Source organism: Octopus sinensis, linkage group LG2 (assembly GCF_006345805.1).
Source record: "Octopus sinensis linkage group LG2, ASM634580v1, whole genome shotgun sequence".
Lineage (NCBI taxonomy): Eukaryota > Metazoa > Mollusca > Cephalopoda > Octopoda > Octopodidae > Octopus > Octopus sinensis.
Genome location: NC_042998.1, coordinates 107,375,724 through 107,519,902, shown reverse-complemented (window position 1 = coordinate 107,519,902; position 144,179 = coordinate 107,375,724). Strand labels below are relative to the sequence as shown.

General features: G+C 34.7%; 3 protein-coding genes and 1 long non-coding RNA gene across 9 annotated transcripts in view; 2 read left to right on the top strand and 2 right to left on the bottom strand.

Moving 5' to 3' along the window:
- The window catches only part of LOC115229652 (transmembrane protein 181), a 51,624-nt gene extending 31,799 nt beyond the window's left edge, over nucleotides 1-19,825 (bottom strand). Inside the window, exons 1-3 of one of the 4 annotated variants that reach the window (XM_029799976.2) lie at nucleotides 19,684-19,825; nucleotides 18,166-18,367; nucleotides 2,738-2,841 (exon numbers count right to left, since the gene is read on the bottom strand). In XM_029799976.2, coding sequence (XP_029655836.1) covers nucleotides 2,738-2,841; nucleotides 18,166-18,308 — 247 coding nt within the window. In that variant the 5' untranslated portion in view covers nucleotides 18,309-18,367; nucleotides 19,684-19,825. Of the gene's footprint in view, nucleotides 1-2,737; nucleotides 2,842-6,932; nucleotides 7,119-7,295; nucleotides 7,642-18,165; nucleotides 18,368-19,060; nucleotides 19,197-19,683 lie in introns of those variants that run through there. The other 3 variants (XM_036498828.1, XM_029799988.2, XM_029799982.2) reach the window with 3 other exon arrangements.
- Nucleotides 19,826-33,605: 13,780 nt separating this feature from the next.
- LOC115232507 (serine/arginine repetitive matrix protein 1) lies at nucleotides 33,606-68,750 on the top strand. 3 transcript variants are annotated; one of them, XM_029802414.2, is made up of 16 exons: nucleotides 33,606-33,751; nucleotides 38,535-38,624; nucleotides 39,869-39,991; nucleotides 42,260-42,433; nucleotides 42,624-42,733; nucleotides 43,892-44,056; nucleotides 44,260-44,445; nucleotides 44,546-44,980; nucleotides 51,770-51,869; nucleotides 60,352-60,499; nucleotides 61,914-62,082; nucleotides 62,825-62,908; nucleotides 63,369-64,425; nucleotides 64,600-64,707; nucleotides 65,184-65,246; nucleotides 67,507-67,639. In XM_029802414.2, exons 1-15 carry the CDS (start codon nucleotides 33,728-33,730, stop codon nucleotides 65,220-65,222), a joined length of 3,012 nt encoding a protein of 1,003 aa, XP_029658274.1. In that variant the 5' UTR covers nucleotides 33,606-33,727; the 3' UTR covers nucleotides 65,223-65,246; nucleotides 67,507-67,639. The 3 variants fall into 3 exon arrangements, with proteins under 3 accessions (XP_029658274.1, XP_029658273.1, XP_029658275.1); XM_029802413.2 differs by lacking the exon at nucleotides 65,184-65,246 and having other exon boundaries at nucleotides 67,507-68,750; XM_029802415.1 differs by lacking the exons at nucleotides 33,606-33,751; nucleotides 38,535-38,624; nucleotides 65,184-65,246 and adding an exon at nucleotides 40,285-40,476 and having other exon boundaries at nucleotides 67,507-68,750.
- Nucleotides 68,751-84,072: 15,322 nt separating this feature from the next.
- Nucleotides 84,073-119,501, top strand: LOC115224304 (ras-related protein Rab-39B). The gene is made up of 2 exons (XM_029795151.2): nucleotides 84,073-85,272; nucleotides 118,478-119,501. The coding sequence occupies exons 1-2, from the start codon at nucleotides 85,055-85,057 to the stop codon at nucleotides 118,902-118,904; spliced, it is 645 nt and encodes a 214-aa protein (XP_029651011.1). The 5' UTR covers nucleotides 84,073-85,054; the 3' UTR covers nucleotides 118,905-119,501.
- On the bottom strand, nucleotides 119,465-126,034 carry LOC115222988. The gene is made up of 2 exons (XR_003882762.2): nucleotides 125,834-126,034; nucleotides 119,465-123,652 (listed from the first exon to the last, which is right to left on the bottom strand). It is a non-coding gene; the product is annotated as an uncharacterized LOC115222988 (long non-coding RNA).
- Between the last annotated feature and the right edge of the window lie 18,145 nt (nucleotides 126,035-144,179).

Here is a 144,179-nt window from a genome sequence, read left to right as displayed (position 1 = left end):
ACGTAAAAAGCACTCAGACCACTCTGCAGGGTAGATGGTGTTAGGAAGGGCATCCAGCTATAAAAACCTGCCAAAACAGACACAGAAGTCTGGTACAGTCTCCTGTCTGGCCAGCTCCTGTCAAACCCATGCCAGCAAAACCAATAACTTCACTAAAACTCCTTCAGCTCTAAAACTTATTTTGCACTTTTAGTTGTCACAATATATCTCAAATTTAAGACAAAGAGTCAACCTCAATTACTGATATCAGCAATTAATGCAAAGAAACAACTATTGTTGCAAAGTTACCTTCTACTGTAATGGCTACCACCAAAATGTACTGGTACGCAGCAAATGACCGAACAGTAAAGGCCATATGACATACCTACAATGTCACACACTTCATATGGTAAACTACTGCATGAATTGTCATGGACCACATCAATTCTTATTTGGGGTTACTTATTTGGAAACCACATCTTTCTCATGCATTACATTTTTGGTAGGTCTTCTATAGTTGGATACCTTCCTATTACCAACTATTTACAAGGTATACTGGGTGCATTTTATTGCGATACCAGCACTTCAGAGCCATGGTTCTTAGTAAGACTAAAAAGGCTTCTCTCTCTCTCTCTTTCTACTATTAAGAGGATAGATGGACAAGCCGAGGAAGTACAGGACAATATATAAAACCAGTCAGGTAGAGGATTCATACAACATATGACATAATACAGTCAGTTAAGAGATTGATCACACAAATATGACTCAACTCAAACAATTAAACAATTCATCACATGCACACAAACCTATTTATCAAAATTATTTAAGAGAACTGCCAAATATATGTATATACCATTGTCATCAGGAGTGGTCAAGCTGAGATGGGAAGTAATGAAGCAATTAAAAATAATTGTGATGAAGTATCAGGGTGGACACTAAAGGTACAACATGGGTAAAAACGAGTGAGGCAGAAACTGAGAAAGTAGGAAATGAATGACAGTGTAAAGCAGCAGAACAGAAATCATAAAATAGCAGATAGAAGAATGAGAGGGGGATAATCTTGGATAGGTTACAGGAATGAGTGGGGAAGAGTGACAGGTGTAGTGTTTGAAGAGGGTTAGAGATGTATGGTTGTTGGGGAAGAGAGACAATTTGATGGTTCAGTAGTAGTGGGGAAAAGAAGTCAATGGGAATGGGTACAGAGAATGATATTGATGAAACGTAAATAACAAGTGAAATTGTTGTGGATAGTAATAAAAGTGGTATCGAGGAAGAGCTGCAGTTATGGTGATGGTGGGAAGAAGGCAGGAAATTGGGTAAAGAGCCCAGTTGTGCATATTCCAACCCATGCCAGCATGAACAACAGACATATGATGATGATGATTGTGTGTGCGTGTATGAGAGAGGGAGAAGATACAGCTCTACCAGAGCTCAGTGTCACAAGAGTGGGTCTTCTTAAAACTTGCCTATCACCAGTCATCCCAGCCCGTTGTCATCACCACGATTGTGAGATCAACTTTCACCACTTTGTCCTATATCTTCCTGCATCTCCCTCAAGCCCTTTCAAACAGGAATGAGTGGGGAAGATCTGCCTTAAAATACAAGACTTTAGCTTATTTTCAAATTATTTAATCTCACATGGAGTATAGGCAGTCTACATAACCTTTTCAAGCCCTTTCAAACAGATGAAATTGTTATTGATCCAGTAGACATGTTTACTCAGACACTTTACTTCACACAAGGACACATGGAGACACATGTCCACACATATGGAGATACACATCCATACATACAAACACAGTACATAGTTGCAAAAAACTCAGACACACACACTTACATACACACACACACACACACACACACAGACATGCAAACAAGGAGACAGAGGTACACACACACACAAAAACAGACACACAAACACATGAATATGCAGAATATGTACATATATACATATGCACGCACACACACATTCATGCATACATACATACATACATGCATGTATATGCACATGCACACACACACTGACCCACACACATGCGCACAAACAAACAAAAAGAACAGTGTGAATAATGGACAGAGTCAAAACTATTGAAAAGATTGCAAGATGCAACGAAAATTTTAGAAAAATAAAGGAAATGAGTGGAAATTTTACTGGTGAGTGTGTTAAATTATAAGGCACTAAAAGAGAATGACTCTCCCCAATCTAATGTGTTATTCCTTTTTTTTGAAGATGTGATTTGAAGGAGATTTGGCTGCTATTACTAGCAGAACAAGTAACTGCATAGGTCTCTTTCTTGAGTTATTTATCCAATATATACATAGGTGCAGGCATAGCTGTATGGTTATAAAGTTCATTTCACAACTATGTGGACTTAGGGTTCAGTCCTACAGCACAGAATCTTAGGCAAGTATTTTCTACTATACCTTGTGGGTGAATTTGGTAGACAGGAGTTATAGAAAGTCTGTCTAGTGTGTGTGTGTGTGTGTAAGTTCATCCACCCTTTTACAGGTTTTTTTCATTTATTTTTCATCTCGTGTGTGTGTTAGCATAACCTTATAACTTGCATGTGATAGCTATTATACAGATATAGTTCAACCCATGTCAGCACGGAAGACAGACATTAAATGAGATATTTTAGCTGCTATTAATAGTAGGCTGAATAACCACATAAACTGCTTAGTTGGTTTAAATAAGTTAATGTACTGACTTTAGAAGATATAGCATAAGCAATAGTTAAGATTTATCAAAGATACATACCTGCTACACCTATAAGGACACTGACTCCAAAGAAAAGAAAGAAAGTGGCAAAGACCAAAACAAACTGCCGTTTATTGAGACTGTATAGTCGCATCTGAACTGATCTGTGGAAAAAAATATGAGCAAATATTATTTAAAATCAGCTTCAAGATATATTCAGATATGTAAAGTAAACAAGATTACACATTCATAAAGGCAACAAGGAATAACATCTGTGCATATGTGTGTGTGTGTCCGTCCTGGGTAAGTAGTTGAGCCCTGGTCCAAAAGTTCTAGGGTTTCAAGGTATGTGGAACCACCTCTAAGCTGCTATTGTTCCCAGCAGTAGTAGCACCTGCCAGGGTCCCAGCTATAGGTTAATTAGCATGTTTTGGAAGAAATATCAAATTCAAGCCCTCACTACCTTGTGAGTGCTTTGGGAAAGGAAAAGACTAGAGGAGTCAACCCTGACAGCAAATCAAGGAGTGGAGTCCCTCAAGCAGTCTGGTGCCCTCTTTGACACCCTTCCGGATAGGTGGAGCTTTCAAGCCCTGTAAGGCAATTCATCTAAAAGGCTACTCCAAGGTAGAACCTATAGCTTGCTGGTCACCACAACTGTCTTAGCCTGCTAAGCCACCCTGGTCAGACCTCCAAGTCTAAAAAGTGGGATCAGACTGTGCAGACTGATTTCCTCTTTAAAACTAGTAAGTGCAGGCAGGAAGATATGCCCATGAAGCATCAAGAATCAGTTTACATAGTCATTTGAAGGTGTGCTGCTCTTTCTCATGATCTTCAGACACAATGAACCTGCCATCAGCATATACATATATATAACCTTGTTTAGGCTTAGCAGCCCTTTCTGTTTGTTTTCACTGTCCTGTTTTTGTTACCAATTTTGACCCTCCGCAAAACCCCAAAGTTTATTTAATTTGCTTTGCAGGAGCAACTGTTTTATCGAAAGCATATCTTGTTGTGAAATGCTCAAAATACAAGAGTAGAAAAACAGCCAACAACTGATGAAAGGTCGTTCTTTATATTGTTTTCCATTTGTGTATAACATTGTTTGAAAAAACAGTTCATATTCCATATGCTCGTACTTCGTATTTTTTGTTGTACACGTTTCGTGACGTCCTGTGCCCACATATGCATATATGTATGCGTAGAGATGTAAGTATGTACATATATATATTATTTATATTATTTTATATTTATATATATGCAATTATATTATTTTATATTTATATATATATATTATTTATATTATTTTATATTTATATATATATATATATTATTTTATATTTATATATATATATATATATTATTTATATTATTTATATTATTTTATATTTATATATATATATATTATTTATATTATATATATATATATATATATATATATATTATATATATTATTTATATATATATTATATATATATATATTATTTATATTATTTTATATTTATATATATATATATATATTATTTATATTATTTTATATTTATATTATATATATATATTATATATATTATTTTATATTATATATATATATATATATATATATTATTATATTATTTTATATTATATATATATTATATATATTATTTTATATTTATATATATATATATATATATTTATATTATTTTATATTTATATATATATATATATATATTATTATATTATTTTATATTTATATATATATATTATATATATATATATTTATATTATTTTATATTTATATATATATATATATATTATTTATATTATTTTATATTTATATATATATATATATATATATATTATATATATTATTTATATTATATATATATATATTTATATTATTTATATTATTTATATTATATATATATATATATATATATACTGATCACAATATTGACAGCTGAACAGAAAACGCATTGCTGAAAAAGTTTGGAATTATCAACTGAGATAAGTATGTGCTGGAGACTGAATTGTCATTTTTACATTTTTGGCGCAGGCGTGGCTGTGTAGTAAGAAAATTGCTTCCCAACCACATGGTTCCAGGTTCAATCCCAATGTGTGGCACTTTGGGCAAGTGTCTTCTGCTATAGCCTCGGGCCGATCAAAGCCTTGTGAGTAGATTTGATAGACGGAAACTGAAAGAAGCCCGTTGTGTGTATGTGTGTGTTTATATTCCCCCATCGCTTGACAACAGGTGTTGTATTTACATCTCCGTAACTTAGCGGTCCGGCAAATAGTGACCGATAGAATAAGTACCAGGTTTTAAAAACAAAATAAGTCCTGGGGTCCATTTGTTCCAGTAAAACCTTCCGAGGCGGTACCCCAGCATGGCTGCAGTCAAATGACTGAAAGAACCAAAAGAGTAATAAAAAAAAAAGTTTATATATATTTATACATAATGTAAATATAGAGGGAATGTAGCGATGCTGTTTAAGAGTATCAATAATATGTTTGAGGGAAAATAAGCTCGGGAGAAGGTTCTACATACTAAATAAAAATACATTATAGTTTCACACACGAAATATAGTGAGTAGAAAAACTGATTCATATTTTATGAACTGTATCATTGATTAGTATTTGAACTGAAACTTTCCCCACCTCTCTGTATCATTGGTATTCTTTAAAAAATATTGGAATATACCTTAGAATTACTTTACATTTATTTTGTACCTAACTTCACGCCCTAAATCAAACATGGGCAACTCTTTTTCGAGAAGCGAACCGCTTGAGACAGCTCATCATCAGACGAGTCACACTACTAAAAAACTTCAAAGTAATTTTTCGTTAAGTCCTGCCGACGGTAGTTTGTCCATGTTTGCTTGAAATAAGGAAGTAACGCAAAATTTTGACAAGTAAAAATTGGTTCATTTATTTTGTACCTAACTTCACGCCCTAAATCAAACATGGGCAACTCTTTTTCGAGAAGCGAACCGCTTGAGACAGCTCATCATCAGACGAGCCACACTACTAAAAAACTTCAAAGTAATTTTTCGTTAAGTCCTGCCGACGGTAGTTTGTCCAGGTCTGCTTGAAATAAGGAAGTAACACAAAATTTTGACAAGTAAAAATTGGTTCATTTGGTTAGTTAGCTGTAAAAACAAACTCTGTGCACACATATATATATATTATAAAGCAGAAGGTGCATATATAAGTGTGTGTGTGTATAAATGAAGAAAATGTCAACTCATAACAAAATTAAAGTAGGCATTCTTTCGATATAAGGGCAAAATGTAATATAAAACAGAATATTTTGATTGTTTCTAAATAAAGCTTAAGAAAACGTTAAAAACGAGTTGTGTATTTCTTCAGAACCGTAGTAAAACGAAATAAGTTAATCAAATAAGATATCCAAAATAACTTGTATTTTTATCTTTACAACACAATTTTCTCCCCGTCTTTTACTAACTCTATAATACACTACAAAGTTTTCATTAGAACTTCTTACAGATAAATTGTTTTATTTCTGTTAGGAGTTTAAAAAAAAAAAAAGTAGGGGGAAACGCCAAGACACATTTGAAATAACGAGGCCGAGTACCGCCGAAACTTCGAGGTCACTGTCAGTATTTTTCCTTGTGAAAATACCTCTCAAGCTCTACCTCTATGTATCGTGTGCTTCTTTAGTTAAGGTTTCACGGGCCTCGTGTATACTTAAACATAAAGCACAGTGTGTGTGTGTTGCATTCAAATTATAACAAGTGGCGATAGTAGTGTTTTCGTAGGGTTATTTTCCACAATAAAGATGTGCGGGTTCGAAACCAGACTGCAATGTTCGCCCATCCTTAACAAATCAACAAGTGGGTGTATGAACTTATAAAAAGTAGAAGTGTTTCTTAGACTGAATGTTGTCCCTCAGTAATTTATCATCTCGAGTATATATACAACTTCTAAGTTTGCAGATATTCGTGTTTCCTAACTTTTCGATAAATAATACATTGTATATGGTTGATAAGATAAATACCAGACATGTACTAGGGTAGACTTAATACCACCATCAGCCCGTGTGGTAGGAAATCAACATTTTAGTTTTAAAATTCGCGTAAAACTTTCACTATATAAAGAAGAAATAAGGCGAAAGAAAAACTTTTCATAAACTTCGTAAAACAAAATAAGTTGCGTTTTGAGGTGAATTCTGACATTTCAAATAGCAGGATCTTTCCTCCAACAACTTACCTTATTTTACGAATTATACAAACTAATTATTTATATATTTTAAACTTACATTTCAATTTCGCGAGGTGCCATGCTGGCAACCGCCAAGACCACAAAACTTTAACCTAAATCACTGTTTTCCACCCGGAAGTTCAATAATATAGAGCTGCTGTTGCCGTCCAAAAATGTTATGTTCGCTAATCGAATAGATATATTTACATCTGACAGTTTTCGTAAAGAAGTTTTTAAAAAAAAGTTTTTATACTTTTTATTAGGAAGCCGGTGTCATTTACGAAGTGTCTCCCACACAAAATATAACATATTTGAGAACGTTGTTCAGTCTTAAGTTAGCTTAGTCCTTATCTAGCAGACACATGAACAGAGACGTTCAAGCTATGTCTATTCATGTCAAAAATACTGAATATAAGATTACCTTCTCTTTTACGATGGTAGGATGTGATTTGAAGATTTAACTGTTATTTCTAGCCGATCATGTAACCGTCTAGAAACACTCGCATAGGCTCGACGAGAATTTTGTTTTCTTCGTTAAAATAGTTGTCACAGTGTTATTGCTTAGGTCTTAATGAACCTTGAACCAAACGGGTATCTACCACGACAGAGTGCGTTAATGTTATGAACATTCAGCTGAGATATCAAACCACAGAAGATATCAGGCCTAACTTAGCTAAGTGGGTAATTGCTCAGTAGTAGTTAGAGGACAATCAGAGCAAAGTGGTCTGATCCAACCTAAGCAGTGGCTTCACCCCTCTGCATGGGCCACTTACACTTTTCTGTGCTTGTTTTACGTATCAGATTTTCAATCTTTCTTAATATAATGTATTATGTTTCCCTATCACCTCCCTCTCTATTACTCTCTCTTTCAATCAAGGAGGTATGTAGGTTACAAGGAAACCTCACTTGTGTAAGTGCTAAGAAAAAAGCACCCAGTACACTCTGTAAAGTGGGTAGCATTAGAAAGGTCGCCCAACCATAGAAACATACCAAAACCAAGATTTGCTCTTCCAACCCACTGGATCATGTCAGACCATCTAACCAATGCCAGTATGGAAAGCAGATGTGAAAAAAATGATGAGAAGGCAGACAGATATACACACAGCAGGTTGAAAGACAGACAAGCAGGTGGGTACGTACACACACACACATACTCACATCTCATTTTGTAACACATTTTATAACATACGAGAGGCGTTCAATAAGTAATGCCCCTGACCCACTTCCCATAGCAGTAGAGCAACGAAACTTGGCACAGTTATTGGTCTTTTTCTACATAGGAACCACTCAGAGTTACACATTTCTCCCATCGTTTGATGCAACTCTGGAGACCGTTTTTGTAGAAGACCCCAGCTTGGTCCTCCAACCACGATGTGACTTCAGAAATCAAGGCTGCATCATCTGGGAAATGCTTTCCTTTCAAAAACAACTTCATGGCTGGGAAGAGGTGAAAATCAGAGGGTGCAAGGTCAGGAGAGTAGGGGGATGGGGGAGGAGTTAATAGCCGCACGCCTGTGCTTCTGATCTGGCGACACGCGAGTTGTAGACCGGAGCGTTGTCCTGCAGGAGGAGGATGCCTTTGCTGATCTTGCCCCGCCTCTTGATTTTGATAGCTTCTCTTAATTTCCTCAAACGTGAAGCATAATAGGCTCCTGTAATTGTGGTACCCTTTGCCAGGAAATCTGTCATCACTACTCCGTCCTGGTCCCAGAAGACTGTGAGCATGACCTTGCCAGCGGAGGGCTGCACCCTTGCCTTCTTTGGAGGAGGTGAGTCACGGAGCATCCACTGCATTGACTGGGCTTTGGTCTCTGGATCAAAGTGATGGACCCAGGTTTCATCCTGTGTAATCTGTCTTTTGAAAAATTTTGGCTCATCTTCTTGGCACATCTCCAAATTCATCCTCAAGCACTCAACGCGTTCTTGCTTCTGGAAAGGTGTGAGCAACCTGGGAATCCATCTGGCAGACACCTTTTGCATATGCAAATGGTCATGAATGATAGTTTCCACAGACCCGGTATTAAACTTGACTTCATGGGCTATTTGGCGAATAGTTATGCGTCGATCTTCCAAAATGGCAGCCTCAACTTGACGGACAGATGCCTCATCAATGGCAGAAGGGGGACGACCAGATCTGGGAGCTGTTTCCACAGAGTTCCAACCATGTTTGAATTCACGATGCCAGCGTTTTACAAGGTCATATGATGGGGCATCATCACCATAAGTTACTTTCATTTCATCAAAAGTCTCCCGTGGTGTGCATCCTTTCAAATACAAAAACCGGATCACTGCTCGACACTCAACAGGCTCCATTTCACACTTGACTCAGTTCAAACACCTGTATATCAGAAACCACAATTAGTTCAGAGCTGTAATTTGCCACTTAATCTATAGAGATATAAATAATTGCACATGTAAATTTTCAGCTAGATCAAACAACTGCAAGTGGGTCAAAGTCATTACTTATTGAACACCCCTCGTATTTTGTTTGGCATGTATGGAACCTTGTAACCAATAAAGAAAGGATTATTATTATAAATTGTCTCTGAACTGCATCAACGATAAACATTGATGCTTCTTAAACTTACATTTGTTTCATAAATTTTTCCAACAAAAATCAGAATTTTTATTATAGTAAAGGACAATCTTGAAGAATGTTCTTGTTTCCTCTAATTAATAAGATACAGAAAGGCAGCAAGCTAGCAGAAGCATTAAAAATGCTTGGCAAAATGCTTAGTAGCATTTCGTCCATCTCCACATTCTGAGTTCAAATGCTGCTGCTGGGGTCAACTTTGCCTTTCATCCTTTCGGAGTCAATAAAATAAGTACCACTTGAGTACTGGGATCAATGTAATTGACTTACCCCTTCCACGAAATTGCTGGCCTTCAAACTGCTGTATCTTATAAATCAATTAATAAGATATAGTTATTTTCCTCTCAACAGACAAATATTTTATTCAAAAATGTCAACAAGTTTGACATTTGAAATCAAAGAATAGTAACAGTGATGCTAAAGCTGTTATCTTTCTTGAAACTTTTGCTTGTCAAAGCAAAATGTTGTTTTTTTCTGGAGATTTCATTAGAAATTAACGAATGTGTAAGTGTAAACTTTGACAACACCAGCAATGATATGGTGTGACATAGCAGTGAGGCAGAAAAAAACAACACCATTATAAACAATAATAAATTCGTCACTATCGACAAACGGTAGATACAACACTAAAAATAGTGCTAACAACAATATAACAAGAAGGGAAATAGGTGAAGAAAATAAAAATATCAACATCAACAAGACCAACAGCAAAAAGATTGAGAATGTCAGTAATAAGTTATATGAAACACGCAACAGCATCATCAACAATAACAGAAACAAAAAGAATAAGAAAAGTGCATCATCATCATCATCGTTTAACATCTGCTTTCTATGCTGGCATGGGTTGGACAATTTGACTGAGGGCTGGTAAGCCAGAAAGCTGGACTAGGCTCCAATCCGATCTGGCAAAGTTTCTACAGCTGGATGCCCTTCTAAATGCCAACCACTCCGAGAGTGTAGTAGGTACTTTTTACGTGCCACTGGCACAAGGGCCAGTCACGCAATACTGGCATCGACCACACTTGAATGGTGATTTTTACATGCCACCAGCACAGAAGCTAGTCAGGCGGCACAGGCAATGACTATACTTAAATGGTGTGTTTTATGTGCCACCGGCTTGGGACCAGTCAGCCAGTACTGGTACTGACCACACTCAAATGGTGCTTTCTTGCATGCCAACAGCACAGGTGCTTATCAGGCAGTAATGTCATCAGCCACAATGACTTCACTTGACTCAACAGGTCTTCATAAGCACAGTTTATTGCCCAAGATTTGCTCTTCCAACCCACTAGTTATGCTGCACTGGCATAAGCCACGGTCTCACTTGGCTTGCCAAGTCTTCTCAAGCACAGCATATCTCCAAAGGTTTCGGTTACTTGTCATCACCTCAGTGAGACCCAACGTTTGAAGGTTGTGCTTCACTACCTCATCCCATGGCTTCCTGGGTCTACCTTTTCCACAGGTTCCCTCTACTGCTAGGGTGTGACACTTTTTCACACAGCTGTCCTCATCCAAACACAACACATGACCATACCCGTGCAGTTGTCTCTCTTGCACACCACATCTGATGCTTCTTATATTCAACTTTTTCCTCAGGGAGCTTACACTCTGTTGTATATGCACACTGACATTACACATCCAGCAAAGCATACTACTTCATTCCTTGCAAGCTTATGCATGTCCTCAGCAGTCACAGCCCATGTTTCACTGCCATGTAGCATTGCTGTTCACACATATGCATCATACAGTCTACTTTTTACTCTGAGCAAGAGGCCTTTTGTCATTAGCAGAGGTAATAATGAAAATGATAGTAACACCAAAAATTGTAGCTCATTTATAAGAGCCACCATCACCTAGACTGAACATTCACATTAGTTAAAAAATGAACACATAAGGTAGATGAAGCTTTATATAAAGAGTCTTGGGTTGATAGTTATTGTAGAAGATGAGCTAAATTGTTCAGAGAAGCACAGTTACAAAAATAAACAAAGTGCAAAACCTTCGTCCTGAATAAGCAGAAAATTGATTTGTGCACCATTTGATAGCTCAGAAAAGGGAAACTGTTTAAGTCGGTAGAGGTCTTGTTCCTCTAATGACAAAGCACTCCATTAACTCATGTGTCTTGGAGGAATGTAACCTAATTTCTGTCTATGTGTCATTACTCTACCAAAATGACAATTCATAATGTACTGCCTAACTTAAATTGATGTATTTTAATGGTGATAGGTAGTAGATAGTAGATTTTGGTCTTTTTTCCCATGAGAATTCAATCTCCAATTCAGATCCTCTGGGAACTGAACTAGATATTCAGGTTCAAATCACATTCAAAAACTTATTAAAATTTCCATACAAGTTCCGTATTAAAGGCATACAAAATATGAGGGTAATAGTAACAAGCAGAAAGCCAAATTACTGCAATTGTGGTGACACTAACCTTCCTCTCTACTCATAAACATAACAAAACAAAACCCCACTGCCACCAACATCAATAACAAATCCACAACAGCAACAACTGAACAACAAGAAATAATCTATTTTTCTCATTTCTTTTCTTTTCTTCCCTAGTATTTACTCCACTTTGTGTAAAATCTGCTTGTTTATTTATGTCAGTGAGTTGCTGCCCTAGCTAATGCATTACTCTGTTTGACATGGGAGGCCAATCACCATTAGCCAAATCCCTAAAATCTTTTTCTACCATGTGGAGGTTGGTGATAAGAAGTGAAGATTGAACTCAGAACACAAATAGCCAGAATAGATACTACAAGCATCTTGTCTGAGAGAAGACACAACCTAGCAATTAAGACCCATTTTAGTCTTTAGACTATAGTAAGTGCATATTATCTGATTTCAAGCAAATACATGTGGCTTGCAGTAGGATTTTACTGATCTGTTTACAAGGAGCAAAATACTAGAGATGGCAGATTCTCATATTTACCTCAATGATCATCTGCAACTTTTAGCAGAAGAGACAAAGTTCTGTAAGAAGCCAATTTCAGTTGCTACAATAATGACTGGGTTGAATAGCTGTGCAAGATACAAATCACAAAAATTGGATGGTCTACTCCTACAAACTTAATTACCACAGGACAGCCTTGTTCAACACATATATTGGCAGCAAGTCAGAGACATTCCCATTTGTATGAATCAAGTTGTGGTGGATGTGTTGAGGAAGGACCAAAACAAGGACATGACAATTTTAGGCCCATAACTCAGATTCAAATATTTTGGTAAAGGTTCTTACCAAAAGATTGGCACTTATCAAGCATGTAATCAGAGATGTACAAACTCTTGAGATCCCCAGCAGACTATTCATCACAACCTTGCACCTCATACAATATACTGTAGAGAGAGTTAAGAATAGATCTTACTTTGGTCAGTTTAGATCAGGTTAAATTATTTAATGGAATCAACCTTCACTACTTGGTGACTATCCTAAGTGGATTTGGATTTGATCATACTTTCAGATACTGGATTTCTAGAATATACAGTAGCATTTGTTCAATAGTTAAACTGAATCGCTACTTACTGAAACCCAGTACATGAAGAATGCATTCTCACATCTTGCCTGTATATTTTGACATTCAAACCACTACTGTGAAAATTAGAGGGGTTGAGAAGCATCCTACTCAAATTAAGATAAAGCCTTTTCTGTGTCAACATACACAGACATTTCCATGATGTTGTCAAGCACATCAGACATGAAAGTGGTTGGTACTTTGGTGTAAGGCTCACTCAGAGATGAGCTGAGAAGCTGTCACTGAAAGGTTAAGAGGATGAGGCTAACATTCGTGATATTACAATTTTTTTCAACAACCACATTATTGAAATATATCATGATGAATTTCATGTTTCAAAACATTGCTTACTTTTTACTCAGCGAAATATATATATATATATACTAGCAAACACACCCATCCTTTGGATGGTTTAAGGTACTTTGGTGGTATTTTTTTCACCAAATAATTGAACTACCGAGGTTTATGAGTAGCACGGCAATCTAGGTTTCCGATTAACCTAGGAACGGAAAATCAAATTGAAGGCTGGTTATTGTAGAGACTGTTGCACTTTAATGATCATAGAACATATAAGTTTGCAAGCAATGCAAAGTTGAGCTTCTGAAGTGTTTGGGGAGTAGATTACAGATAATGACTACAAAATATAGTTGTTTTACATGAAAGAGAAATTTCTTGTTAAAAACAGCCACATAGATGGTGTAAGGAAATTGAAGGAAGACTTAGAAACTTCCCCTCTGTGAGTTTATTTTATTCAACGGCAACAGGAGCTACATGTTTGGAGAGATATGCTAACAAAAGCCCCTTTATTCTCTCTTCCCACATAGCCTGCGCATAAACTAACAGTGAATGCTGCATAAAGTTAAATTGGTATGGAGCTTTCTGAAAGATACGTACAGCTTTAGCTAGTAGAAGCAAAACTCTTATTTAAAGGTTGATTGTTTGGGACAAATCATATGTGATTGTTTAAAAAAAGGCTAGAACGACAATGCTAAGACATATTTGAAACAATGGGCAACAGCCGAAATATCATAATGGATGAGTAAATAAGCATTCTTAAAGTGACACAACGCATTGATAGGTAAACAAAGGTTTCAACAAATAGAAGAAAGGGAAGGGAACCTTTCAAGTAACTAAGAATAGGTAAAAAAAGGTAAGCTTGCCACGGTTTAATGCAGTTTAAATATGGAAATCAAGATTGTTTGGTATTGGATATTGATTGCATATAGTGTTCTTAGTCAATTTAATCACCGTGGCAAGTGGACAGTGGAAATAAATAGACAAAATCCTTTCACTTTTATAAAAAGATTTTAAAAGTATGGAAGACACTACATACAAAAAACTATGTCCATTTACATGAGAGCTCTGGGCAAAATGTTATAGTGCATGACCATCCTTGGAGTTGATGTAAGCACATGCTAAAACTCTTCATAACTTTTTTATTTTTACGAATTTTTACAAAATTTTGTCAATTCTGTCTTCTGCATAATGGAATTGATACGAGTATGCAAAAATTTTTTTTCTTTTAAATTCTAACCCCCACCCGACATGATTTTTTTTTTTTTTTTATAATTCGTGGTTTTAAAATTCAGACAGTCCAAATCTACCATTAGCTTCTCTTTATAATTTCCAAATAATTTTTTAAATACTTCAAAACCAAAATTGCATAAATATGTGTGCCAGAAACAGTAGTTAAAAATGAAGGAAATAGACTTTTGTTCCATTATTCTAATATCTTCTGAAACTTATACACATATATGTATAAATACATACAGAAATATATATAAATATACTCATACACATACATTTTTGCAGAGTTTTATATATATATATATATATATATATATATATATATATGCCACCAGCACAGGAGACAGTCAGAGGGCACTGGCATCGACCACGTTCAGATAATGCATTTTATGTACCACTGGAACAGGAGCCAGTCAGAGGCACTGGCCGCAACCACAACATGCAACCAAGTGAATACTTTGAACACCTTGCTTCTCTGGACATAGATACATTGAAGCGCCAACGTCTTAGTAAACTGACTTAGTAAACACCCAACTTAGTAAATTATTAACCATCACACCAACAATCATATTGAGCACCTTTTTCAGCTCCATGTATGGGTGCAAGCATTCCCTTTCCATACCATTAATGCTTATTCAAAGAAAAAGACAGCTTTGCATCTGTGTTGTCACAGGTATAGCTGTTGGAATGCAAAGAGCCAGAAAAGAAACTACAAAACATGCCTACAAAGTCAGAAAACAGCACAACTCCCATGACTTTCAGAAACATTTTTTCATATTCAAAGTTGCTGAAGCATGGAACAAACTACCTGCATCAGTTGTTAGTTGCTGAGACATTGCATCCTTTAAAACTTCCATGCTTCCTGAAATTTGCCAACACTACACCTGATATCACCCCTCCATACACAAACACACATGTATATCATGATTCATACACTGTCCACTTTCCTGACTTTTGTACATAATTCTATGTACTGTACATGCACCTTTGATGAGTTGTAGTGCACCTGAGCACTATACACAATAATTTCATTATTATTATTATTATATGGATGACAATATTTTCAACCAAGACATTACAACTGTATTTGATTGTTCAAATGTTTCAATTCTGTGTATGTATATATATTTACTAAATTGCTGAAATTCATCAATGGTTTCTCCCATTGTTTTGATGGGCCATTTTCTATCATTAATAAAACTGTCAGTATCTTTGAAAACATAGGTTTGTTAGTAAGGTTAGAAATGTTTTTGACATTTTAACTAAGTCAACTTAATAAATCAATTTACTGAGTCATGTAATGTAAGATAAGGGGTTGTAGCATTAAACTCAATTGTTCTTATAGTAGCTAAGGACAAATGATAATGAGCTAGTAAGTATAGAATATTGATTTTTCCCATTACATTTAATGTTAAATAGGACATTTTTTGGTCAAAGTTGACCTGTGCATCTGCACATGCTAGGGTAAAAATTAGTTCTTTTATTTTTGAGGAAGACTGACCATCACCTGTGGATGCAAGCTTTCCCTTTCCATACCATCAATGCTTATTTAATAAAACAGACAGCCTGGCATCTGTTTTGTCACAGGTGTAGCTGTTGGAATGCAAAGAGCCAGAAAAGAAACTACAAGAAATTTCACCCAATCCTCTAATAGTTCCACTAATCCACCATTTTGGTTTAGTACTTTTTTATTGACTCCAAAAGAATGGAAGTTAAAGTTGATCCTGGTGAGATTTGAACTCGTAGCACAGAGGGACAGAGCAAATCTCATGAAGTAATCTATCCAATTTAATGTTAATTAAATAATGTCATTTCAAACTAGAAATATAATACAAGTCAGGAAAACAAATGAACTAAAAAGAGTTGAAATATAAAACAATTATTTTGATTATCAGCAATAATAAGCAGGTTAAAATTTGAAAGCCAAATGTTCAAAATAAAGTACTGCTTTCTTTTTTCAAACTCTTATCATATCTACTATGAGTGTGAAGCAAAACTTCAAAGAACAAATATAAAAGGATATGATAATCTTCTATGTGTATTTGAAAACTTTGGTACAACAAACAGCTTCTCTTGGTTGTAAAATATACAATGGGCTTCTTTCATTCAGTTTCCATCTACCAAATCCAGTCACAAGGCTTTGGTCAGCCCAGGATTATAATAGAAGACACTTGGCCAGGGGTACCATGCAGTGGACTAAACCCTGAACCATGTGGTTGGAAAGCAAGCTTTTTACCACACAGACACACTTGCATAATGCTTTTGTTTTTAATAATTTACATTCATCCCAGCATGGCTTATAGTTAGGGCTTTTGTTGATTTATACATTTATTTTTGGATCAAAATCTTTAACAACCACATCCAATTCCTACTTCCAAGTGTAGCAAAGGAGTGCTACCTGATTTTCAGCCAAGCATGTTCAGGGTTTTGGACCTCCAGAAATGCAATACATTGAATTATTAACCTTATTAACTGCATTCCTAAAAACAAGCTTTCCACTTCAGTACTAGAATTTTGCCAATGAACAAATGCTGTCTCAAGTAAAACCCACATCTGAAACTATGATGCTGCTTATATACACAAACATTGTAGACCTCATCCAAAAGGCCATCCAGTTGATTGCAAATACTCACTCAACAAGATATTGGATTCTCAGACCTTCAGATACTTTTATTTTAAGTTCACATTTCTCTTTATAGACAACCAGTCAATGAGGGGAACACCTATATGGTTAAAATTAAGAATCAAATCTGCAAATCACATCCTACTGTCTTAAAGAGAATCCAGAATAATGTAGACCTTAAAAAAAATTAGACAATCTTATCATGAATGCTTTTAATCAAATTTCTGGTTAATCAGAACTCATCTAGGGCTACACAACAACAATCTTATAGACATATATCACATCATTACTCTTCAAAGTTGCATTTCATTTAGTAGCTTTCCTGTGTACATTTTCTACAATAATTTAATTCTTGATGAAATATAGTCTCCAAATGACATTAACATATGTCAGTTACTGCCTTCACTTCAGTAGAATGTATTTTATAAATAAATAAACACTTATCGGACAATGCAATATTTCTCTGCTGTCATTAACAAGTTGAACTGATGTTTATTAGACAAACAGCACTACTCTTTGCTCATGACAAAAGAGGAAAGTGAGCCCTCACATATTCTTTGCAGGCTGGTGAAAGTGATATAGTTGAAATTCAAACTGATGTTTGCATGATAAAATTGGTAAAAGGAGTCGTTCAAGAGTGTTTCTTGGGACAAAAAGATTGCATGAAATGTTTACTGTGAGGTTTAAAACACTTTAAGAGTGATGAGAAAAGGTAAGATGGGAGGTTCAAATGAATTAGGTGGCAGACATATGCAACAAGCTAGTTCAGAGGAGGAGGATATTGTAATGGAAAGAATAGTGAGGAAATAGTATGTCTCTGAGCCAGTGTTTGTTGCATATTGATGAGTAGGTCTTTTGCCAATCAGTTGAATGTCTTTTTCTTTAATATGGTGTAAAATGTCAGTGCATAATAGCAGCACCATCCAGCAACGGAAGCAGCACTCTAATGTCTAATATAAAACATAAAGCTTGATGATTAACAATATAATTTTTTGTTAATGGAAGAAGGAAAACAGATGAAATGCTTTTTTACCTTTCACAGCGATCATGGTGATATGTTGGAGCAATATGGGGTGAAAATACACTGAAGATGTTTGAGAACTGAGAGAGGAAGGCTCGGATGCTGTCTGCCCAACTTGGGGACGCATAGGAAAATGTGTATTCAGCTGAATCCATGGGAAGAAATCAAGAAACAGTGCAAGGGAGTAAAAATGAAAACACTGCTTCTAATTTACCTGTAAAAGTAAAAAAAAAGGAAAAAAAGAATGAAACTCTTCTAGAATCAAGTGTAAAAGAATGGAGCCAATACTCTATGTGTGTGTGTGTGTGTGTGGCTCCGTACATGCATGTTTGCACATGAAGATAGATATACATACATATAATACAACCATGCTAGCATGGGAAAATGGACATGTCTGAATGCGTGTGTGTGTGTGTGTGTAAAATAGCCATGTACTTCACAAGGCCCATCTAAACGATTTTCCCACTGGACATGTTGTTTAATTAAAAATTAGACCTTAATAAAAGCTTGAATGAAATATAAAACGCAAAGGAAAAATCCAGAAAATACTGACAGATGGTGATGTCTATCTATCACCTAAGATCTACGTACAAATTAAAAAGGAAATTTATTTGAAATACATACATAATTTTTATTTTCATTCTCTTTTATACTCGTTGCATCATATTAAGACGTATTTGTCTATTGAGATTTATTACTGTCTTTACAAATAACTAATTGTTCTTGGTTAATCGATTTCACTTTAAAATGCTGGTAACATATGTAAACCATAGGAAGAAAATAAATATACGTAAATTAAAAAAAAAAACGAAAACTCTTCTTATCTCATTCAATCCATGTAGTCTACCAAAATATTGACCTCTTTTTCATTTATATTTTAATCAAGGGAAAGACAAACAGTGCTTACGGCCTTTCCAGACCCTTAATACAATTGATGTTCAAGATGCATTTCGTAATTTGATGTTCGTAGGGAAAACATGGACCTGGAGGGGAGAGTTGTAAGGAGTTGTTGTTCACTTGACGGGGAAAAGATTTTACTAAGTATTGTAAGAGGTTTTCTTTCTTTTCCTTTTCTTTTTTATGCTCATGGGAGTTAGTCAATGTAATGATGATGTGCAATGATGGTCAAAAACAGCAAAAAGGGCCGGGATTAAAGAAAGATTACTTTAGGTAATTGTGCATACATAAAAGAGATCCCCACACTTCCGGCAAATAAGGGCAAGAAAAACATCTCGAAAAAACATCTACGTTATGGGCCACCATAAACCCTAAACCAATCTTGATTGCTATTATACACCTTTCACATTAAAATTACAACTAAGAAATGATGATGATGGTAATGGAAGAGGTGATTACAGAATGATTATAAACTAGCTAGAACAACATAAGGCGAAGTGTATTAATGTCATAAAATGCCGGTTTCGTTTCACTTCGTTGTTTTGCTTTCTGTTTTAATCTGTTTTATATTCACATACATCAACAATATATATATATATATTATATAATTATTTTTAAAATAATAAAACTCACGTCCACCAAGCATGGAATCTGGTTTTGGGACAATGTTCGGTAGATCAGCTTCATTGTGGAGGAAAGACACCGTTTACAAATTCGTAGTTTCACTTTCGTATGAATATCTTCAGCAGATCAATAACATATAAACAGTCTCCGGTAATCTATCAAAAACTAACAAAACAACTCACTTTACTTTCTTTAAAAAGTGTTCAATTTTATTTTCTTAATAACGCTTGCGAAGCAAATACTATTAGATCATGTTTACACAGATTTACATATATATAATGTAATGTTATAGAATAATATCATAAACATATGTGCACGTGTGTATGTATATATGTATATGTAAATGAATAGTTATTTGAGCTATAGAGATCAGAGGTACTATACACATTAAATACAATACAAACTATTGTGGATCGATTTAATTTGACTGAATCAATTATGTGTGTGTGTGTGTGTACACATACAAACAAGCAAAAAAAGTCATGTGCACGTGCATATATATATCTGTGTATGCATATAGGTATACACGCATAGAGTGAGAGAGAAGTCGTGTGTATGTGTTTTGTACGTACAAAATAAGATGACAGAAATAATATTTATTCGAATATTGAAGGTATAGCTACTTAAATACTAAATTTTTTATTGAAGCTGATTGTTTATGTGAAACTCGGAGTAACAGTCTGAAGTTTATGATGAACAATCATTCTCACCTCATCCCCTTTTTTATGAGTTTCAACAAGAGATTAAAAGATTACAAGGTTACGATTTTTTATCTTTTACTTGTTTTTGTCAAATTTTTAATTTCTCCCCCACCACAGCTCATTTTGTAAAACTTTTTATTCGAAAATTTGTTCCAATTTTCAATTTCATAAAAATTCAAGGTAATTACCATTCAGAAAGTCCCACTGGTTGCTGGTTACTGCTCATACCTGGTCTAGAAGTTACTAAACCAGCCCGTTTTAATGACGAGTGCGTGGATGAATACTGAACTACAAACATCAGATGATATAGAAAGCGGGCCTTAGTATGGTCGCTCATCCTGCTAGAAATAACTGTCAAATCTCTCTCAAACTACACATCTCAAAGGAAGGACACATTGAACAATACAGTCTAAGATACACAAAAACATTTTTTAAAAGACGTGATTACGATTTTGAAAAAATGTTATTCAAAATTTCAGGGTTTTTCTCTTTAAATAACATCCTTCCCTAACTTTCCACATAAATGAAATTAGAATTTAACAGAATTTACGTCGACACAATTCTTTCTTGGCCAGAACAAGTTTATACATTATCTCAGTTCTATTAAACATAGTAATTTGTCAGCTCCTTTTTCATCATTCATGGGCCCGTACTGGTCGGGGGGAGGCCCCTCAGAAACACTGTATTAGCACATTGTAAACATTCAATATTACACTACCAGCAGCTTCTCAACCTTCTTTTGATCGATACAGAAATGTTTTCTATAGATTGTTATAGAATTTCAATATAGCCCTGAAAAGTAATTTAATATATAAGTCGCATATCTGAATTTTCAAAATTATTTTATTACAGGAAGTGTACTGACTAAGGCAACTGATTTGGTCAGAGACTGTGTTGGGACTAAAACGATTGCGACGTGGAAGATACATTAGCCATTAAAAAACGCATAGAGACTTCACTTAAACATATATTGTTATTCTCAAAATTTTTGTCACGCGAACTGCGACCTGGTCACTGACAAGATTACAAGATCGCACTAAATCCTTGTTTGTCTTAGTAGATGTGTCTTCACAGATTCTTTTAACTTGTAATTGTCCCCTCCCTCACTGCTGACTAAAACAGCTGCTTTATCATGATAAAATGAATCTTCCTTATTTGTGTGTTTCTTAATCTTCTATTATAATTCCATTCACATCCAGTATGCGGCATAGCAGTGTTTCTCATAAGTGAGAAGGGTGAAGACTGAAAAAGGAGTGGGCAAAATTAAGATGATTTTAAACTTTTAAAACTTGTCGAACGCCATGGCGAACTGAGAATTTTGTGGAGGAACATTCAATTTTATCTCCCCATTAATAAAGGGGAGGGGGGTCAAAAACTTCCCTAACAATATGATAGGGAGGAGGTCAGGTATTTTACATTTTGAGAACCAGTATATTATAGTAAGATCTGAGAACATTTCCAGTACCATGGACAAACTGCATAACAATATATCAAACACTTCTATGCTGTGAGAGAGTAAAACTGGTGGGTGAACTAATACAATGTTTCTCATATAGGAGCACCTCAACAACTTCTAGACAGACCTGTATTACCTGGAAGAGGAACGGATAAATTGTCATGTTGAATTTTAAAAGTGTTATTTGAAACTTTAAAAGGCTTGTCTTGGCAAATAAAGAAAATAATGTAGATGCAAATTCTACTGTCCTCCAGTCAGGGCCGGCTCAATGTACCAGAAACTCGGGCAGTTGCCCGGTGCGCCAGAGAGGGCGTGACAAAAACAAAGAAATTTCCATGACTGTCAGCTTGTACACACCGAAGTTCAGATTGCCCAGGGCACCAGCAACCCTAGGGCTGGCCCTGCTTCCTGTTAATATAGGGTGGGAGATAGGAAAGGATTTCCTCAATATTTTGGTAGGGTAGGTATTTGTTAGTTTGCTAACCAGAATGTTATTGCATTTGTAGCGTACCTCGGTTATATCCTCACTGTTTGAGAGATATAATACAAATAATGTCGTAGCAGATAGCAGCCATCCTTTGGCTACTTAGGACCAGTTGTGTGCGCTACTCTGATTGGTTGGTTTTGGTGCAGTTTTATCTCTTGGTTTATTTCACGCCAATGTATAAACCAACCAATCACAACCTTCAGAGAAGGCCACATGACACTGTTTTTCTGATATCTTGTTTGAGCCAACTAAACCATTTAAAAAGGCTAGATCGACAGAACATTTCGTCTTTGGTTCTAGTCCTTCTTAGGACTAACCAGACAGCCAGTTCCAGCGACTTGGCCATATTCCTGCGATGACACCAACACCAACATGCAGCATCTCAGGACGTTTTCCACCACTGTCACCTTAAGCTTATCGACAACACCAACATATCTACATGCATACCAACCAACATTGTTACAAGTTCAACTTCACACTGTTGTGAATACTCACCAAGGTTAACAGCTCCAGTCTACCTGCGAGAACTTTCTGTACCAAAGTAACTCAGCACAGCATCAAAGCCTCAACTTCTACACGTGTAGTAACTGGCTCTGCAATTGTGACCACCAACTTCTCTGTTACAGAAATAACTGTTATGGTGTGTCTTACATCGAACTGGTATTTATCAACATCTTGTCTGAACATTCATTTTTGTATCCTGAGAGACACATTTTCTATTATGCAGAGCTACTTACTACACGTGTTCTTTGTCTATTTCCTTAACTTCTTGGAGATTTTAGGTAAAATTATACTAATGTGTCCTGTTCTAAGTTAATTAAATTCTATGTCTTTGTGCAGCTGAAGATTGCTCTGCATTTTAAATTGATGTAATGAAATGATTGCATTGTTGAGTTTAATGGAGTTGCATGAAATGATCGTACTGCATTACCTCTGGATATCCTTGTTGCTTATTTTGATTTTAATCACCTTAGTTTGAAATTGTATGGATAATACCGTACTAAATTCTGGTGCCTCAACTTAGGTGCCATATTCATCTGAATCTAAATTATATACATATACATACATACACATCGCTCGGATGTTTTTTCACATGCCACCAGCACAAGTGCCAGTAAGGCTACACAGGTAATGATCACGCTCAAATGGTGCTTTTTACGTGCCATCGGCACGGAGGCTAGCTTGTTGCTCTGACAACGATCTCACTCATATGGTACTCTTAGCGCTCCACTAGCACAGATGCCAGTCATCAAATTTCATTTCGATTTCAATTTCACTTGCCTCAACAGGCCACACTCAAATGGTGTTTTTCATGTGCCACCTGCAGAGGAGCCAGTCCAGTGGCACTGGCAACGTTTTGAATGTTTTTCCATATGCCACCAGCACAAGTGCCAGTAAAGCTACGCTGGTAAGAATCACGCTCGAATGGTACTTTTTACGTGCCACTGGTACAGAAGCCAGTTAGCTGCTCTGGCAACGATCACACTCGGATGGTGCTCTTAGCGCTCCACTAGCACGGATGCCAGTCATCGAATTTCATTTTGATTTCACTTGCCTCAACAGGTCTTTGCAAGCAGAGTTTAGTGTCCAATGAAGAAAAGGTATGCATAAGTGGACTGATTACACCCCTGGTATAAGCCACAAGGTTATGGTCTCACTTGTGCTTGCTGAGTCTTCTCAAGCACAGCATATTTCCAAAGGTCCCGGTCACTAGTAATTGCCTTGGTGAGGCCCAATGTTCATGCTTCACCACCTCATCCCAGGTTTTCTTGGGTCTACCTCTTCCACAGGTTCCCTCAATCGCTAGGGTGTGGCACTTTTTCACACAGCTATCCACATCCATTCTCGCCACATGACCATACCAGAGTAGTCGTCTCTCTTGCACACCACATCTGATGCTTCTTAGGTCCAACTTTTTTCTCAAGGCACTAACACTGTCGAGTATGCACACTGACATTACACATCCTTTGGAGCATACTGGCTTCATTCCCTGCGAGCTTACACGTGCCCTCAGCAGTCACGGCCCATGTTTCACTGCCATGTAGTATGGCTGTTCATACACATGCATCGTACAGTCTACCTTTTACTCTGAGCGAGAGGCCCTTTGTCACCAGCAAAGGTAAGAACTCTCTGAACTTTGCCCAGGCTATTCTTATTCTAGCAGCTTCACTTTCAGTGCACCCTCCCCCGCTACTGACTTGGTCACCTAGGTAACAGAAGCTATCAACTACTTCTAGTTTTTCTCCCTGGAATGTGGCGGAAGTTGTTCTCTGCACATCTTTAGTGTTATTTACTGCTCCCGAGCATCTGCCACATACAAATACTATCTTCCCAGTTAGCCTTCCTTTGATATTGCTGCACCTTTTATGTGTCCATAGCTTACACTGGGTACATCTTATAGAGTTTCTACCTACATCTTTTCTACAGATCGAGCAAGGCCATCTACCTGAAGGGATTTGTGGTTTGCCTGCCTTCCTATTTATTAGGACTTTGGTTTTAGCTAGGTTGACTCAAAGGCCCTTCGATTCTAATCCTTGTTTCTACACCTGAAACTTCTCGAGTTCTGATAGTGACTTAGCAATTAGAGCAAGGTCATCAGCATAGAGGTGCTCCCAGGGCATCCTGTCTAGAATTCCTCTGTTATTGCCTGGAGGACTATGATAAATAGGAGGGGGCTATGGACCCCTACCTCCACCCGGAATTCTTCTCTGTATTTGTTGCCAACCCTCACCTTACTGACAGCGTCCCTGTACATGGCTTGCACAGCTCTCAGTAACCATCCATCTATCCCTAGTTTCCTCATTGACCACCAGATAAGGGATCAGGGGACCCTGTCAAAGGCTTTCTCCATGTCAACACCATTTTCTTATCTTGTATTAGTAATTTGTGGTAAATCATTTTACCTTTGCCCATATAATACGGTAAATGAATTGATTGCATCGCAATCATTAACATTTATGTATTAACTTTTTTGGGTACTTCACTAGCAGTATATTGGATATACGTTATCCCATAGAGGGTTGCATTTACAACCCCTATCTCAATTTGTATATATATATATATATATACATACACACAAAGTTAAATAGAAAGAATATAAAATTAGCAAGTGGTAATATGGTAATAATATTACTGTCAACAATAACTAAATCCCCTACAATGAGAATGATATTAATGGTGACATAGGAAATAGAAACAGTAGTACTAACGCATCTAATATATACAATATAGACTGTAACTCGAAGGTCTGTACTAGCACAGAGATTACTGACATGTCTATTGATGATGAGATGAATTTAAATTATACTACAGTTGAGGGAAGGATAGATAATAACAGATATGAAAATAACATATACGATAGTATTAGTAGGATTAATAATAATAGTAATAATGATATGAATATCAATAATATTAATAGTAGTAATTCTCCTGGTTGCCATTGTAGGTTAAATCCCACTGTCCGTTATTAGGCCAGTGTCTAATCCAAAACGTAATTTATAAATGAACAATCATAACTGTGGCTGGTAACTTTATATATTATATATATATATATATATATATATATATATATATATAGGATGTTCGATAAATATGGAAAAATGTATTAATAACCATTTTTCATCTTTTGAACTCAAACATAAAGCCAGTTGTACATCCTTATCTAGCAAGATTTAGGAACTGAAGGAAAGTGGAATCGCATTTACCGTTAAATGGGATATAATAAGGAAAGCTCAGCGTTATACAGACAGTCGATACGGGTGTGAGATGTGCTCTATGGAAACTTATGAGATTTTTAAATACAGGGACAAGTGCAACTTGATTAATAATAGATTAGACCTAAGGGTATCATGCGTACATAGGGTCACCCATACATTATATATTTTCGAAATTAGCGTTTATAGGTGCTATACTTGAACTTAGGTGGTGGAAATTCATTTTTGGTGTCATATTTGATGTGAACTTAGCCTCTAGTATTATATATAATAAAATCATGGGATACTGAGTTATATGGTGAATTAAATTGCATTGCATATGTTATAAGCTATATGGTATCGTATGTGGTGTGCTACATGTAGTTACTATCCCATGAATAATCCTGCCTAGTTAGTCTGATTTCATCATGCATTTGGTGATTAAACTATTTGTTCCTTTCTATGATGTTCTACTCTACTGATCATATATATTTTTGTAATGGCTTTTATGTAAGTAAGTCTCCTAATTATATACCCGCAAGAAACTATAAAATCATGTATGTAATAGCACCGGTAACTTTGCAACTTATAAAATACCTCTTCGGTACCTCCAGCTGCCCTTGCTACTCCCATACCTATTGCTTCCTCTTTGGAGTTGTCTTTATCTCTTCCCTACCTCAAATTTTAATATCCTGTCTCTTTAAATGTAAGTTATATATATTTCTTACTATTCTCTATAAATTCTTATTTTGATATCCTTACCTATTAACCTCTTATCCCTTACAAGTTGTTACTGTTCTTAAATAGGGATATATACTTTCTAGTTATTTAAGTCTATGCAAATTGATTATAATATATCCATAATAATGTATAAATATTTGTGTATGTTTGCACATAGATAAATATGTGTGTATATCTGTACACAACTTTTTTTTTTTTCTGATTCTTAGCTTATAATCAATATATAGATAGCATGTTTATCTTTCCAGTATTTCATAAGTAAATGCCCAGAGCAGTCTATATTGAAACCACCTAATAAGTAAATAATTAAGTACACGAATGAATATTAAACTGATTCTATGTAATCTTTCCTTTCTAATGTTGAAAATTGGTATATATACACATTTTATCTATTTGGGTTAAGATATCATATTTGATAATCTTAAATTTTATCTTTATACAACATAACATTATTGTTTATAAACAATCACCCATAGTAGCCCATGATAAAATTTCCTCTGTATTAACATCATAGGTTTTATTAGTGTCTTGTTCCTTTAACTGGTAATTAACATCTTGATTCAGGTGGGTGGGGGGTCTTTCCCTACCCAGCCACCTTTAAAGACAGTTACTTTACACTACTCCTAAAATCTTGACATTTGTGATCATACCTAGCTATGAGCTGTCAACTCACTCCCGCCCTTCATTTTATACAGACACAGTCCTGTAGTCTTAGATTTAGTAATTGATAAAAAGATAAATAAATTAAAAATGAACCACTATCCTTTACAAGCTATGACCCCAACAAACTTCATGCATTTCTTGGAAGTGTAGTATATTCTTAGCCACAATAGGGACAGCATGTATTTTTTTCTATCTTCTTGCTCTATTAGAGTATTTGAGTAAAATTATATTGTGTCCTTGATTAAAATTCTATTTATTTATTTGTGCAGTTGAGGATAGCCCTGTATTTAAATTGATGTAATAATTGCATCGTTCAATTAAATGGAGCCACTTGAAACAGTCGTACGGCATCAAAGCTTGATATCCTGTTCCTTTTTCCTGTTGTTTCCCATTCATTGTCTGTTTCTTTCTGCTCTACCTCTGTTGATATTTTTTCTTCCTCCTTATTTTTTTGCTCTTTCTGGGGTTCTTCCTCTTGTATCTCCTCCATCTTTTTGGTTGCTGAAGGGCAGTCCACTCTGATGTGAACTTTCAGGCCACATTTAAAGCATCAAGGGATTCTGCCCTTCACCCTGACCCTCATTACCACGTCATCCATAATTATTGTTTCTGTAATGTTTTCTATGGTTTCAGTTAAGCCTTGAATAATCATGTCCAGTGTCTGTCCCTTCCATATAACACTTTGCGTTTTTGTGGCCTGGAGAACCGCTATGTTGTCCTCATTTCTCAGAAGGACAGCAGTTGGTATCCTGGCCACATCTATCTCTGGCAAAATTCCCTCTACCCTAATTTTGGTCGCATGTTATCCATGGTAAGTGGGCAAAAGCACCACTTCCTCACTCTTAATGGTAGTTGCTGCATGCTTTTTTGTCATGTCCTTGGATATCACCTCCACTACTCCAAACTTAGTACCTCTTGCAAGGTACACAATTTCATGCCATATTGGTCTTAATGCTTTTTCTATTTGATCCATGGTCATGACATCAATTTTTCCTTTAATTATTGAAAATGTTTTGTCCAAAATTGTTCCTTCATATTATTAAGCATCTCTTGTTGGGGGTACAACATCAAATCCATCCCAACTTGGTAAATTTTTGTAATTTTCAAATTCACCAATATTAATATCATTTTCCTGACACTTGCCACGTCCACAAAGTTTCTCTTTTCTTCATTTAATTTTTCATTCATTTTCTTGACTATTTTCAAAAATTCTTCCGCTGAAGACAACATATCTGAAAAACTGAGGTCTTCTTTAGACATCCTTTTTACTAAGCCAACCCTCCTCTGTGAGGAGGGGAAGCATAAACAAATTGCTACAAAGCAGCACAAAAGCAATTAATCGAAGTGTTTAAAACACTGAAACAAAATAAACGATGTTAACACTGAAAATACCGCCGAAAATCACTCATGTACACTTGAATAACACTTAGAAGCATGCTAATGATTCTGCCAGCTTGCTGCCTTAGTCCTTCTCATTGTAGATAATATAATCCTGTCAGGTGAAGACGCGTGGCCTAGTGGTTAGGCTATTGGACTCACGATCGCTGACTGGGTGGCGTGTTGTGTTCTTGAGCAAAACACTTCATTTCATGTTGCTCCAGTCTCCACTTCGATCAGTGGGAAATGTTGGCCTGCTCGCCTAGCCAGCAGGGTGGCATCATTTGAAGGCTAAAATAATGCAAAGGTCCATTGTAACCAGTAATGTGTAAGAACATCTGATAACCTGGTTGGTCACGTGATCGCATGGATCCTGTCAGACTGTTTGCAATGGGATTTGATTAATTGCTATGAAGTTTAGATTGTGTGCTGTCTCATATTAAAATCAACTCCGAATGGGTATTTATTTATGCATGATTATATTACAGTACTTACATAATTATACAGATGCCAGGTTTGTGATGCAGCCTGCCAATAATAAATGAGGTTTATAGTTGAATTAATAATAGATAAGAAGGACTTTGTACAAGAGGTGGGAACATAGTCCATGATTCTTTTAACCTAGGGTTGAGCAGCGACCAAGAAACTTGTCTTCATACAAACTTGTTTGTCACTTATGTGCGCCTCTGATGTGTTTGACTGCACTTTCACAATTATGACACTCATTTACGTGAGGACACGTAAATGAGTGTCATAATTGTGAAAGTGCAGTCAAGCACATAAGTGACAAACAAGTTTGTACGAAGACAAGTTTCTTGGTCGCTGCTCAACCCTAGGTTAAAAGAATCATGGACTATGTTCCCACCTCTTGTACAAAGACCTTCTTATCTATTATTAATTCAACTATAAACCTCATTTATTATTGGCAGGCTGCATCACAAACCTGGCATCTGTATAATTATGTAAGTACTGTAATATAATCATGCATAAATAAATGCCCATTCGGAGTTGATTTTAATATGAGACAGCACTCTTAATCACTATGCCATGGGAATATAGCGTAGTGGTTAAGAGCATGAGCTACTAACCCCAAGATTCCAAGTTCAATTCCAAGCAGTGACCTGAATAATAATAATAATAATAATAATAACAACATCAAAAATACCTTAGGAATGAGAACCCAGGTTCGAAATTTCCCCAAAACACCTGATGAAGGCTGGAGGGTATATCAGCTGAAGCGTTGTGTTAACAACAAACAAGATGAGGACAAATATCTGTTAATTGTAAATAATGTACATTTATGACCTATAGTAAATGAATGAACTAAAAGAAACAATTCAGAGGGGCTAGTGGCATGAAATTAAACTATCACAAAGGTAAATGTATATCTGTACACGGGAGCTGTGATGCATATGGATGAGGACAGCTGTGTAACGAATAGCTTCCTAGATTCTAAATCAGGATTTGAAACCAAATCTACATGTTCTACAAGTTCTCTTCTTATTGTTCTCAGATTTCGCAATAGGAAATTTATGAGAGCTACCTGTTAACCTGTAACCTTTTGAGTATAACTTAGGTCAAGGCAGATAGGAGATGAAAAATTCTCTGTTTAACTTGACCGAATTTAGTTAGAAAAAATATAAATACAGAACCCAAAATCCGTTTAATTTCTCTTCACTTGGCCTCTTCCCAAAGGAGTACTCACATAACCTGTCATCGCATGACTACACAACTTTCACCTGCTCTACTTTTTCTATCCATTCATCTAACAGTCAATAAAAAATGAATTAAATTACCTGCAGAATGGATAATAGAATACAATAATGCAAGTCCACATATTGCTCAAGTGACTCAGGAAAAGATTATAGCACTAAATATGGAAGTTTTGCCTTATCCCACTTACTCTACTTAAGTTACTTCATCTGACTATCATCTTTTCAGACCATTGCAACATTATGAGGAGAGTAAATAGGTTATTAATTGTGAAGTGGTTAAAAATATTGTTGAGTGCTTGTTTGCTTCAAAACTTGAATAAATTTATGGCCATGAGTTGAACAATTTGCCAAATAGACGGAGTTGTAGCAAGGGCTAGTTTCGAAACCGTGTAGGTGTACTAACTAGACTGGGACTACATCAGATCATGCAACTTCCTTGAATACTAACCAATCATCTTGCAACAATATCACCCTATATTATTGGAAATTCCAGATGTCCTCACATAAATGAGTGTTATAATTGTGAAAGTGCAGTCAAACACATCAGAGGCGCACATAAGTGACAAATAGAAAGTGAACTCTTGAAATTTTGTTTTTTATTTTCAATTCCACAACACAACGCTAATGTAAAAAACAAAGTGTTCACTTTAATTGATATTCAATAGTATACTAATAGAAAATTTGTGTTTCAATAGTCAATGATATATTTCGTCTTTTAGTTTCAAAGGTAAAATTATTTGAAATTCAACGAAACAATTAAAAAGGGAAAGAAGTGTTAGAAAAGGAAACACAATGTTGAAAATCTCCTTATTTGAAAACAGATCGAAGATTCTTTAACTGACTCCCTCCACCCCATCCTTTAACCAGCTACCTGAACACTGTGGCCAAATGATAAAAAGCTGTTTTTAATATATAACAGCCTGAAGGTGGTGCGCCAGCAGAATCGTTAGCAAGCTGGCCTTGTGGCATTCTGTCCATCTTTGCTTTCAGGATTCAAATGCCACCAGGATTGACTTTTCTTTTCATCCTTTCGAGGTCGATAAAAAAAGTACCTGTAATCACTGGGGTCAATGTGATCGACTTAACCCTCCCTCTAAACTGCTGGCCTTGTACCAAAATTTGAAACCAATATACAACTTCTCATTCAATTCCTTAAAGGATTTATGAGCACCAGTGTCTAAGTTTAAGGTCAAATCAAGGGAATCATCCATTTCAGGTTGATTTCCATGGTGACCTTGAGTTAAAGATAATTCAGAGTATGAGTTTTTCCTAAACCTATCAAGTGTGTGGCTGTTCGCCCCTGTTGAAATCACTAAAGCATCGTAAGAGCAAACTTAGTTGATAAAAAAAGCAAATGAGGTCGCACACATCAGCACTGTCAAATGCCCCCATCAATGCATTGAAGGAGCCTTTCCTGTCAATTTGTTTGACTTGGGGCATTCTCTTGTTGAAGAGCAGAATTTTTCTGGAATACATGATAATGTTTGATTACCCATTTCTGTATAGGCCTGAGCTAAATTCAGCACCATATATAACAAAACCCTCGATATTGGGGGATTAAACTCCACTATATCAGATTAAGTAAACCTTGCTCTACATCTACTGTTATTGGTTTTAAACTATGTAATGACCTTATTGACACTACACTGAAATGCAAGGTCAGAGGCTCTCCTAATGTGACTGAGCTTCATAAACAGACACTTGCTCACCAGATTGATCTCCAGCTTTACAGGATTCATCAGACAACACTTGAGGTAAGAGGTAAAGTTCGGTTTGTAATCCTTAATTGAGCCCTGATAGTCCTGAAGTGTGTGACTTCATTGGCTTACATGTATTGAGTGCTAGAGAGTCTGTGTCGTTAAGAAGTTTGCTTCCCAACCATGTTTTGGGTTCTGTTCCACCACGTGGCACCTTGAGCAAATGTCTTCTCCTATAGCATGGGCTGTCCAATGCTCTTGTGAATGAATTTGCTACATGGGAACTGTAAGAATCCCAATGTGAATGTGTGTGTGTCCTTGTTCCAACATTGCGGGATTGTTGTAAATAAATGTCATTAACTTCCAATATTCTGCAAAAATATCTCTGTCGATGGGGAAAGAGGTAAAGGTTGTTGATGGGAAGGGCATCCAGCTATGGAAAATCTGCCTCAATAAACCCTGTCCAATCCATGCAAGCATTGGAAAGCAGACTTGAAAACAATATAGTATACACACACACGCATACATACATATATATATATACATGTATTTTATTCATACTTATTTATTGCCCACAGGGGGTAAACGTAGAGGAGTTAAACAAAGACAAAAAAAGGGATTAAGTCGATTACATCAGCCCCAGTGCATAACTGGTACTTAATAGACGCTAAAAGGATGAAAGGCAAAGTCGACCTCGGCGGAATTTGAACTCAGCATGTAACGGCAGACGAAATACCTATTTCTTTACTACCCAGAAGGGGACAGACAAAGGGATTAAGTCGATTACATCGACCCCAGTGCTTAGCTGGTACTTAATTTATCGACCCCGAAAGGATGAAAGGCAAAGTCGACCTCGGCGGAATTTGAACTCAGAACGTAGCGGCAGACGAAATACCTATTTCTTTACTACCCACAAGGGGCTAAACACAGAGAGGACAAACAAGGACAGACAAACGGATTAAGTCGATTATATCGACACCAGTCGTAACTGGTACTTATTTAATCGACCCCGAAAGGATGAAAGGCAAAGTCGCCCTCGGCGGAATTTGAACTCAGAACGTAACGGCAGACGAAATACGGCTACGCATTTTGCCCGGCGTGCTAACGTTTCTGCCAGCTCGCCGCCTTTTATTACTATTTAGTAGATAAACAGAGTGAGTCAAGGGGCGAGAGTTTCGTGCATTAACACTTACCAAATAAGTGCTAACACACGAAACTCTCGGCTCTTGAGTCTCTCTGTTGCTTCTGCTAAATATTAGTAAATATATAAATAAGGAGAGGGAGCGAGTGTGTGTATATAATATATATATATATATATTATGATTATTACTACACAACGTTAAAAGATCAAAAGTACACACGTGTATGCAATAGTGGTTCCCCCTTAAGAGATGCAGCGATAACAGGAGTAGATAACCACTGGAAACTGTGTACTAATAGCAACATACAAATGCATTGTGGGTAACTTTTTGCCTGGGATTTTTTGCACGTTCTCTAGATAGAAGCTGCATAAATACCGCAATCATGACGGATGCAGGGTTCTTTAAGGTAAAAAGACTAAAAACTATCTCTTATTCACTGGTCATTTTTCTTATGTCTGCCCTGCTGTGTCCTTTTATGTAGATTGTACGATAATCGGTGATTTAAAAACATGCTAACCGAGTACAAAGACTAATCTAAACGTGTGTGTGTCTCTATGTAGGTCAGACACTTTACAATATGGCTGCTCTGTTAGCTGTTTACCGCTCAAAACTACACTATATTTATATCTATATCACGAACATAATCTTCGCATTTGTGTAATATGCACGTATAAATTTTATTCAAAAAGATAGAGATTTGAATTTAAAACTTCACTGGAGCTTTACGTACTATGTTGAAATGCTCTGTAATTAAAACATGGTTTTTATCCTCTGATAAAACCTCAATAGGTTTCGCTTTTTTTTTCCTTTCAGTTCTAGCAAAGCTTTCATTTTTAATTTTGTTCTTGTGGAATGTTATTGAAAGACTAAAGTTTTATGTTTTTATTTTCATTTTCACTTTTTTGTTATCTAAAAGTATTTTCATATTGAAATACCAAAATAAAATACACTTTGGTGAGAAAAATATTCCTCTAGTTTAGACTTCATGTATAATGTATGTGTGTATATATAAATATATATATAAGCTGTGTATTTCGTTAAGAGTCCTCATGGCTTAATAAAACGGAGCTTGAGCAAAGGCGTTCCAGCCATAGCCATCCTCTCTTCATAGAATGTCTAACTACATTATCAGATGTGTCCTTTTTTTTTTAGATTAGTGATTTGAGGTAGATTTGGTTGCTACTTCTAGCAATTTGCGCGACCACAGCATCTTCAGTCTTGTCATGTTAATGATTTAACCCTTTTGACATAACGAAATGTGACTGTCTACTTACTACATTTTTATAACTTACTGAAAATTTATTTGAAAACTTCGATCAATAACCACATAAAAAAATTTTTTTAAGACATTGCAATTGTTGTTTCACGACGAATACATTTCGGACTGTTTTCATTACTACATGTGATCATGATTTGAGCAGATTAAGGCAAAATTGTGGGGATGGTAGATGTTGGCTATGCCACTTTACTGTCTCTAAGAAATATCCATCGATTTGAAATGCGGAGGACTAACGAAAAAGTGCCAGGATACTTCATAATCACCATTGTCTTCGCTTTATTTTTTAAAATGTTTGGTTAATATCTAGATCCGCACCCGGTGGAAAGATATTAACCAAATGTTTTACAAGTTTATAATTTATTTTATATTTTCTTTAAAAAAAATTTTTTTTTTTTTTACTATTTTATTCCTATTACTATGTTTATTTTTATATATAGACGGAGCAGATCTATTATGAAATTTCCAACTCTGATCATGCTGCATTTCTTTTACATATCTAGAACCACATCTCCCCAGTCCTTTCTTTTTTTAAGACCATATAATGTAATTTTTTAGATGGTTTGGCCTCGCTTTTCAGCAGGTCGAGCGACCTTTTGAAGCATTTTTTAAAATCTTCTTTTACCTGCTTGCCATCTCAAGTTTCACCACACATATTAAAGATGGTGTAGTCTTGAATGTACAAGAGGATTGTTAGCTCGTTTTATCTAGTGTGCATTTAGTGCTACTTAATCCAATGTTACCTTAGGTCGATAGCGTGATTAGAGGGAGACTGTCGTTCTAGTCTATTAAGTATTGCGTAGATGTACTCTCGATTCGTTTGTATACGACCAACTTACTTCGAGTCATATAACATGCACACATTGCATTGTTCTCTGTTTTTCTACCATGTGCTCGTCACTTTTTTCAGACTGCGGTCCTGTGCAACAAACTCCAAGCCTTGTTCCATGTTATGTAATGCGTGGTTTTGATTCCCTTTTATTGCACACTCTCATATAAACATGCTTAATGCTCATTAGAACTGCTCGACGGCCATGCATCTTTATTGTCAATCCAGCCCTCTGTATAAATCGAATATCCGTGTTTTATAAAAAAAAAAAAACCTACGCCTAACAAACTGCTTAGTAGAATTTCTTCCGCCTCATTTACGTTCCGGCGTAGTCGACTTTGCCTTTCATCGTTTCTTTCTCGATAAAATAAGTACCATTTGAGTCAATGAAATGGACTAACCCCCCTCCCACTAAAATATGCTGGCCTTTTGTCAAAATTTGAAACCATAATTACTATTACTCCTTTAATGGTAGTGGAACGCTATTGGTGCTCCAAAGTAACGAAATGTTTTGATTTGTATTATCATGATTTAGTTTTTCTCGCTGTCGTAAAGCAAACCCGGCTATGATCAACTAACTTTTTCAAACCGTCACTACATTTGTGGAAGCTTATAGAATTACGTTCCACTCATGTGCTGTAGGATTTGTTTAATCGGTTATATACCACGATGTGTGGAGCCAACATAGGAACTATTGCGGAGTCGCTAGCCTGCTAGAAAAGCAACCAAATTACTCCCAAATCTCATGCCTCCGTCTTCCAAAAAGATACATTGCTTCCCTTCACATCGATGCTGTAATGTTTTCGATAACAGGTTTGTTCGATCAAGGCTGATCGGTTGAACAACAGCCTAGTTCGAATGAGAAATTGTCGATCGATACGCCTCCTCCAAAATTAAATTAAATATTCCCTCCTTCGATAACAAAATGGATAATCTTGTGTATGTTAGAAATCATTATTTATTATGAGATTCTATACAATTATTAACACTAAATTAATCTCGTACCTTATTTCCGTTTGTATTTGTTGCTAGTTCAGATGGTCGCTGCTGAAATGCCCAATGCATGCGTCTCCCTCATTTAAGCTAGTCTGGATACAAACAGCTGGTTTTATCTCACTTAATCCTGTGACACACTCTGTGTGGTAACCTGTAATTGTTTATCCAGTCTTGAGGACGATTTTTTCTTTTGTTTTGGCCCAATAAAATACATATTGAAATCATATTTGTGGAATACAAAGGAATACGAGATACTTGCCACATATTGCGTTCACCCTTAATCCACCGTCTTCTATTAAGTTTTTTTTATACTCTAATCTTTAAATAAGTCTTATTAAACTGTAATTGTTTAACTCTTCAATGTAATCTTGTTAAATACGCGACTCTACTACTGATTCTCAACCAGCCATAACATCATCGGAAATGTTTACTGAGCAAAAAGTAATTCAAATATGAAGAAAATGCTTGATTATGAAAAATTATTTTTGTTTCATACTAAGTTTCTAAAATACCTCTTTGTAGTCTCAACATAAGTTTGCAGGCGTTTGAAAGAAAACTTTCTGGCTTCCATCTTTCTGTGAAGAATTTTTTAAATTTGTATATTGATGAGCCCAAAAAAGAAGCCTCAACGTAGTCATTTGATTTTTTTAGAAATAACAGCCAAATATTAATCCAAATCATACCATTATCTTTAAAAATTGCTGCAAATACTACGAAAACAAGCTGTGATCATGGCTGGAATGATTTTTAGTATAGATCTATAAATATATAGGTGTTCTGTAATAGATTCACCATTTGTAAATAGATAAAAATGTCAAGCATTTTGTAAATATTTCATATATATATATATATATATATACACGAATAGGTAAATAAATGGAGTTGAACGAAGAGGTTAATAAAATTCTTTTACTTTCGACATGTTTCAAAGACAACACGGTTTTATTCCAAAGGAATAAACGGTGTAAGATGCAATCTTCTCATCAGGAAAGAAAGAGAATATTGAATTTTCCATGTTAACGGTAAACATAGGATAATTCATTCACCCATTGAAATATATATATATGCACATATATATATATATAATATATATATATATATATATATATATATATATATTATATATATATATATGCACACATATATATATATATATATATATATATATAATTCCAAGAAATATAATAGCTATCCAATATACTGCTGGTAGAATACCCAATTATTAATATACAAGTGTTTTTTCATTGCATTTAGTTGCTGTTTAGCTTCTGGGTTAACCATGATTGAGTAGACTTTACACTCTAAAGCATTCAAGATGTAACCACTTCTTCCCCGCAGTGGTGTGCTGTGGTTAACATTTCATTATTCACTGTTTCCTTCTTTATCAGGTGATGGTCGTTTGAAGGAAATTTGGATGCTATTTCTAGCAGATCAAGTCCTCGGTCACCCATCTGAATTTAGTTTTCTATCTTTGAGATTGCCCACAAATAAAATGTAGTGCATATTTGTTTCAGCGAGTTTGAGCTTGTTTACAACTTTACTGTTTAACTCTGGTTTCATACAAAGTTCTGTATATTTCACTATTCCTACTTTTAAGTAAAGATTCTAATTTCTGGTTATAAAGGCTTTCAAAAAATGCTGCAGACTTAGTGTATAAAATTGAAGCAATATGATGGGCACAGTTGTGGTTGTGTAGTAGGCTGTTCACTTCCCAACTACATGGTTCCAGGTTCAGTTGCAAGTGTCTTCTACTATAGTTTCAGGCTGCCCAAAGCCTTGTTAGTGGATTTGGTAGACAGAAAATGAAAGAAGTCCATCATGTATGTGTGTGTTTGTCTCTCAACATTGCATAATAGTTGTAAATGGGCGTCACTGTCATACAAGCAGAATTATTCATTTCCAATATTCTGAGAACATGTCTGGAATCAGGTGAGGGTTGGTGACGGGAAGGAGATCTGGCTGTAAAAACTCTGATTCATGCATGAGAAAACTGGATGTTAAATGATAATGATGAAATTATCTGTTTTTAATTTTATTTACCTCAACCATTTTCCTAATAAATAATATGAAATTTTTCTTCACTTGTAGGGAACCACTGCAGAGCAGGACAATCGGTTTGCTGATAAAAAGAAAAAACTTTTGAAATCAATGAAGTTCGCAGATGGATTGGAGAAAAAGGTAAATAATTTTGTTTTACACATAAAGGTAAAATTATGATCTTAAAACAGCAGTTTACTTTAGGTTGACTAAACTTGACAGTTATCAAACAATTTTCTGTCTTCATAAAGCATGTCATTTGGGTGGAAAACTCTTAAGAATTTTTGTACTAAAGATTATTCGTTAAATTTTACTTAAAGCAGTGCTAAGTAAAGCTTGTATTTATATTTGGTTTAGTCAATCTAGCTATTGTTATATGGTCAGTAGGTATGATTCCTACCTATCTCTTGATAGTATCATCATATTCTGGCATTAAAAGCAACATTCAATGAAAAATTAGCTATTTCTTGGAATATGACAAAACTAGAAAAGAAAGTCTAACAACTCAATTTTCTACAATGATAGTGCAAATGATATTTACATAAGCACAGGCTGTGTGGTTAAGAAGTTCACTTTGCAACCACATAGTTTTGATTTCAGCCTCACTGTGGAATCTCGGGCAAGTGCCTTCTACTATAGCTCAAGCCTTGCAAGTGAATTTGACAAATTGAAAAAAAGCTAATTATGAATGTGTACATTATATACACAAACACGTGTTGTCTTGACATTGTTCTCTGATTGTAAACAAATGTCAGTCATAAAAACAACAAACTGTCATTTGCATGAAACAGGTGATGTTTGCAACAGGAATGGATCTTGTAATGAGAAAATCTTCCTCAATGAATTTTATTTGATCCCTGCAAACATGAAAAAATGTTAACATGATATATAGAACAGTAATACCTTCATATCAATGGTTGATAAATTAGTTCCTGTTTTCCTTTCTTTTCTCTCTCTCAAATTAAATTCAAAATTTGGTATAGAATTGTATAATGGTATATAATTTCTCTTTAAGGCCATTAATCCACTATAAATGACCGCCAGGAACTTTTGGTAATGTATATATTATTGGAAACTGATGAGTAAAAATTTGTTTACAGATTTTAAAAGCAGATTAAAAAAATATCTTCAAAAGTTTACTTTCAAATGTTATTTTTCTATTTGATTAGACAGTTTGTTCTACCTTCATTAGATCTTGTTGATATTGATAATTTTATTAAAAAGATTTTTTTTCAACAATCAAGAGCATTCATATAATGAAATGATTCTTCACATATCTTTAAAATGTGATAAAAACATTTAAAAAGTATTACTGTTATTTGTATTGGTTGTTGTCTTGTTGGATCAAGCATTTATTAATATAATAATTATTTCTATAATTTTAGGTTGATATGAATAAAGTGAATGTAGAAACTCTAAAACCATGGATTTCCCAGAGAATCACTGAACTTTTAGGGATTGAGGATGATGTTATTGTTGAATTTGTATATAATCAACTTGAAGACAAAGTAAGTGCTTTTAACGGTTTGTTCTTGTTATATATTTATCACATGCATGTAATATTAGTAGATAACATTTAATTGAATGAATTATTTGACATGTAAAATTGATATGTGACTTGTGTACATGCATTTCTTATAATAGATTTCATAATGTTGTTCTTTATCGTATAAACTGTATAATCATTTGTATATATAGAATCTACTGAATTCTATAATGTATTTATATCATATCTGTATTTATATGTTTCTGGTTGTTTATGGTAATGTACTGATGTTTGGCTGTTTCCTCTCACAATTAGAGATGATCAAATTATAAACGCCTTCCCTGTCCCGTCAAAGTCCTGGCAAAGCTGCTCACTTGCAGGATTAATTTCTTACTATTATGTCGGCTGGATGCTATTGGTCGTCGCTGCCATCGATGAGCAACAACCTTTCTCTCAAAGGTGGTATAAACCACATGGTCGGGACATTTTAAGACATTCTCAACCGTGGTATGTGTTTCTCTTGACCTTTGTTCCTCTTGCATCATTTATGGTAATTTGTTGCACACTACTCTTATCTTCTCCCCTTAAATAGTAACATTAGCATAGCATTTACACACAAATATTATCTGCTAGTGAACAGGAACTGTTATGTGTGAGGGACTTCAGAAAAATGAGCATGTTTCATTGGTTAGGGGGTGGTGGTATTGAGTTGTGATTTTGGAATAGTCTGGAAAGTCAGTTTTCTATAAGGACTTCTAAATTTACTTTAGATCCTGTATGGAAACAAGTTATAAATCATCAGCATTTAATGCTGGCATGGGTTGGGTCATCACAGTTATTATTTTTAAGTTACTGCCTTCTTAGATGGATTAGAGGACTACCTCTAAGTTTCATATTGATATGGTTTCTAAGGCTGGATGCTCCCTGTTAACACCAAAAATTTTAATGTACTTAGTAAAGTAGTTGGTGTTAGGAATATGCAAATATAATATTTGTATAATTTGCATATTTTATATTCCTTTAGAATAAAGTATGTTATTTTATTTACATGTTTACTTAATGCTGAGCACTGCTAATTGTTGTTTTATGATTTATTAGATTTAGCAATGATACATTGACAAATTTTATAAAATGTGACCTATTAGTTGAATTGAATCCACTTACATTATACAAATACCTAAGTTATTGTATAATTTTCTTACTGTGTGTTTGTGTATGTTTATGGCTTCTCAGTTTTAAAAGTTTTGTTTAACCTTTCCCTGGTCATCACTGATCAAGCAGACATGCTTCGGGTCAAAAGCATTGTAGTGACTATCCTGTCTTAAGTGTTTTTATGACTACATTATCTTATAGGGCCTTCCATTGTTAAAGATGGTATATTTTTAGGGAGATTAAGCTACAGCAGGTTTTAGTGACTGCTTAGTAGTGTCTTCCTTGATTCATCACTTTAAGGTTTTATGCAGTAGTATATGTGCCTACTATATACAATAGCATATGTATTTTCAATATTGGTTTCTATTTTCTTATGTGGCTCTAGGATAATTTTTTAAGTGTATCTTCTATTTTCATCTGAAATTTTATATTTTAGGCTAGGCTTTTATATCTATAATTATATCACTGTCATTTGAATGTAGCTGAATATTGTATTTAGGATATGAACAGGATTACTATTTTAGATTTCAGGCAAAATTATTTTTACTTTTTGTTCTGACCATTTTAGTTTTTTTTTTTCTTTTTTTCTACATGTGAGCTAGTTCATATATATATTTATATATTATATTATTCGTTAAGTATTAAAGAAATGTTTGTAGGACTAGTAATGTTTGCATTTCTGTAGCATTCAGGTATTTTTCAGCGGTGGTTAAAGCATCCAAATGTCCAGCCTACATTTTTTAGAACCCCACAGCTTAGCTGTATTTTATTAATTGATGTCAGTTGGAATGAAGCAGTAGTTTATATTTTAAATTCAACTGCTTCTCTCAAAATAAATATTTTGACCGTTAGTTAAGAATATATCATTTGAAAAGCTAAAACACTATTGTGATTAGTGTCTACTTGTATATACAGTGATTTTAATATATTTGAGTTATTGTCCAGCAAGGACTTCTCACAGTTTTTTTTTTCTTTTACTTGGAATAAGCTAAGTATATTATCCCTTAAACTCTGAAGAAAACTTGAACTTGCTCATTGTAGCTTCTTTATTTTATTATTTGATTGTCATGCAGGTAATGGCCTCTTGATTTCAGTATAACAATTATTGTTTAAGTTTTTTTATTCTATAACTCCATAGCAACAGCCAGATCCAAAGGATATTCAAATTAATCTTACTGGATTCCTGAACCCCAAAAATGCCCGGATTTTTATGCAAGAATTGTGGGATCTGTTAATAAGCGCGCAGGATAATGTTAGTGGAATTCCAACAAAATTCCTTGAACAAAAAAAGGAAGAAATAAAGAAACGTCAGGTAGGTGCATTCATGCTTACTTTCTCTGTTGCCATGTTTATCAGATTTATCAGAACACACTTATTAGTTGGTTCCTTTCTAGAACCAATTTTGTTGGATCTACAAGCACAGTTTAACCATGCATATTTATTTTACTTTCAAAATAAAGATGGTAAATAAATCCTGATTTAACCTTTTCCCATTCCACTAGGCTGAACAGGAACGGATTCAAGCTGGTTTAAGAAAGCAAGAAGAACATATGAAAGACATTAATAAAGACCGTCACGATGGTGACAGAAGAGACCACAGGTCTCAAGATAGGTGAGCATCTGCATTTTCCATTTGTATTTTTTTTTTAATTGCTATAAGCGTAAGCATGGCTGTGTAGTAAGAAGCTTGCTTCCCAACCACATGATTCCAGGTTCAGTCCCACTGTGTGGCACCTTGGGAAAGTGCCTTCAACTATATCCTCAGGCTGACCAAAGCCTTGTGAGTAGATTTGGAAGACAGAAACTGAAAGAAGCTCGTCATATATATGTATATATTTTATGTGTGTGTCTTTGTTCTGTATTTACATCCCCATAACTTAGCAGTTCCTCAAAAGAGACCAATAGAATAAGTACCAGACTTACAAAGAATAAGTCCTGAGGTTGATTTCCTCGGCTAAAAGGTGGTGCTCCAATATTGCCACAGTCAAATGACTGAAACAAATAAAAGAATAGACTTTGTTCCTCCTTTCTACCAACATCCTCAAAAAAATAAATTATCCAGTTTATTTTTTAGTGCAACTAAATAAGTAAATTGTGATGACTGAGCTCATGGAATTTTATTGGTATATGCAATACTAATTCCTCATGAATAGATGGTGATGTATATTATTGTTGTTTTAACACAGCATTGTGCTGAAGTGTCCGATCTTTCTGACATGTTTTTTGGCCACTGTCAACAAATATTAGGCATCATTTATTGTAATGTACCAGATAAAAGTTTGGTGGTGCATATCTTGTCACTGCTATACTTGTTTGATTTCAACAGGTCATGAAAGGCTTAATGATTATTTTCAATAGCTAAACATATATTTTTCTGGGAAGACATAGCATGGGTAGCATACAAATAGCTTGATGAAAATTTATTAGAATTACTTTCTTGGAATTATTCCTGCAGTCTTTGTTTTCGCAATTTTCATATTCATTTACACACATTGTAAAGTGGTTTGGAAGAGCATTCAGCTGCAGAAACCAAGCCAAATCAGACTGGAACTTGGTGCAACCCATGCTAACATAGAAAGCAAATGTTAAAGGATGATGATTTATTTTCTAATTGTCTAACCAACTTATGCCATTGGCTAATTCTTTATTGATTACAATAAAAGCTTGTTCCCAGGCTGCAGCCACACTGTGTTGGTTTAATAATAATTGGTGTTGGTAGATTAAGAAACAATTTATACTCAATCTTTGCTGGAATTTTTTTCATCTCTAGGTCAAGAAGCTCATCCAGGAGTAGGTCATCAAAAGACAGCAGTCAGTCTAGATCTCCACAACGACCTTCAATTGATTCAAAATCACCAAAGTTGATTTCAGCTAGTTCCCCTGGCAGTAAAGAGGAACCCAGACCTTTGGAACCAAAGCTAGATATAATTGATATGTAAGTAAAATTGAAAATTCCAGTTTTCTATTTTCTTTAAAAAATTGATTGATGGTATACTCAACAATTAACTATCACCTAGATCATACAATTGTTTTACACTTTCATCATTGTGTGCATGTAAAATTTAAAATAGCAAATTTTAATAATCCTTTCTACTTATGTTAATTGCTTTTATTATAAATTCTTTCAATTCAAAATAGCAATGAAGATGCTGAGAAAGAAAATATAAAGAATCTTGACAATAAAAAAAAGGGCGAGGAGAAAGTCACTGTAAAGAAAGAAGTGACCAAGAAAGATAGAAAATCTAGATCTTCATCTCCTGAAAGACGAGATAAAAGTCATTCTAAAAGTCCAAAATATCGACGTCGATCACGTTCTCAAAGCAGGTAACGGTTGTGTTTTCCTCTTGAATATGAATTTATGAAGTTTTTATATAATGTTATCTGAAGAATCTTTTAAGCAAAACATATCATTTTCTTTTCTCAGATCTCCTTCACGGCATAGATCGCCAAAATCCCATAAGTATAACTCACCTCATAAATCTCCCCAGAGACGCACTATTTCTCCTGAAAAAAAGAGAAGTCCACCTTACTGGAAGAGGTCAGTATCACCAAGAAAAAAGCACAGTTCTCCTCCCCGTAAAAGGAGGAGCCCATCTCCAAGAAAACCTCGTAGCTCACCTAGGAAAAGGAGGAGTCCATCACCACGAAAGCGGAGGAGTCCTTCACCAAGGAGACGACATAGTCCATCTCCATGGAGGCGACGTAGTCCCTCTCCTCGTAAGAAAAGAACTATTTCACCTAGGCCTATCAGCTCTTTCAGAAGAAGAATAAGCCCAAATCAGAGAAAATGGATTGGATCAGCTTCACCTAATCCAAATAATAGACGTTCTCCACCAGGGCGCCGTCCTATAAGAAGGAGGTAAGAATGTCTCTATATTTCACTGTTTTGGGAATGTTGATCTTTCACAAACAGTTGCATAAACATAAAGAAGTGGTCACCTAATATAGAAAATTATACATAGCAACTTGACAAAACTGGAAAACTTTTATCAATTTCATTTGAACTTTTACTTTGTCTCCAATTTTAGTGCTGAGAAAAAGTAGTCTTTCATACTCCTAAATTGATTGGATGAGCATTGCTGGCATGATTTGGATTGTATGTTCTGATCAACCAGGTGCAAACAATCCAACAAACACTTCATCTGTGTTCTTAAACATCACGTAAAAATAATATCCCAGTTTTTGTAGCAATTAATCTCTGCATTTATTACATGGAACATATAAATTGGAATAAACAAAAGTAAATAGCCAATGGAGATGACTGAGTGAACTCCATTTCTTCCAAAATTTTTGAAAGGTTTTCGCCCTATTCTCTTTCTGGAAATCATTGCTTTCTCTGCCAATAGCCTTATTAATAAATCTAAAGTTTATATTATTTTGTATAACTGTTGGCCACCGTTAGTGTTTGCCTAATGATAGTATGATTCTTTTAACATAATTACATGATTTACATTGGAATTTTGATATGTACAAGTATTTTGGTAACATATGGCAACCCGTCCAACCCATGCTAGCATGGAAAGCGGACGTTAAATGATGATGATGATGATGATGATGATGGCAACATGGTATTTTGTTAGCAAAATGGTTAATTTGGAAGTTGTTTAACTTTTGGCATCTTGTAACAAGCTTGTTTATTCAAATGCTTGTGTTATTTACTTGTCAGATTGTTGAAAAAATTGGTAACATTGTAAAAAAAAAAAGATTTAGGGTTTTTTTAATGCTTATGTTAAAAGCAGTGTTGTGCATGTGGTTAGTAACTGTCGTAGACATACAAACATCACAAAAATGTTATTCCCTGGCTTTTTTGCTTTGTCTCATGAAATTTATTGGTAAGCTATTTCAGAAGCAACATACCCAGGTATGCACAAAAATTGTTTATGTGCTAGGGGTATATTGTAAATGTTTTCCATAAAATAGACCATAATGGTTTATTATATCTGAAAGTGATGTATAGAGAATCTTAATATAGTAAATGTGCTTATATCTCAGTAGGTGCAATAACTGGGGTTTCAGTTACAGAATATAAAAAAACGTATATTAAGACATCAGGATTCAGAGAGATTGTAAAAGTATTTTTCATTGTTCAATATTGGAAAATACCATTCAGTATAATGCAACAATATATCCTTATAATATTTTTTATGATTGTACATGTCATAGCATGACAGCTATATTATGTATTCACTTTTTGATCTTCACACTCAGGTAGCACAGTTACATAAACATAAATAAGTAGTCACCTAATATAGAAAATTATACACTAATCTGAAGTGAGTTGTTAAGTAAATTAAAGCAGCTGTTTGTCCTCTGTAGTTCTGCAGTGTCAGTACTATGTCTTTTTCTTGAAGAGCTTGCATATATTTTTGTACAGCTTTTTTCAATTTGACAAATTTCTATTTCAGGCAGTAAACACTGAGATGCTCAATAACAAACATTTTGTCTTTGAATAAAGTGATAAATGAAACAGGATATCTGATTTTCCCTCACATTCCAGATTATTTGCAAAAAATATATTTTTAATGCGATGATTTATTGAAAATTCAGAAACTGAAAGAGAATGCTTACATGGGTAATGATATTAAACTCTGGAAAGTGTGTATGTATGTATACAAGTATGCCTGTTTATACATTCTAAGTATAAAACTTTTGTTAAAATTTGTATATAAACATACATACACAATGTGCTTAAGTTTTCTAAAGGAGCCCACCAAAAGAAGGTTTGATCCATAGCTTTAGTAGGCTTCTTTGCAAAAACAATGCACGCTATATGTTTGTGTTTACTCCATATTCATTTTACATGTTACCTGTAACAGAAAAGTTTCTTGATTGTACAGGATCAGTTTGAGTATGCTTTCAAGTTTTTAGGTGTACTCTGTAAGGTTACACTTGGTATCTTCCAAATAAATTTCAACCACTTATGAAGTGATGTGTAATCTGTTGCCTTTTCCCCTTTCCTTTGTTAGGCATTGATTAAGTAGTAAACTTTAAAGGGACAAGGTACAATGCTAAACTTCACTTTTCATGCTTTTATACACAAAAAAATTTTACATTACTCTCCTGTGTAACAATTTTCTTTCAGTTTCTGAATTTTTAAAAGTTACAAATAATCATTTGGAATTTGGTAAAAACATCAGGTATTTCTTTCAGTTACAAATTATTTTCATTCACAAACAAAATGCTTTGTATTATTAGATTTTGGAGTTTATACTGGCATCATTATTTGATGCCTATGTTCCATGTTGGCATGGATTGGACAGTTAGACAAGATCTGATGGGTCCAAAGACTGCATTGTGCTCCTCTGTTTACTTAAGCATGGCTTCTGCATCTGGATGTTCATCCTAATGCCAACCACTGTACATTGTGTACTGAGTGCTTTTTTTGTGCCACCAGCACTAGTGGGGTCATTATGCAGCTTGCAAGACTATAAACCCTAAAAGAAGCAGCTTTTCCTAAGAGAAAAGGGGTTAATATGTGAGAGAAGGCACCAGAGCCATGTGGCCATTCATATTTTAGAAGAAAGGTAGGAGTTATCAAGAAAGAAATGTAGTGACGAGATATCTGTGTGGACCAGGTACAAGATAAGTGGAAATGAATGGGAGCAGAGTAACTGCAAGAGTGTTGAATAGTAGGATATGGTTAGCGATGGGGAATTGGTGATAGGGTAAATATAATGAATAAACAGTGAATGGTTAGATAAGGGGAGATAGTGAAGTGTAGATGACAACTGGAAGATTGAATAGTGTTGAAGGGTAGATGTAGTAAACAGTAGATAAGAGGTGACCAGTGATGCATAGTAAGAAAGAGTAGCAGGATGGTAATGCTGGTTCAGTAGACGGAAAGATTAGAGAGAGAGAATTGGTAAATGGATGGATAAGTTGCAAGAGGGAGGGAAAGTCTAGCATGAACAGAGATTGAGAAACATGGTAAAGCTGGGGTGATTTAATGGATAGGAGGAGGGTCAAAGATGTGGTTGGATAGGACAGTATTAAGTATGATGGATATCAATTTAAATGCTTCTAGGTTGTGAGAAAGATCAGTAGACTTAAGAAGAAAAGCTGCAGTTAAAGAGATGAAGGGTGGTGTAGGTTTCTTGGAGAGAAAATTTGTCAAAGGGCGCGCACACGCACACACACATATATATATATATATATATATATATATATATATATATATATATACACACACACACACACACACACACACACACACACACCAAAAACCACACTAATAGCTTAGGAGTGAAATTTAGGATTTACCTGTTATAATAAAAACTTTTCTCAATTGCTTTGCACACTATGGCAACACCATTGTTATGTTTTCATTATTCTGTGTAACGTCCTGTCTTTTTTTTATTTCAGATTCTCAGTTTTTGAATGAACCACGCTAATAGCTTTTGAGTGATAATAGCCCATCTAGACTTCTTTTTTTTTTTTTCGGAACATGGAGAGTAATGATACATATTAAGCATACATTGAGTATATATTGAACAGAAAACCTTGATAATATTATAACATTTATTGACATAATGAATTATTTAGCCACATGACCACCATTTCAGTGGATAACTTCAAAAACCCTATTAGTCATGGAATCTGTCCATTACATCCTCTGCTGCAGCTTTGATGGTCGCCCATAGGACATCTTTTAACATAAATTGGTGTCCATCAGCATAAACATCTTGTTTAATAATTGTCCAAAGATTTTCAATAGGGTTGAGGTCTGGAAATGCTGGCAACCACACTATCAACCTTACACCTTGTATGCTGTAAGACCCTAGTAATGTTTGGGTGGTCCTAGCAGAATGGAAAGGAGTGTTGTCATACATAAATATGAGATTCCTTAGAAGTGACAGCGGTATGTCATCTAGCCAGGGATCTAAGACCTCCTTCAGGAGATTGCAATGGGTGGCTATGGTCGCTTTAACCCTTTCCAGCACCCTGATTGGGCCAACAAGTCTGTCCCCAATGATACCAACTGACAACACGACTCCGCTCTGTTGTTGATGTTGTAAACGTTGGTGACGCTTATCTCCAAAATAGGTCCAACCATTAGGTCCATCAAGAGTTGCCTTGGTTTCATCAGTGAGCTGAACACAACTCCTGTCTAACATTATGATCCTTTGGGCCCATTGAAGCCTCAAACTCCTGTGACAGGGCATTAAAGGAGGCAGTTTCAGAGGTCCTTGCACAGAAGCCATGGTTCCAAGGATACAATTTCTAGTGGTTTTTGGCACACAAAGAAACGCAGAGGCAGTGAAAATGGCTTTGCTTGTTTGTCCGGGTTTCCCACATAATCTGCAGCCAATATTCCTTAAATCCCAAGCTGTCACAGTCAGATCGTTTCTTCCTTACAGAAGGGTCCGTCAGGAACCATTTAACTGTGTCCACATGATGACCTAACTTCTATGCAATGACATGAAGAAAAATGCCTCTAGCACTTTGCATGATGATGACAGACTTCATTGTTAAGTCCTTTTCTATGACCCATTATTCTTAGGAGGCTCACCCAAAAACTGAAGAATCTGAAATAGAAAAAGGAAAGGATGTTACACTGAATAATGGAAACGCCGATAGTGTTGCCATAGTGTGCAGACTAGCTAGGAAAAGTTTTATCAAAATCAACTCACAGGAAACCAAGAAATCCAATTTCACTCCTAAGCTATTAATGTGGTTCTGGGTGTATGTGTGTGTGTGTATGTATGTATATATATATTTATATTCAAGAACTGGATATTGCTATTCAACTCAGTCTCTTGTCGAATCCTTCGTGAGATTCAAGGAACTGCAATCAGCAGTTCGACCTCGCTATTCTACAATTTGCATCACATGACCATGCCAGCTCAGTCTTCTTTCTTGCACACTACATCTGATTCCTCTTACTCCCTGTTTTTCTCTCAGCACATTTGTATTATGTCTTTGTGCACATTTACATTGCACAACCAGTTGAGCATGCTCACTTTATTTCATTTCAGTCTTCTGCATTAAAAGCCCACATCTCACTATCATGTTGCATCACATTTCTAACTCAAGCATCATACAATCTGCATTTTACTTGGGGGAAAAGACCTTTATTGTCAGTAGTGAAATATTCTCTTTGAAGTTTTTCCAGTCTTTTCTTAGTCTGGCTACTATACTTTTGAGAAATACAACCACCTCCCATGCTAATTATATCCCTTCGGTAACAAAAGCTGTCAACTACTTTTAGTGAGCCATCCAGGCATTTAAGAGAATCTAATTCTGATGATTATAGTACATACTACTTCAGTGCATCAATCACATCTGAAGCTTACTTTCCTTGTTTGCACTTGTGATTTCTCTACACTACTTATTTAACCATAGCTTTCATTGGGTATAATGTATGGAGTTAATACCTCTTTTCGTAAATATATCAAGCAAGGCCACTATCTTGAAGATGCCAAGGTCATGTCTTTTTTCTTACTTACTAAAAACCTTAGTTTTTACTAAGTTTACTTCGAGGTCTCTTGATTTTAGGTTCAGTGTCCATGTCTGGAATTTCTTCTAATTCCCCTATAGATTCAGCTGTAAGAACTAGATCAAGAGTATATAGGAGTTTCCATGGTTATTCAGTCTTAAAACTCATCTGTAAGAGCCTGTAGGATTTATGAATAGGAGAGGACTGGCCCTTGGTGAACTACCTTCATGCTAAATTTGTCACTGAAATAGTTGTCATCTCACTCTGCTTACTGTGTCTTTGTACATAGCTTGTACATCCTTCACAAGCCATTCATCTAAACCACCAAACTACTGAACATGGTACTCTGTCATATGGCTTTTCCAGATCAGAGAAAATCAAGAATAGCAATTTATTCTTAGCCGAGTGTTTCTTCTGCAATTCTTTCATTAGGAAGATGGTATCTGTGTGATCTCTTCTTAGTACAAAGCTAAACTACATCTCCGCTAGGTCTACTCACAGATCGTGTTCAGACTCTTTTTGTGACCTTTAGTCTGATCCAGTAGTTTAATTCCTCTGTAGTTGCTTCTCTCGAAGGCATCTTTGTCTTCATGGCAGTTTAAAATGATACTGCTATAGCTTTCTATATACAACATGATTATGCATCACTTGTTTGTTTTTGACTTTTAAATTTGAAAAGAATATTCTGCAGAATCATAAGCTCTGTTGTTTCAACAGGCAAATAAAAAGGAAAATACAGAAAAAAATCACAGATAGTTATCTGAAAGGGCCCAGTATTTAAATTTAAAAAAAGAAAACAAAACTTTTTCCTCCACCTAAAATCATAATCTTTCATGTTTTAAGCAATAGAACTCTGAAGAAGTTACCATAAAAAAAAATCTTGGCCACTTTAGTGGTACTCTTATTCCATAAAGCAAGCATCCAAGGTGGGCCAGCTTATTTGTAACAAAGCTTAAAATCATATATGTTCTAATAAAGTTAAAATTTCTTTTACTGCATGATACTTCATAAGTAATTAGGTCCTCAATAATTAAACAAGTTGTCATCATTATCATTTTCTTGGCAGCAAGTTCCATGAAGTAGGTGTATTAAGTCTGTGATGTAGTTTTAGATGCCTTTCCTTTTTTTAATGATAACAGCATTATTATTTTCCCTTTCATCTACCCTAAAATAATGTAAAATCTACATCACAAACAATATTTTACTTACTAGATCTCCAAGCTCCAGTTCTGTTTCCAGTAGTTCATCTGAGTCTTCATCAAGTTCAAGTTCAGCTGGTAAATCGAAGCGCACTACTGAAAATTCCAGAAGGGTAAGTAATTTGGTTGAAACAGGCTTGTATGATAGTTTCTCCAGTTATTGACCCAGGCTTTTTAACTTCAATTAAAGGAAAAATGTTTGTATACAATTAAATCATAGACTAAGTGATTTTGTCTTTTCACTAGATAGTTTCAATCAGTTAGATTATTATTTTTTTGTGTTTCCAGATTTTATTAATTTCAAATTTCTCTGAAAAGCAAAGATGATGGAAAATATTATCAAAAAAAAAAATCATTGTTAGAATATTGTAACTTTTTAACAATGACAATTACATTATATATATATGTATGTATGTATATATATATGTATGTATATGTGTGTATATATATATATATATATATAGTTTAGCTAAGAGTGTTAAGAAACTCACTTTTCCTCTCAAACATAAATTTGGATTGTATTTATTTTGAGTATAATTCCATCGTCTTTACTCTTAGCTTTATAGAATTATTTAATGGCTGCTTGTCACTGGGATTGTTGGTACAGTTAAATATGTAACATCTTGGTATTGTGCTGATGATCTAGACAGAAATGTTTCTTTTTATCATGATTATTTCCCTACAGTTAATTTGAATACTCCAAATTGATTTCAATTTCCTTTATAAATGAATTAAATTTATTTAACATTGCATGTCCCTTTACATGATAATGAAATCTTTTTCCAGGCCTATCTTCATAAGAATTTCTAAACAAGGTGTAACAACATTTTGTGCAAGTGAATACTCAGAAACAATACGCTAGGTTCATTTTCAATGAAAATTGACGGATCTAGTTACCCACTTTTGTTGCTGCTCTATAAATTCTAGTCTGAATAAAATTAGCTTTCCAGTTTTATTAAAACAAAACTAATTTCAGCGGGTAAGTGAAATTAGTGGGAATGAAAATAAATATACCTAGGTAGTTGATCAGTTGTCTTGTTTTGTAGAGAAATGGAATAGAAGTTTGAAGAAGTACTTTGTCAATGCACAATAAACTACTTCATGTTAAGTAGCTGTGGTTTTAATTCGAGTTGGACAAGTAGAGTTCCAACCTAAATGAGAGTAGGGTAGAGCAGAGTGATCCAGTCGTTTTAGACCCAGTTCTGAATGTTCATAATGCAGCTTCCAGGACAGGTGAGTGGAGAACATGAATAACAAACAAGTGAGATTATTGGTTACCACCTTATTGAAATAACATCATACTGATGGAAGTAGATATAAGAAAAGCGTTGTTTTGTAGACATGAAATTGGAAACAAAAAAAAAACTGGATTTGGAAAATATGCAGAAAAAAATAAATGCTTCATAAAGCAATGACAACGAAACTGAATGATGCTTTCTTGCAAATACTCTCTAAGTTTAGCTCTTTGAAGGTGTATGTTTGTTATATATTTGTTCTTATTGTGATATATTTAGTGTTTTTTGGACAGGTGAGACATTTAAATGTTTTTTGTGTTGAAATCCTAATCATTTTAGATGGAGAAAAAAGGAAAATAAGAAAATATTTTGAATGGTTTGTTTTTGTTTTGTTTGTTATTTTATTGGAAGCCTGACTAGAATATTTTTTAATGTATATTTCTTTAGTTCAATTTAAATCCAAAATTCTCTTGTACTTGCCATCTCTTATGGAAGTTCTTGTTATGTGTAGGAGAATGCAAATTAAGCTTGTGACTACTTTTGATGTTGAAATTTTGGATTTCTTTAATAAAAAGAAAGCAGCAATTTACTGTTTTTCGGCTGATCAATTTTTGGTTTTAAGGTCACTTAATTAGTTTTTTTAATAACAATGGTTAGACAGTTTCCTTGTATTAGAGGTTAATTAATATTAGAGTAGGATTTAATTAAGACTGCAAGATACAATTAATCTAATTTATCAGTACTATTCTCTTGTCTGCTAAACAATGCAGTGATTAATGCTACAATATTATTAGCTTTTTTGGCATTTCACCCTAAGTTAGTCTATTTCTTTTTTACTGGAAACCAAACAGAGACACTGCTGATTTGTTGAAGTTATTCTATTTTTGGAAGCACACATCCAGTGTTGAAACCTCTCCAAAAACGGAAACTGGAGGCCAATTTATGTTAAAACCAGGACAGTTTCAGAAAGATTGAAAACTTGTCACTGCTGGATGTTTGCTCACAGATTATCATAATAACAGATTATTAAGGTAAGTTGCTTTTGTGTAATTTTTTAAATAAATTTTCACCAATATAGTTAATCAATTGTATCAGCAAATGCTTGCTGTGTGAGTACATTGAAACAATTAGATTTCATGTACCCTGGAGAAAAGAGTAAAATATATGTTTATGTGTTGTCTTTTTATTAAATATGTGCTCGTCTATGTTGCATTTTTTTAGTCATTCTTTACTGTTTGCATGATAGTATAGATAATTTTATGTATGTTTGGTTAGATACAACATGGTTTGAGAGTCCGTTTGTTAACCAGTTTGATTTTTATGCAGAGAGGTGTGTTCAGTTAAGGAAGGAGGAGTTAACTAAGTTTTCACTTTGTCATTTCAGAATGATTGGGATAGTTGAAGGGTTGTTGTATAAGACAATTAGTTTTGTGTGAATGAGCATAAATGCATTTGAATATTCATGCCTAAAAGATGTTATCAGTATTGAGCTTGTTTACTTTAGTCTAAGTATGAGGCAATGTACTCCTGAGTATTTTCAGTTTTCCATGCAGGTGAGTTTGTTTGTATATATAGAGGAAAGTGAGCAGGTAGAAGTTCCTGAAACCTTTGGAATAGAGGTGAGACATGCTTATTGAATGAATCTAGGAAGAAGTAGAACGTAACTAATCAGTTATATTTACTGTAGAAAAGTCAGGTCAATCTGGTTGTAATGTGTGTGTGTGTGTGTGTGGTCTGTTAAAGTGAGTAAAAGCATGTAGACTTTTATAGTTGTCTCTTAATGGTACAGGGCTAAAATAGGTTAGATTTTGCTGATCAGTCATAGTGAGTGTAAGTAGATGATGCATGACCTGGTTGGTAAAACTCTACTCTATTTATATATTTGTTGTATAGTTGGTGGCATTGAGATAGATCACTTCAACTTTCTGTTGCCTAGATATGAGTTGCTCCTCCTTACTTGTATTTATCTCTCCAAACTGCTCATTAGATAACTTTTTGGTATTGCTTTATCTCTCAGTATTCCCTCTATGTTTGTATGCACACATGTTACTGTTACTTTTTCCAAACGTTTTAGGGATAGGTCTGAGTTTTTTCTTTGTTCTCTTCACCCTCATTTTCAGTGTCACCAATGTCAAAAATGTTGCCTAGAGCAAAATTGAGAGATGTCGTCTCTCAGTAGTTTCAACATCCTAAGAGAAAATTTGCCATTGGAGCTGGTTGATGTCATTCATATAGAGAGCATCATTTTTTAAAAATGCAATTTGTATAGTACTTCTGATTATGTTTTGTGGTTATTGATAGACTTTGTTTACAAGGCTGTTGTCAATGGATTCTGATTATTACTGCTTTTCCAAAAGCATATTTGTGTTACAATACATAATACGTGAGTGTGGTATAATGCTGTGACAGTCAACATACCTAAGGCCAATGTTTTTAATAGTAATAGAACAAAAAATAATCTTGTATCATTTATGGAGTGATCTCATTGAGTGTATATGATAGAATTAGCTAGGAAATCAGTATATTTAGTGACCACATTGGGATGTGAGTTGTGGTATTTCAGGACTTATTAACTATAGGATCATCTGCGGGATGAAGTCTCTAGATTTCTCTCATTGTTTGCAAAGAGTTTTTAATTCCTGTTACCTAAATCTACTTGCATTGAAATTATAATATAGAAGCTAAAATAAAAAAGTGAGTGGAAGAAGTTTAGGAACTTATTTTCTGTTTCCAACTAGTTGGTTCTCTCTCTATACCACTGGTAGCCTCAATGAAACATGTAATAAATATATATATATATATAACTCTTATATTCATTGGAAAAAAGCTAAATATTTAAATATATTGAAGGCAGGTGATGTGTGTGTGTGTGTGTTACATGGCAAACTCACTAGTGCTGGTTCCATGAAAAAAGCGCCCTGTTCACTCTGTAAAGTGGTTGGCCTTAGGAATGGCATCTAACTGTAGAAACTAAGGTGTAGTTTTCTGATTCATCAGATCCTGTCAAACTCTCCAGCCCATCCCAGCATGGAAGACAAGTTTTAGGTGATTATATATATTGGGTTGGCAACTGAGTTCCCACTGCTTTTTTAAAAGGTTTAATAAAAAATAACAACTAATTAATCAATAATGTATTCACTCTTGTTGTTTACAACTTCTTCCCAACATTCTACAAGATTTTCAATACCTCGTTGGTAGAATTCACCCGATTTTGACTCGAAAAATTGATCCGATCAAGCTTTCAATTCTGCATCAGTATTGAACGAAATTCTGTGCATAGCATTTGAAAGAGATCAAAAGAGGTGGAAATCCGTTGGTGCCAAATCAGGAGAGTACAGCGGGTGTGGCAGCACTTCCCAGCCATGCGTTTGAATGGCTTCCTTGGTCATATTGGCAATATGAGTGTGTGCGTTGTCGTGCAGCAGAAGAACTCCATGCTGCCGATTAGGTCTTTTCTCCTGAATAGCCGTGTTGACTGTTTGGTTCTGTTCAGGCAATTTGTAATGGATAATTCCTTCCCAGTCCCACTACATGCAGAGCATCGTTTTACACGGATGAAGATCTTTTTTCATGCACAGTGTCACTTGTTTACCGGGGCTAAGCTATTCCTTATGCTGCTTCATATTGAAGTACAGGTACCATTTTTCATCGCCAGTAACGATTCGGTAAAGAAATTGTTGCATGTCCATGTGTTGAGCGGTGACAAGCAAGCAAACCAGTGGAAATTGTTACTCATTGATTTTTGTTGTTGTCACTTGAAGCATGTGGAACCTATGCTCCATACTTCTGAACCTTTCCCATCGAGTGAAGATGCTTCTCTATAGCATTGTGGGAACATTCCATTTTCTCTGCCAGTTCTCTTGTCGTTTGACGAGAATTTTCGTGCAAAAGTTGGTTTAATCGCTCTTCATCGAACTCAACTGGACAGCCAGAACGAGGTGAGTCTTTGAGGTCAAAGTTTCCATTTTTTAACTTGGCATACCAATCACGAGTGGTTCTTTCAGCTATGACACCTCCTTACACAGCACCAATGTCGTGAGCAGCTTTTGCAGCCTTAGAACCTTGATTAAAAGCAAAAAGGTGGGTGTCGAAAATGCTCGTTTTTCTTAACTTGACATTCCATTTTAATGATCTGAAAATAAACAAAAATTAAGTAAAATTAACTAGAAAAGAAACAAAATACATTCCAAAATTTTAAAAAACGGCGGGAACTTAGTTGCCAACCCAATACATATCATCTTCATCACCATTTTAATGTCTACTTCTCCATGTTTGCTTGGGTAAGACGAGAGAATGTCATGGCAGAGTTTTTCTATGATCCTTTTGTAGATATGACACTGGCAAGAAGCTACTGTTTACAAACTAATGCATGCATACAGGCACACACATACTTGTATGCACATTATGAGCTTCAATTTCTGTATGCCAAATCTATGTCCAAGTATTTGGGCAGCCAGTGGGGGCTATAGTAGAAGGTACTTGGCTAAGGTGACAGGCAATGGGACCTGACATACATTCAGTGTAGTAGTAATAGCTTATATAATGTATTGTGCCAATTTTGTAAGAGTATCTATTTCTAATTGAAAAATTCAAAATAACTGCTAAACTTCAGAAATTTGCCTGGCAATAGTTTCTTAGTTTAAGTTTATGTTGAATTTCTGGAAAATAGTAACAAGCCCTACAGACAAGATCCAAAACCTCATGCCTATTTCTCCATTCTAATTTTGTTTTTGGTTTTCTTACAGTAGGTATAATCTTTTATATTAATTTTTATCAAGTTATACTTTGTTATTCTTTTCCCTCCCTCTGCTTAACAAAGGCAATTTATCAGCCAGTTCTAAATAGGAAAATATCACGTCTTGGTTTGATGTGTCAACAGTAATTACTCCAAATATGGAATATGGCCACAAGCTAATAACTGAAACAAGTAAAAGGATATGAGTAAATTATACATTTTTGACTGTTCTTTTATTTTAACTATTCCATCTTTTGTAGACAGTAGGTAATAGATAGGTGGTTTAACCCTTTTGATACCATATTTCTCTGAAAATACTCTGCTAATGAAGAATTCAGCAAAATAACTTGTTATTAAGCGACTGAATTGAAACATAAATTTAATATGAAATTTGATGGAAAGTTTTAATTAGATCACTTTAAAACGGAAAGTTTGTATCGACATAGGAGGCAGTCTCAGGTGAGTTGGTATCAAAAGGGTTAAATGCTACTTGTTTTTCATGTTGGTTTTTTTATTATTGATTTTTATTCCCTTCTAGCTTGAATTTTTTTTTCTAATACTGAAACAAGTGGCTTTCTTTGGCCTCAGTTTTATCCCTTTGGCTTCCGATTCTTATGAATGGACCTGCAGCATATTAACTTTTCTGTGTCCTGTTTGTTTTAGATCAGACATTGAGATATAAAGGAATAATTAGAAAGTACATAAAGAAATTAACAATTAACAAACTCAAAACTTCTGGTCAAATTTGATCTACACGATATTGTCTTTTCATCACCCAAAATTATAATTGCCTTACTCATCTGGAAAAGTGATCTTTCTGTATTCCTCAGTCCCATTACATATTCTTTCTCTCTTTCATGGTCAGGAAAATGGATCATGCACATGTTCTATACATACTATGTACAGGTTTGTTGCATTTGATTGGCAGTGTGCAAGTTGAATATAAAATTGCTAAGCTAGTATGCAAAGTACTTCCAAGAAATAATGAGAACATGTGAGCTGCAAAAAAAAAAACCCCCCGGGTGTAATGGGGCTCAAACTCAGGAGCTAAGTCAACATAAAGAGCAGTCAGTGCAATCAGACAGTTTACATAGTAATGGAGAGTTTTTTTGTTTTTTTTACCAATTTAGATGTCAATCACGTTGCTAGATCATATATCCATAGTTGTTCATAAATTCATGGCCTGTGTGTATAACTGTTTTCATGATTTTTACTAAAGTATTTTCAATTATATCATTTTAAATACTTTGTTTTTTTGCATGTGTGCTTTTCAGCATATATATTAAGATTATCTTGAAAACTTAAATGTCAAACTTGCTGTGCCAGAACTTTAAGGGTTTTGATGTTGAATAAATAATTTTTTTCTTGTTTATGTCATTACCTATATTATTTTGAATTTTAAAGAAAAGATATAATTTTTCATTTTTAGCATTGTATAACTTTTTCTTTGTCAGTCCCATCATTATCTTCATTGGTGATTCACAGACCTAAGAAGAATTTCTCGGCAAGAGAAGTGATATCGATCCAGCTTGAATCTATTACATGGTTGGCTACTTATTCCAATTGACAAGAATCTGTTACTCTGTTAAAAGCAGTATAACTAATGGTCATATTGTATGAAAGCTGTGTATTTAAAGATACAAAACAAAGATACTGGGATTTGATTAATATTACCACAACAGAAATGACTGCTTCTTTACAACTTTTTTTTTTTTTTGTACAAATCGTTTGTTACATACCAAATAATTTACCTCGTCTGTTTTTGTTTTTGGCTTGATAGCACAAATGTATATTCCCTTGCAGTCTATTTTATCACTCTAGCACTGTAAGTTGTCTGCCCAAGAGAGCAGATGTTTCAGTTCAAGCATTAATAAAATGTGAAAATTTTAAAATTTAATCAACATTTTTATGCTAATAGTAAAGTTTATAAAGAGAATATGAAAATATTCAGTATCATTTTAAAGCCTTTCAAATAATTAAACATTGTATATATAAATTGCAATAATAGCGCTTTTATGTGGAAAATATATTGAATATTTTTGTAATTTCAAAGATATTTTTAATTCAGTAATAATGACAGTTTTAGAAGATATATTTCAAACAGATCCTTGGTTACAAATTCTTTAAGCGTTTTATTTATCTGTCTCTTAAAGAAAAGGCTAGACTATTATTTCAAAAATTTTTTTACAAAACAATCCATGAAATACAATTATTGGCTTTTATTTTGTTTTTCAGGTTCATTCTATATTTGTTTAGGTTTTAATATTTTTTATTTTAGCAGTGTTTATATATTCATGAAATAATTTTCTTAACATTTTTTCTGTGGAGATTTTTATTGAATGTCTTGTCTTTACTTTTTTGTTACAAAATTTTTTTATGTATACTGTTATACAATTTTATGAACAAAATATATTTTAACTTTACCTTTATATAATGGGGAGCACAATTTTTCTTTGACTGCAAAGAGACCAGTTTGACAGCAGCCATTATCTCATTTGAATTTTAAGGTATATATGTATTGGATAGGTATCTTTTCTGTTTCTCATGCTTGCTTTCTCTCTATCTTCACTTTAGTTTTGGTTTATGTTAAGTGTTTTTACATTATAACATGTTGTCTATTCATAGGATAATAAGCAAGGTCATAATCATGAATCTGCAAAGGCTGCTTCTCCTGTGAAATTAGGTATTCAACAGCGACGCCATTATAGGACTCATGAAGACACTGTTGAAAGTTCAACCTCTTCTTCTTCTGAGGATGAAGAACCACCTCACAGTAATTATTTCTTTTTAGATAAACTTTATTCTTAATTTTGCTATTCACATTACAGCAGTTTTGCAACTTTTTATACAAATTTTTCTCATTCTAACAGTTTAATTTATCTCTTTTGCTTTCATTCTTCAGTAAACCTTATCTGACTTCCAACTTTTTTAAAATTAGTGTCAAGGAAGGGGCTGTACCCAGTGTCCTTCACGGGCCATTTGAGGCACATAAAATTGTTAAAAATCAGAAAAACCAGTCTGTAGAAAGCTCACATTCAGATATGGGGGGGGGGTATATGCTATATGAATGGCAAAAGGTGAGGTTGCATGGGTCCAGCAGAACAATGAACAAAGACCATTGTAGCATCAGTAGAGAAGATAGATTGTGGAGACCACTCTTCTGATGACAAGTTGTGACTATGTTGATTAAAAACTCCATATCACACTTATTGTTTCACAATCTGCATAGCTTTATCCTTGTCAGAATATTTTTAAAAAATTTTTTACATTTGAAATAGTTCATGTAAATGTAATCAGAATCTTGTTCTTTTTCAATATAAAAACAACTTGAAGTAACAAGTGCCCATTCTCATCGATGCAGTCAAGTGACTGTCTATGTGCTGCAACAACCCCGATTAGCAACAGTATTTTGTTGTGGGTCTTATAAAAAGCTCACAACAGTTGAATATTTTTTAACTTCAAAGAGAAAGGCAAGTTTTTACTGGGTATGCATAACAATTTGAATTTGTTGATCATATCCTAAGTTGTTTGTGATGAAGAAAAATTGATGACTCTTCTTGTCTGCTCACTGAAGTTTAGGTAGCCTACTTGTTATATTGATACTTAGTTTCATGAAAGCCAGCCAGACAGCTACCTTCTCCACTAACTTCTGTAACTCTTCTCAATTTTTGTACACATTCCTATATTGTGTAAAGGGGAAATACTTTTACTTGTTAATTCAAGTTGTTTTTATGTTGAAAAAGAACAAGATTCTGATTACATTTACATGGACTATTTCAAATGTAAATGTGTTTTTTTTAATATTCTGACAAGGATAAAGCTATGCAGATTGTGAAAAAATATTGGTTCTTGTACTAGTTGAGAAGGAATAACAATATGTAATGGGATAAAGCTTCTAGATTTTAAGTTATCTGCTGTCGATGAATAATGGATCCATCTCTAAATCCTTGTGTACATGAATAACTGTATTATTGTTAGACTCTGGGTAAATCTTGTCACCCATCTCTTTGCCTAATTCTTATTAGCTGTTATTGTGCAGCTGTTTTATTTGTTTCAGAGTTGTTTATTTCTCAGATGGAACAACTTTCCTTTGCTGGTTACCCTTTGGACAAAAGCAAATGTGTATCTGAAATTTTATTTTGTTTTGTAAAACTTCTATTTAATTTCAAACTGACTTGTTATTCTAGAAGAATCTCGGGACAGAAGAGATAAGAGATCAGAATCACCAATACGAAATCGTCGTTATCCATCACCTTCTCGACCCAGAGACAGATATGGTAGGAGAGACCTTATCCGTGATCCTGGTTCCCGACGAATTAGGAGGAGGCCTTCTCCATATTCTATGCGCCGGTCACCGTAAGTGGAGCATATTCCTCATATCCGTTTCATGCTAGCATGTAATTTGTTATTTAATTGCTGATCTCTCAACCCTGCAGTAGAATAGAATATATTTTTTATCCAGGTAGAAGACAGCAAGGAAAGGATATGCAAAACAGTATAGTAATTTAGAAGCTAACAGGTTATGTTACTTTATTAATATGTACAGTTATGTGATTGTATTAGTCTAGGTCATGGGTTCTCAATCATCATTTATCTATGGACCCTTTTGATTACTATTTTATTTTGATATGCCCCCATAACCAATTGGTTTTTTGAAATAGTTTTTATAGAAACTAATTTCAAAATTCCTATTTTGTTTTTCACATTAATTTGTGTAGATAGAACTATGTAAAATGTTTGAGAAATAAACCTAGCTGTTTCTTTCAATAAATACATCTAAATCAGAATTTTTTCATGGACCCTTAAAATACTACTGAGGATCCCCAATTTACTATTTTGTTGCATGGACCCCACTTGAGACACACTGGTCTAGGTGGTGTATTAGTCTCTCCATCTTTCTCTTGCAAAGGTTTATCAGGATGACACATTAGTCTCTCCAGCTGTAAAATCCAGTTTCAAAAGATGTCTTGGAATGTACCATTTTGTTTGACTTGTACTGTCATGAAAGAAACATGTACAAAATATACATAGAAATAATTCTGTGAATTATTACTCTCGTTTTCTATTCTGTATAATGTATTTTTTTTTTACTTTTCAGTTATCCATATGCACCTAGAGGCTGGTCTCCTCAACAAAGATATCGCAGATCACCTCCTCGCTATGCGTCTCCTAGACTTAAAAGGTCAGCACCAATATTTCATATCTACTTTCCTCTTGTTCAAATCTAAAATTAAGCACAATGTGATTTATTTACGTAAATTTCATTTCACGTTGATGCATTAAGGTGGCAAGTTGGCAGAATTGTTAACACACCTGGCAAAATGCTTAGCGACATTTCATCTGTCTTTATGGTCTGGGTTCAAATTCCACAGAGATCAGCTTTGACTCACTGAGGTCAATGTAATAGACTAGTCCCTCCCTCAAAATTTCAGGCCTTGTGCTTCTGGGAGAAAGGATTATTATTATTTCAAGTTATTACCTCTATATTGATACTTTGATTAAGGAGCAGTATTATTACAGTAGAAAACATTGAATGTTCTATAAGTCAAAATATGTTGAAAGTGTATTTCTTTATCATTTTATTTTTGGTTGCAATAAAAAATGCCCATTCTTATTAATTTTGTATTTCATTCTTTCTATAGAAGTCCACCTCACTCTCCAATGCGTGCTAGAGATCGACCTCGCTCTAATCGTCCTCGAGATATTTCTAGATCTCCATCACCAAGACGCCGAAACATTCCTTCACCTAACCAGATGCGGCGAAGACATCGAAAGGTTACACCAGATTCCCCTCCTCGTCAGATGAGGCAACATTCACCATATGCTAGGTCCCCTCCCAGGATGAAAAGATCACCATCACATTCACCACTGCCACCAGTACGTCAGAGAAGGAACATCTCGAAATCTCGCACTCCTTCTCCTCCTCGAAAAGTAATCCATGGTGACCGCTCTTCATCAGAATCACCACAGAGGGTAGTGAAAAAGGTCTTGCCAGGAGCTAAGAGAGATCGTAGTGAATCAGAATCTCCCGTTTGCCGTGATGCTTCACCTCAGATGTCTGTAATGACAAGGCGACAGATTCCAGCTACACAACATCAATCTTATCTGAAACAAAAATCTTCTTCAATGTCGGGTTCTGCATCTCCATCACCTGAACGTTTCCGACAATCACCATCACCTCTTCGTCAAAGAACAAGTAAAACTGTAACAGTACATCAACACTCAGAGAATCTATCTCCTGTGGCATCACACCAAAGAAAAGCTCGGGGTGTATCTGCATCTCCAGAAAAAGTGAACACTTCCTTGAAACTCCCCAAGAAACGGTCATTATCTCGGAGTATGTCAATGAGTCGTAGCCCCTCTCCAGTTCTGTCCAGAAGGAAAAAATCATCATCACCTCCAGCTAAAAAAGCTCGGGACGATGTTGAATCAAGCAAGTTAAGAGATTCCCCTAAAAAGACTAAAAATTTACCTAAAGATCAACAAAGGTTAAGTAGTCAAGACTCGTATAAGTCAAGACCACTTTCTTCAAATTTATTAGTTCCAGAACCTGTTTCTGTTGACACAAACCATCCTTCTCTTGAAAAGGTGTATCAGGATGACACAATATTCCAAGACTCTTCTGAATCTCCAAAGAAAAAGCTAAAAACAGATTCATCAGAGAAAAAGAAAAAGAAGAAGAAGTCTTCCTCGTCTGAGGTTTGTAAGATTCATTACATCTCTCTAGAGCTGTTAAAACTGTAAAATAAGGCATGAGATTGTCAGCTTTCTCAGATTAGGAAACATCTGTTTATAGTGTTGTTGCTTGGGAGTTTTTGTAATGTGTGTAAAAATAGATATTCTACTTGAAGTATGTGTCTTCTTTCTTTGTAGGGATCCGACAGTGATGCTGCAACAAAGAAAAAGAAAAAGAAGAAGAAGAAGAAAAAGCACAAGAAACATAAGAAACATAAGCACAAGAAGGGCAAAGAGGAAGAAGAGGTTTGTTTTATACAGTTTTAATTATTGATGATAGCAGTATATTCTAAACACTTGTGATTTGCTATTGTTAACCTTTTGATTCAACAAATATTAAGTTGTAGCATGTGTAATATTGAATTCATGTGCATCTACAAGATGAAGTTTACACATTATTAGTGTTCTTCATTCCTTTTCTTGTCAATTCTAGTTGGCTTGAAGTTCACTTGTTTCTAGAGCATTTAAGTGAATTATACATTACTTCAAATCATTGTTGAAGTTGTCTAGTAGTTATATATAAGATTTGAAAATTTTTCTATCTCTTCATAAATGAATCTGTTTATATACAATACCCAGTGTTAACATTACAAGTACTGCTTTCAAAGTCTATTTTCTGCTATATTTAACAATTAAGTTAACAACTAATTAGCTTTGATGAGATGTACATGCTACCATAATACACCTACTACAAGAACTCATGCAAATGTTTGAATTTGCAGACTTGTTCAACTCATGCCAGCATGGAAAAATGGAAGTAAAATGGGGAAAGAAAGAGAAAAAAGGCACCAACATCTTCATATTAAACCAAATAAATATTTCAGGCGTATTTTTCTTAAATCTGATGTGGTTGTATTCTACACTTACGAATAATTTTCAACTCCTACATGTTTAGGAAAATGCCTATGTTAGATGAATAAAATTTTGCTTGCAATACAATTACTAGTGATGAAAGTTTGCTGTTTTAGTTAAGGATTTACTGTCAATGAGAATCAATGTCAATCTCAGTTCTGTATGTCGAAAAATATCTTGTTTGAACAAAGCAAAAGCTATTTACTTCAAACTATTAATATTTAACTGTAGAGTTGTGAAACGTCTTAAGTGTTATGCTTTCACCATCATGTTTGATATTATTAGTTCTCGACAACACTCAAATAGTTTGAAATTCCATGAGAATTGATCATAAAAATAGTCTTAGATTGAACAGGGAAAATGGAAAGATATGCATAAATCAATGGAAAGTTATTTAGTGTCATCTTCCCTTTTTCACTTTTATGAAGTTTCCGTATAATTTAATGTAGTTTTTCTTCATTTTATTTTTGACTCACATGTAGTTATTGTGTCGGTTTTATAGCTTTGTTGGGAACCACCAATATATATGGAATATAGTGTTGTATAGACTATAATTTATTCACATAAATACACCAAATGGTAATGGTAATGTCTGTAGGCTGTTGTTAGCTTATTTATTCTAATTGTAAGATAGCAATTGTGATAATATTTTGGGGAAAATATACTTCCAGTAAGATTAGTATTCCTGTAGTATGAAGACTAGGAAAGGAAGGAGAACTGTAACAATAATTAATGAAAAACTGACAAATTTAAGCAGATGTATAACAAGATACTAAATAAAACTGGTGGTAGATTAGTACTGCTTACCATAAGTGTGTCATCACAAATACTAGGTTTCTGAAAGAGCTGCAAGTAGAATTCTTTATATAAGAGAAATTTAATAGTTTTGATATTGATTTAGGGGTAAAAAGAAGGCTAAATCATCAACATTCATTCACTTTTCCATGCAGGCATAGTTTAGGCAGGTCATCATTACCTGAGTTACTTCTTATTAGGGAGTTACCAACCTCCAAGAAGAGCCAAAGAGACTATGTTTCCTTGTTGGCCTATCATTGATTGTTATACAGCATATTGAATGCTTTTTACTGTGGCACCAGCATCAGAGATGTCTCCATTCATTAGCATCTTAGATGTTCTCTTGTTCCTCATAAGAGAGTCTCCTCTTTTTGTAATCTCTCCAGTTATTCCTTTCTTTTAAAAGAAAGACATTTTCTAACACATCACCATTACAGTTAGATATTGGCATCTCTTGTCACATGGGTGGGGTGGAGTGTTGAGAAAAGTAGGAGTAATAGGTTAAAATCAGGAAAATGAACAAGAGCTGAAGTGGTAGTGTAATAAAAGAGAGAAGTAATAGTAATGTGACCAGAGTGAAAAGAGTGGGATATAACAAAAGAAGTAAGAGCAAGAGATCAGAAAGATGGTGGTGAGAAGGGGAGAGTGATACAGAAGTGAATATTATGCAAACTGCTCATAAGTATGAGAATAGTGAAGTTCAACAATAAATTCAAAGTTTAAGGATCTTAATCTCATGTCATTTGTAGTATTTTGGATCGTTTGGGTTTTCAAGGCACACTAGCATAGGAATACCCAAAGAAAATGTCAGTTGACTGTATGGATAGTTATGAGCTAAGTATGGATAATGTCAAGCCAAGTAAAATCATAGTCGTGGCCAGTGCCAGTGACATAAAAGGTACCCTCTACGCTCTTTGAAGTGGCTGGTTTTAGGAAGGGTATCCAGCTGTAGAAACTAAGCCAAAATAGACTGGAGCTTGGTAGAGCTCTCCATCTTACCAGCCCTAGTCAAACCATCTAAGCTGTGGCAGCATGGAAAACGGATGCTAAATGATGATGATGGCATCTCTTTTGCTTCACTTATTCAGGGTGTTGGAAACCCAGTCAAAATACATTTAGCACTCCGCATGCAATTGTATTTCTGTTCTGCATGGGTAGTTAGATCGACTGTTCCATTTTTATCTATTGCTTTTAAGCTAATTTAGATCATAACCCTCCCACAGACCTGTACAACATGACACTAGGAATAAGACTTGATAGCATTGACTTTAGTGTGTGAATGATTATGATCTAACTATTGTAATCATTTTTTTTTATATAAGACTGTTTTAATTCATTCTTAAATATTATGTAATTAGTTTATTGGTAAAAGACTTAAATATTGGCTTTATTTTTCAGGCTGGTTCTGATAGTGCTGCAGAGCAAGAAAAACTGGAACAGTTATTGAGAGAAAAAGCATTACAGTCTCTGAATAAGGCCAAAACCAATCCTGCCACATCAGGCAATGAATCCAGTTCTGGAACATTTCATAATCCAACAGAATAGTTATTGAACTTCGGTAGAATGTGACAGCATTTTACAGTCTGTGTTACATCTTACAATACCATCACTATCCATGCTGTTGCTGCTGATATTACTAATACTATTACTTAAAATAGTGATCTTATTTGTTTTGCTGCCTTGAACATATCGTAAATAATTATTTACTTAATAAAGTACTGGTGCAGATAAACTGGTAATCTAAATATTGTTCCACCTGTTGGCTTTACTTATTATTATAATTTTTATTTTTCATATATATTTTATTTAGGTAGTTTTTTTGGGTTTATTTTAACTTTCCAGGAATAATTTTTATTATTAGTATATCTATTTATTTTGTAGGTTCAGCAGGGAAATTTCTTTTAAGATTTTAGGGAACCTGACAAGATTATTTTTACTGATTTAATTAGGGAAAGCTAAAAGTATTTTCATTTAGTGATAGGGCAAGTATTATGAAATCAACAAAATATTAGTTGCTACATCTACCTAAATGCTGTTTGTGATAACTTTACTTTGCAAGGAGTCAGTTTATTACTTATTAGCATTAAATGTGAAGGATTGTTGTCAGAATGCTCTGCTTTTTAGCTGAGTCATTATATTCCCAATGATTCATATCTTGGGTTTTATTTAAAATGGTTTTTCTTTGAAGACTGAAGTGATAATTATTTTTCTATCAACAGCTTTCAATGGTCCAACATGACAGCTGGATGTAGAGATGAGCATTGAATCCTATAGACAGTATTTTCTTATTCCGGTTGATATTTTTTGAGCTTTTTGATTTTCTTTATTTAAAAATGATTTTTTTTTTTTTTAATAACAAATTCTCCCTTCTTCCCGGTTCCCAACAATTTTCTTTCATTTTGCATTTCTGCTATTCATATTTTGTAAAAGAATATGTTTATTATTTAAGGCAGCAGTATTCCTTGTGGCATGGAAAATGGATTGCCTTGTTCTGTATTAACTATCTCATTCTAAAGTGAGCTGGTATGAAACCTGTGAATTCTGTCACAATTTCTGATATATTTTATTGTACAGTTGCTTTACAATGGTTCTGTTTTATTACAGAGTCAGTGTCTTAATAAAGCTACCATATTTCACCACAAGCTCATTTTTGTTCGTTATTTCTTTTGTTTGCTTTCTTTCTTCTATTCTTTGGCATACTCAGTCTCAGTCTACATTATTAAAATATTATAGTGAAGTACAATAACAAAGTCAACTAGAGATACTTGCACAATTTAATCTGCTATCCCCTCATCCCTTAAACCTGAAGTGGGTGTGTATGTGCAACTTGAAAGTGATGCAAAACTAAAAATGTTGATTTGATGGGAGTTTCTGAAATCTCTTGTTAGTTAATATCTTGTTTTAATTATTTCTGATTTACCTCTTAGATTTTTTTTTTTACTTGGGTTTGGAATGATTTTAATTTTTTTACCCTTTAGCATTCAAATTATTCTGTGATATGTATTATTTGTTCACATTTTGAATTAATTATGCTGTAGCTTTAAGATTTTGATGATGCAACTTTTTATTTTTAGAATAACATTGCAGCATAAATGCAAGAGGCCTGATCTGGCCAGTTTGAACAGAAAGCATTTAAAATACTATAGCTGGTTTGAATGCTAAAGAGTTAGATTTACCTCTAATAAAATGGGTCTTATTCAGTATGATTAATGACACTGAATTTTGAGTTCTGCACTCATTTCATTGTATCAGCTAAATGTTGACGTTCTCTTTTCTCATTCTACCTGATTCACAGTTTTCCCATGTCAAACTAGTATTATAGATAAAAATTTCACACACTGAAATATATTTCGTTAACATATATAGTTTTATGGTGCAGTAGTAAAGAGAGCAGTTTGAAATATTTCATTCTGCAGGAAAATGATGTAACTATATGTTTGGGACCCAGATTTTCGTCTATTATTAGTTTCATTCTACTGTCAGGCTATATTTTAAAAAATATGATAGACTTAAAATTCTTTCAGTTTTCACTTATTTCGTCTTGTAACATTTTAAACCTGAATGACAATAACCTATTTACTCACCAATCCCTTGTTTTCTGAAGAAATTTTTTTGAACTTTTAAACCAGCTATATCTGGCCAAAATATTTACCTGTTTTATCTTCAAACTGGCCAGATCTAACCTCTCACACTCTACAATATTATTCTAAAAATAAACAATCACATTGTTGAAATCTCAAAGCTACAAGGTAATGCATGACATTCAAATCAGTGTGTCAATGCATTATTAAATTTGACAAAGACATCTGAATGTTAAAGTGTTAAACTTCCTAATGCTTCAATTTTGTCACAATTATTTTTCAGCTACTTTAAAAAAAAAGAAATTGAGAAAATGTAGTGCAATGTGACAGTTTTAGTAGAATGGTGTTGTCATCATTTTAAATATAGGCAAACAAGACATAAAAGCTGAAAACAGGCAGTATGAGATACTACTTTCCATATATATCTGGAAATATAACCATACTTGCAAACAGCAATGCCTCAATATACATGTTAATTTGTTCTCAGAGACTGCTCGTAAAGTGAAAACTCAAAACAGCAATAATTTTCCATAGTAGCAATGTTATAAATTGTAATTCGTTCCCAGAAAAATATTTTACCTATAAAATTTACAATATATGTAAATAAACGACAATAGAAAGTAGAGTATTTTATGTAAAGTAAAAAGAATATCAAGATCATTTATAATAAAAAATATATTATAATTATTTTCTGAATCACTTGTGCACTTATAGATGCAATTGCCAATTCAAAAGTACTTGTAGATTTCTTTTTAAAAAACAAGTCTAGAGTTATTTGCTTTAGAATTTCTCGGTAACACGCAGAAGCATTTGTTATGGTAGTAGAAACTTTTGCACTTCATTCAAAATTTGGATCTTGTGCCTGAAAAATAAAATTTATAATGTGAAGTATTTACACAAATTTACTTGGTAAGTGCTACACCCAAAGGTCATCTTTCTTTAACAATTTTTATGGATTTTCTGTTCCCTTGTTGTCACCACTTGAAATGCTGCAAAGGATGTTAATGTTTTTAAACATTTATTTTGTTCTCAAGCACTGATATTTACTGCATTGTGTTGACCTTGTGTACATAATTTTTCTTTCATTTTCACTACTGTTGATAACAGAAATATTCATGTTTGTGTCATCTACATTACACTTTTCTATCAGTATTTTCAATATCAATTGAGGAAGAACTTTCAAATTTGTCTTTAGAAATTGCTGGTGCCAATAATGTAGCATTTGCATCATGTTCTAGAAATAATGAGCACAAGAATCTCTTCACTTATAATTCGATTGGTTCCAAATTTTCAATCCTTAAACAAGAGGCAAGTTCACACAGAAATAATATTGTAAACAATGGTTACTTTCTTCAATGTACTACTGCTGTGGCTGTTCTGAAATTGCTAAATGTGGCCGGTCTTTAAATTTACTGGCTATTTTGCCTTGATGTATAATGAGTTATATAATCAAGATTATGAAACTATTAGCAGTAAAATGCAAGCTAGAATATACATTATTTGAAAAATTAGGTAAATTTATAGCTATCCACTTGATAACTATTGTGTTGAATCAAAAAACGCTTTCATTGAAGCCTCCAACTCATTGGTTGATGAAGTGTCACAAGTGCAGGAAGTAAGTCATGGACCAGAACAACAGTCTGAGGGAGATATTTTTCTGCAATCCTAACAAGCATAAGCAGAGGCCAGCTTCCAGAATTTGTCACTAAATATGGGCGTTTCAAATACAAGCTGATGCTCTACATCTGGTGGAATTATGAGTGGATAATCCACTACAAATTCATTCTGGATGGTTGATTCATTGCTAGCCTGTACTCCAAACAGCTGGAGCAGATGTATGCCATTCTGCAGCAAAAATACTCTGGCATTAGTTAACAAAAAGGAAGACCTCACACTGCTTGAACAACACAGATTAAACACCAGGAGCTTGAGGAAATCAAACCCTGCATATTGTCCAAATCTAGCTCCCTCAGATTATTTCTTGTTCCAATCCATGGCTCATTTCCTGTGCGTCTACTAAGAGGAGGTGGAAGTTTTAGTGAAGGAGTTCTTTGCCTCACAAGACAAGAACTGATATCAGAATGGAATTAAAGAACTGGCAGAAAGGTGATGTCAGATAGTGCAACACATTGGCCTCTACTCTACTTTGAATGCTGGGCTGCTTTTGTTGGAACTTGACAAAGCAAATAAATCACCAAAATACTGGAAAACGTTTGACTCAACACAATATTTTCATTAGCTGTGTTATGTTAAAAAATACACTAGATCTAGTTAAATTAGCAACTCTGGAATAAAGATGAAAAAAAAAAACAAAATAATGGAATGTGAAAACAGTAGTTGTGCAGCATGTCAACTTGCAAAGAAACTGAAATTAAACATGAAGCAATCTATGTTTAGCATTTATTTATTAAAGATTTCATTTTTGTAATTAAAAAAATTAGCATCCAAACAAGAGATTGTTAAGCTTGATTAAATTTTTTTGAGTTCTTGATTATTAATTAAAAATATATTGATGAAACAATTAAGATTGAACGACAATACACATAATAGTTAGGTCTCTCTATAAGTATTTATTCGCTTATGATTATATACAACACTAAAGAAAAATAGTTTTCTTTTTGTCCTAGACAACACTGTTAGTGTCATAAAACTGCCTAATTTCATTTTGCTGCTTAATTAGAATGATTGTTCTTCAATAAGAAATTGATAATCACTTTGTCCATCTACCTATACTACTGTCAACTGTATTCATTGCATCCATGTCTATCTCTCAACAGTTTGTTCACTCTTGTAGTAAATAAGTACAGCTCATTACTATCAGCAGTGGACTATTTTATCTGTATTTTACTGAATTCATTCACCCATAGACTGAAAAAGTGGAGTAACTTACCCTCCATACACTACATGAATTCAACTTTTGTGTTGGTGTCTGTCACACTCATTTATCTTTTTAAATTCTGCTTATTGCTATGTTAACTCATGTTTCTACCTACTTCCTGGGAACCTACACTTTCTAGTTGGTTGATTAATAATCTAGTGAGGAGTGTTAGTGTTAACATTAATAATGTTGGCTAAAAGTGTTAAGAAAATTAAATTATAATAATGTTCAATTTGCTAGTTGACCAACTGTAGACTGTTTGGAAACAGTGATTTAACTAATTAAAAACCTAAAGTATACTCAGGTATACAGAAGAGAAATGCTTAGCTGATAACAAGTAGTGCCATTGCATTAACATTTACTTTTCCATACTAGCATAGGTCAAACAAAATTTCGTTGAAGCAGAATTTTTAGTCAGGTGCCCTTCCTGTTGTTAGTCTCTCCTGTTTCCAAACAAGATAATATTTCCCATGGCCAGACATATTTTTCAGTTATGATTGATGCTTATTTACAACCATCATGTGGAGTCAAGACGGGTACATACACACACATATGTGCAAAAACATGTATGTCAGGCTTTTGTCAGTTTCCATCTACCAAATCCACTCACAAGGTTTTGGTTGGCCTGGGGCTACAGTAGATGTCCAAGGTCCTGAGACCACAGGTTGGGAAACAAGCTTAGCACCAATCAGATTGCTGCTTTACAGTAATTGTTCCAGCTCTCTACACATTCAGTTCAAATCCTACTGAGATCAACATTGCTTTACATCCTTTTCAGGTAAATAAATACCAGTTCTGTACTGGGGTCAATTCATCTCTTCCTTCCACTAGTTCTGTCTGGCCTTCTTCCTTCCTGAAAGAAATCAGCTGTGGTCAAACCTGAACAGGAATGGGCTCCATGCAATTTGTCCAAGATATGCTGTATAACACAGTGGCATACCTACAACTCTGTCAAGAGGTTGATGGCCCAAATCAAGGTAAAAGCATCAATAAATGGAAGAGAATGCTAGGTATGTTGTACTTGTCAGTTGAGCAATGAAAGTACAGCTTCACTGTGACTTACCAAAGTAATTAATTATCAAATCTCTAAATAAACAATAATTGTTCATTTGATGGTGTAAGAGGAATACTGACAGTAAATTTGTAGATCATACTGCTTCACTAGACAATATATATTTTTGATATTCACAAATAGGCCTTATTGTACATATTTCTACAGCTGTGTCAATATATTCTCTATTTCATAGAGTACACAGACTATCATCTCTTTGATCAAAGATTTCCTGTCAAACCATTGTGTACCATCACAGCATTCTCCAGTCTATATTCTGTTAACTCTAATGTACCCCTGGGTTCACTCATACCCCATGTACTTTTCCTTTATAAATTATTTTGCTATTTATTCTAACAACATACTTTTATACATATGAGGCCATCCTTCCTTCTTCAATAACCTTTCTATACAATCTAGAGACTGCATGCCAAACATGCACCTGTACTGTGGACAAAGACGTTTTAAACATCTGCATTCAACATTACCAACAGTCAAATATGAAGAAACAACACCACATTATCTCAAGTTGTAGCTAAAATCTTTGAAGACTTTCTGAGAGCAGCCCACTTTCCATGCTGGCATGGGTTGGACGGTTTGACTGAGGACTGGCAAGCCAGAAGGCTGCACCAGGCTCCTCCAATCTGATCTTGACTGTTAAAAAATATTTAAGCCCTAAACAGTTGTTAAACCTCTATAAAACACAACCAGGCACATTTGGTTTCAACAAAGTTCATAACAAAGAAGTCATACAGCTGATTAACAAAGACCTAGTCATCAGCTACAACCATAGTGCTACTGGTAATATGTAACCCAGTACAACCTGAGGGATCATTGGAAACTAAACCAGTAACCCCACCAAGCTTGCTTGGTGGGGAGGGTGATTTATTGGACATACAGGATATAAAACAAAGCCCATCAAAGGGTGGGAGAGTTCAAGAGAACCAACAGCCAAGCAATAAATAATATAATATAATAATAATGAAATTATTGTATATAGTGCTCAGGTGCACCATAGCTTGTCAAAAGTGCATATAAAGCATGTGCCTTAATGTACAAATGTCTAAGAGCATAAAGTGTGAAGGTGCATGACCAAGTAGTTAGGGTGTAACATTCACAATCACAAGATCATGATTTTGATTCCCAGACTTGGCTGGGATTAGTGTTCTTGAGCTAAACATTTCATTTCACATTGCTTCAGTCTACTCAGCTGTAAATAGGTAACCTTGTAATAGATTGGCATACAAGGGTGAGATGGTGACTTGGGAAAATTACCAAAATGGAAGTCTCAAGCCACATTTTGTGTTTAGCAATCAAAAGGATGAATAGTACAAGCCATACTGATCCCAACTGGTTTGGATCAGTTGTTCATCCTCATCTAAGAATGATGATGACAATCATAGCCCTACTGTCTATTTTTTTCTGTCTCTTCTGCAGCTAAGCAAGCTATGTACCACCTTCTCCTTGGCCCACCTGTTGCACCCATCTTTTCACTATGTACTAAGCACTTTACCTAAACCATTCATTTTACTGTTGGAAGTTTAAACTGAACTTTGATGCCCCCACCCTGGCAAGGGCAGGGACACTGATCAGCAATTGTTACACACAGATGTACTGGTGATCCGCTGGTCTACACAAAGTAAGTATTGTTTATATTCACAGATAGACTGATCACACACTGTACACACAATATATGTTGATTATACTTGATATACACTGGTCATTAAAATTACTACACACACTGATTACCCATTGCTTTATGTAAAATGAGACCAAATGAGAAAATTAGTTTAAAGCAATTCTGATAGAATTAAATAAATTTTGGCAGCCTAATGTTTTTATTCTTGGCTGTTTTTTACGAAATCTTACAGAAAAAGGAGGTGTTTATTGACAGATTGGAGCCACACTTGGCAGACTTTCAGTCCATTGTAATCTTGTACAAGTCAAATTTTTTAAACTTATTTTATGTAACGCCTTGCACCTATCTTCTCTTTGCCACCCTCTATAGCTGTAATATAAAGACTTTGATATAATTATATCTTTGGAATCTTGATCAGTTTAATTTCTTGTTTTGTAATATGGAAGTTTGAATCATGGAAAAAACACTTTTGTAAAGCAATTTGATCATATACTTAATATAGCTTGTTTTGAAATATTTTTTTCTCTTAGCTCTTTTTCTAAACTGCCATTCAAAAATTTGTTTTTTCACAAATATACTTATAGTGGCTCAACAAATATTCCAGCTCTCTGTTTTAGGGGAAATATTTTGTTGCTATTTTATGAAATTGTTTGGATTTTTTTTTACCTCATATTCTTCCTTCTTGATGCATTAGTTAGTCCATCATCCAGAAAACTTATGATGTAAAGTGCTTCAGCCATGACAATTTACTCTTATATTCAGATAGTTTATTTAGGCTTACATTAGTTAATATATCATTCTCTTTTTAAGTCAGTATAGTGTGATTTGAAAGAGATTTAGCTACTACTTGTAAAAGGTTAGTGACCATATTAAAAGTAATTTCTTTTTAGTAATGTGAATAATACTTATCTATACCAATCTGCCAAAAAGGAATTGTTTTGTTTTTCTCAGCTTTCTTAGAATCAGCTGATATATAAAATATAGCAGTTAAAGATAAAGGATAGAGTAAATATTCACAGAAAATAGTTGAATCAATATTTAAACACATTTTTACTTGAGTTAGAGTAATTTAATCTACAGATTGCACTTCAATAAGTTTGTATTAATTTTGATCACATGGTATTTGGATAAATATGTGGGTTACCATTATTAATATATTATGGCTTTTAGGTATCAGCTTTTAGGTAATAACACATCTTCCAAATACAAAATCTCTCTCTCTCTCTTTCTCCCCGTCCCTAATGAAACCCAAAAGCTACACAAGATGCATTATTGGTGCATCTCATAATTCATGAATGAGATTGTTTGTCAACTTCATCTGAAGTCAGTTTTGTGGGAGAACCAGTCTGACAGAATCCATAGCAGAATTTAAATTCAGCACTGCAACTTAAAGAAACACTCATTCATCATCTACAGACTAAAACTGCTACTTGCAGCTGTTGACTTTATTTATCTATGATACACATGAACAGTTAAGTGTCTTGACTACAATAACAATTAACTCTTCAACTAAATGTCCACCATACAAATGCTCAGTTGTGATCCCTCAGACAAGAAGATGTTGGTATCATTTAATGAGGAAGTAATGAGCTTAGATCACAAAATGTTGCTTCTCCCACAGAATATAACACAGGTTTAAGATAAGTAGTGATTTGCCATATTGTATATCTTTCCAACTGAGAAAAACAAGCACTAAAACCTTTTATCATCAATATCATAATAACCAATTCAGACAAATATAGACAGCCATACCAGGTTGCAACAATTGCTACCATATCAGTGAAACTACAGCTCATAGGTTCCCAAGAATGACATAAGAGATAAGCTCTAAACATATTCTGTTTGTTGAGATTTCAACTCCTAAAAAGATATACACACCACATACATCCAATCTTATGCTCTGGTATATAGGACCATTTGTATCTATTCAAAAGACACTAGTAATATAGAAATTTAGCACAGAATTATGTCAGAAATTCAGATTATAAAACAATGTTTTTCATGGAACCTGGGCCAACTATCTAGAACCAAGGTAGTGCATCTTTCAAAGTGCTGGTTTAACAATTACTGATACTTAACATAACAAAATTGTACCCACAGTATACAGAAGAAAGCATATAAAATGTAGAACAATTAGCGTTGTAAGTGTACCTCCAGAATGACCTTAATTTTTATAACTACAGCAAAGTAAAAAAAAAATGCAAAGTGTATGTTTTATGTTTATGGTAGCCAAAACACAGACCATTTAAAGTATTTGGTTTCAGTGTTTATGTAAGAAATGTCTCCTGCGTCTTATATTAAATCATGAAATTTTAAAAGTTAAATGTTACAAGTACTCTTACTCCAAAATATTATAAAGACATTTTTTTCTTTGTTTATATCTGATTAATTACTGGTGTTAAGAAAGGCATCTAGCCATAGAAATGAAGCCCAAATCAGCCTGGAGCCTGGTACAACTCTCCAGCTTACCAATTCCAATCAAACCATCTAACCCATGCCAGCATGGAAAACAAATGCTAAATGATGATGATGATGATGATGACGACGACAACGACAACGACGACAACGATCTGTGTAATCACTCTCTCCAATACCAACCTAGATTAGATCACTCTTTGTTTCTTTTTATCAACTCATTGAAGGTCACCTTTTGACTCATGTTACCAAATCACTAAAAACTACCCTTGGTCTTGTGTTACAAATGTACAAATGTACTCTAGACCACCCTTGGTCTCATGGTGCCATTAGTTTCATGTTATCTATCAACCCTAGCCATTCTTTGGTTTTATTACCAATCTAAAACAACACTTGGTCTTGTGTAAACTTATCCAACACCAATATCTATATTGAAATTAAATCTCAATTGAAATCTCATTATCGCATCAATAACTAAGAGTCGATGGTAGCAGTCCAACTATAATTTTGCCCATAAGTTATAAGTTATATTCCAAATAATAATGGGAAAATTAGTTATGTCAGATCGCTTTGAATACTGCAGGTAACAAGTAGTCCAGCATATTTCGTTACATGACCAGATCATCAGTGACTAAACCAGCACTCCTACCAGGCTAACCTGGTGTTATTAGAGACTCAAGTGAACAAAGCACACCCTATCAAAAGGACAAGTAAACCCAATGTAGAGTCAATTACTGTCTGCAAAAGTGCATAATGATATAGAAATATTCAAAGTAGTGAATGAGCATACTTTTAAGACCATTTGAGGAGTGATGGACTGCTGGCTCTTATCAGAACATCTATCCAAGAGAAGATCAGGGATGACCTATCTGAATTCAAATCCCTGTTGTCTTGCTAGTCCCTTTGACTAGGAAGGATTAAGAAAAGGATTGGTATAATCCAGTTGATTCATCTCTTTCTTGGCTTAGCTTGGCTTGGCTTGGCTTCATGCTCTTGTTTAATGGGGCTGGGGTCATTCCAAATTCATGGTCCCAGAAGCATCATCATGCATAGAGCCAATCCTGGAGGCAGCTTTCCTCAGAGTGTGGGCACAGGTGCTAATGGCTTTTGTGAACCACCTCATGCACTCCATGTACCGATGGTGTATAGCCATTTTGAACACCCAGGCAGGGTATACACAGTATTGAACATGTCACACCTGACAATCTTGATGTGCTGGATCCACCCACTACTAGAACACATGACAACGCCCCATAGACTGTGGTCAAAGTGCATCCAAGAAATTGACTTTATCAGATGTATCAAAATTTATCACTGACATAATAAAATTAAAACATATTTCACAGTTGCACACATCTTGTGTTTCTTTTGCGGTTCAGTGTAAATAACCTCACACACAAGTACATAGTAATCACTTATTCTCATGTAATTTCTTCTTACATTGTGATTATTTTCAAAACCTTTAGTGATGTGTTCCAGTTTAAAAACTAGAAGTATGCAATTAAAACTTCATCCATGGGTGGCCTAGAACTTGCCTCAACATAACAATAAAGAATGCCACTCATTGGTGGTCTTAAGAAGAGTCACCTAAATCATGAAGCTCAGAAGATGGTTTCATTCAAAATAGAATGAACAAACATCATATCTCTTTAGCTCAAACATTTAATGCATTTATATCCTTCTGATCCTTCGGCTTTGAGGAATAGGCTCCAAATTCAACACAAGACGCCTGAAGACGGCTGAAGCATACAACAACTGAAACATTGTGAAAGTAACAATCAAGATGAGGACACCAGTCCGACTAATATAAATCATCATCATCATCATCATTTAGCATCTGTTTTCCATGCTAACATGGGTTGGACAGTTTGACCAGAGATGGTAAGGCCAGGGGCCTCACCAAGCTCCATTGTCTGTTTTGACACAGGTTTTTACAGCTGGGTGCCCTTCTTAATGTCAACTACTCCATAGAGTGTACTAGGTGCTTTTAACATGGCACCAGCATGAGTGCTTTTCACAGCAATAGTATCAATTCTGCGGTGGTGGACCGGTCTTCTTGAGTGTATATATAATATAAATTCCTCATCTCAGTAATATAGAATAGCATTAATCTCTGAAATATTTCAGTCAAATATCACATCTAATCACAAAAAGATATTGTGTCAAATTAGTAAGAGTTGATTAGTGAAAATATCAAGTAACGGAAATTTGATACAAACAAAACTCAGAAGTGATTTTGTGTAACTTATATTTGTCATTACTTGAATTTTAAGTTATGTCAAAAAGCAAAGATCATGAAATAGCAGGTATATAATTTAAATCACAATAATAGGTAAAAGAGAAAGACCAAACAGAATTGTGTGAGGTCAAGCCAAGGACATTAGTGACGTACTACAATAATAATGTAAAGACAAAATTATTGAGTTTACGTAGTTTTGGATTCAAAACTATAACATATGTTTTACTGACTCTGGAGTGAACACTTTATTCTATATTGTCATGCATTATTGAATTATCAGTACTATTTAGGAAAATTATCTGAGCTACACAGGAATCTTCTAGGGTAATTTGTATCTTATCTATTTAACATTTCAAAGCAAACACCAGTTTTGTCAATTGCAAACTTGCTTTTAAAAATTAACATCCATGAATAATAAGTCTACCATACTGTACATTCTCACTTGTAATCCCTTTACATCTCATCCATAAGACTCAGTATCCTTAAATCTGGCCTTGTCTTCTTCCACAGGTATCCTCTGCTGACAGGTTTCTAATGGTGATGGTTCGGTCAAACTAGTTGGTGGATTAACCTTTTTGATACCAACCTACCCAAGACTGTCCTCAGTTTAATGAAACAAATTTTATGTTTAAAGTGATTTAAATTAATAAATTAAAACCTTTCATCAAAATTTCAATTTTATCATAAGTTCTAAACACCATCTTAATAATGCCAAAGTTAATTTACTAAATTCTTCTTTATTTTCAATATTAATTGAAACAAAACCAGTATTTCAACTGAAATATGATGACAAAAGGGTTAAGTTTACCACTCACAGACAGTTTCCACCAAGGTTTACCTTCAAAATTTATCTCAACTCCAGTCTATGGCAGAAGACATTTTCTACAAAGTGTGATCAAACACGGAGCTGTAAGATTGCAATGTAAATTTCTAACTCTTTGCTATGATTGTAGCCTAAGAACACATGGCAATGTCTTCAATTATATATAGATTCATAACCCACTACCACAATTTTATATAATTTTGCAGCATCTTATCTTGTCATGAAACCTTCCATCACTAGAAGTCACTTGATACAACCCTTAGGCATCAGTCTGCCACTCGATGTCATCAGTTGAAATGATCCCATCACATGGTGCATCTTTGCAGTGCTTCCTCACCTGTTTGTTGATTTTTGTGATGGCTGAAACGAAAGGAACAGTGTGTTTCTGTGAAATTCTGTTTTCTGCTGGGGAAAACGGCAGCCAAAACAGTTATCATACTTCAAACAGTTTACAAGGCTGCTGCCATGAGCAAAACACAAGTTTATGAGTGGTTTAGGAATGGTCACTTGTTGCTTGAGTATCAACCTTGTTCAGGGCGACCATTAACCTCCCAAATGAATGAAAACATGAAAATTCCTGAACTGATCTTGGAGGACTCTCACCAAACAATTGATGAGCTTGTTGATATGACTGGTGTGTCCTGGAGCTCCTGCCAACGAATTTTGAGCAAGGAATTTCAAATGAAAAGAGTTGCATAAAAGGAGGCATAAACGAAATTTATGCCTCCATGGAAAACAACATTCAAACGAGGTTGTTGCCAATGTCACTGGACTGGTTCCCAAGCAGGTGGCACATAAAAAACACCATTTGGGAATGGCTGTCGCCAGTCTTGCTTAACTGGCCCTCGTTCCGGTGGCACATAAAAAGCACCCACTACACTTTTGGAGTGGTTGGCATTAGGAAGGGCATCCAGCTGTAGAAACTCTGCTAGATCAGATTGAAGCCTAATGCAGTCATCTGGCTCGTCAGTTTGCAGTCAAACCGTCCAACCCATGCCAGCATGGAAAGCAGATGTTAAATGGTGATGATGATGATGATGATGACTTGCTCACAGATCAAAAGCAGTCATGACTGAATGCATGACATGAACTGAAAGAACAGTTGGAAGTTGATCCAGACCTTTTTCGTGATGAAAGTTGGTGTCACAGAATTTGCAGGTGTGGAAGGGGTAAAAAAAATAATGGTGGCATTAAAAGGCATCACTTCACAAGAGTTCCAGTACTGCTTCAAAAGTGGAAAATGCACCTGGACTAATGCATTGCTTCAAATGGAGAATACTTTGAAAGTGATAAAAGTGTAAACATGTAAAACTAAGTGAATGAAATAATATTGCAAAATTCTGGTTTCTTTTGGTTACCCCCTTGTACATATAATGAATATTGAGATAGAGAAATAACTCAGAGTGATCAGGGGCATGAATATGGACAACAGAAACAAATAAAATTATTTAAAATGCCATACAAAATAAATTCTTGATTTATTTTGTATGGCATTTAGAATCAGACATTTTGATTGTCTTGCATCAAGAAGACAGTTCTAGATATGTCTTTTTGACTCAAGAGGTATTGTTCACACAGCAGGTGTCCTGCCATCACTTCCTCATCATCATTTAACATCCATTTTCCATAGTGGCATGGGATGGATGGTTTAACAGAGCTGGCAAGCTGGAGGGCTGCACCAATTCCAGTCATCTATTTTGGCATGGTTTCTATGGCTGGATGCTCTTCCTAATGCCAACCACTTTACAGAGTGTACTGGGTACATTTTATATGACACCAGCACAGGTGCTTTTACATGGCACCAGCATGGGTGCATTTTTACATGGTTCCAGCACAGGTAGTTTTTACATGGCAACAGCATAGGTACTTCATATGTGACACTGGCTTGGGTGCTTGTTATGTGATGCCAGCCTTGATGCTTCTGATGTGGTGCTGGAACATGCTTTTTACATGGTACCAGCACATATATTTGTATGTGAAGAATCAACACAGCCATACATATGTGCAGCAATGTGAAAAATCATCCTAATTATCAATTTTCTGTTGAAGATTTCTGGCACTTCTAAAACATGATGTTTATATAAGTTTGACTGTGTTGCATGAAGCTTTGTAATAACATAGCAATAAATTATGTATATAAACTGATAACAAGTCTTTGTCATAACTCTGCTAGAATTGGTGACCCCAACACGATACAAGCACACAAACCTCACTACACATCTATAGTATTCATCAGCTTAATGTATAAGCAAGATATTTTGTATATTGTACTGGGTATCCAACAGTGGACCCCTAACTCAGGAGTTCCATAGTTTTGAGGAGTATGGAACCACCTCTTAGCCTCCATTGTTCTGGACTGGAGTAGTTACACTTTTCAGAGTCTTGGCTATGGATTAATTAACATGGAATTGCCTCCAGATGAAGGTCACTCACAGACATCCCCATAGACCCAGAGTAGATGAAGCCCTTCAGCTCTTTAACTCCATACAGATCCTGTATTCAGATAACTACCGGACTCGTGACATCTGTTGCGTCAGACAATTACAAGTTTAAAGGACGGGAGAGTGGGACTGGCTCTGTGCAGACCATGCCCATTATAATAATATTCATTGTGCAGATTGTTCAGCGAACCAAGACACCAGCACCAATACCAACATAATCATACTTTCTTCGTAAGTCCAGTGGCAGTAGGGAAAAAGGCGATGGCGACAGGTAGATAATGCAACTGGAAGTCTTCAGCTTTGACACACAGGTGGTCATAGGGCAAAAAGAAGATAATTCAAGTGTCTTGCTAAACCCTCATTCGTAGAAGCGATGAAAGAGTCCATCAACATATTTGTTTAGTAATGCATTAATATACAGTATAAAGTCATTGTCCTACCCCACGTTTGTATATAAATTTATGTGTATTCTCAGATGTTTATGAAAACCTTTATAACATGTTATGTGTATGAATGATTCCTGGCAGTTTATTACTACAGGTGAATAAGCTGACGCTCGAGATTAACCGTATGTAACTATTCTGACTCCCATACAAATTTTAAAACGAGCCCTTTTCTTTATATATGCACGTGTGCGTGTGTGTGTCGAGAGAGAGAGATAGAAGCTGTACTACACAGAAAATAGGTGAAGGTATCACAGACACTCAGTAATTATTGAAGACTGCAGTTTTACCGACTCTCCGTTATTCTCTAAACGATTCACTCACTCACTGACATTTATTTTTCTCCTTATCACCCTTTTCTTCCTTCACGTCTGCCTGTATCTGTCACTCTCTCTCTCTACAGTGTTCAGTTTCTATTACAGCTCTTTCGCCTGCTTTCTCTTTCGTCTATCTATCTCTTTAGCTAAGCTACATCCTCTTTGTCATAGTCTCTATTAGTTCTCATACTCTCTCCCATTGCTGCTCCTCCAACTGCATTTTTCCCTACCCCTGCTCTCCTCTCTCTCTCTCTCTCTCTTTATTTAATCTACATCCTTTCCTGTAATTGTCTCTCAAACCTTCACACACTCTCTCTAATCTACATCTTCTTTGTCATCACCGCTACTCCTTTATGACTTTCTACTTTTCTACCTTTGTTCTCTCTCTCTCTCGCTTTCACCCTCTAATTATCTAACTAAGCATTCCGTCCCTCACTTGTTTCTCCAACTCTTCCACCCTATTTATTACTCATGTCTCACTAACAGCTACACCACCATCTCTGCTTCTAATAATTCCAGCGACAAATAGGAAAAAAAGCAGATAAGAAGAGTGAGACGGGGTTTCTTCGGTTTAAAGAAATTTGAGGAAATGATGCTGGTTGTTGATGTCTGATGTTGGTCCATATGTTCTTTGGATTGCTTCAACCAAGTGTTTCTTCGAAAATATGTTTATCAGACAATCAGAATAAACGAGACTTCAATACTACTACTAATAATAAGACGGTCGATAGAGTGATTAGTTGAAGACGAACAAGATATAGACTTTTAGTTTCCTTCTTGTTTGGTCATTTTGTATTGATAAAACCTTAGTAGAGAAAGAGTAAATTGCTGCTAGTAACGATATCTTCTGAATTTCCAGAACCTTTTAGCAGTTTTCGCTATAGTATCATCAGTTTTACTGTTATTTATGTAGTCAAGGATTTATACATATTTATATTTACAGTAATACATACAGAGAGGATAAGAAACAAGAGAAATTCTCTTTTAATAATCTAAGAAACTCTGTGTGGAATGTAAGGCTTTCAGTGAGAAAAAAAAAACTATATATATATAGAAATATATATATATAAATAAGGGGGAAAAGTTAGAAAGCCAAAGGAAAGCTTTGCATTTATAATAATGGTGGAACCAATATTCGAGTACCAGTTTCGTCTAATACTGATTGGAGACAGCACAGTTGGTAAATCTTCACTGCTCAAATACTTTACTGATGGTAAATTTGCTGAGGTGTGTGACCCGACCGTTGGGGTGGATTTTTATGCTCGCTTAATCGAAGTTCGACCCGGCATCCGTGTGAAGTTGCAGTTATGGGATACAGCTGGCCAGGAACGATTCAGGTAAGGTGGACTTCGAAAAATGTCCCTTTTCTTTCCAGATTTTTTTTTTTAACTGTTAGAAAAACTCCTTTCTTTTCCAGGAACTTTTACTGTTATAAAGAAGAACAAGCAAGATATTCCTTCGTTTAATTGAATGGCGTAGTCGTGTATCTTTTATGCGTATTTATTTGTCTGAAGGAGTATTATGTGTATTATATTACATTCAATTTGTACCACCCAACATATATATACTTGTATATTATGTGCACTCAATCTCTATCATAGGCATATTTTTATATACATTATATACACATTCTGTGTAACCTCATACACATATCCATCTACATTAAATACTCCCTAACACTTACAAACACATATTTACTCTATATAGAATCAATCCGTATATATATATATATACATTTGTTAACTGGACATCGATCTGTGTGTATTATAACAATTGTAAATAGACAAACATGTTATAGACAGAACAAACAAATTGACAAATTTAACATTGATCTCTTCTATTCTTTTGTCACTGTTTATATTTTGACTAGTCTTTTTGGTTCTGAGTTGAAATCCCGTCCAAGTTGACTTTACCTTTAATTTTTCATAGAACGAATAAGTACCAGTCAATTACTAGGATTGATTTAACACGAAATTCGAAACCCTTAGTTATTTCTGAAGTGTTTTCAGCTTTAAAAAATAATAAAAATTGTGTATGTATGTATAATTGTCACATTGTAGTGTCTCATTTTTTCTTTTAATATACACTCACAACAATATACTTTACTAGTCACTAGTATAATACCACTCACAACAATATCGTGTATTACAACATTCACACATTACAACAATATAATTTACTACACTACGCGATTCTATTATTATTATTTTAATACTTGATCTATTCACTAAGTTCTTACTATTATGTGTCTGTGTTGGCGCAGAACATTTATTGTGAGACCTTCAAAATATCAATTATACGCTTCACTGTCTGCATTGATTTTCATTCATATTTAAACAAGGCTTGAAACTAAATTATTCCCAGTTATTTATATGTGGATCTAAAGAACCGTTTTTAAGAATGAAGTTTTTAATTATTATTCAGTTAATTTACCATCTTAGCTAACATACACATGACATATATATATATATATATATATATATATATATATATATATATATATATATATATATATATACACACACACACACACACACACATATATATATACACACACACACATATATATATATACACACACATCTCATCAAGTGTGTGTATGTACATGATGTTTAAGTTTCTTCCATATGTTCGTATTGTATTGCTCATAAAGCCAAAATACACCTAGCACTATTCGATTTGTTTCTGAAAGAGGTGGGGTCCGATTAATGTTTATTCTCTACTTTGTGTCCCTCACACACATCTCGTGTGACATTAGCTATTCAACATGGCTGACATCTCTACTTCATCTCACTGCAAGATGCTACATTTATACTTTCACTCTTCTTATCATTGTTGTTGTCACTAACGCCTCTTTCAATAATAACAAGACAGCAAGCAGTAGGCTTCAAACGAAGCACCTGACAGATGCATACTGTTGTTTGTCTAATGAAAAAGCGGAATTCGTTAAGTGGCTTCGATGTAGTAATAATTAAGAAATCTCCACTAGCCTTTATTTCGTCTTCTATTTATTTACTCTGTGAAATAAACTCTATGAATCATGCCACCCATACATATTCAAACTCTGCAAGCATTGCTGCGTAGACGAAAAATTTATGAATACTGCTATATTCCTACTTCAGTATGCATTTCAGCACCGTTATAGAGGCAAGGTACTACTATAATGTCTACAACCTGGTTCTTGCAAGGTTTCTGTTAACAGTGCCTCTTCTGTGATGTCAGTTCAACAATTTAATATATAAATTATTGAAACGGATTAAAAATATGTTGATGTGATGGACTGCATTTATCTCCTCCCTCTCTTTCTACTCAGATAAAAAAAATATATATTGACTATCACACCTCCTCTGTACCCATACTAATGAACGAACCAACGAGTGAGCCTCTACATATTTGCGCAACCTCCCAGAAATAGCAACCACATTTCCCTCAATTCGCCCCCTTTACAGAAATAGTGTACCCAGATTACGTTGTTCAATGTGTCCTTTTTAAGACAGTCGGGTGACGATTGAGTGACATTTAACTGCTATTTCTAGTAAGAGAGTTCTGATGGAGAAAACCTGCAATGAAAGGCATTCCAGCTATGACAACCCGTCTTTTATTTATTTCTTTTTTTGCTGTTATCAGGGAATATACATTGTTTAAAGTGTCCTTTTTTTTAAAAAGACAGTAGCCTATGGTTTGAGGAAGATTTGGCTGTTGTTTCTAATTGTTCGAACGACCTCGTAGCTGTTACCTTGTTGGTGTTCTGAATGCAATTACAAACATCATGGGGACGGGGGAGAGCTGGTTGCACACACATACACCTGCAGTCATGCTACAACCACGTAACAAATTTATTACCACCATATTTGTACTCACTAGTTGTTTTATTCATATAAATTTTCTTAGAAACGCGTGTTTTATTTTATTCAATTACCATACGAGATGTTGGTATTTGCGAACAGTTTATCAATTCTTCGTCTGATGATATCATAAAATAATCCCTGGTCTATCTGTTCACCATTAAAACCATTCCTCTAGTGTACAAACACTAACATTTAAATAATGGTGATGCAACAACCCTATTTTCCTAGAAACCATACGTTTTATATTTTCATTTTCTTATCAATGATAGAGCAATCATCCTGTGTTGCAAAATAAAACATTGGTACAAAGGGTGTTTTTAAGTTGAATTATTTCAAATATAAGCCACACAATCATTTTCATCTATTTCGAGTTAGGATTTCATTATTTCCGTTAACATCTGTTCAGTTCTTTTCTCCAGACAAATGAACCGTTTGCTATATACTCTTATTAAGCATTTTTGTAAATCGCAAAAGTCTATCAGACCACACTAACATGCAATATAAATAATTTAAGTAATAAATACGTAGTTTATGTAACCAAAATGTCTGCATGGTTTGGTTATCCTTATTGATTATGGTTTCGTTTTTTTTGTTGAGTCATGCATTTTTGTCAATCAAACGTGTCTGTGGTAAATTAGAGTATTTGTACTTATGAAAGAGTTTTATCGCGTGATATGTTGCTATAGTTCTATCTAAGTAAGTAGTACACAAACTGTAGTACAAACAGCAGTTTGCTGCCAATTCAGAAATGATGAAGAATAAAACATCTATTAGTGCACAGCTACTGCTCCATTTGTCAACCCAGGAATAGTTTTAGAACACTGCTTAGTTGCAGATGCTATTAAATGTAAATTATGTCAAGTTAGAAAGTAATATTCTAAGTTGCTGTGGAAAAAGGTTTTGTTTTTTTTAAAATTTGCTTGTCCTCAACTTTCACAGTGGCTACTGGCAGTGCATTCCATATTTTGGAACTGTAATGTTCTTTTAATCTTTTCTTTAGTACTGTAACTTACTTTCTTTTATCGGTTTCAGCTCAAAGCTGGGGCACTGCCGTTAATGGTAATAAAGATTGAAGACATTTCTGTAAGATTCTTGAAAAAAGTTAGCAAATAAGGAACCAAAGTATTAATATAGTTTTGTAGATTTTCAAAGTAAGCATGCTTTTCTGTTTGGTAACCAATGAACATCGATTAATGTCCTAGGTTTAAAAAAGGGAAGCACAGTGATGGTAGTTTTACAGCTTTTGAAATTTCAGCTATTTTCCTGCAATTACTTGAAAAGGAAAGATTCATATTGTTTTTGAAATTGACAATAATGCTGGTGCTACTAGGCTTCAGATTGATATGGTAAGTTGGTGTTGTGACATTAATATGGGGACAAATGTCAAGTAAAATTACAATCAGGAAATGAAACCAGGTTACTGATGGAGTTCACTACCTATCTTCTCACTGTTTCTATATTACATTATTTTTTTTATAATGAATTAGATGATAATGCACATTATCACATGTGCTCTGGATCACTCTTGAGATTACACATACACAAACCTAATTTTAACCCGCTTGTAGGGTGGAGCACAAGTGAGCTGGGAAGAATGGTTGGACATTAAATACATCAACTGATGTATAAAAAAAAAACAACAGATAACAGCGCTGTTATAGACAAATTGGTAAAGTACTGTGTTGATGGTGAATATAATCCAGATAGGAAAGGATAGAAAGAAATGAAGTCATCTTATGATTGTTACTGTCACAGACCAGATAAACATGAATGAGTAATATATCATACTGTATACCTGTCTATAATTTGATTGTTGTTGCAGCAGCTTGGTAAGATATGAAGTCCATTAGGTTGTCTTTGTCAAATTTCCCAAAAGCATTTTCAGTGGTGTTCAATGTAGTTCAAGAATTTTGTCACAAAATGCAAAATAGATGGCATTCTTGAAGATCATCATTCAAAATGTAAAGGATGTTCCTGTGCTTTGCACAGTCTATATGACCTACCTCCCCTTTGTTAAAATGATTTTTGTCAACTTTGTGGAATCTTTCCTTCCAGTTCTTAACTGTAAAAGCATTCACATTTTCTGTCCATTTTGTATCCAGTTCTACACACATAAGATATATCTCTCAAGCTATCTTTTTCATTCTACATGTACATACACGCCAAGTGTGAAACCACCTCTGGTTGCTTTAAACCAACAAGGCCACTGGCTGTAACAATAATACTTCAGTTGTCCTCATTGCGCCCCAAATGTGCCTTCCCTTCCACACTGAACTATTCTTTTTTACTTGTTTCAGTTATTTGACTGTGGTCATGCTGGAACACCACCTTTAATTGAACAAATTGACCCCAGGACTTATTCTTTGTAAGCCTAGTACTTATTCTACAAATTTCAGGCAAGACCTACAGTGGAGCACTGCTCCCTCATTTGAATCAGTACTGATGCTACACACTTGCAGACATCCTAAGAAAACCCACCTGAATGATTTCTGCAAAGTTACTCACTAGTATATCTCAACTTCCAGTACACTGATATGATGTCTCCTCTCTCTGCTTTTCCACTACTGTGGCTTTATCTCCTTGGAGTTGGCTGGTCTTTTTTCCATCTCTACTCTTACACTCTTGCTTCACTTGTCTCTCCTCTCATCAACTATAGAGTTTGTTTTCCTCCAGGCTTCATACTAACCACAAGACCCAATCTTTCCTTGATTGTAAACCCTCTGGAACCTTCCCTTGTACATGTTTTTCCTGCAGTTGTCAACATGCAAGTGCTCAAGAAGAATGTTAACTGCAGTGATCTCACTGGTCTCAGAAAGCTTGTGAAGATCATAGGTATAGCCTCTTTCATCAGAACAATCCAATTAAAAGGGAAACCACATCTAACTCAAAGTAGTTATCAGTATTTTAGGTGCTCTTTTTTATATAGGCAAGGGTTGGATGGCTTTCTGAAGCAGTGTTTTATGGTTGAATGCTCCTCCTGTTGCCAACACTTAGTTGTCTCTTTTGACATACAGTGATGTGACATAGCTATTCTAAAATCTACATACAGTAAAGCTGTAAGTATTTATAAATTGCTAAGCAGTTGAGAATCAGCCTCTTAGATGTGGTTTGTTGTAAGTCTTAACCTCTGTCAAGCACACAATTAAAAAAGTTTGTAATATCCAAGATTTAATCTTTAGTGGACTGTTATGATATCTGCCTTAGTAATGATAAGACATTGAAGTGATTTCACAAGGTATAACTTCTGGTATAGAAATTTTTTTTTACATAGATAAAAATATTAGTTGAAATTTCAAGTTTAAAATACCTGAAGTCTTAAACTGTTAGTCATTTATTCTTTTTGAGAGGTAGGAATTCTTGAAAGCATAAGTAGTGAATTTTTCAATGAAAATGAGTCAGTCTTTTTGACTTCAATTTACCTTTTATTTTTAATGAGTGTCATTCTGTGTTTCCAGTTGGACTGTATAATTTATACTGAAGTTCTTTAGATTCTTCCTTAGTGTAGCTATAACATACTTACACAACATAGCAATCAAATATCCCTCAACATGGTTTTCATATCATTTGTGATTATGACATGACTTATGATAACAGTTGCTTTGCAGGTATTTTTATGGCCCAATTCTGTTATAAAGTAGTTACTTACAGACTTAATCTTTCAGGTATTTAAACTGTCTAACAATTCTTTCCAAATGGATTTTACCAGTTGTAAATAATTTAATGAATTAGAATTGGGTGAAATATTGAGGTGTGATTATGACATAGTTTCTGTGTATATATGTGCATGTATGAAGGCATATGGCTTACTGGTTAAGCTATTTGGATCTTGATCATAAGTTTATGAGTTTGATTTCCAGCGGTCCACTGTCCATGAGCAAGACACTTTATTTCATATTGCTCCAGTCTATTCAGCTGGTAAAAATAAGTTGTATCTAATTCAAAGGGCCAGCCTTATCACATTCTGTGTCACACTGAATCTCCCCGAGAACTACATTAAGGATACACATGTCTGAGAGTGCTCAGCCACTCACATGTTAATTTCACAAGAGGGCCGTTCCATTGATTGGATCAACTAGAACAGTTGTCATAACCAACGAAGTGCCTGTTATATGCGAGAGAGAGAGTAGAGTAGAGTAATGTTTCAGTAGTGTAATGTGGTGTAGTTATACGAGGGAGTGCTGAGAAATTCCTAGCTTTGGGTAAAAAGAAATACAAGAGGATCAATTAATTATGATTTTATCCAACATATTCTCCTCTTAGATTCACACACTGCAATAGTCCTTCAGTTTTTCTAAGCCTTGTAAAAGAACTCAGAAGGCTGGGCCTCCAACCAGATCTTTCACAATACTCTTTTCAGCACCCCTTCATAATCAAGGTCAGGTCACCCTTGATTGAGCAGGCCTATAATTAGAGACATTGTAGCTGTGACCACCTGTCCAATTTTTCACTCCTTTACAGTGTCTCTATTATTATATTTTCCAGTGTGTTCTTCCTTTTTTAAGATAGGAGGGTGTGATTCGTGAAAGATTTGGCTGCTATTTTGAATGACCAGTAAACAACTCACTTGTTCACTTGCAAAGTTATGGAATGTGATGTGGTACAGTAGTATAGTGAGTCCTGTGTGGTATGCAGTGTTATGTAATGGAGTAGTGTACTCATTGGTACTTAGATTGGCTGAAATATTTCTCTAGTAAAAGTAAGCATTAGTGTAGATTTCAAGTTTGCAACATCCCCACTATATTCTGGAGTTTTTTTCCAATATTACAATTAAGTTTATCCATTTGACATAAAAAGTAAGTAGGAGCTTGACAAATAATTGTTGTTCTGTAGACCTTATTTGTTCTAATGAAGTCAATTTTTCTCACAGACTGACTGACAGAGAACCAGGATTTCTGATGTGATTGAAGTGCAGGGGTAGTTAATAGTACTCATAAAATGACACCTGTAAACCAAGACTTTAGGTCTGCTAACTGGCACTCTGTCAGTTACAATGATAAGGGTTCCAGATGCTCATGAATTTAACATGCAAGTGCTGAGACACGTATCCTTACGGTAGTTCTCAAGGAGATTCATTATGATATGGAATGTGACAAAGCTGGTTCTTTGAATTACAGGTGCAATTCGTTTTTGCCAGCTGAGTGAACTGGAGCATGCCACTGGGTATCTAACTCACAACCTTACAATTGTGAGCTAAATACCCTAACCACTAAGCCATGCACCTTCACATCAGATCTGATAGATTTACAGGAGTATTAATAAAAATGATATCAGTGAACCAGGATTTCAGATGTGATAGATGTAACATTAGGAAGTACTCATGAAATGAAGTCTTTGAACTGCCTAGACAATCACAAAATGTAGTTGACAGCTTTTGTTCCATAGGTAATCTAATTGATGTTAGTTGTAGAGATATATAGTTGCTAAAAGTATAGAGAGGGTGTAAGAAGCTTAGGGAGCTGTTAATTCTGTTTGCAACAAAAGTGTTCCTCTCTTTATGTGCAAGTTGGACTGTATGAAGTATGTGTCAAAAATATGATGCTGCTTTGTGAGACTTGGTTATTGGATGTGGAACATCTATGAAAAGTTATGTGTGTAGTGTTAACCTACAGGAAAAAAAGGGCACAAGTAAGTTGAGAAACTGGCTGGGCTTTAAATTTATCAGTTGATGTGTGCAAGAAAGGTAACTGCACAAAGAAGTGCCATCTGTTTTTAGAGGAGGGTATCTGAAGAAGATCATCATCATTGTTTAATGTCCACTCTTCATGGAGGCATAGGTTGGATGGTTGGATATGGAGCTGGTTAGTAGGGAGCTGTCTGTTGTGGTATGGTTTCTATGGCTGGATGCCCTTCCTAATGCCAACCACTTTTTACGCAACACTGGCACTGGTGCATTTATGCTGCACCGGCAAAAGTGCTTTTTATGTGGCACCAGCACCTGAAAGGACAAGCGTGTACGTATGGAAGATAGCAATTTTACTTAGATTGATGTGTCTTCTCGAGTACTACAGCAAATCACCACATTTCCCGGTCCCTTGTCATTTCCTCAGTGAGGCCCAGCATCTGAAGATCCTCTCTACCACTTCATCCCACATCTTCCTGGGTCCATCCCTTCCACAGGTACCCTCCACAATTAGAGCTTGACACTTCTTTATGCAGCTGTCCTCTTCCATACACAAAGATGACCTAGGAAAATGTGGTTTGTTGAAATCAAATACAGTACCTAGTTGCTAAATGGTTGAAAGAAAGCTTAACAAATCACATAAGGAACAATATTATTAAAACATTGCAATTGAATTTGGAAAATATTGAATACTATTATGTATGTTTGGAAATAATAAAAAAAAAAAACTAAGAAAAAAACCGGTGAGAGAGAAAAGAGAAATAGTGTATATGAAGGGCAATTGGAGAAAGGAAGCGACAACATAGTTAAAGAGAGATAATGACAACAGGCTGATACGTAGAACAGCCACTACAACCTGACCAAATGTAAAGAGCAACTGACATATCAGATGACTAACAGACTAGAAAAGAAAGAAGTTATTTCAAGATAATGAGGTAACTTTTTACATAGTCAGTCAACCTGCTAGAAATAGCAATGAAAGTTTCCTCATATCACGCCTCATCTTCAAAAAATGGGTAACACATATTGGATAATGTAGTCTTTGATACACTATAGCTGAAAAAAAAAAATGAGATGGTCATGGCTGGAATGCCTTTGATTATAGGTTTGTTGAATCAAGGCTGACACCTGTTGAACAACATTATTTTATCAGGTTATATTTTTATGACATGTTAATAATTGTAATGTTATTTCCATTTTAATTATATATAAAAAAAAACTATTTAAGTTATATGTTACATAAGTTAAGGAAAATATTCAATTCATTGTTAACAGAGGTGTGTTGTAACCTCATTTATCTAGTATTTATGAAGATGAAAAAAATTTGATCTATAACAATGTTTTGTGTGAGAAGGTTTTGCAATTACAACACAAACTAAATTAAGGATCACAATTTTATTGGTTTCCTAGCCTGTATCATTGGTTCTATAATCAAGTAATTCCATAGATGGGTCTATATTAGTTGACTTTCAAATGACGAATTTATTTGCATGCTTTGTTTCTATGTGACCATAACAGAATGTCTACATGTCTCACAGTTTCCTACAATTGAAAGCTTTACATTTTTCATTCTGCTTTAGCATAAACATTTTCTTGTGAGCTATGTTTTTCTGTCCACTTACATTCTCTTCTGTAAAATGTCTGGAAGCTCAGATCGCCTATAGTGTTAAAAAATCCTAGAAAATATTTTTTTCTTCTTTAGACACAAGGCCCAAAATTTTGTGGGGAGGGGACCAGTCGATTAGATTGACCCCAGTATGCAAATGGTACTTAATTTATCAACCCCGAAAGGATGAAAGGCAAAGTCGGCCTTGGCAGAATTTGAACTCAGAATGTAAAGAGAGACGAAATACCACTAAGCATTTCTGCCAGTTTGCCACCTTCTAATCTTTCCTACACATAGGCACAAGACCTGAATTTTGGGGGGAGGAGGGGCAGTCAATTAGATTAACACCAGTATGCAACTGGTACTTAATTTATTGACCCCAAAAGGATGAAAGGCAAAGTTGACCTCAGCAGAATTTGAACTCAGGACATGAAGACACACAAAATACCGCTAAGCATTTTGCCTGGCGTACTAACAAAGAAAATATTCTATTCTGTTTGTTGACAATTATTACTCAGCTAACTCAAACTGCATGAACTAACATCTCTGATATTGGTAGTGTTTGACATACATTTAGTAAATGAAGTTACTCATTCACCCTAAAACAATTTGTGACACTGTATCTCTTATAATACTTCATAATAAATCTCAGTAATACCTGTACATAATCAAAATTTTTCTTTCAACTCAAAACAATGAAGATACTGATGATAATGGCCATTCATCCATTAAATTGAGCTATATTGTATAAGTTAGTACATGTTTTATGTTTTTTATTAATTTTTAAATTATACAAAGATTCTAACATAAGTAATGCAAAAGTGGACATAACTGATATAGGGTGTTTAAATTGCACTTGTTGGTAAAATAATTTCCTCTATAGAAAGCCATAACTCTGTAAAGTCTACCATCACAAGCAATGCATTTATGCCATTATTGTAGCCACCTTCACTTCTTTTGTTTCATCAAATTGTCATCCCTAAAGACTGCTCTCCATTAAACCGAACTGGTGAAAGTTAATGCACACCAGACCCTGGCAGTAATAGTAGAGAAGGGACCACTGACAAATTTGATTTGCTGATTGCCTGATTTGTTGCCACAATTGTGTATGGTTGCACATTATCATGATGAATGTAGATTGTTTTCAAATTCTTGTTTGGTTTCTAACTCCTTGTGGTGTCTGTAAGCTTTTTGAGTGTCTTCGTGTACAGCTTGCTGTTTATGGTACTGCCACATTCTAGAAAATCAAGCAGAATGATGCTCTTGCCATCCTAAAACTCAAAGCTTTGAAGAAGAGGTGTGATACCATTCTGTGGACTGAGCCTTCATTTATTTGAATCATTAAGATATGTCCATGTTTCATTCCCTGTCATGAAATTGGGAAAAAACATTGTCTTCATTAGTTTCAAACATTTCTGATAAATTTCTACCTTCAGATCGGATGTCAATTGCAAAGGTACACACTCTGTAAAGTGGTTTGTGTTAGGAAGGGCATCCAGCTGCAGAAATCATGAGGCATGACACGGTCTTGCTATTTTGTTGGGTCCTGTTAAAACATCTAACCCAAGCCAGCATGGAAGATGGTCGTTAAATGATGATGATCTCTGATATCAAAATCCATCCATCTTCGGTAAAGCATTATGATCGTAGTCTAGTTCAGTGGTTCCCAAAGTGGTCTGTATTGCCCCCCTGGGGGTGGTGGAAAGTTCCTAAGGGGTGTTGAAGAAAAGTGGGGTGATAACAGGGTAGCAATTCATGTAAAGATTGGTGTGATAATGGGATGGCAATTCATGTAAAAACAACAAAATAATGGGGTCATTAGGTTAAGTCTTATTTAGGAAATACAATTGCTTTGAATTTGCTTCAGAAAGAAGTCTATGTTTGTGGTGGTTACTTGGGGTAGGGGAGCTAGGAATGTGGCCTGGGTGTCAAGGGGCTGGGAACCACTGGTCTAGTTGTACAGGAAGTTCATTTATTGTGACTTGTCTGCGTTTGTGAATCAGTTTATCTACTCAATGGCGATTCATGTCTGGTCATAGTCAACGATCCCCCACTGCATAGTTTGTCTTCAATGCTAGTTTCCTTTTTAAACTTCATCCTTCTGTGCATATTGCTTTTTTCAATGTTGTCACTTTTTGTAAACAACATGTAGCCTTCTGTGGATGTCAGACAGCCAACACCCCTCCTTTGTCAAGAATTCAGTGATGCTATGCTGCTTCTGTTTGGGACCCATTATTTTCCTGCAATGAAGAACAGAAGAGTTACTCTAGCAATATGTGGAGTTTGAACATCCTGTGTTAATAAAAAAGCATCCTGTGTTAATTAATAAAAAAGTTATGCCCACTTTTGCATTACTTTTGATATGACTCTCGTAATTTCCTTTTTAGATATTATCACTTTTGGTTTATTTCTAGTTTTTGTCTTAACTAAAGTTGAGAGATTAGATTGCCTTGTTTCAAGTCATGATGCACAGATTGATATCTCTCCTACTACAAAGCAGTATTGCCGTACATATTTTCCTGATAGTAAGTCTGATAGGTAAGCTTTGGTGCGTGCGCACACATACACACACACACACTCTCTCTCACCAAGCTATGGCACTTCTAGCTGGGTTTGAATACACACCCTTATATTTTAGTAGATGGCTGGTGTCTGGGACATGAACTGGAAGATTTTCTGTACTTTGTATATGTCCCTAATCATTTCAGTCCTTAACTTGTACATCTCATATATCTAACATGACAACAAACTCAGTCAGAACTGGTTTACTCTGTTAACTTCTCACGGTGAAAACCTCAATGCCTATTCTTTTCTCCATAGAGACACAAAAGGTGTTGTCTTAAAAGTTGTAAACAAATTAAGTAAATGTATCCTTTTGATTAAGTACCTACCTTCTCATCGTGGAAGCTCAAGGATTTGAGAGTGTTAATATATATTTTAACCTCCATTACAATATAAAAGAATGAAGAATATTTCTAATTTTCATGCAGCACAATTTATTTATACTATTAATTTGGAAAAAATCTGTCTTTCATTAATTACAATACATATAATTTGTTTGATGAATTTTTTTTTCTGTGATTTGTCTGACAGTAAATCTCAAGTCACATATGCTTTGATGTTTTCTAAAATCAGAGTTGAGTCTCTCACAGTGCTGCTTCTATATGATGCATATCAGTTTAATGTGTATGAAGATGTTACTATGGTAGTTAAGTACTTCTGGACAGAAGCAATTTTTAGGGTGTTTTCACTCCATCATTCTGAATTCAGTAGAAGAATTCTCTGAGTGCACCATATCAGATATTTGTTCTTTATAACATTTCTTCAGGAATACTATTAGATCACGATACAGTATCTTATATGGCTCAGAAAGATTGTTCAGCAACTAAAATAAGGTAATAAATCTGTAAAAAAAAGTCCTTGTATGTTTTTTCTGCTTTTGAAGCATTTAGAAGCATTTTCCCTATTTGTTTAAAATCTGTTAGCTGTTTCCACAGATTTCAGATTAGATTATTTGTGAATTTAATCCTTTGATTTCATCATAGTTATATTATTGTTATTCTACTGTTATTTAGAAGAACTCATCTTTGAACTATAATCCTATTTCCTGCCATTTGTACTTAAGTAGAATTAAAGACAAATCAGGCAAGCACCATGTGCCTTTATTTGCTATTTTCGGAGCTCATTAATTACATTTGCACTGTTGTCAAGCCACTTCACAGAATTTGATTTAGAGACTATTTGTTACCTGACCAGTTTATTTCATCATTAAAGTTTGTATCTCTCATACTGAGTCTGTATTTCCCACACTGAGTCAGTACCTTCCACACTGTCTCGCATGCCCTCTTTCTCTTACTCTATATTCCTCATTTTGCTCATTTAACACTGGTATCTCTGATTTCTGTCTTTCTCACTCTCTCTTGATCTCCTTCTTTTGACGCATTGTTGCTTGGCCATGAATCATGTGACTGATGTCATATTATCTAATGAATCCTGCTATATATAATGAGCTAAGTGAACATATAGGAAGTCTTTTTTTTTTTTGGAGTGGTGGTACCACACAATTTGATATCATTTCCAGGCCCATAGAAGTGATATTAAGCTCTGTTGCAAATGTTTGTGACCAGGCACTTGACAAAAAATTTATTGTTATTGTGATCCCGTGGTTCACTGATATCCACTGCACTTTCCTTGATTCCCCTCCCCTCCCCCCAATTAATAAATAACAATAAATCTTCTAGATAATTTTCCATTCTCTTTACTAATATCTGTGGAATCTAATCCAACCTTGACCTTATACATCATGTCTTATTAATATGCAAGTTATATACCTTATTTGTCTCAAAACCAAGCTCTTACCTGGTATTTTATAGTTCATTTCTGCTGTCCAAGCTACGCTTTGTACTTCGTTTTGAAAGGAGGTTTCTGTACCTATATAAAGTCTACTCTTCTTAACACTCATCACTCCCCCCTGGACATCAGCAGTAAGGTCTTACAGTTACTTTGGCTCAAACTCTTCTAGCAACCCAATCCTCTTCAATCTTTATCAAAGAAATATATCTCACCTCACATTTTTTTTATGTATCATCCTTGGTATCTTCAGTGCTTTCCACTCTTCTCATACTGATGGTTGCAATCTCCATTGTTTTACACCAATTAATTTCATCCCCTGCATCCCTAACTAACACAGAAATCTAAACATCACATCTGTTATCTCTTTTTCACCTTCAAATCTAGTCTCTACTGAACTATCTATATTTCTACATCTATTGGTTTTAACCAATGTCTCATTGAGATTACCATCCACACATTCACATACAAAGCAACACTTCTACCTACTGCGCTCTGTGGCACTTGAAGCCAAGTTGGAACTCAATCCTATTAACTATCTCTGGTAGTAAGTGTTATCACTGAACCATCAAGTACAGCTAGGTAAGTGATTGAAACCATCCTCTTTAGAATGGCCTTCCACATCCCACACATAGCCAAAACTTGGGACCCCGAATCACAAAGTGGTGCTTTCATAGCTGCATTGCAATAGTTCAGGCAACAGACCTGACCTGCAACACTTGGAGAAAAATCACTTACTACTGTAAACTTGTTGGCTCTTAGCCAGTACTACATCTCCTTCAAGACCATTATCTAAAACTTCCCAAAGTGCAGCTAATTTCTGGGGTCCTTGTCAAACTTTGTGGAATCATTCTCCCTTCCAGTTCTCTAGTACCACAGACAAAACCCTCTATGTATGTATTCAACTTCACTATGCACATTTTGTCTCTTTCCACTCCATCAGGACTGCCATTCACTTCAAAGTAACGATTCTCCAATGAGGTCATATCAATATCACATACATAATCACTACACATAAAAAAAAACTGGTATACACTCTCCTCCCTAAACATGAACAACTTACAATTAGAACCCTCAAGGTTGCTACAAAGTGCATCACAAAAACTAACCTTCCTCTCCAGAGCAAAAAAATTCTAAGTTTTAGTCCAGGCATATGCTGTCACCTCACTTTACCTTTTCAACTTCTAGTACAGTTGATTCTATACTCCTTGGAGCTGGCTGGTTTCATATACTCTTGATTTGTCTTGCTTCCTTTCATTACTCATACTGTGTCCAGCCCCACCCCCTTGATTTGCACTAACCACTATGCCCAGTCCTTCCTTCCTAGAATGACAGTTCAGCTTTGCAGAATTCCTTCTCTGACCATTTTCTTCTTTTTGGGCATCACTCTGACATTGCTCAAAGAGGAATCTACACCGGTCTCAAAGACGATGGGTACAGCCCTTTATTTCAAATCAAACCAATAAAAAAGCTAAAGCATTGAGTCTGTGTCTCCCACATATTTTGGTTAGGAAGAGCAAGTTTCCAACAAAAGTTGTTTAAGATTTCAAGCTTAGTTCAGCCTTTTACTGGGTACATTTGTACATTTTTGCAGAGTACATAGATACATCATCATTGTTTTAACATTTCCCTTTTCCATGTTGAGGCAGATTTTCTATGGCTGGATACCCTTCCTGTGACTGTCTGTCACTGTTTTCCAGCAAGGTAATATTTCCCTATGGCCAGGCATGTTTTTCCACAGAAGACTAGAAACAAAGAACATCCCTTGTAGGATGGTGATGCTTATTCACAACTGTCACACAATATCAAGACAAGAGTACATCTCTCTCTCTCTCTTTCACTATATATATATATATATATATATATATATAATCAAAGTAAGCAACAAGAATATCTTCCGTAATTTGGTACGATCATTTCACGCTACATCATTTTATTAAACATTGTAAGTATTACATCAGTTTTAAAATGTTGAGCAATCATCAGTTATTCATAGAGGTTTTCCATCAATACATATACTTATTTCCATGTTAATTGATATCTCTGTCTGTATATCTACCCTCTTTATAATGTTATCAATTAACATGGAAATAAATATATGTATTGATGGAAAACCTCTATGAATGACATGATTGCTCAACATTTTAAAACTGATGTAATACTTACAATATTTAATAAAATGATGTAGCGTGAAACGATCGTACCAAATTACGGAAGATATTCTTGTTGCTTACTTTGATTATAATCACCCCATGGATTTATATGGATAACACCGTACAAAATTCTGGTGCATCTAACTTAAGTATCATATTCATTTGAATCTAAATTTTGCTGAACTTATATATATATATATATATATATATAATCCTCCTTTAATGTCCGTTTTCCATGCTGGCATGGGTTGGACTCACACACAATGGACTTCATTCAGTTTCTGATTCCCAAATCCAGTGACAAGGCTTTGTTTTGCCCAGGACTGTAGTAGAAGGCACTTGCCAAAGGTGCCAAACAGTGGGACTGAATCTGAAACCACATGGTTGCAACCCATACCAACACCTATGCATATTGTTTTGTCTCAACTGAACAGGAAGAATAGTGTTAGGATGGTGTTGTAGTTGTTTAGCCCTAAGTCAACCATGACTGAGCAGATCCTATCATTCTCTTGAATATTACATCAAGGGCTACATTATTCAATGTTTCTATTCTCTTTCAAGATGGTAGTGTGCTATTTGACAACTCTATAAGCCAAGCCATCACACAAATGCTCTCTCTCATACACTTAGGATAGTTCTGTGGTGTTCTGAGATGTTGTAAATATGTTTTAAGGATTGGGGTGAACACATAGTGACAGGTACTGTGTGAGTTGTAACTTGTTGCAGAAACAAGCAGTACCATGTCCAAGTTGTCTTTCCTTTTCAATATTTTTTTGTTTTTAGGTGATGTGTGAGTGTGGTCTGTACATAAACGTATGATGTGATCAGAATTATCTTCTTTATATATATATATATATTGTTGCTTATATACCTTGCCTGTTTTAGTGTTTCCGTTTTTGTTGCTAGTTCAAATCTTGCTGAGCCATTCCAGCTATAACTAACCCATCTTTTTGTATATATTGGAGTACTTCACCAGATGATCCTTTAGAAGAAACAGATGAAGCTAATGATGATGAACAGCAGGCTACCAAGAATACAGAAAAGCAGTTTATAGGCAAAAATAATAAAACTCTCTGGAAAGAAGTTCCCCCATGTCTTTCATGGCATACACATGCACACAACATATACCAGGATTCACCAGGACCAAGAGAAGCAGCAAAATATGTGTATGCTGCAAAGGACTGCTGGTCTTTGTTTCTCACACAAGAACTTCTGAATGAATTAGTAGCTTGCACTAATATCTACATTGACAATAAACAAAGAAAATATAAAGCTAAGCCAAAAGAAGGTCATACTAATGGAAGGGAGATGGAAGCTGTAATAGGACTGCTTTATCTGTTAGGAGTTTTTAGTGTTAACTGAATGAATATGGAAGATGTTTGGGCAACTGATAGTACAGGAATTGAAATTTTTCCACTAACTATGCAGTGATTTTGTTTCCTGCTGAGGTCTATGAGGTTTGATGGCTGAAAGGAGGCTGGAAGATAAGTTGGCACCTTTTAGCATGTTCTTTGAGAAATTTATTGATAATTGTATCTCCAGTTATAATGTCTCCAATTATAATGAAATGTTAGCTGCCTTTAGAGGGAACTGTCCATTCAGGGTCTACATGCTAAGTAAACCAGCAAAACATGGCATAAAAATATATTTTGGCAGATGCTAAAACTTTCAATGTATGGAGGTCTACTTGGGGAAACAACCAGAAGGCTCTTCTATTGTAGATAATTCAGGAGCAGCAGTGGTAAAATGGTTGGTGTCTTATATAAATGGGCCTGGAAGAAATATTACTATGGATAATTGGTTTACAAGTTACGGGCTTGCAGTTGGTCTCTTGAAGAATTACAGGTTAACATTAGTTGGAACTCTGAGAAAGAACAAGAAAGAACTTCCCCCTCAGTTTGTTGCCACAAGAGGCAGAACTGAATACACAAACTTGTTTAGTTTCCAGAAGGATGTTACACTGACCTCATATGTTTCCAAGAAAGGTAAAAATGTTGTCCTACTGAGCACAATGCATCATGATGCTGCAATTGATGAAAATACAAAAGAAAAAAGAAAACCAGAGATTATTACTTTCTACAGACACTGTGGATCAGTTGTGTTCCATCTACAATGTTTCCAGAAACACTTGACATTGGCCAGTTACAGTTTTCTACACCATACTCAATGTTGCAGGAAAAATGCATACAATATATTCATGGAAAACTCTCAAACAGCTGTCAGGTGCTGAAAGTTTCTGAGGAAACTGGGACTCAAGTTGGTGGATGACCATATCCATCATCAGAAGACAAACCCATTTTTGAGGAAAGACTTGAAAAGGAAGATTCAACATTTCTCGGCATCTAAGGAATTACCTCTAAAATGTCATTGTGAAGATTCCATACAAAGATGCTCATTGTGCCCCATAGCAAAGGATCATAAGACAATAAATTTCTACCAGAAGTGCTATGAGCCCATCTACTTGGAACATGCTATATACATTTGGATTGACTGCTTTGCTCAGAGTGATGAGGATGATAGTGCAAACAATGAGTAAACATGAAAGGAGCACTCTGCCCACCAAAAAATAGTTTTATTTTGTTTGACCTTCATTTTCAAAGAGTACTCATTTGTTTTTGCTTAGATGTTAAATAAATACATTATATCAGAATATGTTTTTTGGTAAAATTATTAAGAACACATATAAAGAAATAAAAAGTACTAAAATTAGCTAAACTGTGAGTGGAGTTCTCCATACCCCACCACACTAGCTATGAAAAATACAGAACTGCACCACTGGAGAGTTAATTTTAAGTATTTTATGACTGTATTAGCTGACATGTCTTTCCTTTTTCTCACATTGGAGAGTACAGATTTGGCTGTTATTTCTGGCAGGTTTTCCTATATAAAGTTGAAACTTTATGTGCTTGTAATTATCAATACATTGAAATAAGCTAGTCAGTGGACCCATGCTAATTCACATTTATCTGCAAGTTTAAACTGTTCCTCATACTTCAAATTTTTGTGTGCTTTTATAGTTGTCAGTAAACAAATAAGCTAAATAGGTCTTAAATAGTTCTAATTCCATAGTCATTGGCCCAGTGGTAAATAAAGTTGAAATGGAAATACTAATCAGCTATAATCTATAAGTCTTAAGCCATGTCAGCTAAGAACATTAAATAATTGTTCTAAAACAACCTGATAAATACATATTCACACATGTACATACACGAACACACACATGTTTGTGTGTGTGCATCACTCAGTCATTTTAAAAAGATTAACATTAAAAGTTGTTCTTGAGGTGAATCCCAATCAAGCAGTTTGATAATCAAAGACATTCCAACCATGACTACCTTATCTTTTTAATGGTATTCAGAGCCACATTATCTAATGTACCATTTCTTTATGTAAAATAGCAAGCTGCTATTTCTTGCCACAAGTGACCATTTAAATGTTCTGTTGTTGCTAGTATTTAATATTTTATTTTACAATAGCTCTTAAATCTGTCTAGCTCTGTTGTAGCTATAGTAGGTGTCCTTTATCCTCTCTATTACAGGTACATGGTTTAGCTAACATTATCAACTTGCTGAATGTTTCATCAAATACAGAAATGCTATTATTAATATTAATTTCTTATGTAGGCACATGATCAGAAATTTGGGATGTGGGAAGTAGTAGATTATATTAACTCCAGTACTTGAATGATTTTTTATTTTATCAACACTGAAAGGATGAAATGCAGAGGATTTGCATTTTAAGATTTGAACTCAGAATGTTTAGAGTTAACAAATTCTGCAAGATATTTTGTCTAACACTCTAATGTTTCTGCCAACCACAGTTCTTAAATTATTGCTGTTGTTGGAGTGGTTGAGATGGTAGAAAGTTGGACTCAGTTTTTTTTTATTGGTATATAGTTACTTACCCCGACAAAGTTCAAATTTTTTCCAGGGTGGATAAAATGGCTATCAGTTGCAAAGGGTTTTGAAACAATTACACTTACTCAATCCACTTTTACAAATCTTTGATCTTATACTATCATTATCATCACTTAGTGTCTACTTTCCATACCGGCATGGGTTAGATGGTTTGACTGAAGCTTGCCAGAGAGTTGCATCAGGCTTCAATTGTCTGTTTTGGTATTGATTATAATAATTATGTACCCATTCTAAATTAATTATTTGTTAGTCTGGTGAGGATGAGTAAATGTTATCCCTCTTCAGGGAATTAGAGATAACGAGTAGTTAATCTATGAGACAAAAACATGAGCATAGATGGAATTACAGAGGAATGCATCTTGAGACAGGATGACTGGTCAGAAAGTGAAATATGTTGTGTAGGTTGTTGTTATTTAGATTTAGTGAACCCTTGTTGAACAGCTGTATGATATTTATATAGTTAGTTGTACAACAGGGTGTGATCCATAGCTTTTTAGATAGACTATTCCCAACTGAGAGCAGTTTATTCTATGAAAGGAATGAATTGTGACAATCTGAGTGTTTCATGTCTTTCACTATTCCCGTATACTTGCAGTCTCTAGTAGGAGCTTCACTAGAGGTAAGTAAAGAGGTTTCAGCTGTAGTATGACAGTTGCTGTTTCTCCTTCATCTCTGATAGTCTACATCCTACTTTGTTCCAATATAGGAGCTTGTACATAGTTTTTGGACAAGCTTGAGATAACAGCCAAATCTTTTTTAACCTACTCCCTACTATTTTAAAATGGTAAAACCATATTGAAAATTTCAATTCAGAAAATAATATACCAGGATAAAAGACAATACCCATGACTGGAATGTCAATAAAGCCAGCATATAATGAATGATACAGGGAGTGGGGATGCAAGTGCTTTGAGTGTGTTTGGGTGGGAGTGATAAAATATGACTATCAAAACAATGGTAAATTAATGTTTATAAAGAGAAATGTTAATAAATGGTATTTAATGGTTTTGTTGTGAAAGAAAAGCAAATACTATTAACTTATGTCATAGTGAGAGCAATTGATATTAGAACATGAATTACAAGTCAGAGTTGATTAGGTGTTATATATATAAAAAAAGATAGTCTTAATTATCACAGACATTCAAATTATTTAATCCAATCAATTTTTTATTCAATACTTCCACCTCAGAACTGTAATTAGCAAATGTTTTCTTCATAAAATATTTTTTTTAATAATTTAGACTGAATATTAACTACATTAGCTTCATGAACCTACTTTTGTCTCTAAGTCCAAAAGGGTCTGCAAGGCCCATGAAGGTACTGCCCTTCTTTGGATTTGGGGCAGATAATATACAATTTTAGTTAATTACCTGTGTGAAACATTAATTTTAATTATTCAGCAATTAATTTTGAAAAATATGTCTATGTTGATTATACTTGTAATCACAGTTGATTTATGTGTATAATATTAATAAATACACATTGGTATACAAAATATTGAAAGATAGTTTCATTTCAGAGCTGTCACAAAATAACTTTTGAATTAGAGCTATCAACATTTGCAGCTATTCAATAGGTAGCTTGAACCACTTTCCAAAATTCCTCAAAGGTTTTCAAACATTAACTTCAATTTTCTGGTTCCCACAAACTTCTCTAATTCTCTCAGCGATTACTGTAGTTTTTGCCACCCATGCTATATGGTTATGTGGTAGTTAGTTATTATTTCTAATTTGAAAGCTATCTACACCACAGTCCGTGTCATAGTTAGTCACTAGTTTGAGATGATTAGTAGCTAACTTCTGACTGCGTTTCATGAAGTTGCCCTGTAGCATCTTATTTGTGACTTTATCAAGTCAACTTGCTGTGCAATGTAAGCAGATATACATGCCATCCACCTCAAATTTCTAAAGTCAGTTGCTATGTGCTGAAGTTGTATACTAGTGAAAAGGGCCCTAGTCTTTGTAATAGTTTTGACTCCATTATGTATGAGAGGTACATCACAGCAATGTTATATATGTTGTGTCTCCACAAGAAGTCATTAGTGGTCAGAAGCTGCTGCAAAAAATAACTTTACTGGAGGTTTGTCAATAAATGGCCATTGTCCTTTCAGAGTCTAACAACTACGATTTGTACTGAAAGAGTGCATTTTTCAATTATCATTATTCCCCCACCCCAGAAAAACAATTTTTTTTAGTTGTGTTATCTTGTTTATTTTTCCAAATAGTATCTAATTTTGCTAAAGCTACTGTAGCTGATGCAAACTAGCATTTTATTTCTTTCTTTAATCTTACAGCTTCCATCAATTATCATCATTATGTCCTTTCTTTTTCCTTGCTTGCTTGGTTTGGATGTGATCTTCTCCAGCACAACATGCCATTTGAGATCCTTTTTCAACTCTCTCATGAAACTAAGTATCTTGAGATCATCCTTCACCACTTCTTCCCATGTTTTCCTCTTCTACAGACTCATTCCACTTAGATTGTTTATCACTTCTTAATTCAACTTCCATCCTCCAAATACATCATGTCTGTAGCATTACATTATCCTTTCTTACTCTTTTATGCCATACATCTGATTCCTCTTTTACCCATTTTTTTCTCTTAGCTGATATGCGTTCCATCATTCATGCAACCTAATATACATCCAAGGAAGCATGCTTACCTCATTACATTGGCTAAATTCCTTTTTGAACTCATTACTAACTCTCAACTTGCTGACTTACTTCAGTACTTTGCTCAGAAGCCCTTCAGCTATATCTAGCTTTCTTAGTGACCACCAGACTATAAGCAAGGTACCCTATCAAAGTCTCTCTCCAGACTGGTGACTGCTAGATATAGTAGCTTACTTTTAGCTAAGAACTTTTGTTGTAATTGACTCTCTGTGAAAAGAGAATCAAAGGTACCTTGACTCAACACAAACCTAAACTGAATCTCATCTAAACTAATTTATTTGCTAATCTGTTACGCTATAAATTTTTCTATTTTCCTCATAACTTTGTCCATCAATTTAACACTGATGCAAGTGACTAATGCAAGCCTTACATTGTTGTTATTTTTAGCATCATATCTACTATCCTTGCTCTTATATCCTTAATCATGCTTTTGATTATACATCAGTCAACTTCAATATCTGATCTCTCTTAATTCTCCATAAGATAGGCCTTCTTTCTCACATGCATTCTCCGTATTCAGCAACCTCTTGTACAACACTTCCATGTCTTTTTCTTAATGTCAATTATGCCAAGTGCATTGGTCATTCTCAATACCATTGCAGTATTAACACAAGTACTACTCCTGCATATAAGGATTGTGGCTGTCTTAATTTTAGTATGATTTAATGGGTTTTATTCCTTTCCTGTCATCAAATACTTTACACATGGACTAGATGTACTTTATCATATCACAAATACTAGAGAGGTTGTTTGCCAAAATAAAGAGTCCTTACTACTTTGTGTCCATTTTTATTTAGAATTACTGTTCTTCTAGATAGGTTGTCTTTGTTCAGAGTTCATATTATCCTCCTGCAGAGTTTTGATTAAAAATTTCTGCTCTCCTAATTGAGCAGCCTTCATTGTGGCCTTATGTCTCCATAATACTGCTAAGAGTGCTCAAACAGCAAAGGCAATGAAGAAAAGAGAAAGCCAGGGGTATATTAAGAAAGGAGAGAGGTAGTGTATGTCTACAGTATATTAGATTTGTTTTGGATCAAAAGCAGGTCTTAGGGTAAGCTGTATGTTTTGTTTGTAAAGTTTGAATTTCTAGAAGTGGATGGGGTAGCTAACAATAAATAGACTTACAAGCTGCAGTCAGAATATTGGTGTCATGAAAAGAAGTGGAGACCACCCAAAACTGCTGGCTGGTGTTTTCTGTTTTGCTTTCTTAAAAGAATACTGTTAAATGTATTGGGATTTCTACAAATTGAGCAAAGTTCAGAGATGAAAATAAATGTGTAGTAATAAATTAATGGTTCTTCATCATCATCATTATCATCACTATTTAAGGTTTGCATGAGTTTGATGGTTTAACAAGTTTGCAGGACTGTGTCAAGCTCTAATGTCAGCTTGGCATGGTTTCTGCAGCTTGATACTCTTCCTAATACCAACCACTTAACAGTGTGTACTAAGTACTTTTCTTGTGCCACCAGCACCAGTGAGGTCACCAAGTAACTTACAAAACAGGTAAGAATACGGAAAGGGAAAAGAAAAGCCCTCCTGACTCATTGGTGGAGGGACTATTTGAGAGAAGGGATGTGGCTTTATCCCAAGTGTTGAGAAGTTAAAATATGGTAGTGGGACAAATGCAGGTATCTTGCTATAGAGAAAAGACATGGCTACCCTGCCTTTTTTAAGGGTGGTTGGGAATAAATGGGAAGATAATGGCTAGTGATGGGAAGCCAGAGCAAACCTTCAAGGTACAAGTTATGGAGGGTGGGTAAGATGGTAGAGACACCAGTGGCATATGAAGAAGGATAACTAAGAACATAGGGAGATGATGTGCAAGGTGTAGGCGCTGTGGGAAGGAAGATGTAGAAGTACATAAGAGTGGCAATAGTGAGTAGGGTGTGATGGCAGTTATGAGAGGAAATTAAGAACGACAGGAGATATGTGCAGTATTAAGATGAAGTATGGCCAAGGAGGTGATTGGTGAAAATAGTGCAGAAAGGAATGATAATGAAGGATAGAAGATGTTCCAGTGGGGAAGAAGTTAACTAGTAGCCCAAAGAATGAATGTTGAGTGTGGTGGGATGTAATATGTGCTGATTCTGCTCTCAAATGATTACAGCAATTGAGTAATGCCATAGATAGAGAAGTGATGGGTGTTAGGGGAAGGGGTTAAGAGTGAGCTGTGGGGAATGCTTGATGAGGCAAATGGGTGTTGGGACAGCATCAACACATACAAACATAAATAAAATGTTTTCAGGATTTCATTTTTGCTCTGATGGACCAGTCTGCTCAATCACAGCAAATTGCCAACCAGCTCAGTTCCATGTCAGCTTCTCCATGAGGCTCCATCAGCTTTCACTATTTAGTCCCATGTTTTTCTGGGTCTCTCTCATTCAAAAGTCCCATCCACTTTAAGCAACCAGTACTTCTTTATTCTGCTGCCTCATCCATATGCATAATATGACCAAACTAGTGCAGTCTTCTCTATTGTACACTACATCTGATTCCACTTATGCCTAATTTTTCTCTCAGTATATTAACACTTTGTTGTACATGCACACTGACATTGCAAACCCATTCATTTTTAGTCTTTGCATGTCCTCTGCATTCACTTTCTCCATTTTGTTCTTATTCTAGCAACTATACTTTTAGAGCCTCTTCCTCCACTGCTAATTAAGTCACTTAGGTGACAGAGACAATCTACTACCTCTAGGGAATCTCCAGAGCATTTGAGAAAATCTATTTCCTATGTGTCCTGAATGTTTAGTGCTTCTCTGCATCTTACACACACAAATATTCCTTTCTCTATTAAACTTTCTGTGAGCCTACAACACCACTTGTGTGTCCATAGCTTGCACCATATGGAATTACTGTCTACATCTTTCCTATATATTGAGCAGGGCCATTTACTTGAATTGTATTGACTCCTGTTTTCCTGCTTACTAGAACTTCAGTCTTTGCTAAGTTAACTTCAAGGCCCTTTGATTCTAGGTTTTGCTTCCATACCTGGAATTTATTTTCTAAATCTACTTCAGATTCTGCTATGAGAATGGGATCATTGTCATATAATAGTTCCCAAGGGTAACAGATCATAAACTCCTCTGTTAGACCTGGATGACAATGATGAATGGAAGGGGACAGAGAACTAAGCCCTAGTAAAAAATCATCACTGTACTCATGACTAACTTTCAATTATTGATAGTATCCGTGTACATGGTTTTCACAAGCCATTTATCTACTCCTAACTTCCTCAAAGATTACCAGATCATAGAGGGAGTGACTCTGTTGAGGGCTTTCTCCAGGTCAACAAATGCCAAGTGCAATGGTTTACTTTTAACTCAGTATTTCTGCAGTTCTCTAACTAGGAAGATGGCATCAGCAGTACTTCTCCCTGGCACAAAACCAAACTTCAGCCAGTCTAATTCTGTTCCTAATTAATTGGGCTAGGGTCGGTATTAGGAAGGGCATCCAGCTGTAGAAACCATACCAAAGCAGACATTCATGATGCAGCCTCTGGATCTATGCCAACATGGACATTAGGTTACAGATATTTTAAGCATCTCAGTTGTGATACACAGTAGATCAGGGGCTTTCCTTATCTTCATATCCTTAATTGCCATATCTATCATACTAGGATAGCTGATCCTTCTGTTGGGTCCATGTTGGAAAGATTATCCCTTGCATTTTCCACATTTAATACCCTTTCATAGTAATACTTCCATATCATTAAACATCCATACACACTTCTCTCCTACATCTCGATTCTTTCTGATTGTCTAATAATCCAAAACACCTCATACTGTATGACATTGGCAAACTTTTCCCTTTCTACTTCTGCCCTTGCTTAATAAACCCGTTATCTAGCTACCTTTGTGATATAATTCTTTGCTGCCTCCATTTTCCAATCTTTCCAAGCCTGGTTCTTTGCTTTTATAGCCCTGTTTATCTCACTTCCACCATCATATCACCCTTGTTCTGGCTGAAACTTTGCCCCAGCTGGATTTGGTCTTTAGCCCTCAGTAGGTCCTTCCATTTAGGAATTCCAGCTGTCCTTTACTCCAATCCTTTATTGTGTACATTTGAATTTACATGCAAGTTATAGCAATAAATCTATGATTCTGTGTAGAAGAAGGAAGTGAGAGATGATGTGTGGAAAAGAGAAAATAGTGTTAAAATAAAAACTTACTACTATAGAGGAGTGGAGAAAGTGGTTTTGCTTTTATCTGTGTTACATTTCATAACTAAGAATCTGTTAGATGTTTCTTCATGGAAATAACATTTTAGTTTGTAACTTAATTGTCCATCCTGGCTCAAGATATTTACTTATATCTTGATTGAGTGGCTTCAGCTATTTGTGATGAGCTACCAGCATGATTGCTGGTACATGTATTAGGAGTTTTATAGTCTTTTGCATGTTGTTTTAGACTAGGTACTTTTTCAGTAATTTCATGCTGTTTCGTATAAGACATCTAGTTCTAGTTGAGAAAACTCTTTTATGTTTGTTTTGAATGGCCTCTTTTTCAAGTTAATGCTTCATATCTATTGATTTTTCTTACACTATAGTACCATTAAAATATTTTCTTAATGATAAAACAATCTTCAGTTCACACTCACTTTTTCTATCTCTACCTAAATTTATCTACTTCATACTACTAGTCAGCATGTTTGCTTGCTTAAAAGACTATTGTTAAATCTGATGTGATTTCTACAAATTGAAAGGTGTTCAGCAACACTAATCACTAATAAATATGCTGACTTTTATTTATGATTTCAAACATAGGTACAAGATCATCAATTGATTAAATTGACACCACCCCATGACTTATACTTTTTAATTTATCAATCCTGGTAAAATGTAAACAAAATTAACCTTGGCAGGATTTAAAAATAGAGCTTAGGAATTATAAATAAATACTGCTGTTCCGCTAATCCACCACCCTCCAATGGTTAGTAATGATAATAGCAACTTTACAGGTAATTCCAGTTCTTATTCAGAGTCATTACTTTTGTATTTGGATAGACTGTTTTGCAACTTGTGTAGTTCACATCTTGTTTATTTCATTTTTTGCACGGTTCCTATTGTTTGATGCCCTTATCACCAGCCAGTTTACAGAGTGTACTGTGTGCATTGTATTGTGCCACCAGCCGTAAAGAAATTGTCCAGTGCAAGCCAGACAGAAGAGTCCCTTTTATCTCATGTAGGCTCTTATTTATAGTTACTTCTGTCCAAGACTGGTAGCCTGTGATGTCTCTTGCTGAATCTATTTCTTAGTTGTATGTTCTACCATTTTTAGCATTTAAACTGGCTCTATATAGCCAAAATATTCTACTGGTTTTATGTTCAAATTGGCCAGATCCAGCTTCTCACACTTACAATATTGCTCTAAAAATAAACAATCACGTCATTCAAATCTCAAAGTTACAAGATAATGTATGACTAAGTAATCTGAATACTAAAGGGTTAAGGGAAAAGAAGAACCTTAGTTACTGACAGGGAGAAGCTTGATGGTTAACTGATGCTGCTTGGCATAAAGATTGTCTCCAGAGTTGGCAGGGTTGCAAGGGAACTCTGGGTGTGAAGTAAAACTGTCTCTATAGTACTATATAGAAGCATTGTTGAATGTCGACTTCTGAGAAATTGTTAGTTACATTTTCTGGTGTGAATGGGTGCATATTAATCCAAAACAGGCTGGTTGTATAACCTAACTTAAATGCATGTTTAAAGGAAAGATTTAAAATTAATTAAATTTTAAATAAAGATTCAGTTGAGTTTAAAATTTCATCTTGCTTCTGCCAAAATTTGCAATCCAGCAAATTCAACTCAAGAGTTGTTTACTTTTAACCTACTCAGTTATAACTGCTACTATTCAGTCATCTTCAAAACATGATGGTGCGAGGAGAAAGTGACAAAGCAGAAAAGAGAAGCTGACTGACCTAAAGCATAGTGGCTGTAAAATTTGTAAGGAATTAATGAGTTAGTTTCTCCAACACTAATGCATGTATAACTTAGAAATTTGAAATAATTTCAAATAAAGATACAATCAAGTTTGTTGTACTGAAATACTTAAATTCATTAGTCTATAATATTGACTATAGACTATATAAAATAATAATGAAATTAATGATTTTGGGATATGTCGTGGACTGTGTGTGTGAAAATTTTGTATTTGTAACTAAAGATGTTTTTTTAGTAGATGTGAATGTGAAAATACTGCTATGATACTGTTTGTGGATTGGGTACCATTAAATTTAGAAACAAACAGAACTTTTCCGAATGCAGACTACCACCAGTCTCCCCATTTTTTGTTTTTGTTTATTATTATTTTTTTTTTTTTTTTTTGCCTTTTTAGTTCAGGTTTTATCAAATTAAAAGGAAGCTTTCAATTGTTGGCCAATTATCATTATCCAGGTGTCCATAGGTTGGATGAGTTTTGACACTCATTGCAATTATAGTCACATGGCACATAGAGCAATAAAGAAAATTGGCCCACTTTGTTGTGTATATCTTAGTGAAAATTGGGCACATTTTATCATGTCTCTGTCAATAAATAGGTTGTATTCTGCAGAAGTAGTAAAGAGTTCCCTTAACCAGTTCTTATCCTCCTAATATTTTAATTAATTTGGTGGTTATATGGTTTCACTGATTTTAGTCATTAAATTGTTGCTATGCTGGGACACCATTTTTGGTGATCACAATGTTGCTTGTATTTTTTACTGAATATTCTCAATTTCAAAGGTTGAAATATGAAGTAGTTTTAATCTCTATCATATTCAGATAATGCTAATACATTATCTAATAGGTTAGTTCATTTCTCCACTCTATCTTTTCCTTTACATTCACTTCAAATTATCTTTGAATCATTCAGACACTGCATACATTCATTTAGACTTCATGCTATATTGATTAAATTATTGCTTTTTTTTTTTTTCTCTTTGCTTTTAAAAGATGACTAGTTCCCTTTGACTTCGCAGGCCCTCAGAAAACAGTCAGTTGCCATATACAGACCCCAGTCATTACAACTATGAGGAAATACATTATTGGACCTACCATCCCCAAATCTTTTAGTTTCTCACTCACAATTATTTCACGGGGCTCCTAAAACAATTATATAACAATTAAGTGAAAACCAAGCAAAATATTTAGCCGAATGGAACTTTTAAAATCTAATACAGATATGTCACTAATAAATTAGCTTTATCTTCAAATGCCAATTTATTATTATAAAAAACATATTCAATTTGGTGATGACAATAACTTGAAATTCAGTCCGTTTGAATAATTATTTTTTAACAACTTATTAATTTAAAGCTGTAAAAAAAATCCTGTATATACTTTCTATTGAAAAAGATGAAACTAACAAAGCAGCATCAATATATTACAAATATCTCTAGTTTTTCTAATAATTATATTAATTAGACTGCTTATTCACGATCACAACTTCAAGTATGAGATTACAAAGCCATCTTCATTTTTTATTAATGTTGAGAAAAGCACTGTCACTCTAAAGATTATTTGCGGACAAGATCTGTTGCACTCTTACAACATAGGAGATGAATTGACAAAATACTTAATCATTTTGAGGTTATCTCTTTGATGGTTTGTCTAAATTTTCTGAACACTGACCCTATACATAGAAAAATATGTCTATACTAGAGTATCATTTACATTTCTTGAATGCAACAGTTGCTAGATTTATACTGGCTATCTTGACTGATTAGCAAATGCTAGCCCAGTATGCTGCAATCACTCTCCATGTCTAAACCCACCTATCCCATCTTCTTCTCATATGTTGTAGCTTCAAGTTCCTACATCAAACCTTTCTTCCTCAGAAATCCAATCCAATTGTGCTTCTTCCATGCTTACATTCTCCTTCCAGGTATAAGCCTACAGGTGATCAAATTAAACATCAACCATATCAGGGTCCTCTTCCTCAAATTTGTAAGGTTAAAAAAACGTTTATCTTTATAGTTATATTATATTTTTTATTTCAGATGTGTGTCTTGATAAATGTATTATTAAATTCATACCATAGTCTCACGTGAGGCAATGGTATTAAATTAATTATATAGTTATCTTCATGCACACACACACACTCTTCATACTTCATATATTGAGGACTTAAAACGTTTACGCACATATAAACACTAGGTGTGTGTTCATATCTGTGTTTTTATGTGTACACACACATACACATGAACTTTAAGTTATAAGCATATTAGCAATGATGCCTTATAAATTATATAGCATAAACTACCACCATTAATTGAAATAAAACAAGACTTTATGTATGGATAGCTTTTGTTTGCATATTGTTTTAATGGTTTTTACTTGGGATGAATGGACTGTACCTATACACTTCACATGATGCTTTTATTCATAAACTCTGATTAAGTAGAATGATTTCATTTGTTTATTGACTGCAGAAGGATGAACTGTCACCCCAAGTACCATTCAACCTCTTTACCAGCTCTACCTACCTCACAGTGATCATTTGACTTAAATATATTTCAGTTGTTGAATTAAAACAATATCAAAGATGATAGACTGATAAAACTTCAACATGAATATCATAGCATTAATTATTCAATAGTGTTTACAGGATTATTAAATTCTTCATGAATTATCTACTTCAGTGCTCTTTTTTTCTTCCAATGAGCTTTTTCCAGTTTTTCAAAATTTAGCAAAGTGCTAAATTAAATTAATTTTATTGCCTGTTTATACCAGGTTTTGCTTCTACACTTGGAATTTCTTTTCTAATTCTACAGTGGATTTCACTATAAGGTCATCAGCATTTAAGAATTCCCATGGACAACTGGTCTTAAACTCTTCTGGCCTTGAGATTAGTCCCCTACTTGCACACTATCTTCATTGCTGCATTTATGTTACCAACAGCACATATGTAGCTTATATGGCTTTTACCAGCCATTTTTCTACTTGTAGCTTCACAGTAACCACCAGGTTAGGGAAGAGACCCTGTCATAGGCTTTTGATGAAAGCAAATTGTGATTTAGTTTTAACCTCGTGCTTTTCCCAGTTGCCCTACTGTCTTATGTCCTTTCATAGCCAAACTCAATCAGTTTTACAAACTACACCAGGCAGCAAATATACATCACTAATGTACCCAAGACAACCTCCTGTATTGTTTAGATAAAGAACCTGGCCTACAACTAGAAAAATTATCCATCCATAACATTTGGGTGGTTCTATCCACTTCTGTTATACCATTTGAAATGCAAACTTTCAAGTTGCAAAATCTTCCAGCTCTACTTCTCTTCACCTTTAATGGCTCAGTAAACATTACTGACAGAATGCTTGCATCCAATTCCATATTGCAGACACTATTACAAAACTTTATGCTTCCATTATACATACCAAATAATGAAATACCTCCAGTCGGTTCAAATCAATCTAATCACTGTCCTTGCCATATTCTTCAATCTTGAACTATAGGCATCAAGCCAGATTTTTGAGAAATGTGTCCCCTCCCCAACAGTAATCTCCCAGATTTCATTATCACTTTCCAGCATCCCAAATATGATAGACACATTAGTTAGCAATCATTGTATACTCTCTGTAGAAAGTATAGTGATTACTAACTGCACTTCTGTGACACTCACAAATATCCCACATTCCTGAGAAATTCATTGAAACTAATTTATTACACTTGATGGAGTCAGGCACAGAAATATCCGTAACTGGCCACCTGTGGGTTTTATTGATTTTTGCCTCTTGGATCAGAGGTTTTCTGTTAAATCCCTCCGACATAGCATGCGCTGATGGCATTCTGATTCACATTCCCATCAACACACAAAGTTCTTCACATTTTTCCTCTTGTAAATAAATAATTTGTTTGGTTTTACCTCTTACAATGTACAGTCCTAGAGTATGAGGGGGATAGTGTTATTTTGAAGGTGTACAAAGGTTTGGTTATTTTTAGTAGATGATCACATAGAGGTTATTTGTTAATTCTTATAAAGAGTAATCATTTATGGTAGAATTATTATACATTCAGACTGTAATCTAAATGCAACATAGTGTAAGAAGTTAACTATTTTGTACAACATTGGTAAAAATGGCCAGTTGATATGTTCTTGTATACCAGGAATTTAAATTCCAGAAAGGCCAACTTCACCTTTCATTTCTTTGTTAAAGTGATAAACCACTTTTGGTGTAATCTTATACATCAGTGAGCATTTCTTATAGATACTTCTTTTATCAGATTGAGGAGAGATTTTGACTGACAGTGTTTGAAATGTTTTTCATATATTGACATTATTTAACATCTTTTTACAACCACATCAGTTATCTTGCTTAGTATATAAGTGTGTGTATATATTTCATTAATCTTATTCAACTTTTTCAAATTTCTTTCTCTTTTTTTTCAGATCCATAACAAGATCTTACTACCGAAACTCTGTTGGAGCTTTAATAGTTTATGACATAACAAAACGCAGTAGTTTTGAACACTTGGAGGATTGGTTGAAAGAGTCGCAGTTGCATATAGAACCACATAAGGCTGTTTATCTGATTGTTGGCCACAAATCAGATAAGGATAATGATCGTAAAGTGACAACCCGGGAAGGACGTCAATTTGCTGAATATCATGGACTAAGATTTTTAGAGACTTCTGCCAAAACTGGTACTAATGTGGAAGAAGCCTTTCTAGTTGTTGCTAGAGACATATATCAAATGTTAGAAGAAGGTAAAATTACAGTTGAAGAAGGCTGGGACGGTGTGAAAAATGGTTTTGCTCGACCCAAAGAGACTTTACATTTAGTAGAGGGTGAACCAGAAGGTGGAGGTTGCTGTTGACTATTCTCATTCTTACGCAATAGTTTTTCAACTACTTCCACTGCAATCTTTCACCTCTCTTACTTTTTTCCCTGTAATTCCGTCATGTTTTAGCTGGAATTCATCTTGTAAGAGACTTCTTCCTTACAAAATCTGTTTCCTATATGACTGAAATCACTGACGATTTATTTTAGAGGTCGTTTCAATATCGATGAGAAAACCAAAAAATTTCTAATCTAAATATTCATTGTGTAAATGTCTAGTTTAAAATACTATTGCTTGCTTCACAATCTTAATTTGTATATTATTTGCCAGTCAACCAAAATCATTTAATGATTCTCCATTTTCCCAAGAAAATTGTTTTATTAAAACAATAAAATATTCAAATGAATCAAAATTTAATCACAAAATTCCTCATCCCCCAATCTCAATGCAATGAGAGTCATTCATCCTCTAGCAGCAAAATTTTCAATAACTAACTTTTCAGGTTGGACAGAAATATTGCCTTGTATTTAATTTGGTATAACTGAATGATTTGATATAAAAAAACAAAACAAAAAACAAATGAGATGTGTTAATGATTTGGAAATGATCAACCGAGAAGATACTAAGAAATTCGTATAAGTATTCAAAGTTACCATCAAGAACATAGTATAAATTACATGAACTTTTTCACACTAAAAAGAAAAAAAAAGTCTCAGTTGTAATATTACAACCGAGACAATGAACTAAAGACTATCTTCCCTTGTAATTTGCCATCTTTTAGACTGTTAATTGTTAGTCTACTGCTATACTATTTCAGCAGCCGTGTTGGTTTATTTTACTATAAAGCAACAACACTTCACAATTGATACATGCACATATATATATATATGTATGTGTGTATTACATTGAATATTAAAACTTTTCAGTTAACCTAATTCGCAACTAGTAATGAAATCTCATGACCTAACGCTTATTTTTAATGGTAATTAATAATATCCACTATAATTATCGATTTCTTTGTACTATGTTAAAGAATTCAGTGTGGATTTATTCGATTGAATATAGGCAGTATATATTTTATGAAAGCCAGAAGGGAATGCAGCCAATTCATCCAGAATTATGTCAATCTTGTCTTTGTTAGATTCTTGAATTTTCAACTCCAAGCAGTCTCTCTGCTGGATGATATGCTGAATGTGCTGTTACAAATATATCTTACACAATAGCAACCCCAGCATTTGATAATGTGCACAAGTAAAAGTCTCAGTATGAATTTTCAAGACTTCCATTGTTCTCATTAACACTTTTCTTTCCATTTTACCAATTTTAAAACAAATCTGAGCAGCTACCAACTTGTCCCTATTTTTTAAATGTATATTAAGGTCAGAAACAATCTACTCTGCTTCTTTCAACAGTAACTTTGGGCTTAAAATGTCCAGTATATATTTCAAGATATCCTAGCATTAGGCAAAATGTGTTAAGCCTATTGCATAATCAGAAACAACATCTGGTAATATATGCTTCAATAAAATCTTTGATATTCAATGTTATAGATATATTGGTCTTTATGGAAAGCCTAGAAATATACTGATTTTTCAATTGGTAAACCAGGACAGTTATGGAAATGCATATTAGTTTTAAGTGCTACAAAATATTTTGAAGCTGATAGCATGTCTTTGTAATATGTTTGAACATTATATTCAATGCTGTTTCAAATGGAGGCTTGTATAGAATTTTTATTCAATGTAAAACTAAATACAAATTTTTCTGCCTCTTTTGCTTCCAATTACTTGTGGCAAGTAAAATATTAGCAATGGAAAATGTTTGAGCTTGTTTCTTTTATCATCTAACCTTCCATTTATATGTCAACGTCTAACTAGAGAAATGATGGCAAGTGAGAGTGAATGTATTATTTAGAAAAAAGAACTGGAGCAGGTTTTTCACTGTTACAGAAACTTCATTTCAAACAGAGATGCAGTTATAATTGTGATGTTCAAAGTATTACATTATTCATTCTACATGTTAGCATGACTTAGACAAAAACTTTTGAGGCAGGATTTTTACAGCTGGATGCACCTTTTGCCACCAACCCTTATACCCCTCCAACACAAACATAATTGCAATTCAACTGGCATCACATAATTATGTGAATTTGCACTGTATCCTATACTCTGAAATGCAGTAAAAACTTTTCCAAAACTTAAATGATACATTACTGGTAGTTTACTCCTGTCCTGCAGCCCTTTACAGTTCAGATATTAACACAAAACGAATACACACAACTGTTAGCATGCTTTTATCATGCATATATTGCTAATATTATTAAAAAGGATTTTTATTTATTTTTACTTTAATTCTCACTAAATCAATATTTTATACTGATGAGTTGCATTTAGAATCCATATAATTTCAGAAGAGATTAGGATGTAGGAAACCTGATTTAAATGCCAGCATAGAAAGCAGATGTAAAACGATGACAACTAAATATCTAAAAGTATAACTCTTTATAACAATATTTTCCAGTGAATTGCAAAAATCTCCATATTTCAATTGATAGTTACTCATTTTCTCCAATCAACACCACTGCATCTTCGCTTAATTCTTATTAGGAGACCTTTCCATCAAACCCAACAGTTATCTACTTACTACATGGCCATGTTACTGCAGTCATCTACTCCAGATTTCTGATGCTCAAAAGTAACCTCACAATTCTTTCAGTAAATTAACATAATTACTATAAGTTTCTATAAAAATCCTATTAAGATACCAAAAGCTTCTCTTATGTAATATTCTTTCAGGTACAATTGTAGAGACTGAACTGACAGGTCAAAGAGACTGCAGTTGTGGCTATCTACATATAACTTAATGGAAACTGACAAGTGATCAATGTAGATGTCACCTAACAATGCCCACTCTTCATGCTTTAAATCTCTACACACAGGCATCATCCATATGCAAACAGACACCTTTCCAGAAAAATGTTAAGAAAAGATGCCTTACTTAACTGCTCAAAGACAACCAATGCACACACCAAGGAAGCAAAATCCTACTTCACAGGATTGTACCGGTAATTCAAAGATCTAGCTTGAGAATTGTATGAAGGGTCTTTCATTTCACAAGTAGGAATTTAGTTGATCAAACAACTGGATATTCATCATTAAAACCAATAAAGAATCCACCATTGGAATGGAAATATACTCATATAGTTAAATAGGAAAAACATGAAATATGAGTAAAATTTAATACTATAATGGCACTAGATATATTTTTCCAGTAGCAGTGAAGGGAGAGTTTGAAAATATAAAGGAACTGTGTAGAAATAAGGCAAAAAGTGGTTAAAAAAAATGAACTGCTGCTGAAGAGAATTTAGCCATCCAAGAAAAGGTGACTATCACAGAATACATCTCTGGTAGAAACTGCAAACAAACATTTAATGCATCATTGTTCTCAGCATGAAAGCATCAACATCGTTTAATATCCACCTTCCATGCTAGCATGGGTTGGACAGTTTGTCAGGAGTCTGCACCAGGCTTGTGTCTGTTTTGGCCGGGATTTTACAGCTGGATGCTCTTCCTAACACCAACCACCCAGTAGAATGGACCGAGTGCTTTTTAATTAGCAAAAGCACAGGCGAGATCGGTTTTGGCATGGTCTTTATACAGCTAGATGCCTTTCCAAATGCCAATCACTTTACACTGTGGACTGAATGCTTTTTATGTGGCATCAGCACTGGCAGGGCCACCAAGTAACTTGCAAGATAAAGATCCTTTGAGAAGGGAAGGAGTATTGGAGGAGGTGATCTTGTGTCAGCTGATGAAAGGTTATATAGTGAGACAGAAATAGGTGTCTTGCTGCAGAGGTACATGGTTACCCGGCCAGAAAGAGAGACAGATCAAAAATGAAAATAAGTGGAATCTATCACAGTGATAAGAGCGTAGTAAAAGATATTAAATTGACAAAATCAGCATGGCAATGCTCGCGACATGTATAGATATAGCATCATTGTTAAGCTGATTCTCTTCCATGGACAACTATTTCAACAGAGTAGTGGTTGAAATATTTGTAATAGTAGAGGAAAAGAAAACAATTATTAGTATCTTACATTCCTTTACTGGTTTCAGTAATTCATCTTTATCTAACGTCCTCTTTCCATGCTGGCACGGGTTGGACGTTCTGATAAGAGCTGGTAAGCCAGAATACTGCCAAGCTCTACTGTTTAGATTGGCATTTCTACAGCTGGATGCCCTTCCTAATGCCAGCCACTTTACAGAATGTCCCGGGTGCTTTTTATGTGGCAACACTGAGGTCACCAAGTAACTTACCCTTCAACTGAATGGGGGGTGGGTGTATTCAGGGTTTTGTACCAGGTGATAAGAAGAGTGTGCACAGAGGGACAGAAATGTCTTTTAGATACATGGTTACCTCAGTAGGAGAGAGGGGAGATAATGAAAACACCAAGTGTATATATCTTTAAAATTAGTTGCACAAAGCTAATCTCGTGAGATCTGAATTTGAGGTGAATTTAATTCAACTGAGATTTGGAAATTGAAAACAAAACTTGATTAAAAACAACTGTTGTTCTTGCACATATTTTAAACCATTTGCCAACCTGTGGGGGGAAACTCATTTAAATAACAAGGATCTTTGGTAGTGAAAAGGTTGGGAACCACCATTTTAAACTCAAGGCTAATTAGTTTTGAAACTGATATAGGAATATTTTCAAGAAAACTGCCATTTCACGGGATATCCACCCATCCTGGATACTTCGCTCACACTGTCAGTATTACCTAAAATATAAAATAATATCCAACTATAACAATTAGATGTTATATTTTAAAATTCACACATACAGGTATGATTGTGGCAAGGTCTTATATAGTATGCAAAGTGCCTGACATTACATAATTAGTATATAAAACCTTGTCTAATATAATTTAGCAATTATTATACACAGTCATTCAACTAATAAAGACTGCTCGAACATGAATTGCACAGTAAGTACATTCAGACTTTTGTCACATCAATATTAATATTTATGGGGGTCAGTGTCCTTAACTAATCTTCTGTAGGCTGATATTTTGCTTGAGTACTTATAAAATTAATGTAAAAAGTAATGTCCGTTACAAGGGAACGCTGAGAATTATAGTTAGCGAGGAGAAATTCCAGTCGCGAACATTGTCTATACATTTCAATGTATCCAAACGCTGAGAATTATAGTTAGCGAGGAGAAATTCCAGTCGCGAACATTGTCTATACATTTCAATGTATCCAGAGCTACTTCATCCGGTTAAACTAAAGCGTTTGACCCGGGCACAAAAACAAACAGCAAAACTTTCGCGCCAAAAATTTAAAAATGATCGGTGGAGGTAAAGATCATGAACAGCAGCCCCTTTGCGTTTTTTTTTCTCTTTTCGGTCAATGTCTACAAGTACATAGGCACGAAAGAAAAAAAAAATCGCTTTTTTTTTTTTTCCAGCGGATTCCTATGTTTTCGATGACGGAGATTCTGAATATGCCAAAAACCATATTTTCAAAATTTTCAATTCTCCCCTCCCCGAAAAACAAAAGTTGAAATCAAAATATTTGGAAACATGATTTTTGACATATTCTGAATTTCCGTCATCAAAAACATAGGGATCCACTGAAAAATTTTCAAAAAGGTCGATTTTTTTCGTGCTGGTGCACTTGTAATTTACAGGAACACACTATATCGAGAGCGGAGATTCCGAATCTGAAAAAAATACCCCGCATTCCAAAATGTTTATTTTTGCACACACACACAATAAAATGACATAAAAATTTTTTTTTTCCTTGTTTGGTAATTCGTATTTACAAAGTTGATCCTCGGTTTGGCTGTTGTTTCTAACTTGTCAGATTTCCAGTTGGTGCGTAGGGTGGAGGGGAAGGGTGTTATTTATTGTTCTTTTTTTTTGAAAAATTGAAATTTTACAAACAATTTTTTTCAGAATCATAATCTCCATATTTTTCTACGTATTTCGCAAAAAAAAAAATATATTTCTAAAATAAATGAAAAATGAAGAATTTTTTTTTTGGGGTAATTCGTATTAAAATTTTGAAAACGTGTTTCTAGCATGTCAGGTTTTCTGTTCAGATACTTTTTGCGTCTACTTTATAATTCTATGCATGCGTGAAACATTAGTTGAGAAAACACTAATTTCACTTTTTGTCATAAGGCGGAGTGGGGGGGGGGTGCTTATTTTTTTCCTTCTTGGAAAATTGAAATTTTACAAAAAATTTTTCAGAATCAGTCTCCGTATTTGCCACTCCCACACATTTTTTTAAAACGTGAAAATTTAAGAAATTGGGGGGGGGGGTAAATTTTGAAATGCAGATTCGCAATCTTCGTCCTCGATATAGTGTGTTCCTGTAAAAAAAAAAAAAAATCTGCGGTCCATGAACTTTACCTCTGCCGAATGATCAATCTCAGAAAAACAAGAATGTACTAGAATTTCGTTTGAACCACTATTCTGTATCTTAAGCTTGTTGTCGCTAATTCATTCGGCTGTTTACCAGAAGAAAACAGCCAAATATTTTTAATTGTAGGAAATAAGAATAAATTGAATTCCTTTGCTAAAATGGGTATCGTTTCGTTTATGGTCTTCAGATTTCCAGTCTTGAATGCTATCGAACTAATCACTCTGACCATATTAAGGAATTTCCAATATTTAAAGAAGTACATTTTCTTTTTTCTTTTATATTGAAAATGCTGACCATTTGTTCGAAATAAAAGGCCGACTGCCATGTTGATTGAAGCCATCGCGTAAATTTTTGTTGAGTGCTAAGTTTTGAAAGTACAACGTAATAACGAAAATTTACTGAACATGATACGGGGAAATACAACTGTTTTACGCTATAGGAATGTAAAATGTAAACTAAATGGTGGATATACTTTGTCACTTTTTAAAAATTACGAAATTAATGATCAAAATGTATTATATTCAACTTACCATGCGAACTGCTAAAGGGGAGAGAAATGAATGAGTGTAGGAAGATTTCAGAGACAAGAGTACCACGTGGAGAGATAAACTGGAAATACATACTTTAAACAGCTGAAGTGAATAAATAAATGGGGACTACTTGAGAACAGTGGTCTCGGTGCGTGCACTGGCGTAGTCGCGCATCCGCGCTAGCTAGTCGTGACTAGACGATCCTACAACGACTACCTAGCAGAGTAAATAGAACACAAAATAAATCAGTTTTTAAACAATGTAAATGACACACAAAAACGCAAAGTAAGGATCGACTAGTCATGACTAGCTAGCGCGAGTGCGCGCACCGGGACCACTGTTCTCAAGTAGTACCAATAAATGAATATATGCATGTGTGCGAGTGTGTCCTTATTTGATGATACTACTTAAGAAGAGTGGTCCCGGTGCGCGTACTCGCGCATCCGCACTAGCTAGTCGTGACTGACTAGTCGATCCTTACTTTGTGTTTTTGTTTTATTTACTTTGTTTAAAAAATTATTTACTTTATGTTTTTGTGTTTTATTTACTTTGTTTAAAAAAAAATTATTTATTTAGTGTAAAAAATTAGGATCTTTTCCTTTTGAACGGCATATGTCAAAACAATTTCTAGTTAACTAAACACTTTTAAACTCCGTATACTGGTAGAATGTGTTTATAAAACATCATTTTTTCTTGGCTTTATTGAGAAAATTCTATAGTTTGTAAGATATTTCCACTTTAATTTCGAGCATTTCGGCAATTTTAACCAATCGCTGGAGTCCATTTGGGGTGAAAACATTCCGTGCTGTATGAATATGTCCCTCGTTTAAGAAACAGATTGGGTTTATTTACATTTGCGAAGGAAAAAAGATACCCTTTCCCACCCCACCCCTAATCCTAACCCTAAAACAGATACTAGGGTTATAAATATAGGTGACAATTTCATACGACACCGCTACGGAATATGGGATTTTTTTCTAGCGGTGTCAAATGAAAATGTCACCCATAATTATAACCCTAGTATCGATCTATTGCATTTCAATCTGTTTTAGGGGTGGGGGAAGGGTATCTTTTTTTCTTCGCAAATGTAAATAAACCCAATCTGTTTCTTAAATGAGGGACATATTCATATAGCACGGAATGTTTTCACCCCAAATGGACTCCAGCGATTGGTTAAAATTGCCGAAATGCTCGAAATTAAAGTGGAAATATCTTACAAACTATAGAATTTTCTCAATAAAGCCAAGAAAAAATGATGTTTTATAAACACATTCTACCAGTATACGAAGTTTAAAAGTGTTTAGTTAACTAGAAATTGTGTTGACATGTGCCATTCAAAAGGAAAAGATCCAAAAATGATTTATTTTGTGTTTTATTTACTTTGCTAGGTAGTCGTTGTAGGATTGACTAGTCACCACTAGCTAGCGTGGATGCACGAGTACGCGCACCAGGACCATTCTTCTTAAGTAGCACCTCCTTATTTTAATATTGTCTCTCTCTCTCTATATATATATATATGAAATATGAAAACAGTGAGGTGCACTACAACTAAGAAATATATGTATATATCTAATATAATAAATGCGAAAACTAATTTGTGTGTAACTTCTGAAGACCTGTTGAGGCAAGTGAGGATCAGAATCGAAATCGATCAATGGAAATTGCAGATGTGTTACCAGTGCCGGTGGCATGTAAGAAAACCTAAGAGAGAACTTTGACCTCCTCTCTCACTATTCAATGACACTTCCAGGAGTGAGAGTAATAGAGGCGAAGACAAACAGAGAGAAAAAGAAATTTAGGGAGAGTTGATTTTTATTAAAAGTAGTATGTTGATGGTGGCAGTGGGAGTAATAATAAGAGGGAGATGATATACAACTTTGTTTAACAATGTCTCGTTGACAAATTCTTGTCGTCAACATACTGAACACTCATTTTTGTTTTATTTCTTGCTTTCTTTAATACATATATGGGATCTTTTCCTTTTGAACAGCACTTTTCAACACAATTTCTAGTTAACTAAACACTTTTAAACTTTGTATACTGGTAGAATGTGTCAAAATAAAACATTTTTGGATCTTTTCCTTTTGAACGGCACTTTGTAACATAATTTCTAGGTAACTAAAAAGTTTTAAACTTCGTATACTGGTAGAATGTGTTTATAAAACATCATTTTCTCTTGGCTTTATTGAGAAAATTCTATATGTTGTAACATATTTCGTCTTTAATTTCGAGCATTTTGGCAATTTTAACCAGTCGCTGACCTCCATTTAGGTAAATAATATTCTGTGCATAATGAATATGTCCCTCCTTTAAGAAACAGATTGGGTTTATTTACATTTGTGAAGAAAAAAGATACCCTTCCCCCACCCCTAACTCTAACCCTAAATCTAAAATAGATTGAAATGCAATAGATCAATACTAGGGTTATAATTATGGGTGACAATTTCATACGACTCCGCTTCGGAATATGGGATTTTTTTCTAGCGGTGTCAATTGAAAATGTCACCCATAATTATGGCCCTAGTATCGATCTATTGCATTTCAATCTATTTTAGATTTAGGGTTAGTTAGGAGTGGGGGAAGGGTATCTTTTTTCTTCACAAATGTAAATAAACCCAATCTGTTTCTTAAAGGAGGGACATATTCATTATGCACAGAATGTTATTTACCTAAATGGAGGTCAGCGACTGGTTAAAATTGCCAAAATGCTCAAAATTAAAGACGAAATATGTTACAACATATAGAATTTTCTCAATAAAGCCAAGAAAAAAATGATGTTTTATAAACACATTCTACCAGTATACAAAGTTTAAAAGTGTTTAGTTAACTAGAAATTGTGTTGAAAAGTGCCGTTCAAAAGGAAAAGATCCACATTTTTTTCTCTTGGCTTTCTTGAGAAAATTGTAATTTGTTTGTTTAACGTAGTTTAATTTTTCCTCTCCAGAGAGACACTTGCATTGGTGGGGTGTGGTTACAGGGCAAGACTGGGTAGAGCCCCTAGTGATTTGCTTTGGAGGCTGAGATTTGACAAACACAGTGAATCCAAGAAATTTGCAAGGTCAAAAGTCAGTTTCACACATTCGTCTCAGGTACAGAGAATTGCCATACTCAGTAAGGTGAAAACTTCCCCTTGGTGTTCTGGAGTCTTAAATTCTCATGGTGCACTTCTGATGGAAGTGTCAAGGTAGACCCAGTACTGATCTGAATACCATGATGACTAACCAGTCAGCTGTGATCTGCTGTCTGATGACAAGATTCGTACAGTGGTAAATCAGCTGGTGTCTGTAGCATCCATTGGTAGATGATCAAGAAAAGCAGGACTTCTGTAGTCTTGTTCTTGCAGCAGATCATCTGCTCAATCCAGCATCATACCACTTGACTGGAAGAGGGGCATAATTATCCCACACTGGAAAAGTAAATGTGACCATCACGACTGCAACAATTATAATGCTGTTACACTTATCTCAGTGCCCAGTAAGGTTTTTACGAGTGTCAATCCTTAATTGAGTGCGAAATCATCTGCTTACGTCTCAACAGTGGGAGCAGTTAGGATTCAGGCTGAAGTGGTAAAGCACTGACAATATCCTAGCTGTTCATGTACTCAGTGAACACAAGCAGAGCTTTTGGTTAGGGATGCTTGCAGCCTGTGCCAACCTCTGCAAGGCGTTTGACTCGGCAGACAGGTATGTGCCTTGGAGGATTCTGGAGCTGGTGGTATACCTCTTCAAGTGATTGGGCTAATGATAGTCTTGTACACCAAAATAGTCTGTGTAGTTCAGGTTGGAGGCTCAACCTCTGACTTTTTTCCAATTGCATCAGGGGGTTTGTCAGGGTTGTGTCTGGGCTGCCATTCTCTCCAATGCCTGCATGGATTGGATACTTGGCTGAATGGTGGCTTGATCATGTTGTGGTGCACTCATTGGTGAAACTAGGATTATTGACTTAGATTTGGCTGATGAATCTTAAGTCCTAAAAAGACTTGAACAAGCTGGCGCAATTGTGAACTGTTAGGATAATGAAGTGTAGCGCTGCCAATATCTGTGTAGGAGGACAAAAGTTCTTTGTATTATTCATGATTCAGTAGTACACTCTAATGAACTCATGTGTTTGTGAATAGCCACACATGTTCTGATGGAAAAACCTGGAGGCATTATATATGCAGACAGTATCAAAGTATTAGACATGATTCTTTCTTCTTTGAGTCCCATGTCCCATAGTGTCATCTGTAGTAGAATATATGTCCTGGTTTAGCACTTGACAGTAAACAATATGTTGCTATGAAGCATTTTAGTGTCAGTAGAGAAACAATAGTTCTGGTATAACCTTTTTGAAATGTATGTGCTATTTAGTGTATTGATCACCCTGTACAGATACATAATCGTAGAAACAGATGAGTCGAAGTTCATGAACTGTAAATCCCAGTGTAGTTATGATCGAGAATTCTCTGTATGGTGGAATGCATGACCCTTAAGTGTATCCTTGTGCCTATCCCTGATCAATATCTGCATTACTTTATTGCCACTCATGACTGATCAAGTGTTACCAGCTACATGTATTGTAACTGATTGTTGGTGTGGTGACCAAATCACAAGACTATTTTCTAAACACAAGAAATCTGTTCACACAAATGTAATTCAAAAGACATGGAGTAATGTAGAAGAAAATTTTGAACCATGTATAGTACCTCAGGCAATCATATTCCTTTTTGTTCCAGGGAATTTACTTAGTAACAATTGCACAATTTGTTAAATCCTTTCAACACTATTATGATGCCTAATCCTTATATTCTAGTTTATTATTAAACAAGTTATAATAAAATAACTCAAAGCATTTAAAAATTATCTCACTATCACCATTTTGTCACAAAGTTTTTAGTACTTTTATATAGTTCTAAAGAAAACAATTCTTCCACTTGTTTTATTGCCGAGTTTTCTGGTAAATGTCTCAGCGAAACACAGCCGTCTATGCGATGAAACAATGAAAACTATTATTTTGTGGTAAAATAATAACATATCGTGTATTTGCTGTAAATTTTTTTACATTCGATGCACTTGGTTACTTAATAACCAAGCTTTGTTCACACGAAATAAGGGAATCATGAAATATTTGATGCATTTTATTTAAATAATGGCTTCTGATAAAACATGAGGCCAGCAATTTTGATTACTTCACTGACATATCGTATTAGATGCTTCCAGAGTATCTAAACTGCACAATACTGTCCACTATTTTACTGTATCTACATGGTTTTATTTCTTTTGAAATCATATTAAACAAGTTAAATACTTTTCACTTTTAAGACTTGAATCTTTAATATTTCGTACTCTTAAATTATTTTACTTAAAAGTTAGTTTCTTCTGTACTCGCATATACTCTAAGTGGCTGCAAAGCTGAAAAGAATTTAAAAAATAAAAACGGATTTATTCGAGTAAAAACTGAAAATTAAACTACTACCGAAAAGAGTTTATTTAAATATTTCTGTGAGGAGGGGGGGGGGAAACTAACATTATTCCGGAAGTGACTTCAGTAACGCGGACTAGGTTCACGCAAAATAGTTTAACTTGGATATATTTTCTCAAATGAAAATATTTTACTTTATTACGCACAAATAAGTATTTTTAATATTTAGAAATATTTATTTAATTACAATAGTTGCTTATCTATTCATTTTAACAAATACTGTTTTTATCTTAATTACATTGGTTTGTGCTTACCTATGAACTTCCGGTGTCTCATTCAATCATCCTTTTCACTCGTGTCCGTCGTCAAGTCAACATCGCGTGAGTATTACTCCTGTTTTGTCGCACACATTCATTCATGTTAGCAATTTATCTTGTAAACGAATATTGAAATATTGCCATTTAAAATAGTAGATAGAATTAATATCTGCAGCAAGAGCTATGAATATTTTAATGATTATATTACTTTATTGTTACAAGATTCTAAGTCATTACCAACTACAATTGTTTGATTTAATTTTAATAATTTTGTAAAAACTTGTAAAATTTATTAGTGCAGTACTAAACAATTTGCTTTCGCACATTTTTAGCGCCTCACTCGTCTAAGTTATACATGGAACGTTACCTTTTCCGCTTTGCTATTTTGCGTTCTGAGAATTTAGATGTCCGAAATCATTTGTTGCAAGATATCGAAGCGTCATTTACAGTGAACGAAAAACGGAATCTGCTTTTGAGGGGATGATTTGGTGGTTTTCAAATTATTTTCCATTAGTACCCATTCCGCCACGAGCATATATTATAGATCGTTCGGTGTTAAGTTCGTTGTGCGACCACGTGGCCCATGTGTAGCACATGGGCTACTGTCTCTGACCGATTCCATTTCAGAATTTCGTGGAAAACTACGGAAACACTTAGTATATGAATTGCATTAAGGAGACTGGCGAGCCCAAAGTATCTATAAACCTGAATATCGGGTGTACTTATTTACTTTACACACATAATATATATATATATATGTAAAGTATATATAGCGGTGGTAAAGATCATGGACCGCACCCCCTTTACTATTTTCCTTTTTACAGGAACACACTTTATCTAGAGCCGAGTTTAAGAATCTACAAAAAGCCTGCATCAGAAAATCTAAACCCCATTTCTTAAATTTTAACTAAATGTCGGAGGAAAAATTCTTTTTATTTCACCCCCGCTCGTTTAAATTGTCAATATAAAGACCTTCATCCGGGAACAAGAATTAAAAACCCATAGAGGGTGTTTGGAGAACGAATGATTTTTCCGTATTAACTTACAGAATTCAATATTTTTGGTTATGAAAGATCCGATTTTTTATTCTTGCGAAAGACGTAGAAAAATAATGATTATGAAAAGATTGGTTTGTAAAATTTAAATTTTTCAAAAAACCCTCAGGCCGGCCATCCACATGCTAGAAATAGCAGCCAAATTCCAGTGAACTGCGATAACAATTTACTCACCGTTCTCAAGATTTCGTTCAAAGTAGTTTCTCGCAGTAATATGACAAAGTAATTCATGTGAAACTTTTTAAACTGCAAAAACTACTTTTCGACCCCCCCCCATCAAGCCCCCTAGGAAAACAATGGGTGGTAAAAAAAAATGCGGAAAACGAATATGAAAACTAAAAAGACCATATTTCGGATTTAGTATACAAATCAAAACAATTTTTCCAAGTTTATTTCCATGTTACGTCCGTCTCATCACACTAACAAAACTTATACATTGTCTCGCACGCCCCATCAACACCTCAATTGTTCTGTCTGTTACACCGACTTCAAAAGATAAGTGCCCTGTTCCCCCACGTAAGTTATTAATTTTTTTCATGGAAAGCAATCTTTTTTCAGAAACAATCAAAAAGCACGTGCTTTATAAGTGACGTAAATTGTACTAGAAACGAATAAATTGGCTCGCGATTTCTTTAAACAAAAATCAAAAATTTAAAAGGGTGCAGTGGTGGGGGAATAAAAAATCCCAATTTTTTTTTGCATATTCGTTTTCTCCGACATATGAATCCGAAAAAATTTTCTTTAAAAAGGGGCATTTTTGGAGAGGTGCGAAATTTCATCGTTTTGGCCATCTTTCGGTATTCATCTACTTGATGTCAACTGAAAAATCTATTCGACAATTTCTGGCGAAATTGGTTTACGAGATAGCTGAACAAATTCACACGCACACTTACACATCTTTTATATTTTTACGAATCATTTTGTGTGTGAATTTTTTTGTATGTGTTTATGTACACATGAATTTTTATCATGATTCGCTTTGTACATGTATCATTTTCAAACCTTCTTTCACATATATGTATATATATATATATGAATGAGAAAAGGTGTTCAAAATGCTGGATGGTTGTAAAAATATTTATTTACATATTACATTATTTCTTCATATCAGCGCTTTCAACCACTGTAGTTTCATCAGAAATAAGGACATTTCTGATGAAACTACAGGAGTAGTTGAAAGCGCTAATATGAAGAAATAACGTAAATATTTTTACAACCATCCAGCATTCTGAACACCTATTTTCTTTCATAAATCTGTACATCACCCCCAATACTTCTAGCACACACATATATTTATATATAATGTGTGTGTTAACTAAAGTTCGTTCTTCTGTGTTGTACAACGGAGGTAGATATATCCAAAAATTGTCTTGCGTTTCTTGAAAGTTACACACACAATTCACCCGATACAACGGAGCTGTATCCAACTAATGAATCCTCTGGCGGCATCGGCACATGAAAAAAATTAAATTTCCGGAAATTGTCGAACACTTAGATACATTTTCAAATGCTGATACATGGCTATCATCTCCCAAGGATTGCTAGTCTTTTCACGTGCTTGATATTAAAACTGCTTGTTATGAAAAACTTATTTAGTTTTAATTTACCCTACGCGGCAATTTTGCTAGAACAGTCTTCATATGTTGAATGACTGTGTATATTAATTGCTAAATTATATTAGGCAAAGTGTTTATACACTAGTGTATGCCATGTATTTGGTGTATTGTATAAACCTATGCCACAGTCGTTCTTATACCCGTACGTCGTGTAAATAAAAGCATCAAACTGTTATACTTAAACGAATATTCTTTTATTTTCCAGATATTGACAATATCAGCGGTTGGTGACGACCGAGTATACAGAAAAGGTGAATGTAAATAAAAAAAAAACTATTGGGTTGGCAAGAAGGTAGTTTCGTTTTTCGCAAATTATCATCATAGAATTAGGATATTTTTTCAATGACTTTGATTTCGTTATGATTTTCCCTTTTGACATTTGATAGCCGTTACTTGCTTTAGAAGCAAATTGCGCGTAATTTTGTTTACAACTGTTCAACATGGAACGCAAAAACGAACATTTTCGCCATATTTTGCTTTTTTATTTCCGTAAAGGGGTGAAAGCAGCTGAGGCTCACAAAAAGATATGTGAAGTTTATGGTGTTGATTGCTTAACAGAACGCACATGTCAGAAATGGTTTAAAAAATTCCGTTCTGGAGATTTTTCACTCAAAGATGACCAGCGTTCTGGTCGACCTACTGAAGTTGATGATGACCGAATCAAAGCTATAATTGAATCTGATTGTCATATAACTGTGCGAGAGATTGCAGATAGATTGAATGTATCACATACAACAATTGAAAATCACTTAAAATGTCTTGGATTCGTTAAGAAACTCGAAATTTGGGTTCCTCATGAATTGAAAGAGATTCACTTAACACAACGAATCAATATTTGTGATATGCATCTCAAACGCAATGAAATCGACCTTTTTTTAAAACGAATCATAACTGGTAATGTAAAATCGATTGTCTACAATAACATCAATTCAAAACGATCATGGTCCAAGCATAAACCAACACAAACCACATCGAAAGCTGAAATGAATCAAAAAAAGGTCATGCTGTCAATTTGGTGGGATTACAAAGGTGTTGTGTATTTTGAACTGCTTCCAAGGAACCAAACAATTAATTCAGATGTTTACTGTCAACAACTAGTGAAACTGGAGAAAGCAATCGAAGAAAAACGGCCAGAATTGGCAAATGGTAAAGGAATCATATTCCACCATGGCAATGCTAGACTACACATGTCTTTGCCAACTCGTGAAAAATTATTAGAGCTTGGTTGGGAAGTGATGTCACATCCACCATATAGCCCTGACCTGGCACCATCAGATTATCATTTATTTCGAAGTCTGCAAAATTCTTTGAATGATAATATTTTCAATAATGATGATGACCTGAAATCGCACTTGCTTGAGTTTTTGGCTGATAAGGACCAGAAGTTCTATGAGTGCGGAATCATGAAGTTGCCAGAAAGATGGCAAAAGGTCATCGATCGAAATGGAAAATATATAATTGATTAAAAAGAGTAAAATGTGTATTAAACGAATATGAGAACAATCGATTATAGTGAAATTTGCGCCAACGAACCGATTATAATGAAATTTGGGGGAAATTTTTTTCCCAAGGGTGTGGGAGAGGACGAGACATTTAGGAATTATTTTTTTGAGTCTAACGGAAAAGGGTTTGAAAATATAATTTTTAGATTTATTTTTCGTCTGAGTAATAGATAAAGATTTTAACAAAGATCTCATGTATCATGGTAAGAGAAACTCCTTCATATGGTAAATCGTTCAGTTTACTTTCGTAAAAAAAAAAGAAAGCAAAGGGACATAAATACAACTGATTTCTAACTTTGCTTATCTACCTATCATTTCTTACTGCTTTGTTTCAAGATATAAACAAGAATTGAAAAAACTAATATAAAAGTTATTGTCAACAACACGTTCTGATTTGACGAACGATTACGGTGTTGAATATGGTTTCACTTAGGAAAAGGGCAATTTACCTGCTGTTTCTAGCGCATCTCCCGACCATCTGATGCCTTGTTTAATATTTTCGATTAATTACAAGTTCTCTCGGATTCCAATAAGCAAGTTAAGTCTAATGGGAATAGGTAGAGCGGTATTGAGTGTTTTACAGTATAAAAAATGCAAAAACACCATTAGGGTAAGAAGAGTTGTATTGAATGTTTAAAATCAGGACCAGGTGTTAAACATAAACCAGAAAACGACTTGTTTCACACAAAAAAACCGAAGTTACTTTCTTGCCAACCTACAGTTTTCCTGGTCAATTTTTTCCAGATATAATCAATTAAAAGCTATGCAAGCCCAACTATTTATGCTAGTTTCAATTAAATGTTTTCTTACTTTTTCATCACTATTCTGATTAAAACATTTAGCTCTGGTCTCTCATTGATAACTGGTGAAATACCATTTGATTAATGGTTAACTTGTACACAAACACTTTAGTTTTAAATCTTCAGTATGTCTGTTAATCTGGATATGAAATTGTTATCCATTTGGTTAAACCTGCAGAGTAGATTGCAACTCAGTGACATTTAAGGTTGGTGTGACTTCGTGAAATGCAAACATGATTTAAAAGTTGATCTGTAGCAAGATTGAATGAATTAGGATTTCCCATTGCTGTAGAAATAAATCTAAATACAGCATCAAAAATATCAGGACAGTTGTATGGTAGTATTGGGTGCTTGTAGGCAAAAGATGCTGCCCGATAAAGGTCTTGAATCATTTATCAAAGATTTAGGTACATAAGTAGATTTTATCAGAAATGTTTGATGGATGGGCTTATGTAAATTTTGATCCAAATGAAGCTTCCAGTGTAGGATTTTAATCTTCTGGTTTATATCAATATTTCATTCTTAGCTAAATTGCATTTTGAGGAATGATGAAGATTAACTGGGTTTTCATGAGATGTAACATCGATGAGACCATGCTCACTAGACAGTAACTGACCTCAATGCTATTAATCGATAATTTTTGTAGAGGTAGACTTCTATTGAGAAAGCTTTTCTAATGTGTAAGTTTTCAGTAGTTAGATTTAGATCTGTAATGAAGATGCTACTTAAAGTGAATCTGAAATGACACAATTTGAACTCATTTTGGAATATAAATAGAATTAGAATCTATATCTAAATGTCTTAACCCTCTGAATAAAGACAGCTTGCGTGTGCTCTGCTTGCTGATAGAGAATCCAACTAGAATTTAAAAAAGGTATTGTCATACAGTAGGACAGGAAAAGTGATTTGGATTATGAATGACAGAAAGCTTGTCGAATGATTAAGAAAGCTGGTGTATAATTTTTTAAACAATACGTTTTGCTTAAGACGGGAAATACATTCCTCCTGTATGAACGTTAACAAAGTGCATGTAAAATTATTTTAAAAAAAGTTATGCTATAGTAATATTTAGGTTAAATTCATCTAATGTTCTTTAGATGGATTTGTTGAAAGACCCTTTCTTGATTGTCTGATTTATCTTTCACAAAGTATGTTCTTGAGTTTTTCGGTATTTTCTATTTACGATACTATGAATAGTAATTCATGTTTAAGTGTTGGTTTATGTTCCTTGACATGTGGGTAGTTACAGCTTTCTAGTTTAGTGTCATTGACTCTTCATTATATTTATTGAAATACACAAATAATGTACACTTGGCTAGATGTTCAAGATTCATGCTTGTGTTAGTACTGGTTTTTCCAACATGATGATTTAATATCACAGACCTGTTCTGAAACTTCTGTGGAAACTTGATATATCTGATTGGTGTAAAGTTGAGCTTTAATACTTGAAATTTTATATGAAAGACTTGTACAAGTTACTGTGAACAGCACTACATATCTTGTATTTGTTACTTCAGATATCTGACTGATTTTGTGTACATTTATTTTTCTCTAGGCTATAATGTTGCATTCATAGCATGCTATAGTTATTCTACTACTTCAAAAGTGTATATATGTGAGCATAATGAAGTGAATTTGATGTATGTGGTTTCTACTTCGTTTCTCAACTGACCAGATTCTCTCATAAGAGCTAGGGTTAACATAATTATTGTCCATTTTTGTGAGAGCATGAATTATAAAGTGATCACGACTGTAGACACAAAAACGAAGTTGCTGTTAGATATTTCTCATTATTATGATGCTCTTATTGTTGGTCACTTCATATTTCATTATGATAGTCCAGTAATTTTCATTGTAACTATATCTGTTGCTGTTTTCATGCTGAGAACAATGATGATGTATTGAACATATTTGTTCGCGGTTTCCACCAGAGATGTATTCTGTGATGGTCACCTTCCTTTCTTGGATGTCTGAGTTCTCTTCTGCAGCAGTCTGATGTTATGCTCATTTGACCATTTGCTTTTAACTGGTACAGTCTGCTGTAAACAATTTTAAATACACTTGCTTAATTCTGGCATGAGAAGCTTTTTAACCCTTACAGTTTTCATATTCACTATTACCGTCTCATTCATTAAGAAGTATCAAAATGGTTTTACAGCTGAATTACTTCTATACTAAGAACCTATTTAGTATGTCAAAATTCAGTGATTTCATTTTAGCATGGTTTAGATAAATCTAAACTTCAAATCCTCTTTTGGTGTCTGTTTTACATGCTGGCATGGGTTAAACTGCTCAACATATATGAGCAGGTCCAGGAAGAACTTTGGGTTCCATCGTGTTTTGGCTTCATTTCTGTAGCTGGATGCCCGTCTTATTGCCAACTCCACTGTACTAAGTGCTTTCACTGTAACACCAGTACTTCTTCATGGCTGACACACATACATGTGTAGAACGTTTACGCAAATTATTAAGGATATTATGTCGTAAGCTAATTTGTCATTCTGACCGTAATTCAGCTTTTGATGTTCCAGAGAACAATGATGATGTATTGAACATAATTTGTTCGCGGTTTCCACCAGAGATGTATTCTATGAAGGTCACCTTCCTTTCTTGGATGTCTGAGTTCTCTCCTGCAGCAGTCTGATGTTATGCTCATTTGACCATTCGCTTTTAACTGGTACAGTTTGCTGTAAACAATTTTTAATACATTAGCTTAATTCTGGCATGACAAGCTTTTTAAAACTTAGTTTTCATATCCACTATCGTCTCCTTCATTAAGAAGTATCAAAATTGTTTTTACAGCTGAATTACATCCTGTGAATCTACTTTAAAAGAGGACACTTAATGTCAAAATTCAATGATTTCATTTCAACATATCAACTTTGTGTCCGTTTTACATGCTGGCATGGGTTAAATGCCTAAACATAAATGAGCTGGGCCAGGGAGCACTTTACGTTCCATCTTCTGTTTTGGCTTGGTTTCTATAGCTGGATGCCCTTATGCCAACTCCTGTACTAGGTGCTTTCAATGTAACACCAGTACTTCTTCATGGCTCACACCCAATCATGTGTAGAACATTTACACAATTATTAAGGATATTGTATGATAAGCTAATTTTTTGTCATTCTGACCTCTTAACCTAGCATTTGATGTTCCAGAGAACAATGATGATGTATTGAACATATTTGTTCGCGGTTTCCACCAGAGATGTATTCTATGAAGGTCACCTTCCTTTCTTGGATGTCTGAGTTCTCTTCTGCAGCAGTCTGATGTTATGCTCATTTGACTATTCATTCCCTTTTAACTGGTAGTTTGATTGCTGTAAGCAATGTTAAAACTTTCGTTAATATATTTCTAACAAAAATACACCGCTTAGGTGTTTCAACTAATTTCTAACATAATCATGAATTTAGTCTGGTTTCATAAAACATTTTCATTTATCAATATATTGCCATTTTTGGAAGATAATTTTACGAAACATTCTCAACCAATTCCATACCATAATTTTTGTCACAAAGTGGCTCTAATTACAGAAGATACAGGTACATTCAACAAGATATAAAGTCATTAAAATTTTTGTTCAAACACTGCTATAGGAAATGGATTATTAGCTAATATTCAATTGGGTATACAACAAAATTTTACTATAGAAGAGTTGTGTACATTACTGGATTCATCAGGTGAATTTAAGCACAACGTTCAGGTGTACCATGAAGGTATAAGTAAAATGAAAGACCGGAATTTGAAGAAAACTAGAAAACAAAATACCATCAACTAGATTATATAAGCTCTTCACATAGATACACAGATACAATAAGGTATAGAAGAATTTAATCAAAATTTGTCACTCACCTTAGAGGTAAATTAAAATTACATGAAAGATAAAAACGAAGTAAATTTGAAAATATAAAATGTAACATTTGATGCCCGTCTCAATGCCAACTCCTGCACTATGTGCTTTCAATGTAACACCAGTACTTCATGGCTCACACCCATACATGTGTAGAACATTTACAGTTATTAAGGATATTATATCATAAACTAATTTTTTGTCATTCTGACCGTAATCCAGCTTTTGATGTTCCAGAGAACAATGATGATGTATTGAACATATTTGTTCGCGGTTTCCACCAGAGATGTATTCTATGAAGGTCACCTTCCTTTCTTGGATGTCTGAGTTCTCTCCTGCAGCAGTCTGATGTTATGCTCATTTGACCATTCACTTTTAACTGGGACAGTTTGCTGTAAACAATTTTTAATACATTAGCTTAATTCTGGCATGACGAGCTTTTTAAAACTTAGTTTTCATATCCATTATCGCCTCATTCATTAAGAAGTATCAAAATTGTTTTTGCAGCTGAATTACATCCTATGAATCTACTTTAAAAGAGGACACTTAATGTCAAAATTCAAGGATTCCATTTTAACATATCAACTTTTTGTGTCTGTTTTACATGCTGGCATGGGTTAAATGAGCAGGGCCAGGGAGCACTTTACGTTCCATCTTCTGTTTTGGCTTGGTTTCTATAGCTGGATGCTCTTATGCCAACTCCTGTACTAGGTGCTTTCAATATAACATCAGTACTTCATGGCTCACACCCATACATATGTAGAACCTTTACACAATTATTAAGGATATTGTATGATAAGCTAATTTTTTGTCATTCTGACCTCTTAACCTAGCATTTGATGTTCCAGAGAACAATGATGATGTATTGAACATATTTGTTCGCGGTTTCCACCAGAGATGTATTCTATGAAGGTCACCTTCCTTTCTTGGATGTCTGAGTTCTCTTCAGCAGTCTGATGTTATGCTCATTTGACTATTCATTCCCTTTTAACTGGTACAGTTTGATTGCTGTAAACAATGTTAAACCTTTCGTTAATATATTTCTAACAAAAATACACCCCTTAGGTGTTTCAATTAATTTCTAACATAATCATGAATTTAGTCTGGTTTCATAAAACATTTTTATTTATCAAAATATTGTGATTTTTGGAAGATGATTTTACGAAACATTCTCAACCAATTCCATACCATAATTTTTGTCACAAAGTAGCTCTAATTACAGAAGATACAGGTACATTCAACAAGATATAAAGTCATTAAAATTTTTGTTCAAACACTGCTATGGAAAATGGGTTATTAGCTAATATTCAATTGGGTATACAACAAAATTTTACTATAGAAGAGTTGTGTACATTACTGGATTCATCAGGTGAATTTAAGCACAAAGGACAGGTGTACCATGAAGGTATAAGTAAAATGAAAGACCGGAATTTGAAAACTAGAAAACAAAATACCATCAACTAGATAATATAAGCACTCACACGTACACAGATACAATAATGTATAGATACATAGAATAATGATTTACAAAAGAAATTGATCAAAATTTGTCGCTCATTGTAGAGGTAAATTAAAATTACATGAAAGATAAAAACAAAATAAATTTGAAAATATAAAATAAAACATTTGATGCCCGTCTTAATGCCAACTCCTGCACTAGGTGCTTTCAATGTAACACCCATACATGTGTAGAACATTTACACAATTATTAAGGATATATCATAAGCTCTGACCTTAATCCAGCTTTTGATGTTCCAGAGAACAATGATGATGTATTGAACATATTTGTTCGCGGTTTCCACCAGAGATGTATTCTATGAAGGTCACCTTCCTTTCTTGGATGTCTGAGTTCTCTCCTGCAGCAGTCTGATGTTATGCTCATTTGACCATTCGCTTTTAACTGGTAGTTTGATTGCTGTAAACAATTTTAAATACATTAGCTTAATTCTGGCATGACGAGCTTTTTAGAACTTAGTTTTCATATCCACTATCGTCTCCTTCATTAAGAAATATCAAAATTGTTTTTACAGCTGAATTACATCCTATGAACCTACTTTAAAAGAGGACACTTAATGTCAAAATTCAATGATTTCATTTCAACATATCAACTTTTTGTGTCCGTTTTACATGCTGGTATGGCTTAAATGCCTAAACATAAATGAGCAGGGCCAGGGAGCACTTTACGTTCCATCTTCTGTTTTGGCTTGGTTTCTATAGCTGGATGCCCTTATGCCAACTCCTGTACTAGGTGCTTTCAATGTAACACCAGTACTTCATGGCTCACACCCAATCATGTGTAGAACATTTACACAATTATTAAGGATATTGTATAAGCTAATTTTTTTGTCATTCTGACCTCTTAACCTAGCATTTGATGTTCCAGAGAACAATGATGATGTATTGAACATATTTGTTCGCGGTTTCCACCAGAGATGTATTCTATGAAGGTCACCTTCCTTTCTTGGATGTCTGAGTTCTCTTTGGTGCAGTTCTTGGTCTTCAGTTTGCTGTACTGAATAATTTACAAATTAGGTCCATTTATAGGACAATTTCACTCTCCCTGTGTTGGCTATAGTTTATAAATCAGTAGTCTTGATTAGATACAATAAATCTTTTGGAACTTCTCATTGTGGTTAATATTGTGATCTGCTTATGGCAATTTTTCCTCAAAGAGGATGGATATCTATATAAATAGGTAGCAGCCATGCTTCCACCAATACATGTATACATGCACACACAACTGAAATGGAAGTTCCAATGAATCTACTCCCCCCCCTGTGTTTCCATGTGCCTTAGTGTGGTTATTTTGAAACGCCAATAGAGACCTTGCCAGTTAGCTGACATAAAGCAATAAAAAAATTGCAATACAATTAGTGGCAAAATCACATTCCATTTGAAAAAATGAGTGGGATGATATTTCACTGTTGTAATGTTGGTGGATGATGTATTGAACTTAATTGTTCGGTTTCCACCAGAGATACACTATGAAGGTTAATTTAACTTTAAATAGTACAGACTGCCTGTATATGACACCTATGTATGTATGTGTGTATATGTATATATATATATATATATATATATATATATACACCACACACACACACACACACACATACTCATCCATGAATATGTAAAATTTTTTATTACTATAGTCGTATCACAGCTTGTACATAGTGGTTGCATCTGGTTGTGAACTCCAGTGTGACAGCTGCACTTCAAATATTCGTGTGTAAACCAGTTCAACTGTGCTGAAAGATCTATAATTCTTTCGAGTCCTACTTTGATTCTTTATACATCACAAAATTTGCTATCAATGCTGGTGTTTGCTTCCCAAGCAATTGGGTTTTGCCTCACTACATGGAACCTTGGATAATTATCTTCTGCATCTTTCTGCTGACAAAGGCCTTGAGTAGATTTGGAAGACTGACAAGCCTGTTTTTGTATATTCAGAGTGGGCCATGATGTTGGGGACACAGTTCAACACATCGAAGATTTTGCAATTTTTTTTTTTATAGGAAGTTGGTATTGTCGTATGCTTATATTATCAAAGCATACATTACTAGCCAAGGATCTATTGCAGCCCTGAGAAAATTCCGACAGCACTTTAAAAAGCGACAGAAAAGCTCATGGATGTTCTCTGGTGGTGGTGTCCATCTCCAAGATGTGATTTTCAAATCTTAGATACGTTGACCTATGTGTCAGTTAGGTAATATATTTGGTGCTCAGTCATTTTTAAAATCCTATATACCAGCATTTATGAACTAGTGGCTTACAATTCCATTTGATTAAATTAATGCTTAAGTAAT

What these genes read in the sequence shown, in the direction of transcription:
- LOC115224304 (XM_029795151.2), top strand. Translation starts at nt 85,055, where the DNA reads ATGGTGGAACCAATATTCGAGTACCAGTTTCGTCTAATACTGATTGGA. An exon ending in GCTGGCCAGGAACGATTCAG is followed by an intron (nt 85,273 to 118,477) that starts GTAAGGTGGACT and finishes CTTTTTTTTCAG; the next exon opens with ATCCATAACAAGATCTTACT.
- LOC115232507 (XM_029802413.2), top strand. Translation starts at nt 33,728, where the DNA reads ATGACGGATGCAGGGTTCTTTAAG. An exon ending in CGCCGTCCTATAAGAAGGAG is followed by an intron (nt 44,981 to 51,769) that starts GTAAGAATGTCT and finishes TTTACTTACTAG; the next exon opens with ATCTCCAAGCTCCAGTTCTG. An exon ending in AGGGCAAAGAGGAAGAAGAG is followed by an intron (nt 64,708 to 67,506) that starts GTTTGTTTTATA and finishes TTTATTTTTCAG; the next exon opens with GCTGGTTCTGATAGTGCTGC.